General features: G+C 44.9%; 4 protein-coding genes across 5 annotated transcripts; 1 reads left to right on the top strand and 3 right to left on the bottom strand.

Moving 5' to 3' along the window:
- Positions 1-2,559: 2,559 nt before the first annotated feature.
- Positions 2,560-39,462, bottom strand: LOC1270809 (vesicular inhibitory amino acid transporter). The gene is made up of 7 exons (XM_061657666.1): positions 39,186-39,462; positions 38,208-38,641; positions 37,953-38,127; positions 37,740-37,863; positions 32,367-37,356; positions 25,186-29,546; positions 2,560-2,851 (listed from the first exon to the last, which is right to left on the bottom strand). The coding sequence occupies exons 2-5, from the start codon at positions 38,434-38,436 to the stop codon at positions 36,172-36,174; spliced, it is 1,713 nt and encodes a 570-aa protein (XP_061513650.1). The 5' UTR covers positions 38,437-38,641; positions 39,186-39,462; the 3' UTR covers positions 2,560-2,851; positions 25,186-29,546; positions 32,367-36,171.
- Positions 39,463-41,122: 1,660 nt separating this feature from the next.
- Positions 41,123-44,286, bottom strand: LOC1270810 (BSD domain-containing protein 1-A). Its single transcript, XM_061657667.1, has 5 exons — positions 43,988-44,286; positions 43,720-43,876; positions 43,051-43,529; positions 42,836-42,990; positions 41,123-42,774 (listed from the first exon to the last, which is right to left on the bottom strand). The coding sequence occupies exons 1-5, from the start codon at positions 43,999-44,001 to the stop codon at positions 42,170-42,172; spliced, it is 1,410 nt and encodes a 469-aa protein (XP_061513651.1). The 5' UTR covers positions 44,002-44,286; the 3' UTR covers positions 41,123-42,169.
- A 655-nt stretch (positions 44,287-44,941) lies between these two features.
- Positions 44,942-46,836, top strand: LOC1270811 (m7GpppN-mRNA hydrolase). Its single transcript, XM_309532.5, has 2 exons — positions 44,942-45,307; positions 45,379-46,836. Exons 1-2 carry the CDS (start codon positions 45,017-45,019, stop codon positions 46,684-46,686), a joined length of 1,599 nt encoding a protein of 532 aa, XP_309532.5. The 5' UTR covers positions 44,942-45,016; the 3' UTR covers positions 46,687-46,836.
- Positions 46,837-53,791: 6,955 nt separating this feature from the next.
- LOC1270812 (potassium voltage-gated channel subfamily KQT member 4) lies at positions 53,792-89,547 on the bottom strand. 2 transcript variants are annotated; one of them, XM_061657659.1, is made up of 8 exons: positions 87,620-89,547; positions 79,472-79,689; positions 72,390-72,565; positions 71,973-72,224; positions 71,630-71,878; positions 59,130-59,553; positions 56,161-56,302; positions 53,792-56,070 (listed from the first exon to the last, which is right to left on the bottom strand). In XM_061657659.1, exons 1-8 carry the CDS (start codon positions 88,798-88,800, stop codon positions 55,470-55,472), a joined length of 3,243 nt encoding a protein of 1,080 aa, XP_061513643.1. In that variant the 5' UTR covers positions 88,801-89,547; the 3' UTR covers positions 53,792-55,469. The 2 variants fall into 2 exon arrangements, with proteins under 2 accessions (XP_061513643.1, XP_061513644.1); XM_061657660.1 differs by having other exon boundaries at positions 71,651-71,878.
- Between the last annotated feature and the right edge of the window lie 18,167 nt (positions 89,548-107,714).

The raw sequence follows: 107,714 nt of genomic DNA, 5'->3' as shown, positions 1-107,714 counted from the left end.
TCGGTGACGGTGACGTAGACCCGCAAAACGGTATGTCTGTGTGTAAAAAAATATGCCTCAAACAAGCCGGGTGGTAATAAACAAACAGTATAGATTTCTCGTTCAACATGGTCCACTTAAAACCGGTGTTCACCGTTTGCCGTTTAGACGCTGTACTTGGACGAAAACATTCATCATCGAGCATTCTGGGCATATTGGCAGGTTGACAGATTCAGGATTCAAGTGTTTGGAAAGCTTGAAGGACATATTGCTGGTCCTCTGATGCTCTCGAACGTACCATCTTTGATTTCTTGGCCACCCCGACGACAACTAATCGTTGCTGTCCTTTTACTGCAGCTTCAGAAAGGCTTCTGTCTGGTTCTATGAGCAGTATGAATTATTGAACCAGACCAATTGTTGAAACATGCAATAGACATAAACATTGACGTATAATCTTAGTATCTAGCCGGGAGACAACTTTCACCAAATGCATCCGTAGAATCAACTGGACGAAACAAGGTTCGAGAAGTATTGTTGGAATAAGGTTGGAAAAAATCTTTAGATTTGTTCCAACTTCCAAAAGAGAAAAGGGAACTTCGGAATGGCATAGCGTTATGCCCTATATACAGGTGCTTTCTAAATCCAATGTATCTCGATATTCCAACCACTACATCCTGTACCAATTATTTAGAGCAATAATACATTCCTACTTAAGTTTTTATCGCGAAAGCCTGTTCAATAATCAATCGTTGCCTTCCGACATTAAATTGATGATCTAAGGCTTCAAGATGATTCAACAACCATTACGGAAAATTACCGGATGTGAAGAACTATCCTATCTTTATCGTTCAATGTTTCCTTCGTGGTAAGTTACGATCATTCAAGATGACTCCTGAATTGTAATTTACAAACGCCGCACATTTGGTGCCTCTTCTTTTATACCTCAAGTTCTTATCAAATACGTGGGCCAAAATTATTTACGTAAGTTGCCTTTGTATGGGCACGCTTCCGGGCCAGGCACATCAAGTATATACAAGAAGAGCTTTATTTTTTGCTGAATCATTCGGCTCGATTTTGTGGCTGCCGATCGATCGAGAACAAACCATCTCCAATAACAGTATCATCCGGTAGATTTTCCTACGCCTCATACGATTGACCGCAGCACCTCACCTCACCCGATCGATCGGCTTTCAACAGTATCAAGATCACCCGTTCGTGTAGCATAACATACAACATGGAGCATATGGCATCGCGAGGGCGTTATAAAAATCCCTTGCACTGTAAACAACCTTCACTTGTCTCGATCGACACCGACACACGGTCGCGGTTAGTAGTAGGAGGAGCAGCAATACTAAAATGTCAAAAACCAGCGCTGATCGAATTAAACACACACGCCTAAACGTCGGTAAACATAAATTCTCCTGTCCAGAATGTTACATCTGGAGGCTTTTTGGGGGCGGCCAAATCCCTGTCGGTCATCAAATCCCACGTCTATCAACGATCGAGACGTTGTAGGGTTTGTGTGTGTGTGGATGATTTGAAAGGTGATGGGAAAATAAAATCTAATGCTCTTCTGGGCGGGCTTGATGGATCTTGTAACGGAAATAAATAATCAACATAATCATGATGATGTTTAGGCTGTTGGGCGTATTTTCACTTGCTTGATTTACTTTCTCCACCGTGGCGCGTATATCCAGAAGACATGCAGAAATCATTCCAATTTCTGGGGCAACTTACCTAAAATATAAGAAACAATAGAATCATTAGAAAACAATTCCTAAACCATTTACATATGCATTGTCTTTTGTAGGTTAAAATCATACCATGGCAGTTTTGTTAAGCGATGTGTGTGTGTGTGAGTGATGAAAACTCTTCCTTATACTTACGTTGTGTCCAGGTACTGGAAGTACTGATAGACCGGTTTCCGGTAGAGGAATCCTTCCGCTTTTTCCACCATCATAATATGTTTTCATATAACTAAAGCGTCGCAAACCTTCGAAGTACGTTGCTTCACTGTAACGCGCTGCGTACTAAAACGCCCTATTTAATTCTTTATTATACTGGAACTATCGATTTGTTTCTGTTTACACTTTCCAGTGTGTATCTTTTCACGCAAACTTCCCTCGATCAATTAGACACGGCGATTATGCTTTCACTGGCGATTTTAATGAGCTCCGCGTGCGTAGTGGACTGCTTATTAAACCCATTTATGATGCCACTTTACGTCAAACCGTAAATCAAACACTTTCGATGAGGCGCATCCTTTCGCAATGTGATAAAGCACGAAGCGTAAAATGGTCGCTAAACTTTTTAACACAACAGCAACAGCAGCAACACCAACACGCTCTGATTATTTCCGCCCTCGCTGAGTGTGTGAATGAGCGAAGAAGCTCTAAATTGCTTGCCGTAAATCATTCGCGGTAAGGAAAAATGAGCCGCTGGCGCGCTTTTTACGGCTATTTTGACAAGCGGATCCGAGTGCTGCCAGTTTTCTGTGCTCGTTTGCTCGTTAAACTTCTCACTTGGGACAAAAAAAAGGGAATTAGCCACTACGCAAACCGCTGCAACACATTTAAGTTGTTTCTTTCTTCTTTTGTTGAGTTGGTCGGTTGGTGCTTATTAAAACTTTCTCCGCCTTTGAGTGAGCGAAAGATTCAATTTTATAGGATCGTTTCCGTTTTTTCGATCTCGATGCTTGTCGGTTTTTTTGGTCGTTTATCACAGCTTTATGCAAGAATATGCGTCGGCATATGGTACACACTCGTCTCGTAAGGCACCGATTTATTTCCTTTTTTTCTTGTAATGCGTGAACGAGCTTGCTTCTATCGTTCGGCGAAGATTGCTTCAAGAATAGACTGATAAAGTTTTATATCTGAAATGAAAAGTTCAATTTGCTTAACGTGTGTGACTCGTTGGGTTCGTCGAATTCCTTGAGTTCGTTTGTAATCCTTTTGTAGTTCACTTTAACCATAACGTAAAACAGTACGTCAAATGCGATCATATTGACAGCTAAAATTGTAAAACACGAGAACATTTTCTACAATTGTACTTCAATTCTACATCATGTTTTGATAAATTATTTTTGGCCATAAACATAAGAAACATTCCTATTGAACAAACAAAACATCATTCTACAAGCATCGCTGAACACGAGCATGGAAATAGAAGATGTTCAGACACGCGATGTGCCGAAAATAAATACAACACTATTCTCACCATGTGCATTTGTCTGCTCTTGAGAAGCTCGACAAGAAACAACCGAAGGGACGATGCCTAGTGCCGACGGCGAACAACACACTGCGTCCTTTTGTGGTGCATTTCGGGTACGATCTACTTGAGAAGCAGCATGCCTCCTGGCACACTTTACGACATCCTTTAGCGTGAACGGAACATTACAAGACTCAGTTGTAAACATTGTAATTACCTCGCCTGGGCTTTGTGTGGTGGCTACAATTACCCAATCTGAAACGGGTGTTGTTTCAATGTTCTGCTTTGTTCGGTTGTTCTTGCAAACCCTACCCTCAAGCAGATAACGTGTGTTGTTTCTTCTGTTTAATTTATGTCCCGCTAAGACTTAACGATGACACATGCGGTTTGGCATGTCTTCAAGAAGGGTGTTTATGTCTTCAAAACGTGAAAATTGTGTCCCTTTAGCAAGAACAACGTAATTCAAAGCGAAACGTAAACCTTTTGGCTTTCAATTTAACAAATATTCTTAAAATGAATTCTTTCTGCAGATCAATACGTATGCCTAAGCTCATGTCCATCACATCATAAACATAAGCGGCACGACGAAAAATAGATTCAAACTCCAGTAACAATAAACATATTGTCCAGATTACTTCCTGACATGGAGCAATTTTTAACAGCCGCTTCCTGTTTGTCAATAGCCATGCCAAAGCTCCACAAGGAACTAAGCGTCAGAAAACAGTGAAAGAATTCCATTTACAGGCAAGACTTCATTAATTTCCACCAAATATAGTGGCACGCGTGAATGGACCAACCCGGTACAAAACCTGACCAGTAAGCCAGCCGCCGTCAGCGTACCATGAACTGTGCGCTTCAAGGATAACGGTTTGATAGTAAAAGAAATAAAAATATAACAACATGCCCCGGTATGGCGTACAGGATCAATTTGTACAAAAATCGGGGCGGACAATCATTGTACACCGGGGTTTAACACCTTCCTTCTTCAGCAAAGCCTGCCTGGTTAAAATGCACATCACACAGCCAAATGCCGACTGCGTAAGACAATCCTCCAGCGTGTCCCAGTGCTGCAGTGAATGCGAATCGTCAAAACAACATCATTTATCATGACGCAGCGATTACGGCGTCAGAAGAGCGTTGCTTTTTTTCCCTGTACAGAATCTTGGAAGGTGCTTGGTGCTGCCCAGATGTCTAGTGAAAATACTACGGCAGGCAACTGGCAGGCAGTGAGATGAGAGTTAGTAACGCATTAACCACCAATTGTCGGATCGTTTGCCACATTGGAAGGTTGGTGTGTGTATATGCGGTACCACCACCACCCGGTCGTGTACCATCAGCACTTCCTGTAGTTCCTAATTTGGCAAGGCGTTTAACGCGTTGTTAATAACACAGTGTGTGCATGCGGTCGGGGCTTGCCGGCTTGTCTGAATCATGAGTTATAAACACACACACTGAGACGGGGGGACTGGACATCGTTTTGAACAGCACATTTCACAGCACACACAGCTTAAGAACATTCGGCCGGTGGTCATTAGCATACACCCCGACCGCGTCGTTGCCATTTATGGAAGTTGGTGCCGTGTCTGGTTGCAGGATTTAGTTCCAGAACACCCCCCCTCCCTCCCCAGGGTTCCGCTTGTCACTTCCCGACCTGTTCAACAGACCCGGGTGTACTGCAGCTTAGAAAGACGGCGGTACGATCGATCAGAACAATCCGTAAATCGATAGATCAATACTCAATTGACGTTGCATCAAGGGCTATAATTGCAAACGATGCTTTTCCTAGCTGAAAGGTGTCTCTATATCGTTTAGCAGAGTGCAACGGGGTATGAGAAACGAGTGTCTTGAACAGATTATTAACATGCTGGTAATGATGGTCGTGTTTGATGGGAGAGACTGTGGTGTGTATGACATAGAGTCGGAGAAATCGTGAGTTTAAAACTTCCCAAGAATACATTTCCTGGGCGCCAACATGTCTGACACGCCTAGTTTCTAAGTGTTACTCAAGGTACGATCAAAGTCACGGTGTTGACGGTGATGACTTCCGTTCCGCCAATAATGTACCAAGCACAAAACGTGTGTAACCGATGTCAGGGAAGTGATTGTTTTCGCATGTTTATGTCCATTTAAGGCACAGAGGTTTGTGTTCAGGCTGTCGAGACAGAAAGTGTGGAACTCCTAACACTCCAGCCACGAAGATCATCATCATCTCTCAGTGCCATTAGGTCGCCAACATTCCCACCCAGCAGCTACATTAAACCATTCCCAAAGTGTTTAATAATCATCCTCATTTCCATTTGATATACCGTGGCGCACGGAAAACTTTGCTGTAGAAACGCTTATCATTTCTACAACGCGCAACGGATTCGATAAAAACACACAAAAGCTTGGACACTTCGGTCGTCGACAGACTAAAAGCCGTATTGTGATACGTCAACGCATCACTGATGTTGCCGCGGTTGCGCTTCGGTTGGTGTGTTGCTTAATTGACACAAATTGCTCATTTTCTCATCAGTTCCGCCGCCACAGACAAGCCGACACACATAACCTTTTTCAAATCGTTGATGACATCGCTGCAGCACCCGAAGCACCACAGAGACATTAACCGGAGGAAGAGAGATGCAAGCGGACCGAAATTCCTAATGCTACCAAAATATTAATGGTGATATCTTCCAACGAGAGAGGCTCTTCGCATCATTTTGAAGGTTAGAAAATATGGGCCTAAATTTGTGTTGATGACCACTATCAGTGTGGTGCGCACTAAAAGCGAGAGGGGGACACAAATCTTTGCTGGAGAGCTCTCGAGAGTTACAGCGATGACGACACTTCCAAACTTTAAACGACCAATTCGAAGATCTCAACAACTTGGAGGAAGTCCACTAATTCTATGTCTAACTGTGTTGTTGGTTTGCTGCCGAAAGTAAAGAAAGGCCTGTCCGCGCATCAAGTGCGTCCTACTTTGGTGGTCGTCACCGCGTTTGAAGCCCCCGCGCAGCAGGTCAATTTTCCGACCGGTTGTGTTGCATTTCAATCACGATAATTAGTCGTCCCCCGTGTTTCCTCTTCTCCATAAGAAGAGCTAGAAGTATATAGTGTGGGGAGGAGGCAGCCGCGGCTACCGTCAAAGGCCGGCTAACGGGCCGAAATTAGAAAATCAATCGCACAGTTCCGGCCACCGTGGCGTGGCGGTTGATCGTTTGAGAAGCAATTGATCCACCAGCCCTCCCTCTGAGGTCTGGTCTGCTGTGCATGGCATAATTGATTTTTAAACAAACCCTAATAATGATATGCAAACAGTGGAACGCCCTCGGTACCACAGTCAGTCAGCAGTGGACCCCGTTTGCAGGTGTGCCCGCTATCTGTGGTACGATTACATCAGAAGCTCCGGGCTGCCGCGTACAGTGGGAGAAATAATGTCATTGCTAGAAACACCCGTTAGGCCCCTCACACTGGCCTTTAAAACATGGCAGCAGGTAAAAGGCACCAGGACGCAGTAGCATAAATTCTCTTGGAGTGTTTGCCATATTTTATCGATAAAAGCGGGCCACAGAATAGTTTAGAGTCGAGCTAGCTTTCGGTCGTTAAAGCAATCGTTCGGTATCAATAGTGTGCGGAACGAATCTATTCCGCCTGAACGACAAACGCGAGAGAGACGAGAGTGTTGAGACATACCTTAATACACTAACTCCATTAACACTTTCTAGTGCCTTTTCCTGCTGAATCAATCATTTCTTTGAAGCCACAAAGAATATATTGGAAACAAAAATAAACACTCTTAGCACTAATACAAAGGTTACACAAAAGGATTGCACTTTTACAAACACATCGTGTCTGACATCGGCAAAGTCTAATAATGGCTTGCAGTTTTGCTCAAGCTGCAAGCAAGAGGTAATAAATGGGAGGACTAAGACAAATTCCTGTCCATTAGTCGTTCCCTCTGCGCTCTGTTGGTACAAATAATTATAAACGTATAATACTACATTATTCATACAGGAAGGATTTGTGGATGGTCTCTTGTGTTTATCTTCACTGCAAGCCCTGCTGCTCTTCTTGAAAGGCTGTGAACTTCTTGCAGTGCCATCCATCAAGAAAAAAAAAGCAACCGACTGCAAACCGCCGGTTTCTTCCAATCTCTAAAAGATGCCTCTAAGTGTTGCAATCGTTTGCGTTTTCGTTCCTGCAATATTCTAATTCCCTACACGCTGCGATATTGTTTAACAGTGATTTCAGCCCGTCTTCTTGCTGTCATTCGTGGTGGTCGCGCGAAATACATTAGGGTGACCATTAATAATCCCTCTCTCAGTGCGCCCAGAGAAGAGATGAAAAACTCAAATGGATATTTTTACTCCACGTCCAAGCTCCAAGCCCTTCTCCCTTTCTCCTACCCGCTCAAGATTTACTGTACCTCCTTTCTGGGTCTGGGTTCCGGTTCCCAGGACGCAACGGCCGGCTCAATAAGGGCATCAGAACGAATAGAACACAGCACACGCTGGGCCCAACTACCACCACCACCACGCTGCAGCGCGTTGTGTATGCAATTTATTAACTACCATTGACAATAAAATTAAAAACTCATAATATCCGTTTCAACGGGAGGTTTCCGTCGTTCCGTTCTCTCTCTCTCTCTACACTTTTTGTGGTCGTTACTGAGGGTGCACTGCGCCGAAGGCCTGTACCACCACGTGCCGCCGACAACAAAACAGACGACGGGACAGCAAACGCACAGAGAACATTCACCCGAGTGGGGAAAGCTAGTAAAGAACGGTGATGCATTTGGGGAGACGTGCATGTACATGGACGTTCCCGCTTGAATGGACAGGGCAAGTCCACCTCGCCGGACGCATTTTCCGGTTTCCGTTTCAACGGCCAAAACAGCGACGACGAGCGTACGGAATTTATAGGCAAAGGATGTAACTATAACTAGTGGAATAAATTTCAGCTGTTTGGAAAGGGCAATGAATGCGATATTCCGGGAGTGAGTCATGCATGTGTTTAATTTTGATGCAAATATTACCGTCGAAAGTATTGCTCAATTACTGGGGAGCTTTCCAAGGTGGTCGCACAACATTCCTTAAAGGAAGAGCTGCGAACAAGACCCTAAAAATGTTTTCTCAAAATAACCTCCTTTACATAATGCTTAACACATGTGCGGCTAATGGCCACAGAGTGCATCGAGCGACGAATGCCTTATGGTTTGCAGCAGCAGCCTGCACATAATTAACCGTAAACATTATAACGAACATCAAGCTGACCGAAGCCATTCCCTAAAATTGCCTTCTTAATGCCATCCTTAGAACATACACACCGTACAAACAAGCAAAAGAAAATACGACTCATAATACTCTCCCATGTGCAGCAGGATGACAATTGAACTGCTGTTTGCCATTATGCTGACACTGTATCACAGTTGGGCATACACACACAGCACACACAGCCACTCCACACGCTGTCTGTTTATCATCGATCAAGCGCGATCGTTGATAAAAGTCCACCGCGAGCGTAAACGTTTGCATCTGTCTTGGGCAGGCCCTCGTTCCCGTACCCCACACCACACATGATGCGTAATGCACACGGAAGAGGCATATAATATGAACAGATGAGCAGATGCAACACCACACCAATTTCATTTGAGTGTGCACTTGAGCAGGCTGCTTCCCTTGCAGTAGATCATTTCGGGGGGATGCCGTGAAATTTACTTTTCACACCCCGGGAGAGACTCCACACGGGTTATTGAACCAAACCGAGGGGTGTCCCCGTTGTCAAACGATGACAACGCTTAATTCTTTCCCCTCCACTGCTCTATGGGACTCACACAAACGGTCTCACATGCGCGGAAGATTGACCAGGGTGTGAACGGGAAATGTTTAGCATGTGTCAACGGAACGAAGGAGAGAGATCTAGTGCAGCGGAAGCTATAAAGCAGGGCGTGAGAAAGTAGGGCGACGATTGGGCTGTTACACGTGTTTTTTTTCGGTGCAGCAAGATGGGGGGCGTAGTGCTGGCTAGTAAACTTACACTTTTATACGATTGCTAAATAACAACAACACGGAAAAGCGAAAGTTGTGAAATAGGGAAATCGGTAATGCGCACCCCGGATGGACTTTTCAACAAACTGTTATTGAGTGCTTACTAGAGACAAACAAGTCAAATTAAACCTAACTGACGAGAAGTTAGACTGTCACAAATTGCAGTTTTTGAGTGTTTTTTGTCGAACTAAGATAATTCAAGCACTAGAAAAGAATTTCAACCAAATCGGGACATAACAAGGATTGAACTCAGGACCTTTGTGTCTCTGTAACAGTGCCCTAACAACTACACTATGGCGTTTATCAGATTAACCTCCATTAAAACCCGTATAATAGGTGCGACAGAAATTACTATTCCACACTCAACCGACTCGACTCGCAATTACTCTAGCATTAAATCCAACGGAAAACCGCAAGCAAGAAATTAAATAAAACATCAACCACAAACACAGTCCCTGCCCGTGGGCGCATGTACAGTATCAGTGTATCATGTTTCATTCATAAATTGAGCTTCAAGCTGAAACACATGTCACAGCCAACTGTCAGCTGACAAATGCATACATCCTGTGTCACTGCAGACCCATACATAACACGCACTTATGCTTTACTTTTTCTTTACCAACTCCCTCTGCCCTTTCTCAGTCGTCCCACCACATCCCATCATCATCATTTTACGCACTTCGCGTGTCCAGCGCAGGCCCATCAACGGTGCCACCCGTAAAGCGCAACCTATGCGTCATGCCGATTATTGGTTACGATCGAAATTGTTAACACCGTGGCTTCTCCCCTCCTGTCCACCAGCGAGCGTCCTCACGTTCCTTTCACGATCAAGATCTCCCCAGAGGCCCAGAGCAGAGCAACGGGGCCCCCAAGTAATGATTGCCATATTTGGCGTCGAAGTTGATACGTTTGATTGATTAATTCGTGCGCTGGTCGATCCACGTGCTCGTGGCGTTCGAGTTGTCAAAAGCCAAACCAGCGTATTGGGACAGGTTTTTCTTTCCGCTACAACATCGGGTGCAAGAGCTACGGTTGAGAGCTGTACCAGGCGCAGCCATCGTTATGGATCCATTATCAGCCGTAAAGCATCGGCACCGGAAATCTAGCCCATCGGAGCTCAGCCTCTTAGCCTCCTAGCTTGATCGCCTTCGCTGGGGGTCGACATTATATAGGCAAACTGTTTGCTTTTGGTGCTAAGGTGGTAGTGGATGGAAGTTCTCTGCTTGTTAGAATCTGTACCGTCAATCGAAACTCAATAAATCAACACCAATCAGGGCCGAAGACAACAATGAAGCCAAACCGACAGCTAAAACTCATCATCACATAAAAGGGGCATGAAGTTGTTGTCAAGGTTCGGAGAGGAAGAACCTTCCAAAAATGTGGTAATTATGAAGCTCGCGCTTTTGAGTTAGCATGTCGGAGATAAACTAACACCAACGGTTAATTAATGAAGCCTCATAAAACCGCACAAGCAGGCTTTAAATTCTAGCAGACAGGTTTAAGATAAACAGAATTTGAATTTTAAATTTCACATTTTGTGTTGACTGATTTTCAATTTGTTATAAAAAAAATTTAGGATTCTTATATTATGAATAGCTCTATGAACTTCATACTTAAAACAATGTACATCGTTACATTGTCTGTACAAAAATTGAATGAAATGAAATAAAAACAATGTACCTCTGGTTCCCAGAATTACGCCGTTTATTTCATAATCACTTTTACTTCCCATCGCCCATACCCGTCGTCATCGTCATCAACATAAATATGACGGTAAAATTAAGCACCCCATTGTTCGGGCCCAGTGGCTGTGTGCGTGCAATGCGTTGCGATCCTCCCAATCGCGATCGTACAGAACGCCATCCACGCCGACAGGAAGTGTGTGGCTAGAAATTCGCGTACTTCCTTTCCACTTAGCATTGGGCACGTGAAACGGGACTCAGGGAGAAAGACGATGTGCGAAGAAAAGAGTTGCGCAAAAAGAATCGGCGATCGGATAGGCGTGTGTCGCGCCGACGCTATCAAGCTGGCGACGACGGTCGCGGACATACATTTCTTTCGACATGTGCATTTTAATATTCCAAAAAAAAGCAAACCGAACGCTCCGCCGATCGATTGGTTCGGCGTCTGCTGGGTTAAATAAACTGGTGCCAGCGGCCTGGACTGGCCGCAGGAACCGGAATTGTGGTCGAGCAAAACATAAACCAGAAGTGGCACTGGTCGTACCAGAGTTGACCAGCACACCTTTACGTATGATTTGAGGGGTGTTACGTTAAACGACTGTATTCGCCTCCATTCCGTAGCATATTCTACATTTTCTATATGACACGTGCGCCAAACAATCGACACAACAAGGGTTCGATCATGTATGCAAATTTCATACACTCACACACATATTTTTTGGGCTGATAAATTATGCATGAGTCCTTCATCTCCTTCCGGTCCCCGGTCCTTGGTCCGCACACAGCCACCACCTCATAGCCAGGTTTTTCAGGTGCAGCAGTAGGAGAAGGAGGCCCCAAAAAACGCTTTAACGTGTTTTTAAACGGTACAAAATGAATAGCATAAATATGAGATTTTATAACATAAACCATTTTTAAAGATATGTTGTTGGGTGAGAGTAGTATTTGGGTGGTCCATTGCGATCGTTTTGAAGTTATTTAAATACATACATTTTTTGCAAATTTATAATCGTGATCGATTGTTCACTAACTCAACGCAAACATAGTTTCTTTTCATGATTCGTTTCAGCAAAGATAAGTCTTTTGCAGAGATTATTTTCCATTCCAACTCTCGAGCACAGAGCAGAGGTAGAATCGCCCCAAGCAAAAAGATGTTTTGGATCGCTATGTACTGTCCAAGTGCCATAAATACTGTGCATTTATCATCAATTATTGGGCACTGTTTTGCTGTCCACTTTCATGGAATTTCACTTTACAAAAAAAGTACACAGAATGCAGATTTAAATATACCTTTGAATTGGAATGCAATTTGGAAGAAAAAATACCAAAGCCTAACGACATACATACATTCCACACTGCATGGTCACAAATTGGCTTTTAAAGAGATAGAAATAATTTAACCATATTGATGACCACGAGATATTCCCCTATACGCTTGTGTTTTGTTCGCGATAATTGGCACCAGACCGTCTCTCTCTCTAGGGATCCAATCCACCGGACACACCTTGTCCTATAAGAGAGGTACAACCGTTTGAACATGCCATCCATGGCATTGGGGTGCGTACGTTGTGAGCGGTAATTAACAACGATGACACACCTCACATTAAATGAAGCTTTTAAAAAGAAAAAAAAAACGATGACAGAGCTAACAAAGCAATTTAGAAGCGGTGACTCAATCAAATTGATTATCTTAATTAAAATGGAAGATATTTAGAAAGTACAAAAAAGCGATACTGCAGTTACTTCAATATATTGCACCCAAGTGCAACGTGCAGTGAGGACAGGGCGAGGCTAAGCATCACCAAGATCCAGTAGCAGAACAAGATGAAGTTCATCTGGAACGATGCTCCATTCACCAAACGCGTCACACACTATGAACTGAAACTCAATACCAACGACACTTGTTGCAACTACTACACACGCCCATTCACATAAAATCAGTAAGCATTGAATCTGAGAAAGCTGGCAGATAAACATTACCGGCGTAATAACTCCATCCTAACGGATCCGGTGGTAAAGTTCCCTCCGAGTTGGCCTTTCATGCACACACCCGGGTCCCCAAGGGTACACACACACACCCGATAAGGTGTCAAATATCATCATAAACCAGAAGAGCACTTTGAGGAGAAAAAAGAGGCTCAATGAAAAGCGAAGCTTCTTGTAGTTAAGAGCTCCACAGACTCCACACGAGCGACAGCTTGCTCCACTCTTCGGTAAATCAAGAAAGTAATGTCGGTAGTTTTTCCACAACACACAAACAGACGCAAGGGACAATAGAGAGAGAGAGAGTCGTCGGTAGCTAAAGCCATATCAGCTTACCACCTCGACACCGTTCAATGCAGCAGCCGCTACTTTCTTGTCGTTAAACTGGGGTGGTGGAAGCGAATCTGGAAGCCTTTTGCATCGTAATAAGCATCTCACACACAGATCATACGTTCTTTAGCCTCCGGCTTTCAGTATCAGTTTGCTGACATCGGGAAGAGCAGGCAACAACAACAGCAAAAAAGAAAACTAAAATTAGCAGCGTCATTACTATCCGATACACACTAGCCACCGATGGTGACACTCTCAGCCGGCTGGGTGAACCCGGGAAGAACGCGCGGTGGTGACTCATTGGGATTGAACTTTTCACGCATGGTTACGCTACCGTTGTGTGCTAAATTCGCCTCTGATGTTTGTGTGCGCGTTTCAGAACAGCGCACGAAAGTCACGGAAGCTGCTGCCTCCTTCACATGACATTACGACAGTAACGGCATCAAATTTCTTTTTAATGACTCCCTGGGTGGAGACTTTATTACCATGCGGAAAAGTTGCAAAACATACTCATGACATATTTTAAGTTTGAACGAAGCCTATGTAGGTGTGCTAAGTAGTGTTGAAATATAAACCCAAAACACACATTCTATGCTGCGCAGTTTTGTATAGTTCTTTTCTATTTCTATGCCACGCTCTAGTCAGTATTGATCAAACATTCTCGGGCAGGTCGGTCGATGCAACACGAATTTAGACAGTATTTTTTAGCACACATCGGAACAAAATAGGCACACCCCGAAATTCCTAGCACAACCTATTGCATGGCGTAGATCTACGCTCTACCCTTGTGTATTTTAATTCATGCAAAAAGATGGTAACTAAAAATATACCCTCTGTGGAAATTAAGCGAAGGACTCAATTACGTAGAGAACTGTAAGGGTCTACTAAGCATTCCCAACAAAATTGGAACTGAAAGCTTAGTTTTGTAACTTTGCATGTCATTTAACTCAACAGATAGGCAACTCGCAAAAACCATCCCAATTCTAAGCGTTGGTGGCTTTTAAGCCTTCACCTCGGATGAGCAAGTTCGCTCGACAGCATCACAGATAAAGTCATTTATTTGGATTTTGCTGGATTAAATCCAACCACCGCTGCCACGACGTCTAACAGCCCAAGCAAAAAGGCATGGTTCGCGAAGCTTCATTATGATTTGGGATGAGACAACCTTAAGCAGGCTTTAAACAGTAAACAATACACACAAAATGAGGTTACGATGGAAAGGAAAAGGATAACCTCAAACTAAAATCCCGCGAAGCCTGTCTAGCCTGAGGCATCAAATGTTTGGTGGGCCTCGCAAATCGCAACAATAAAACGAGAACTTCAATGTTTGCTTTTACGGCGAACCCAAGGGGTGCAAGTCAGGGAAATAAAGTTGCTGTCGTAGCTTTTTACATGATTAATAAAATGTTACGTTCACATTAATTCAAGGGGAAAGGTTTTATTAAAGAGAACAAACGTCGGAACTACTCGCTAACAAAACCCCTTCATCAGCTACATCCGTCGGTAGTTACGTCCGATTCCCTCTAGAATACTATTAACATGAGTTATGGTAATAGTTGGCTGCTACTGTTTCACAAGAACTCAACAGGCAAATAGTAAATCCCTTCTGATGAAGTTTCCCCCACGGAGCAGAAAACTTGCGTGGCAGGACGGCATAAATTCTTGTTGCCTCTCCTCCAGTAATGCGTAACATTTGTCCTGAACAAGTCCACTCATAGTGAAGTTTATGTCTGATAGCTAACGAAATTCGCTTCCTGCTGGGAGATTGACTTCAGCAAATGGTTCATTTGAGTGTCTAGCCGGAAACGGGGTTGGTTGCTGCTGATCAAATTTACACCTGAGTGTTTTGGGAGACGTTAGACCATATAGATTCCGACACCACCTTTGGATCTGTAGATTAACTTTAATATTCAACCACACAATCATTTTGGCTTCTTATCAGATGCCATAACGAACCACTTTCAACTGGAGATATTAACAAAGGTTTCGAGCCAGCTTATCACAGAACAAAAAGTATGACGTCCATTTCTGATTATGTTACGAACGCAAAAAAAAAAATCCACAGTAACCACCGGTGTTACATATTCATGAAGAAAGGAAGAATGGTTTTACATAACAGGCATGAGAATGACCCTACAGGACAGTCAGCGACAGCAATCGGATGGGCAAGGCGCACGGCACAATGCAAATAAGCTGTGCTACCATAGGAAGTAACGTAAATAATCGCCAACGATCGAGCAAATGGCACGCAAAATAAAACAAACAAACTTATAAAAAAGAGGAAATGCATAATCCTGCCAAAGCACGGCAGCGACTTACTTGAGCTTACTACCAACGATAGCGCGTCTTCTACCAAGCTCCAAACGACCCTGACCCCTTTGGTACGAGTCCAACAGGGTCCGCTCACAAGGCAAAGATTCCTGCAGGGAAGTAAGTTCTGTGTGCGCTTTAAGAGCATGAAATATGTTTATGTTGACGCAAGAGCTGGCACGAAACGGGGCCGCAAGACAATGCCGTGCCATTCATAAACCCTTGCAAAAACCCCACGCAACGGATGGCGTCGATCGGGTTTCTGATGTTCACATCAGGGGTTGAGGTTAGCTTGTTGCCAAAAAACAAAAAAAAAGCTGTTACCCAATCCGAATAAGTTCACTGGAGCAGGGAAAGGCAAAACAAACGGCCAACCAACGTAAATGATATTAGGTCATGCGAACTGATTCAAGAGGAGAAAGGTCTCAGAATTAAGCAAAAACTCCAGGTAAGGTTTTAGATGACGTTTAACGTTGACCTAAAGGGGAGTTAATTCCCTCCAAATCTGTCAGTCGTTTCATATTTAACAAAACGATCGAAATGAGAGATGACAGAAGCCACCGGGAGCAAACCTGTTTTGTGCCAATTTCTGCAAAGCGCCATCTGGATAGATTTGCTGTATGCAAAAAAGAAAACAAGATCTCACACACTGTCAACCACCTAGCTCAGACTACAAGCTGATTACAGTAATTTAATGCTCGCTTACGGCCATGAACAAGAAGCTTCGACCTTCTCCTCTTCCTAGCAAACACATCCCTCGTTCCCTTTATACCCTTTTGCCACTTGTCAATCAGTCAATCAATCTGCAATGACCAACAAGACCACCACCACCACTGCCTGGCAGTTCACTGACTTTAGCAATTGCTGACGGAACGGAACATTAGCTCGTCTTGTAACTGTCAATCTGGTAGGTGGTTAACGTTTTAAAAATCCCGGTACACTAAACGATTAAATGACTTCTCACGGCTTGCCACTCGCACCTTTCCTGCATTGTCGGTCGTCGGTCTGTTCTTATCGAACCTTTCTTTGATTTTCAACACAATGAAGCACAACAAATGTTAGATTTTCCTACAAGATGACACGTGTAATTGTTCCATTGTGAACACAATTTTGAGGTTATGTGTATAGATTTTGCGCCAACGGTCTAAGAACAGCTGCAACCAAAACAATCGTACCCAATGAGTGCAGCTGATGAAACACACTCATGCACGAGTTGCTGTATCTTTTGCGCTGAAGGAGGCCAATACTGATAAGACGCATTTCGTCGTCACCCGGCCCGCACACACACACACACTCCCGGCATTGAGTTCGATGGACCTAAAACACGACGCGATGCTTTAATCTTCTGGAGAGAGTCGAGGTTTCTTCTGTGTGGTTTTGATAAGTGGCCACTCAGAAACTGTCCAGCCGATGGGAGGGTGAAGAATATGCTGCTCTACTCATGTACTCAGCTCTGCGACGTTGTTATGCAGTGAGGGGTAGCAATTACTTGAACCGTGCGCTGCACAGTTCCAGACCTCCAGAACGGAGGAGATGATTGCTTTGATAAAGCTAATAAGAGCGTGATTATGATTAAAGTCAGTGCAAACACAGCAATAAAGCGCTCGTCAAGTATGTAGCATAAGTATGTTTTTGAAAAATAAGTCCCAGCACCATAAACAAGGAAGTTGGCTCACAAACGCAAGATGATTTACTTTCCGAGAGCTATCAACCCTTTTCTGCTGCGCCTCGGACACACACAACAGTTCGATCCATGTTCCTTATGGGCAGTTTTATTGCAGTAAATAAAAACACAGCTATGCAAAATGTAATCTAGAACCTCATCTTTTACAGTGTCATGAAAAACGGGTTTCAAAGTTGTCAAATACGGTATTGGTTCCTAGAAAGCTGAACTATGGGACAAACAGGAAATGGAGTTGGAGACAGGCGAGACATACACGGACACACAAACCCATATGGGCTGCTGCCATAAATTCTGGAAAGGGGGAAAAATTGAAAACCCGATCGATTACACAAGATTTACGAGCTCATCCGACACTTATCCAGGCAGGATTTGAGAAGCATAATGAAGTGTAGAATGTGATACGCGAACGGCAAATAAGCTCTAGGGCATATATTGAATGGGCGTGGGATTTAGAGACATGAAGAATGACTAGCGAGACACTTACGTTTCTTCTCTTGGCCCGGCATCGAACTCATGCAAGACCTTAATCGAGCTACATTACTTGTATATTATTTGTTAGGATGCTCTGATTCAGTTGAACAGTTGAGTAATAAGCATGATATCTTTAGACATTTTATACCATCTGCTATTAAGAATGCAAGACCATCCTCTCAGCACGTTCGGCTTTGAAAAAAGAACAAAGTAAAAAATATACCAATAAATTCTTAATTTAGCCTGCGGAAAGGTCACAACGCTAAGGCGAATCCTGAAGTTTACGATGCTACACAAAAACAGCAGAAAAGGAGCACCCCAAGGCTCTACAGCCCGTATGTGGAGAACATCAGACATGAGGATGCACATAAATTCATTATCCAAAAACCCTGCAGATGTCCGTGTCGCTACCACTACGGCTACCAACAATCAGCAAACCCCTGGCCGAGCGAAATCGTGACATTTTGCAAAAATCGATCGATTTCTGGGCTGCCTCTTGGGTTTCATTTTTCATTCTTCGGAGAACCGCACCGGAGCCATGTCTCACGTTTCAATCGTTGCCCGCGTTTCCCATGCCTTCCAATTGCCCACCGTGTGTTCCCGCAGAAAAAGGTCCCATAATTCACTTTCAATCGCGACACATCTCTGCCGTGTGCAGCAGCGGGCGTGTTTGCATTCGCAACAGTGACGCGGCAAAGGTAACACGGAACGGAACCGTGTACCACTTCGGACCCGGCTTCTTATCATTTATGCAACTCCCGATGCACATCGCACGGCCTTCAAAGAGCGCTCCACCACACCGGACGGGACCTTAGGGTGTCGCTGCTTGCATGAATGAATTTACGATTTCGAAACACGAACTCCCAATCAACCGTCGTTTAAATTACCGATTACCGAGGACCTGCTACCGAGCAGCGACGGACGAAGGACAAGAATGAACAATTCAAGATAAAGTGCAAAGAGATAGAGTGAAAGGGATGTCTACAATTTATCGAGCGATTGCGACAAAGATTCGTTGGGCGACCATAATCCACCCAGTAAGCTCGGACCTGCTGGACTTTCGGCGCGACGATGAAGCAATTTGCATTTTGTCATTCAGATTAGCATCTGCATCACGGTCTGGGCTGAACTGGATGAATCATACTGACCACCGATGGCAGCAAAGGTTCCCAATGACGAACCAAGTTGATTCACGCCTTGGGAAAGTCTGCAGTCAAGTCGGGGATTATTGTTGCAATGTGTGACGCTGGTGGCGAAAGTTTGCATCACTGGTGGAATGTTGGATTAAATTTCACATTCACACAAAACCACAGAACTAATCCTAAAGAGCAAATAGAGCAGTGAGATTGTCGCAAATATCACTGGAGCAGTGCAAAAACCACAAAGCATCGAGAGATCGGTGTCTGTGCTGCCTGTGGTTAGACAATTTAAATGCAATTAATGTCATAATAGGTTAACCGCAGTTTAGGTGCAAACCAATAATTGTATTAAATTTCTAGAATCAAATTGGCAAATAAAGGAACAGAGATTAACAACCAATAATGCACTCAACAACATCCACCCCAAATTGACCTTCAATCATCGTAAAGTAAAATTACTGATAACTGCAACGGATCAACCTTCAGCTGGTCCATCAACATCTGCTGCACGCAGTACTATTGTTGTAATATCAGCAGTTAATTGCATCGCATATTGCTTATTCTGTTTTCCGTTCTGCATCGTTTTTGATCGCAAAACCACAAAGAATTTGCTTCGTTTTTTTATTATTATTTTAAAGCACAGTTTGCGTCTTGCTAGACACAGGCAAGCGCACGATAAGCATAGCTCCCGACGTAGTGTACATTTTTGCTTGCTTTATTATCAACATTCCCCAGTCCCGCTCGTCATAATAATCAGTTATTTTACGAGAGGAATAACATTCAATGTGCGGGAATTCCTTTTCCGTTTTACAACCTCTGGGACACACGCACACACACACATACTTCACGGAAGGATTTGAGACCCACGAGGATTTTATCTCTTCGGTCGGCGGCGGTACACTTTTTATCTTTTCCTATACTTCCAACCGCCGTTCGTAGAAACCGCCACAATCTTCGCAGTTTGCGAAGCAAAGCAGAATCAAAACAGCAACAGCAAAAAATCATAGTTTGCCTCGGGCTGATTAATTAAATGAGCTAAAAGAGCTACAAATCTCACACCATCCGCACACGGCATCGTCCAGTAACGAGCGTCCCGGCCACATAATCACATCTATTGCGCGCGAAAGCAAAACATTGCGCCGTTTTTTCTCCTCTACCGCTGACTGTACGCGAATTGATGACCGAATGACGGTGTGTTTTTTTTTAAAGCAACCCGTCGGTTGCCCGGTTTCGTCCGGATGTCCCATGACAAGCAGCCAGGCATGGGAGCAAAAACACAAAGCGATAAGAAGCAAATAGGATAAGTCGAGATCTTGGACGGCAATGGCAGACTCTTAAAGCCACGCAGTGGAAAGCAATCTGCTTGAAACGCAAAAAAGAGTTTATGCAGTGGCGCAAGTTGCTTGAAAGGCGCAAAATGTGAGGCGCCACGGCAGGCTGGCACCAAATATGATAAAGCGCCGCTAATGCCAGCGCGTCGAGTTTGATTAAAATGAAGAAAAAAAACGAACAAATAGAAAAGCGTAATAATCGGCGACTAGTGCAATGATGCGAGCGAATAAAAATAAACCGATGACTGTCAACAATAGTATGACCGATGAGTTAACAACGATAGTTAGCTCCATACTAGTATTGAGAACCGATAGTTATTATACTGCTATTAACGATTATATCGAGCAGAACTCATTTACAACCGTGGTTAAACGCGCAGGCTTGTACACAACACAGCGTGAGTTCAAACCTAATCAGGATCCCCATTCTAGATCCAAGCCTTTCTGAAGCCAAGTTGTGCTAAAGTATTTAAATGAGATTCTATATACTACATCTCATTATATAAATGTACGTAAAAACACGCATCTATAAAAGAGTTTTTACCTCAGCCTCCAAACTTAAAATTTCCTGCCTTTCTATTTCAAGACGACCACGCGCAGGACCAGACTGAACGATTGAATGCAAATTCTGCATTCAACCGTGTTGCACCCAAATGTATGTCACATTCCTCCCCTCTTTCAACAACACATACCTCTTCTTCTTCTTCTTTTCTTTGAAACACCCCTCCCAATCCCCAACTCCACTATAGACCACCACAGCTTGGAGTTTGTGCACGAGTTTTTATAACTTAATTTATAGAACAAATTATCAGCAGCTCTCCATCTGGCCAGCGTGCAAAGGTGGTGGCTGTGCCCCGAAGCAACCCAAACGCCACACACACACTCACTCACTCACACACCTTCATTGCCTATTCCACGCACCTTGCCAGTGCTGTTACCCGTTTATCGTTCGATCAAAGAGCCCAAGAGGTTCGTAGGAAAAACTCGTCGAGCCGTTGACAAACGAGCGTTAACATGATTTATGCAGTTGCGCATCTCTCCCATCCCTATACGGGATGGTTGGGGAGGAGGGCAGTGGTTCGAAAACTGCGAACCAGATCTAACGGGCTGGAGTTAGCTGTTGCAGGATGGGGTTTTGTTTTGATGGCATCTCTTCTTGCCCTTTGGGTGTGCGACTCCGGGGCGTTTCTGGTGCCCGATGTAGCGCGCCTGATAACATTTAAACATATTCCACACGCTTACCTTTCCCCCTCCGGCTAACGAGGGTGGTATAGAGAGAGTTCGATGCATCTTTCCAGTACGTTGTGCACTATTTTCTGGAGCAATAAGTGTGCGCTATAAATAGCTTTTAAAACCATATGGAAGAGAAATAAAAGGTAAAGGCAAATACAATGTCTCGGCTAGAGTGAAGAACTATTATTTCACTCCAAAAAGCGCGTTGAGAGAGCGATTCAATTTATAATTCAGTCGAGTAACGCAGCAACAACGGGAAACGTCAATCAATTATGGTGCCCATGATGGATGTACAGACAGCCGGTGCAGTTTATTAAACAAAACAGTCAACAAATGCATCGACTGCACAACGTCAATGCAAGCTTTCCAAGAGTTCACACGAAGCTCGAAAAGGAAGCGTCTGTAGAATGATAAATACACGCGTGAGGACATTAACTGATACCGGAAGTATTGCTTGAGACTAAGAGGACTCTCTTAAGCGACAACAAATTGTGCTCTAGACAAATTGCTCCACATTTGAAATAAACGGAAAAATGTCACACAGCTAAGCAATTTCGCAAATTATTTACTGCTCAAAAATGTCAATTCCATCATTCGCTAACGTTCCTTAAAGGTTCTGTCCGCTATTAACCTTCCAGAACAAAGACAACGCATGGATTTCGGTTCCTTCCTGACCGTAAAAAACAAGCTTTGCATTATAATGGGTTCCAACCAACTGAAAGAGGGTTTTTATGCTTCGCTTCCTTCCCATTTTTAGCCAACCACCATCATCATGAGCGCCACACCATCTGGTGTTCCGGGTGTCCTTCGTGGATTACTTTATCGCGGCAACATATTGAACATTACCCTCGTTCCACCCTCGAGTGTGCCCCGCAGTGAAGCGTTGCACGGTTGAAAAAGTGACGCCAAAAAGGACAACGATGGTGTGTGTGGTTGAAAAGACTTAACCCAACGAATGAGGAGAGAATGAGAAAAACCCCTAAAACTAAGGTGCAGCATGGGCTCTGCTGATCCAGGATTGTAGTAGTAAATGGTGGAGCAGTGTTGTAGAAAACCCCAGCCCGCGGGAGTGCAGCATAGAACACACAAGCCACAAGAACCAACGAATGCGAGTTGCGGGGGATAAAAAGCGATCCCCGAAGATGCCGGACAGATGCCGCGCGCTGATGCCGAGAGCAAGATATCGAAAACGATGACAACGTTCAATTAACAGTAATTGGATATCGTTTCGCACGATAATCACCCGCGAATGCGTTTTTTGCCCTCTTGCGTGCGCCTTCTACAACGACGACCAGTTTACCAGCAAACAACAGTGGGGATGTGACGAACACAAACAACTAATACAAAAAAGACACCACCATTTCACACCACACAAAACCAGAAACGCTTCCGTTCTTGGATGCATTCCCTTTCGGGATTCTCACCCCGTCCGTATGCAGGCGACAAACAAGTCCGTCCGCAAATCCGTCCGTAACTAAAAGGATAAAGACTGCGGAGCAACGAATCGATCCGTAACGGTTGGGGCAGGGATTAATTCTCGCGCTGCTTGCCTGCCAATAGCAGACTAAATCAGCGCATTACGATGGCGGGAATTGGAGAGTTATTGATGTCCCTGTGGGTCAGCAGACATGAGCAGTCAACTGTGTTAAAGTCGACTGTTGAAACAGAAGGATTAGCTGGGCTTGGGCATCAGATCCAAGTGGCAGACATTCGCAACGGATAGCATACTTTTTTTGCTTCGCTTTTATTATGCAACAGTTTTTCCTTACATAATCCTCACTTACAAAAGGCAAAAGGCGGCTGTTAAACGCCGCCGCTGTGAGATATGAATCAGCGTTCGGCAAATCTGCCAAAATGGATACTGAAATTATCACTTCCACTTAAAACTTCCGGCCATAAATAATAACCATTTCCTGGTGGGGTGTTTCGTTCCCCTGATTCCAAAGCCATGGAGTATTACCTACAACCACCAACACCACCTCAGCGAAAGAGCAAGAGAAACGCAGTTTGTGTGGTTCGCCAAGCTCCCACCCCGTATTATTTTTCAATCAACAACCAACCATCATTATCGAACGATTATCTGCGTATTCGGGCTTCCTCTGGGCCGAAATTCGGACCCGGTGGAGCGCTTGCTTGAGGTCCAAAATATAAAAAGGAAGTGGAGTGCCGATAGCAAAGAAGAAACAACTTGGAAGCGTTGAAAATGGGCTTCTTAATTTCCGTCCCTACCCCGGGGCTGCTACCGCGTGGCTGTTTGGGAGCAGGAGGAAAGAAGATTTGTGGTACGCCTCGTGCCTCGCACAAGTGCGGGTGCGGCTGCATATATATGCTGATCGAAAACATCAATAACAAAACTCGACACCGGCATAATTTGTTTCTTCTTTTTTGCTGCACAAACACACAAACACACACACAAAAACGCCCGAATGAACCCGGTGGTGGCCTTAGGCGTTCTAAAACCGGGAGGATCAAATTTCGTACAGCAAACCGGGCGCCAGAGCTAAGCCAACAGCACTGGGAAGGATCGGATCCTTTTTCCACGCCATCACTTCCTGATTCGTCGAACGAGCGGTAATCTAGCATCGGGGCTGAAAGCGGGCACACCTCAATGTCCCCTAACCTGCCAGGCAAAAGGCAAAGGTTCCGAACACTCCTTCTGCTCCCTCCTTCTCGTTCTCGTAGGCCCTCCCCGTCCGTTTCACTTAATTTGATTAGGTGTCTATCCATTTCGCTCCCCGTATCAAATCAATGTTGCCGCCGTCAGTCTGCGCGTTGGATCCTCAACTCAACTGCATTCGAAAGATTGACTTCAAAGCGGGAGTGGAAAGGAAAAGCAAAAATAGGGAAGTACAAAGCGTTGATCGTTCATAAACCAGTACCCCAAACAGTGCGGCTCACAGGGATAATCACAATCCAATAGACAATTTTCACGCTTCAACTACACACACCAGCAGAAATCACAACGCACAGTGACGATACACACAAAACAGAACATACTCACACAGAGGGCACACAAATCCAATTTGGCTCATTTTTTCCTTAGTTTCCTTAGCACGACGACGCGTTTTTCCCATTTCCCAACCCAAAGATGAACGGTTATATGCAGCTGATTGCAGCCAGTATGCAAACGGAAAACTGAAGTACGTGCAGCACTACGTACGTGGTTAATTAAATTGAACCTGAGTCCCTCCGACCTCCCACGGGGCATCATGTTTCTGATGGCCCAGTTCTTCCACGCCCCTCCCGTCAATGATGATTAACAATGCGATTGTGAAAAAACGACGGTTGCGGGAAAATCTCAATGAAGCTGTCATGTATATAGGGGCGAGTTTTCAGTGGAGCAAATGGTTCGACAGAAAACATCTTTACTCCCAGAGTCCGCTGGGGGTCATAAATTAGCGACCAGATGTATGGAAGAGGGGGTTGGTTGCTCTAGTTTCTATCAAGAACGAGACAAGAGGAAAAACACATGCCCCTTGAATAGAGAAATGAGTGAAAAAGCGCATCATTAAAGACATTGTTTCTGTGGGGATGTTGTTATTGTTGGTCTGTGAAACGAATTGTGGCTTAATGAAAGCACTTGAAGTATGAAAAACAAAGACTAATAATCACTATCGCCCCAACTAATTATGCAAAGACGTGGTGGAAATGGAGACGTTTTCCTCTTTGCTCTTTCCCCACTGTCACGAGAAGCTCTGTTTTACTGCGGTCAAGTCACCCGTCATCAAAAGGATTACAAACGAATTTTCTCCTCATTTTATCCACCATTTTCCCTATTTCATAATCAGCAAACGGTGGACGGCTCTTTACCTTTTTGTGTCTTTTCACTTGGTTGCGTATGACTTTTCATCGGAAGCTGGGCAAACACTTCGCTTGCTATCCTCTATTTTGCACCACAATGCGATGCGCTTCTCACTGGGGTTGAGCGCCACACAAAAACACCTCACACCACGGACAACCTTTCCGCACAAATCCACACGCGAATGACACGTCGCAGTCGATCGCACGAAACCGCCCGTTTGCATACAAACGGCACCAACGTAACACACGGCGCGCCACACGACGCTTTATCAAATTCGCAATCCGCGGCAAATAAAACTGCTGACCAAACAGCTGGCTGTCGCATCGGGCGCAAAACTTTCAAATACGATTGGACAATTCACATCGAGCAACACTGAACACTGAACACACACAGAAAACGGCCTATCTTTTTTTTCTCTCCAACGGACCTTCCTTTCGATTGTACCCGCTTTTCCGATCCGATCGGTGACAAAGTAGCTCGGAGGAGCAAAGCAATTTCCTTCCTAAGGGCTACTCTTTTTCACGTCGGGGAAAACCTCCGCACAGGACATAGACACACACAGGCACGCTCACAGGCACGCACCGCAAAGGATGACGCACGTGGCACTTCTTTGCGTAATTATTGGCAAAGGCTACACCGCACGCCTCAGACACTTGGCTTGGGTTGGCTTTTTGGCCACTTTCGCTAGAGGAAAAACCTGCACTATGGCGTGGAAATTAAACACGGTCACACACACGCTCAAGCACCGTTTTTTTTTTCGATCGAGTTGGCAAACTCAGCGGCAGCACGTGTGCGTTGTGCCGGCAACGGTGTGTGTGTCGTTTGGGTGGTCGACGAGTTTGTTGTGTGTTCACTTGCTCGCAGCTCACGTTGCACTACGGCGGCCGGTTCGACTGCGCCAGGCAGGAACCGCAACACGCGGCAGCACTAGCACGCTCTCTCGCGAACAGGCCTCTCACGAGCAGCAAGAAACAAGGAAAGGCCTTGCGCGCCCGATCGACCCTGTGTTGTGGTGGCCCGCAGCATATACACATATGCTACTAACTACGCTCGTTTTGTTCGTTCGCTCATGTTTATGTTTTTCAAGCCCTCCTCGGAGCACAACACACGCTCACCCCCTTTCTGTGGCCCCAGTCAGCCTGCCACCCCAGCGTACTCGAGCGCTCTCGTCCATTGGCCCCGCAGGACCGTTTTTTTGGATGAATGTAGGGCCCTCGCTTGCGGTCACGGTCGATGAAAACCCCCGAAAGACACTACACCCTGCACCAAGAGCAGCGAGAAGGAGAGCGCGAAAGAGAGTGAATTTTTCGAGCTCTCTGGCTGCGTGTGGTGAGTTCCTTTGCGTGTTTGTTATGGCTGCAGCGTTTTTGGTCCGGATGAACACCCCAGCCGTCGCATAAAACCGGCGGCGGCGGCCGGTGTTTTCCACCAAGTGTGCACCCGCTCTCATTCTCTCTTGTGAGTGCTGCTTTCTGGTGTGTTATGATCGTTGCAATCTTTGCAGACAAGAATTTGGAGACACAGTAAACATCAGAACACATTTTTTGGCCAAACAAGTTTTTTCGAACGTAATAGTGCACTGGAACTTCTCTTTGAATATCTCAAATTTAAAGGATCATGTTTAATATGTCATATTTCCACAGAAAGCGCCGTCTAAAACTTCCCCGAGATTGATCTTCACATCTTTGTTCGGGATTCGATCGGAGGACCTCTGATGTGTGAGGACACGCAGTTTACCACGGCTCTATAAGACCATGTAACGGTTGATGGGTTTAAATAGTGATATGATTCAAACCTCAACCTGAATTCATTCGACGAGAAATTCAAGATGATTGAATTAAATGGAGTTGGATTAAATTCTTGTTAAAAATTACAATAAATTCATATTCATTATTTACGTCAGAGGTATAAGACACGTTTGGAAAATATAGAAAATATCTCCGAAGGACCCTACACAAAGAGAGTCAACAGACCTGCTAGAATTCCATTCCAAAGCCATTCCAAGCTATAATTACATCCTCCCTTCACGGTCAATGCAAGTGCACCTTTGCTGCGGTGGACAAAGATTCAAACTAAAACAACACACAACACAAAAAAAACCCGTGCTTAATTGTCGGAAGTAAATCACAATAAATTAGATTCCCAACGTACGGGAAGAGGTTATTGTACGAAAGGACAGCACGAGATACAAATGGCTAGAGACTAGAACTCTTTTCTGCACCATCAGTCAAGCGCACACCTTGGACACAGTTGCTGCAGTTTTACCTTTCTGCACTGCAGAGCACCCGTTGCCACTGTATGCCCGTGTGTACTGCAATCTTTGTGTGCAACTGTGAGCGAACGTGGAAGGAGAGGACAGAAGAAGCAAAAAAACAAGTCCATCCACCAGCCAGATCAAGAGAAATGCACACAGAAACGCACGCACACACACTCCCAGCGGAGGACGGGTTAGGACGGATCTGTCAAAACAGGAAAAACAAACCGTAACACAGCTCGTCAGCTCTCCCGCATCGTGTCTGCCACCCTTCTTGTGTTGACCAAACTGAGGGGCCATCAGAGGGAGTTGCTGGGGAAAACGAAAAAGAGTAAAAATAGTCCACTCAGACACACACACACACATTCACACGAGGTGGTGTGCTAGGTCAATGCACAACACACTCTAATGGCTGAGGAGTTTAGATGGGTAGAAGAGATCGTCATCACTAGAGCCACTAGCTTCAAACACCCTCTTACACTATAGATTAGCCAGAGTGCATCAGAGATGCAGTGCCGGAAAGCAATTTTGCCACCGCCGCCCGAAACGTCAGAGATGACGACGCAGGTTGCTGGTGTGAAAGAGGAGGGAAGATGGCGAGAGTAGCTCGGCACACCGCACAGATTGACGGGCGAGTGGTGACGATGAGTCATTGGCTGCACTCTGCAACACCGGAGCTTGTTAGATGCATTATTCGGAGGTCAACAGCGGCCGGGTGTCAAGCGTCTCGAAAGTGACGTAGCTGTGGTGTGTGTGTGTATCGGAGGGACGAGAGAGGGTACCATAAAATAAATTGCATCCAAAAAGATGCTGACTAATAACGCCTCTCTGTGCAGTGTGTATCGTGAGCATTGGATTGGCAATTGCCACTAATAAGGTGAGCAATATTGATAAAACAAGCTTAACATAATAATTTCAAAATATTTTTCTATTGTCTACGTTGCATCAGCAATTGCATCATATCATGACTGGGAAATTTAATGATCTTGTTCGACAGTAAACATCATCATTCCAGTATTTTATCTCATTCCATATGGAATCACACGATAGCAAAACATAACCGCGCTAACTGGATTACATTCATTTCAATCTATTTAAAGCCACCCCAACAACGTTCGAACCTCATTAATCGTCTAGGGACCGAGACTAGGGCGAGTCATTTTCGCAAATCAACACAGTCAAACCTCCTCGAAAACGCACAATACGTTAATGCAATCCCACTGAAAATCGCCTCATCCGACACACCCCGAACGCACACCACCCGTATCGAAAGCACGAAGGGAAGTGTTTTGTCGCACACTCACACTGTCCACCCTCGTTTGCGCCATGCTCTCTCTCTTTCTCTCTCTCTCTCTGTCTCCCTCCCTATGTTTGCCTGACTTTATGCAATTCAATGCATTCGATCGATCGACCTCTTGCCGCTTGCTTGCCAATAAGACGACGGGATGAAAGACTCGGTAAGCATATTGCACACATGACGCTTCCGCGCCCCTGGCAAAAAGGGAGGAAAGTCTTGTGCGACGTCCTGCTTCCGTAGTTCCCCTCGCTTTGGCGGGACAGCCTTGGCATTTACGCAAACAAAATGCAATAAAAAGGCGACACTGGTGAGGCAGCAGCATAGGGTTTAATAAATAAATGGATTCTATGAACTTCCCCCCTTCGTGTGGACGCATTCGTCCCGCTGCAGAGATGCCGGGGCGCGGCGTTTGTTCGCCAAATGTGCATCTCTTGCCCGTAGGTAAACTTAATAAAGCCGGAATCGGGATTTCACAGTGCAGGACACGCGGCTAGAGCTAATACCATTGTGTGTTATAAGGCGCAGCACTGTGGAACGGGAAGGATTATTAAATTCTTCATTTACGGGCCAGAGTTGTTTGCCATTTGCTGTTGGATTTTGTGCTGAAATAAAGCTTCAAAAAATCGCTGTATTGAAAGGGAAAGATTTTAAAGAAACTTCGAGCTGAAATATCTTTAAAGGTTGTGGTTACTGTTAACAAAATGCCATGGTTTAAATCTTTTGTATAGGAATGCTAAAGCTTTTGCCACTTACCGTAACGTTCCTTTGAGACTGTTGTCAGTAGAGTTGTCGTCGAAACGATTATCTCCTGGCGACTCCTACAAAGAGAAAAGAACTTTTTGATACACACACATTCACAGGGTACAGGAAAATCAATGATAAGAATGCTTTCTTGCAGATTGAGCCATTCTTACATGGGATTCATTCGCCTCCTTCCCATTCTTCATCGCTTGTAACGCCAGAGCGAATAAAATTTCCAATACCATTATCTTGTCACTGGAAAACCTATGGTTTGATGATAGTAGCATCAACCGACGACCGGATGCTCTTCCGGTCAGATTCTGCGTGCAGCAGCGCTTATTGCGCTGTCATAAAAAAAAACCCCCATTCTAGCTTGAGGCGACCACATTCTTACACATTCTCTTTCAGAATAAGAACGATGGGACGAAGGACACAATCGGGCGGTAAATAAATCACGTTATCGTACAAGAAGTGATTACATTATCATTAGAAGTAGATTAATATCAAACAAAAGAATTAGCTTTCATATTGAATAAATCGCCTCAAATAAGATTATTGGGCATTTTGAAAGTATTTTTACTTGAATATTATGTTATTGTTTTAACAAAATAGTGATATATTTGTGCTTAGCTGGCAAGTTCCATCGGTCATTGTATATCATCCATGATCCATCGGCTCATATCCATCCGCGATAGGATCAACGCACAGACAGCGAATCATTAGCATCGATGCAACTGCTCACGTTTGTCATACTAATCAATTCAACCGCCTTCTTTTTACCCTCTTTACGTCCGTTTGTTTGTCCTACCGTCGTACCGTCGTCATCCCACAACTACCAGGTATGCACATTTTTGCGCCGGTTTAATGCGCGGCGCTGTTTGCTTTCACATTTGAACGTGTAAATGCATAAATGCAAATTGCGAAACGTGTCATTCGCTTGGCAGGAACTGTGACGACTGCGTCTTTCAATCAAGCGCAGGAAGTAAGGGCATGCAGGGCAATTCTCGATACCATGACCTATCCAACAGCTCTGTCGGTGAATTAAATTGTTCTACTTGGTTGGGCTAGTTTTAGCACGCAGTAAAACTGATAACTAATCCGAAAAATCGTCACTTTATCAAAAATAAAATTCCACGACTTCAGGAAACTCTTTACCGTCCGTCCGCCGTAGGGGAGGAGTTTCTTTTCTCACGATTCTCTCAAGCGGAGCCGTGAGTTTTATTACTTTCTGTGCTAATCTTATCGCCCTGGCGGTATGCCTTCTTCGCATAGCCGCAATTAATACGGCACCGCGTACCGCAGTCGGGCGAGCAGGGTGCGACTTGTGGAATTAAATATGCAAATAAGTGGACGTGCTACACCGGCCACGGTGGCGAAAATGTGCGTGGGTGCAGCAGCAGCAGAAACTATCTGCCTGCGCCTGATGTGTACGCGGCAACGGTCGTGCGTACGCCGAAACGGCAATGGCCTCGGGGAAGCGCGCGTACCAATGCGCACCTATAAGAAAAAAAGGCGGCTAGATTAAGCCGAGACCGCACTGTGTCTATCGCTCATAGCGCTATAAAGTTTCAGGCGCAGTTTCAGGCATTGGTTCTAAATTTTTGGTTGGTTTTATGTGATCGTTTGCTGTCCAAATTAGGCTACCTTAAGCGTTTGCTGCCATGGGACTTATAAAACAAGTTTTAGTAAAGCTAAATGAATTGGATGTTTTTAATCCAAATAAAATATGTGTCAACACGATCGTTTTGCAGTGCACATTAGCATAATAAGAATTAAATCGTATGACAATCTCTCAGCGGTTGGTGTGTACAAGAATGCTCTGCGCCAAAACTGCTGAACGGCGTAATTGTAGCCAACGTTCTGTGGTAGTTTTCTCTTGCCATAAGCCGCCTCATTAAAAAAAACAATTAGGTCAGCAACATTCGTTAACACTTAGGCGATATCCAGCACAAATGGAATGACTTTCAGCTTCGTTTTTTTTTTTTGTAGCATGTTTTTATCTAAAAAGTCCCGCACTGGGACGTCCAATTTTCACGGTCAATTCGCCGATAAAGGTGCCGTGCCTGGTGGAATCGAGTTTGTACCAATTATTCAGTATACATAGAGCATACATTCCCAGCAGCAAAAAATACACCCTTTCTTTACATCCCTATATTCACAGCATCCTTCCCGAAATGTCGTCCTTTTAGTGCGAGAGATTAAACGGCAGATCGCTCTCGCTCAACGCGCTCGGGGTACTACGCTCTCTTGCACGAGTCCTTTTTTATCCCGTTGCTAAAACGGACGCTCTCCCTGGTATACAGGCCGTAACTGTCATTTCGTGTGCGCTCAGCACACACACAATCTCTTTCTCTCCCCTTCAACCGGGAAAAGGGAAAAAAGGCTGCCACTTCACCCAACTGTCAGACGAGAAAAAGCAGATCTGCGCGTTGTTGTCCTGCGAAAATTTTCGGGGTGGATGCTGTACCTCCATTTTCGTCCTGCTTTCTCCCCTTTGCCCTGCTTTCTCTTACACCCCTTCTCTTGTGGCTGGACTGTTTCATTGTGCTAGCGATACGCGGGGACACAAGGGTGGGTTTCTAGTACCGAGCCACCATATACATCCTTTTGTCCCGATCGATCGAAAATGTGGAACGTTCGCTCTGCGATGATGCGGAAGGATGCAGACAATTGGTTCTTTTTGTGCGCTTTTGCACTGGTTTCTAGAGGTGCGGCCACATTGTACACAGTACTGATGCCTTTTTGACATTTTTTTCTCTTTTTATACGGAAATGGGAAGCATCCGGAGTGAACTAAAATAAACAAATGATTTGATTCAATTCAATTGTGCAGGCGGTAAATGGGTCTCAGGGCCGACACGGGGACGGCAATTGGCGTTTGTGCTTGACTCACCTTACTCGCTGCGACGTTGCTAGACGACCACTGACTGCTGCTGCTGCTGCTGCTGCTGCTCCACGGAAACTTTATCGGGCTACTCGAACCTCCTTGTGTTTGACAAACTGTTTGAGGTGCAAATTGGTGGAGGAATTCGGCACCCGGTCGCGGCACTGCGCATTAAATCAACGTTTCCCTTCGCCCGTACGAATCTAGCGAAGCAAAACCACACACACGCGGGCTCGAGCGGCCCGCTATCGACGGGCGGCCGTCGGGGTGGTACCGTACGATTTCGGAACGGAACTTTTTATCTTGTTATCTTTTGCTACTACTAAACCTCGGACGAATGAGCACACACAGACACACGGGCGGGTACAAGAGACACTTTCTCCAGGTATAGCGCTACTGGCTACACCTTGCACAACGCACTCCACCACACCGCACTCTGGCCCGGGACTGGCCGGAAAATGAACCAAAGCACCCCGTACCACACACCGTCGGGCTTGGCCAAGTGAAATCGGAAGCTCCCGGTTTTTTCCTCTTTCGCTACCTTCCCGCACGCACTTAGCACACTGCCTAGCAGCGAGAAAAACCACTGCACCTGTTACTAGACGGCCTTAAATTTGTTGATTTTGAAGCGCACCACAAACAAAACACGGCCACGGCAGAGCGCGTTGGCGAACAAACCTTCAATTGCTGTTGGGAAGGTTCTCCCTGCTCTACACGCACCCGACACACGGCTCGCACGCACACAGAGACGCAGAGCAGATTGTGTGTGTGCGTTTTTTTTTGCTCTCTCTTGTATTCGATTTTTTGTTTATCGTGCACCAGCGCCTTTTTGACAGCTTTCGGGTGGATTCTTTATACGCTGCGTGTTTAGTTACATAAGTCACACCGGTACTGAGCTACACTGTTCTAGAGTTTGCAAGCGAATAATACGCGAAAAGGGCTTCTATTTTATGGAGCGAAAATAAAACTAGACCACTTCACTGCATCGTCGCTGATGTACCGTTTTGTTTACGTTTCGTTACGTCATACCAAACGTCAAACTCATTTTGCAGGGCTTTTCTTCCGAATTTGTTCAATACGCGGTGGCTCTTCATCACACAACTTTACGTTATCGATTCAATTATGTTCGTTGAACATTTTTGACTTTGGATTTAACTTTAAATTCATATCGAGAAAAAAGATAACCACGTGAAGCCGATTAGTGCGTTTTAAACATACCTTTTTATCTTCTATCACAAATGCGCAATGTACGCTGGCGCTCATTGAACATGTACTACAGACAAGAAACGTCAAACAGTATCGTGCAAAAGCCATGCGATGACTCAAATTCAACGAGAAGTTAGTTATGTGATATTCCTTGTGCTTTTTGATTCGCTTTTCTCTGTAAAACATTTTGATAATTTCGCTCCTTTCATGTTAAATAGCTTAAAAGAGCAGTAAAGGTAAAATTGGTAAACAACACACACTGCTTGGCTCCTTGGAAAGCCCAACCGGATATGGTAAGCAGGATGGTGGTTTACAGTGGCTACCATGCCAATATTCTTTGTGGAAATGCTATTCATTCACATTTCCCACGGCTCCCGGTAACGGGCTGGAGTCTGCAGAACGAGATCCGGAGCACTTCAGGCCATAGTTCTCATTTCAGTAAGTTCATGCCGTTCATATACGGTGTCGCTGCATCAAAACAAGTCATGTGATTCATCGATTCATCTAAAAATACGAAAAAAAGGTAAGTAGCACACACACCGCACTGCGTATATGGTTGAATTTAAAGTTAAATAACTGTTAGTTTTATTCGGACACCTATAATGTTGCTCTTAAATACATTAATTGCAATAAGTACAATAGAGATTATTGTATAGAGGGAACATTCAATACTTGGAACAAAGCCGAAAAACACAACTAAATATCCACACCATCTACTGCCATAACTGCCACCAACTGCATCGTGTACCTGTTTTGCATTAACCTACCAGATATGGAATAAAATCACTGCCCCAGTGGACTGATCCCGTCCTTCTGTAACGATTATTGTACTTGCGTAATGATACATCTTGCTGAGGACAGGCAGCAAATTAAACATTTCCCTACCGCTGCAACACAATCATACTTTACAAATTAGGCTCGAACATATTCTTGTATAGCAATATCATCCATTTGTCCGATCTCACCAACTGGAAGACTTGGTTTTTTGCGGTTTTTGTTTTGTTTTGTAGGGACCACTTAGGACGTTAATAGATTAAAGTACATTAAAATTACCCCACAATTGCTAATATATATACTGGTTGGAAGACTTGGTTTGTGGTATAGCTTTTGCGTGCTGTATAGGAGAGTATATCATGCTTGTTGCCGGCCGTTAATTGTATAAGTTCAACATAAAGCTGTACCCTACCCTCGGATTAACGTGATCGTTCAGTTAATCTTTAATAATGTTGTCCCTCACTGGTTTGAATTTTGAATCGTAAACACGTTCGTAACGATAATTTTGTATAGTAGCACTTTGACTGCACGTGGATGCACAATATTGTGGAAGATAATTCAATACACCATCTTCGCTCCCGAGTGCCTCTCTTTGTTGGCTTATTGTCGTTAGCACTATATAATTGATTCGATTGAAATACACACTACTAGAAGTAGGGGTTTGCTTGTCCCGCGAGCCATGTTTCCGTTTTGCTATGCTGTTCCTTAACCACTCGCTACTTCACATTGCACCGAACTTTTGTGCAGTTGTCTATGCTAATGTCGTCGAACTTAACAGGACTATTGAACTGATTTTTTGTTGAGCTATTACCGGTACATCCTTCCATTATGCAGGCTCTTCTAACTTAGATTGTTTCATCGTTAATAGTCCTAGCAGATACGTTATATCTTATGCTCACTAGCTTAAATATGTTGAGTTTTGGTTTGTTCTGTTTCTTCTATATAATATTTGTGTTCAATTTTGTGACTCGCGTTCTTGCGTTTTGTATATATATAATGTGCGTGTATATTGTCTGGAAGACTTGTTTCGACTTGTTCTTTTTAACTGCTGCAATATTCTGCATGGTATTCCCATATCCCTCGCGCCCACCGGTGGATTTTTAATATTGTGTATATTTTTGCCTATTCTTAGTATCAACAAACTACTGGTTTTGCTATTAGTTCCAGTTTGCAGATCTCCATCCAGTTCGCTATCGCTTCTATCGTTTACGTTTAAGGAAGACATTGATTAACGATTCAGCTTCTTTCGCTCCATGTTGTGTTTGCAATCAAATCGTGCTTTTTGGCTTCTATCTTTCAACAATTCCCCATACCATCAATTTCCGTATCGCAGGATCTTGGAAGACTTCAATACTTTGGACAATTCTGGCCCATCTCCGATATGTTCGAAATGTTATGCTCCATCGTGTGATAATTTGATATTTTAGTTGTTTTGCTTGTCGTTTGAGGAGGTATCGGTTCAAGTTCCCTTTTGGCCCGGCTGTTTCCTCTTGCCAAGGCTGCTCCAATATTGCTGATGTACTGAAATTTTGAATGTTTTTTTTCCACATATCGCCCATCGCCCTTCGTCGCAAGTCATGGGATAGCGTTGCACTTTTGCGCACTTAACACACTCGAATGAATCTGCCACGGCCCTCACGACAAAGTGTACAATCGTGAACGAAAACATAAAACAAGAGTTGCAACAGTTTAACAACGTTTTTTTGTGTGTTTGTCGAGCGAGAGATAAATGGCAGATGAATTTCAGTGTGGAATGGGTCGCGTAATGGGTATCTGTACTCTGTACAAAGCCTGTTCGCCAGGAGGGAAATTTCTCATACCCCCGGGAAAACAGTGCGCTTAGAACGGCAAACCGATCTCGAAGGCATGAATCAGCGCCGTGCCCGAGTCGTAGATACCGACCACACAGAACAGCACACCGAGAAAGATGATGAAATAGTTGTAAGCCCGCTGCTTCTGATCTAGCAGATGTCCCTTCAGCTTGAGATGGAAGTAGCAGGGCCAGATGAAGCTTAACATCGTGCCAGTGAAGCTGCCGATGAAGCCCATCAGAATCGAAAAGTGGGGAATGAAGATGGCCATCATGATGGTGCCGAGAATGACGGTCAAACGCCAGGCCAGACCCCATACCTTCAGCTCCCCGTCCAGCTCCCAAACGACGGGGAACATCGTTTTCGGCTTGCCGCGGAAGAATGCCCGCTCGAGCAGCTCGCAGGCGGCAAAGTACGGCAGCGGGTAGCTGAGGATGGCCTTAATCACCAGACAGAAGTTCACCAGACCCTTGAACCCGGGCGAGTGCAGATTGTTCGTGATCACCTGCTGCGTATCGTTCTGGAACGTCAGGAAGCAGATGTACCCGAACAGTGCCTTGAACGCGGCCGCCGCAATGTGCGACCAGTCGAGCATCCAGTTGAACTTGGACCGATCCTCCATGTTGCCCTCGAGCGTGGGCAGGAAGATTTGCGACGTGTAGGAGAAGACAATAACACCAAGTGAGATTGGAAAGTTCTCAAAGTCCATTCGCCACTTGACCTTACTCCAGCCCCAGTCGCCGATCTCCAGCAGGCAGTAGCCGACGATGATCGCGTTGATCAGCAGATGAGCCATGGTGCACCAGAACGACAGCAGCGACACGTGGTGCAGCGACTTCAGGAACGCGAGCGGCAGCAGAAAGATACCGCACAGCATCATCCAGGAGCGGGTGTCGAGTGCTCCGTCCGGGAACGAACCCGCCATCAGATCGCCGCACACCACCACGTACAGGATGCAGGTCATCAGCAGCTCGATGATCTGCGCTATGCTGACGACCCGTGCGCCAATCTTCTTGCCGAAGCACACCTTCGCGATCGATACGTAGCTGTCCCGCACCCGTACCGGTTCGCCCGTCTGCGGATCCGGCTCGTACAGACACATGACGAGTATCTTGCCGGTGTAGCAGCAAATGTGCGCGATGCCGACCATGGCGATGATTGCCCAGTAGCCGCCGCGCAATACGGCGAACGGTAGCGACACGATGAACATTCCCTAGAATGTGTGGGTGTGCAACATTGTCTGCATTAATAACTGAGTGATGGATTTTTTTTGTCACAAAAATACATTCAACAGGATTCTAGAACATCGAATTGTGTGTATCGAGATGTTGAAGAGCTTTTTTAAAATTCCGCCTAAGAATCGTGTTGTTACGAGTACAAGCATAAGATCTGAGTAGCAGAGCATACATACCGCATTCTTGTTGTCTAAAACAACAGGCTATAGAGATTAAGGGAAATGGTAATAGGACATAGACGTGCATTGGGAAATGACATGACGACAGTAAACATAACAATGTGAAGGAACTCAAGGGTGTAATGTTATAAGTGTTCTGACATGTTAGCATCGTTAGCACCTCATACTCAGTCCGCCATTACCTGAATTGCGTTGGTCACGTTCCAGGCCGCCTGATACTCATTGATCTTTGCCCCACCGGGAGCTTCTCCCTCGCAACCTCCGGCAAAGGTACTGTCCGAACCAAATGACTGCACACTGCCCTGTCTGGGAGGTAGATATAGAAGGGGATAATTATCAATTCAGAATCCACGCCGTACATCGTAGTCCTTTTAGGGCCTACGGATTCTCCATACCTTGGTGGGTAGCCGCCCGCTTGGTAACCATTTTCGAAATCACCCTGATTGAATCCCGTCTCCTGGTACTGGTTCGTACCGGGCTGGTCCGTTCCGTCCTCCTGATAGTAGGCCTTCGGATTTGTGAACGGATTCAGTGGGTTCATCTCCGTCGTTCCACCAGTGTCACCCGCGGCTGAAGAGAGAGAGAGATAGAGGATATAGTAACGATTCTTGGAAACGAATCTTCCGGAACATCTGCAATCGGTGACTTACCATCCGTTTCTGCGAAATGAACGTTCTGTGGTCTTGGGGGGACTTGCGGTGGCGATCGCATACCACCAGCGCCGCCAGCAGCATCGCCGAAGTTGTCACCGGCCTGCTCCTCGTAGCCGTTCTGTTTCTGCTTGGCCGGAATCGTTTGGCGTGCCGTTTGCAGGGCCACGTTGAGCATATTTTTCACCGGTGGTAGCGGCACCGAGCGTAAATTGTTAAGGAATGACATCTTCGGTGCAGTTCGCTAGGACTCTATAGCAGGGAGCTAACTTAACGATGAACCTTGTCGGTCACTGTGAACACACTACTCACTGCACAAATACACTGCTTTTTATTGGGAATTTACACAGGCTAACACCGGTGTATGGAAGACTTTTCAGTGATTTTGTACAATTTTGTAATCGATCTACATTAATTCCCGTTCATCGTTAAATCTGTAGAAAAGGAAAGAAATAAGGCAATGCTTTAAAAATGCATAAAAGTATTTCCAGCAACAGTATCTTGGCGCTTGAAGGGACCTCTTGCCATCCGAGAGCTTCTCTGGTGGCAGGATGCTGCTCCAAAGCGACGCACGAGAGCAAATCACGCTGATGGGGGAGATTATTGATTTTTTTACACCACCTTTCCTTCCCACTTCCCTACACCTTCCCCACACCCATTTACAGCAACCTCTTTCTCACTCTCTCACTCTCTCGCTTGCTCGACCCACCGTAGTAAGAGGAAGGACAGAAAAGGAGACAAACACGCATGTACCACGAGACGGAAGGAAGCTAAGCATGCTGTGGGGCGCGACATCATGTGGTGCGAAAATTGAACACCTAACGACACAGATTAGTTAAATGGCCACCGCAAAGTAATTGGAAGGAATCGGCTTACAAGGAATTTTCACCGCTCCACACTACGTAATCAAGGTAATGCAGGATTACACCCTAAAATGTCCCTTTATTCCCACAAACCCCCACACACACAGACACTTACCAACTCCGTTTGCCATAGGAAAACTGCCCTGCAAAACTGGTCCTATTTCTCGGCGATTTATTGGCTTCTATCCCCACGGCCACGCACGGGTTTCACTGGTGGACAAATCGGCACCTTTTCCCCGTACTCGGAGGGCGGATGTCACTGGTTTTCGCTTGCGGGTGATTTCTTTTTTCTCGGGGGCGCACGTCACTCACACTACCCTCAACCGATCAGTGTGCCATTTTGGTCGGAAGTGAGGACTTTTGCTCCAATTTCAACGTGCCGAAGCAAAAGGGATGCTGGCTCCGATGCCTGTTACAAACGGTGAGAGTGAGAGTACGTAGGAGAGAGCGAGAGTGAGTGAGCGCAGGACATTCGGTCGTGAGATGAGCAAGATGAGATTTTGGGGGAGCAAAGAGCGGGCACGGATTCTTCCAAAGGACACTAGATTTGGGAGGTGGACGAACCGTGACAGATAAACATTGGAGGTTGCTCTGCTTCAGGAATGGAGCACGTTTTGAAGGCGAGATCTAGAGATTGGACTTCTTGAGAGGCAGTTGTTGGAGGGATTGGAACCTGCACGAGAAGGATTTGGTTTGTCAGTTAGATTATGGCATTTTAAATGCGAGAACCTTATTCCAAAAATTTTTGTTTTCAAACTCATCTTATTTCAGGAATTTGTCTAGCTGTCTTGAACATATCACATGATGTCTTGGTTGGGGATTCTTGTTCACTAGTACATGCTAGTTTTCTGAAGTATTTATCAATTTTTGAAGTACCAGTGAAGAAACAGCCAGACGATGTTGCGTAACATCTCCAACAAAATCTCATTCTCATCTCATAGCTGAGCCTTAAATATTCTTCTTTAAATATTGTCCTCACAGTGGATGATTTGTTTGTCTCAAAGCGAGACACACAACAACAACAAACACATCCCAATTCAATAAAATATGATCCGAGGTTGTCTGCGCAGCGCCCATTGAAGGTGACATGCCAACGGACGAGTGAATTCTGCCCACCAGACTTCCGTTGATCCATGTCCGTGCGCGGAACCGGTTTGACCGGTGTGTTTGTTTGCCTCAGTTCTGTTGAAATATTGAAGAGTTTAACGAGAGCCTCTAATTAGTAAACAGTGGCGTTTCTTCACACTTCTTATATAAAGCCCGACGCGGCCGTCGGATCCACTGGTCAGTCCGTGCATGTGCGTGCGCCGTGATAGCAGCAGCATCACCATGAATCGTGTCATTTTGGTGTCATTTTTGTGCGTCTGTGTGCTCGGGTACATATCCTCCGTCGATGGAGTTCCGGCACGTGGGAAGCAACCGGCCAATAGGTCGTCGGAAGAATCGGGCGAAATGGAACAATCGAACAGCCGGGAGCGTGCAATGGAACGAAAGGGCCCTGGAAAGCGACAGAAGGGACAATCGTCGAAGGAGAGTGGCGAGATGAAAATGAAGCGTCCCCGACCGCCTCCACGTCGAAGGAATAAGAATAGGAACAAAAATCGCTCAACGACCACCACCACAACGACTTCCACGACAACGGTTTCACCAGCGACGAACCCTTCGAGCACTGCTTCAGTTTCCCAGTCCACCACCACGACGCCAGCCGCAACTAGAGCAGCCACATCCACTACTCCGGTATCAACTACTTCAGATACGAGTACATCCACTACTCCGTCATCTACAACTTCAGCTACGAGTACATCCACAACTCCGTCATCTACGACTTCAGCTACGAGTACATCAACAAGCTCGTCTTCTACAACGCTTTCAAGCACTACCCAAGGACCATCAACGACCTCTACGACTACTACGTCCAGCACAACCACAACGGCGAGTTCGACCACTTCTACCACATCCAGCTCTTCTTCCACCACAGACCGGGGCCGACCGTCGCCACCGACCCGTCCTGGTCGTGCCGATTAAGCAGTCATCAATCAACAGTCGCACCGATTGGTAATAAAATACGGTTCACTTTATTAATCATTTGCTTCGTGTGACTCGAACGATCGAAGAATTCCGCGGTATCGTCGTCGTTGTTGTTCTGGCGTTGTTACTCATCTCCTCCCAAAAACATAGTCACGATCACGTTTTCACCAGATGGCCAGTAGGGTTAGAAGTAGCAGGGTTATTAGAACTAAACCTAAAACGCACATACACACACATACATGAAACGTAACGCGGTCGCCGAATCGTTTTTAACTAGAGTGTTAGGTAGATGGATAGATGGAAATGGTCGCTTGTTCCGTTTTGTTCGGAACGGACCTTCCCCTACGTATCACTACTACTTATCTCTCTGGAAGGAAACTCAAAGAGCAACTGTGCGAAATGCGCTACCTCTCCGCAGTTGGAACAGTTTTGCTTTTTTAAAAAGGAGATACACAAAGTACACATATTTGTCTAGTAATAGTAGTAATAGTATATAAAAATAAACAATTCATTCGCTCTAGTAAATCTGCAATCCCCCATCATGAGGGAAGGGAAAGTTTGGACACTATCATACCCTCTGGAACGTGTCCCTTCTCCTGTGTGCTTCCCCTTATACGCACACATGCGACGTACGCCGATCGCTTAACTAATAGTCTAACAATATAAACTAGTAAAATAAATCAAACGATTATCAGAAACGTTGCACGCTTCCACTTTTCGCGCCTATCCAAAACGTTCATCCCAACTGTTAGAACATTACCGACACGTGCAAGTTCTGCCTTAATTTTGCACAAAACCCTTATATTCACCCACGTGTGGGGCACCTACGACGTAGCCGCAAATCACACGAAATCCACTCAATTCCGGGACCAGCAGCCCCACCGCGTATCGTGTTGGACGCCATTCGTTTCAATCGAGAAGAGGAGAAGGAGAAGCAGAGGTCCAGTTCATCGCAGTTTGAGGTCGAAAAGCCGGGGGAGGAGGATGAAAAACAAAATCCTAGGGAGCGTAACGAAACGATGACCAATCGGCGCACTCGGACAGCTCGCGGCGCAGATCGATCGGTTCGCCTCATTCCAGCTCGAACTCCTTCTCCCAGCTTTCGTCCGAGTTGGAGGACGACGCTTCCGCGTCCTTCGTGAAGTGGTTCTTGTCCATCTTGAGCTGATCCTTCTTGCCCTTGCCGCCACCGGTCGCCGTTTGCTGTTGCTGCTGTTGTGCGCCCTTCTTGCCCGCGTTTGTCTGTTGTTGCTGTTGCTGCTGCTGTTTGTTATTTACATTCTTTCCGGTGGAACTTGCCGCCTTACCCTGCTGCTGAGACTTGTTTGGCTGCTGTTTTTGGTTATTCGTTGTCTTGTCTCTCTTTCCACCGGCTGCTGCCGACGTCGTCGACGTTGCTTTCCCCTTGGTGTCGGGCTGCGTGGACGCTTTCTGCGTTTTCTGCGGCGTACCCTCAATGTCGGACTGTATCAGCAGCGATTCGTCCACCAGGTCCAGCTTGCCCACGCTGGTCGTGAGCGACTTTTCACGCTCCCGTATCTCCTGCTCGTACTCCTCGAGCAGCCGGGCCTGCTCCTCCTCGGACAGCTCGATGTTGGTGGCGTCAAACTCGGGCACTTCGGCCCACGCGAGATCGTCGGCGATCGGGTAGGACGGTGTTTCCTCCGGTTCGGTTGCTAATAAAAAGAACAGTTAAGTTTTTTATGCTTTTTCCACAGCATCCGATTGGGAACTTACCTTCCTCGATCGTCGTTCGTCTTGGCTGGTCCGTTTGCACGATCGTTTTGTTCGGTGCGCACGTTTCCGTAGAGTTTACGGCCGCCTTTGCCTTCCGTTCGGCCATCTCTGCGTTGGCAATCGCATCCTCCAGTAGCGCTTTCTTGAAGAGATAGCTACAAATAAAGGAAGGCTCTTAGTTTTTTTGCTCATTTTCTTTCCCTAGTCTCGCTTACCGTTTCCAGAAGTTCATGTGAGCAATCTTGGCAGGCACCAGGGCGACATACTTCTCGTTCAGTATCGTGCTGCTGGCCAGATGCTTCGCCAGCCGCGGCTCCGTAAACTGCTCCTGCTCGACCACCTCCATCCAGCGCTTGTACTTCTCCCGCAGCTCGTCCGCCGGCTCCTCCAGGTAGGTGTCATCGTTGGCCTGCAGCTCGGCCAGATGCTTGTAGAACCCGGTCAGTGTGAGTGTACCGTCCGCCGTTATCAGTACCGCCTCCGTCTCCTCGTCCTCCTCGAGCGATGGGACGAGCGCTTCCGTCACCTGGCCGAGGAAGCTGCTGAAGCTTTTCTTCATCGCACCGACGGCCGAGTCCGGTTCGCCGAGATGCAGTGAACGGCCCAGCGCTTCGGTAGCGCTCGATGCTTCCGTCTTAACAACCGTCGTTAGCTCTGTCAAGTCATTTTTTACCGCCTCCAGCACTGATGCAGACTGGTGACCGTGTTTTTGTGTGAGATAAAACGAAGGGGGGTTTGAATCGCAATTAGATTTCGAAGGGTGATTGCACTCACACACACACACTCAGACAATTTGGAGTGTTGTGATTCAACGCAAACAAAGGCGAAACAGCTGTTCAATAGCGGAGCGCATGGCACGCACTGCGCCATTCCCGGGGACTTACCTTTGTACGGGCCGTGTCAATCCACGAGCCCCACCAGCTGGACGAGCTGGCCGAGGCGGTGCTTCCGGTAGGGCTTAACGGTACCTCCGCGCTCACCTTCCCCTTGGTAGGGGTGGTCGGTACATCCGACGGGCCGACGACCGTCTCATCGCTTGGACTGTGGGAAAGCAAAACAAAAACGTGGACATTATTTTCCAAAACGTACAAACAGAAAAAAAACATTAAAGTAAACAGTGAAGCAAGTTTCCCCTTGCACAGGCCAACTAACCTTTTATCTGCCATATCGACACACACACACACAGTCAGAGGTCTGTGTTTGTGTTGTTATTTATAATAGGAGTGTGGGCGATGGGGTGGAGAAAGGCGGCACTGCAGGGGTTGCTGGCAGTGGAGCAAAAGCAACAGGGAATGTGGCACACTTTTGTGGACAGGCCCTTCCCCTTCCCTTGCTGCTGTAACGGGGACTCAGAGGCTGGACAGTCCGGCAGAAACAAAAATCAATGGGCGGCCTGTAGATGAGGGGTGGAATTGATTTTTCACACACACACACAAGGTTGCAAGCACTTTTTTCCTCTTCTTGTTGCTGGTTGGATGGCTTGCACAGCGCAATGTGCGTCGTGTTATGATTTGGAACAAGTTCCCTCTTCCTTCCTTCAACACAGATGTGTGTCGTGTCTGGTGGTGATGGTACCGTTGCTGCAACCGCCAACGATTCGCTTGGGCATTTTGCGTGCTATGGCCGCGTGTTAGCGTGCGACACCCGGATTCCGGATCGCGCAGTCGGTCACCCGTGTGCCCGTGGGTTTCACAATTTTGTAAATAAAAACGCACGTAGAGGCCAAGTGGAAAAGACGGAGCCCGTTTTTACGCACAACAAAGCAACTGACAAGTGCAACGAGGGTGGCCCGGTTGATCAACCGCATTGACAGCGTAGAAAAATATTGCTTTCTTTCTTTCAAGCTTATCACATGCTGTTGCCTTCCGAAGCGCGAAAAAATGTGCTGAACAACTCTTAATAATTAAGTTTACATCTTCTTGGCTTTTATTTTCTCAAAATAAAACAAACGAATCGAAAAAAACAACGTCAACAATACGACGGTGCCATTCTCCAATTGGAAACGAACGCACCAGCGCGGCCTCTACTGTAGCAGCTGTCACTTTGGGTTGGCACTGTAATGTAAACAAGTCACCATTTCACAAACAAAACGAAACGCGCAGGAAACATTTACTAGCTGTTTGCTAGTAGAATAAACTCGTTTCTTTTAGTAATTTCACTTCGTCCACTCGCACACCACCGATGGCAACAAAAAGCCCGGTGAGTGTGGCCCAAACCGCGGCTGCGGCGGCGTCGACGGCGGCAGTGGCCTCGGGCCAGAAGGGCAAGCAGAACGGTTCGCTCAACATTTCGTGCGACATTCTGGACGATCTCGCCAGCCGGTTCATCATCAATGTGCCGGTGGAGGAGCGGGAAAATTTGATCCGCATCTGCTTCCAGATGGAGCTGGCCCACTGGTTCTATTTGGATTTCTATTGCGCCGAGAACAAGCACAAGTGTGGCATCAAACAGTTCGCGCAGCAAATGTTTAAGGTGAGGAACAGTGCAGTCATTTCCAAAGGCCGCTTTTCAGACCCAGCTAATGCGTCTTCCTTTCCCCTCAGCATGTGCCGTTCCTGCAGCCGCACTGGCCAAACGTGGACACGGTGCTGGAGGACTGGAAGCAGTACAAGTTGACCGTACCGACGTACGGTGCGATACTGCTGTCCGAGGACCTGAAGCACGTGCTGCTGGTGCAATCGTTCTGGGCGAAATCGTCGTGGGGCTTCCCCAAGGGCAAGATCAACGAAAACGAGGAACCGGTCAACTGTGCGATACGCGAGGTGTACGAGGAGACGGGCTACGACATCCGCAAGCTGATCCGGCCGACCGAGTACATCGAGGTGATCGTAAACTATCAGTTCACCCGGCTCTACCTGGTGCCGGGCGTACCGCTGGCCACAGTGTTTGTACCGAAAACGCGCAACGAAATCAAGTGCTGCGAATGGTTCCCGGTGGACGTGCTGCCCGTCACCAAGCACGACAGCATCGTGAAGGACAACCACAACCTGACCGGCAACTCGTTCTTTATGATATTGCCGTTCGTGAAGCGGCTGAAACGGTGGCTCGAATCGTTCTCGTCCGGCGGGAAGGCGGCCAAGGGAGCGGCCGGCAAGGGCATACTGCCCCAGGCAAGCAATTCACCCGTGTTTGGACGCGAATCGACCGGCAAGCAGAAAATCTACTTCGAAAACAATATCGTTGGCAGTGGCAACAAACAGCAACAGCAGCAACAAGGGCAGAAACAACGGCAGAGGCACAAATCAATGGGAGAGCTGGAACAGCAACCACAACAGCCGATACAAATACTGCAACGTGGGAAAGCGAGTGCTGCTGCAGGTACGCCGAACGTTGCCAACCGTTCGCAACAGAAGCAACAACAGCAGCAACAGCAACAACAGCAGCCACGCGAAGATGCCTACCAATCAAATCAGCGGGCTGCCAGTGTAGTCAGCGAGAGCTACCGGGACTTTTCGCTCGGTGTCGCCGATGAGTCGTCCGCGATGAAGAAGAAGTTCAACCAAACGCTACCCACCTCTGCCCAACCTTTGTCAGCAAATGTGGGCCGAGGTGGACAGAATGTTGCTGCTGGTGGTGGTGAGCGGCTGGTCAAGAGTCAGACGAAGAGAAAACTGTTCGCCAACGAGACCGCACCGGCCAAAGTGGAGACAGAGAATCGAAAAGAGCAGCAGCAGCAGCAGCAGCAGGGGAAGGAGGCGAAGAAAAAGGCAGCGGAAACGGATGACGAATCGTTTCTCGAGTATCTGCTCCAGGAGGCGCGCTACGACCGTTTCCGGAATGGCGTGTATCAGTGGACCCATTTCCAGCTTGAACATTCAACATTTTTATTTCAACCTATATTACCTTCCTAGTTGAGAGGAGATGAGGATCAGGGAATGCCGTGAACCGAGCGGGAAATTTTACTGCATCAAACGAACATGCTTCCTACAGGGAGCACACGAAGGCGCAAGAACAAAAGCAGAAGAATAAATGAATAATCGTGACTGAAATTTCGCATTAAATAGCACCGCAGCAGCATATTTGTATGATCGCAGTGCAAAAGGACCGAATGTATCCGAATTGAACGTTGGAATTGTGGCGCAGGACGCGGAATGGCAGGTTAGTAGAATACTTAAGTTATTCAGATATCCTACCGGTGACCTGTTAGCTCGTTTGAATGCGTTTCAGGCTCCTTGGTTTAATAAATTCAACGGGTTTTCGCGATCAGTTCCGAGGATCGATGTGATATCAGCATTGTTTCCAGGATCGATATCGATTCGCGATCAGTTTCATTAGCAGCATGACTTAAGGATCTATTCCAGGTTCGGAATGGATTCGGAATCAATTCCAGGACCTATTTCAGAACCGGATCAGTTCCAGGACCGATATGGGTTTGAGATCAGTTCAAGGATCAGTATTTGTTCGGGATTAGCTATAAGACCGGTATGAGCTGAGGATCTGCTCCAGGCTCAGGATCAATTTCAGGACCTATATGGGTTCGGGGACAGTTCCAGGCCCACTAGGGAATCAAAACCTATTCCAGGATCAGATGAGAATCAAACGAGGATCATTTCCAGGATAAGAGTTCAGGATTTGTTCCAGGATAGACATGGAGTCGAGATGTGCTGCAACACCTGCATAGGTTCTAATGAGTTATGGGTTATGCATTTTTTATGCACTCAGTCAAAGTGATCTAAACAATAACATAAAACACTCACAACCATGGATTGACAGTACACAGTAGTATGTGTTACCTTTTTGTTTTTTTTTTCATTGAGATTTTATTGGTTTCGCTTTATTTAAGGAGGATATAGTTAAAAACTTTTTTTTGCTTGCTTGTTTGTTTGTTTGTTTGCAGTAGCCTACATTATAATATTATTTTCGCTTTTTGCTTGTGTTCGTGTTTGTAGGTGTAGTTTTTGTTGCATTCACTTTTACTTTTACTCATAAGCGATTAGGCGCGAATTTAATACTATCGCTTTACTTTTACTCATTTTGCGTGTCTGTGTGTGTGTGTGTTTGTCTGTGTATGTACGTTTTCTGCAGTTAGCAATTAGAAACCCGTATGTGTGCGTGTGAGAGGAGTGTGTGTGTGTGTGTGTGTGTGAATGTATATTTGTAATTCGATCCTTTTCCAGCCAGACACTATTACGTTGCTATAATCTTAAAGTTTAAAAACTCTTTCCGTTCGGTTGTTTTTTTGTTTTGCTCTGTTATGTAGCTGCTTTACTAATATCAGTATTATTTTTATTATTAATTTACTCTTTTATATACAGATCGGCAATACGAAACACTCTACCCCCAACACTGCCAAGAGCAGAGGTTTAGAAATAATCGTCTATGTCGCAAAGAAAACGAACACGCGAATGCAATTAATATAGATTTGTCCTAGTGGTTTGCATTTACTTGTTTCTACGAGTGTCATTCGTTTGTTTTTTAGTGTTTCGATACACTTTAGTGTGCAATGCGGGTCCAAGAATGGATGGACAAAGGCTTTTAAAGTTGCCGGAGCTGTCTTGTGTTCTTTTATATTACTTTTGGTACTCCAGTATTAGTACACAGTGACTGTGTGTGTGTGTGTGTCGCGGGTAGTTATATACGCCTTATCGAAACGTTTCTATAGTGTTCTTATATGCTATGGCTCTGTTGTTGCTATCAGTAAAGCTTTAGTATAGCCTTCAACGAGTGATGATTGTACGCATCAGAGAGACAGAAAAAAACAAGGAAGATGACGAATAAGAGAGAAAGGGCGAAATAGAGAGAGAAAGAGAGAATGTGAGAAAGAGAAAAGGAAAGAAAGGGACTGATTTAGGGTGTTAAGAATAGGTTTTAGTAATCATTTGTTGAATTGTTGTTTTGTTTTGTTTGGTTTTATTTTTTTCCTTTTTACTGTCCTAAGCTACTTTAAGAATGAACTAGTTTACTACTTGTGTGTTTTTGTTCTTTTTTATATTATTCTACTTTTTGTTTATATTATGGAAAAATTACTTGGTTCAATGTTATTTTGTTTTCTTTCTCGTTTTCCTATCTCTATATCTCTCGTTTTCCGTAACGTAATCGCAACCCGATATGGTCTCTAGTAGGAACAGAACAAGTAGACAAGAAGTGAAACTGATTTTGATAGTGACTAGATAAAAGCTTGTAGATTATTTACAAAAAAAAAAAACAAACAAGAAATGGGCTTCACTTAAGAAAGAGCAAATTTATATTAGTTCACTACAGAGTGCAGGTTCGGCTGTAGCTACATCATTGCATTAAATCGAACCACCGGCTTCTTCCCAATATCACTAGAATATTCGTCATCGTCGTCTTCGAGCACGCCAAGCACGTGATTAGCTCGATTCGAGTTTTTGCTAAAGCTTTCCCCTTTTTCCCGCGGGTAAAGACATCGTCCGCTGGCACTCTCCGCTCAACTTCCCCGCAACTTCACGATAGATAGGCCCCTACGGTATAAGTGTCGATTGTTTGTGTGTGTGTGTGTGTGTGTGTGTGTGTGTGTGTGTGTGTGTGTGTGTGTGTGTGTGTTTTGTATAGGTTCTTCTGTACGGGGTTTGAAAGTGTGTGTGTTTGGTTAAGTGTTTTCATTTGTTGATTTTTCTCTCCCATTTAATTCCTTTTTTGTTTTGTTTCAGATATGTGCAATCCAAGTGTAGCGCAGTTTGTGTTATTTTTACATGCATCGTAAGTAAGAAATTGTTGTGCTTTTTACCACTGTTCTTTACACATTCTTTCTCCTTTCTTTATTTTGTATTGAAATGCTCGCCTTTAAATTATCTTCCTATTATTCTTTGTCTATTTCACTTTATCAAACCGATTCCGTAATGATTGGGTTTGATTTTAACCGTTAGTTCTCTTTCATTTAAGAAGAAAAGTATGCTTTCTACGTTCTCTTTAGTACGTTTAACAAGTTAGTTAAATGCTCCAATGGTTTCAACAATATTTAAATCAGCGATTTCGGGCTTAAAACTACTACTACTACGTTGGTAGTAACTTTGTTTGTGTGTTAGTAATAGGTAACTGATCGACTGCAGTTTGCTTTTTGGGGATACAATTGAGATTTGCTTTTCTTTTACTTTTGAATAACATGTACTTATGGGGTCTTTTTTTCGTTTGCTGCAATAATCCAACGAACTTATCTAGCTTCTGGAGGGGTCACGGTTTGCCGCAGAGAGTGAGTTGTCTTAGGAGAGACTCGATGCTTTGCAACATTTGTAAGGTTCTATTTTGGTTCTGCATAGAGTGCTTTCGCACACCCGCTTGTAGCCTGATAGAGACAGTAAGAGAAACCATGCGTTAGTTGTTCCGTTTTGTTGTATGTGTAGCTTGTTGTTTGTATTTGTGTTTGAGTTAATCCTATTAACATATTGTATTGTTGAACGGATTCGATCCCTTCGTAGCGTTTCATTCCTGCAAGATATGTTGATTCTCTATTCCTGTGTTGTTACATTGTTGTTTGCTGTGAAGAGGGGTTTGTGTGTCTTTGTGTTTGTGTGTGTGTGTGTGTGTGTGTGTGTGTGTGTTTCTTTGTGATTAGTACACTTCATAAGCGCCTGTAGCCTACATACATACAACGAAATGCTGTTGGGGGGGTATTGCATTCCCCACAGCAGTCAATAGCACCAGAGTAAGAAGATGGCTACACGATTGGTTAGGAGGTTAGTTAGAAAACGTTTCTGGCTATTAGTTTCTGGCTGGTACTGGAGAGAAAAGATCGTTTTACAACTCTATGGATATAGAATGGTCCTTGTGCTTAAAGCCCTCGGGTAGTGGTGTCAGGTTTGGTTTCGGGTATCTTATATGTGATTGTGTTTGAAGCATTTCCTAGGTTTGGAACTGTGTTTCTTTACAAGTTCTATTTTAAACGGTCTACTATAAATGGTTCACCCAAAATGACTCGAACACGTGCAGCTTCCACTGTCGCGCCCTCTAGCGGAAATTCTAAAAAGGCGCAACCGATGAAGATCCTATCACGTGTTGCGAGTTTTGCCTTTAAACAGAGTGTTATTAACATTGAACTGAGAATACGTCACGTTCGTACTTTTAACCGTAACCTTCCTATATGCTTTACGATTGTTTTCTTGCAACGCAATCTTGTTTAATTGGGTTTGTTGATTTTTTTCTTATCTTTTTATCGCTCGACTCTTGCACTCTTTATCGGTACGGGATTTTTAGTGCTCTTATAGGTAAAGAATTTGGTTAGTTAAAAGCCACACTTTTTGCCCGCATTTTTTTTTTCATTCTTTCTTCTACTTCTTCTGTAACTTTTTTTTTATTCTTTTTCTTACTTCGTTTAATGATTCTGTCGTAGAGGCAAACAGGTTTGGACCCTTCAGCGTCATTTTATCAGCATTTATGCAGGAGAGAATTTTTATCTAAAAGTTGGATGTTTTTGTTGTTGTTGTTTTACATTATTTAAATGATTATTTTTAACGCCTTACTTGATTTTCACGGTGTTTTCTCCTTTTTCTTCATTCTTGACCACACTTTTCAAACTTTGATAAATTACATTTGGTCTCGGATTAGGTGCAGAACGTAAAATAGAATGAATTTACCACAGCACGATGTGTGCCGTGTAACATGTCTCTTTTTTATGCAAACATTCGTTTGGGAAAGCTTCGTTTTAAAAGTATTTACATCGGTTTGGTTGTTTTTTTTTTCGCTTTTTACTCTTATTATTACTCCTCACTTTTAGAGAGACTTTTACTAGAGAACTGTGTGCTATGTTGTTTCAACTATTTATTGCAAACTGATTTCACAAAGGGAAACTAACACTATTTTTGTATTTATTTTGTCTTGCATATACTAGACGAAACGAATCTACGTTCTATTCGTTTCGTTTTGCTTTTCTTTTAATTCGATCAAGAGAGGAGAGGGGCGGGCAGCATGAGAACATGATGGAGAGTGCGTTTTTGTGTCTGTGTAATGGAAATAAAGAAAGAAAGAGCTATATGAAGAGAAAGAAAGTGAAAAAGAGAAGGACAACACGGCACAGTACTGTTATTTTTGCGCCAATATTTTAAGTATCCAGTTTGCGAAAACGCACTCTCCAGTCGGGCTGCTGTACAAATGCTGCGCTTACAAGTTACTTTTACTAGTCATATGAATCAGTATGTGTATGTGTTTGGGATAAATTTCAAAGGACTTTAAAGACAATGCTCTGCTCATCCCTTCGTTTTCGTCACAATAATCACAGTAAGAATGGTTTTATCTGTCTGTCCACCACACTCATATCGCACACTCGTTGCGGATCCTGATGTGCTTTTTTATAGCGTTCTGTGCCCAAAACGCCCTGCTGCCGATGAGTTACAGTGTGTAGAAATGTGCAATTTTTCCCCTTTTTTCTTTCTTGCCCTTACTTACATATTTTTAAACGTAGTGTGTGTCTAGGTCTGTGTTGCTTTATATGTTATATCACTTTCAGTATTTTTCCTTGCCTGTTACTCTATTTATACCGAGTGCTGATGTTTTCGCTTAAGTTATCTGCACAAGACGTGTTAGTTAGCTTCGCATTGGCCTAATCTTATCTAAGTCTCCCCTCTTGTGGAGAGCAGTGGAGTTGTAATTGATGCTAATAAGGTTTTTTTTGCACTTATCCATTAATTCGAAACTCGCCACTAAACGCACCTGGAAACAATACAAACACGCAAAATGGTAACAGATGGAGCAGTAGACAACGACAACGAGAGAAAAAGAGTTAAACAGAAAGACGCTAAACAGTTCAGGCACAACGAAACAGCATAACGATGATCTATTTGCTAAACCTTATTTACACAAAACCGCTCGGAGACGCAATTCACTAGTACTTGTGTTTATACATATTGGTATTTTAAAAACCTTTACTGTTGTATTTGTGTATGTGTGTGTCTGTGATTTTACTCTATTCCGTGTATCTAGTCTCACATATAAAAGTACTCTAAAAAAGAATCCGAAGCGAAATACGCCATTTAAAGATGGAATTAAGTTGGTTTTAATGTTTTGCCCACGTTTTAAAACTATCTTTCCATTTGCTGTACACATTTCTCTCTCTCCTCCTCTTATTTTTTTTACTTTTTCCCCCACTTTTTTTGTGATAGTGAATGTGTTTCTTTGCTTCATAATCTCCCCGCACGTGGTGTGGACACACGTGCGGAAGTTTGTGCGCATTGACACGTTGACGAACTTTCACTTCAGTTGCGCTTGCGGCTGTCTGTCGCTGGCACTGTTTCCCCCATTCTCCTTTGTGGCTGTGACTGGTTAAAGGATGTGTTCAAAAGTGATGATTGTAAGCTATGCAGCAAGGGTTAAACACTTAAAATAGTAGCTAGAATGTGTGGACAAGTGTGTGTGTGTGTGTGTGTGTGTGTGTGTGTGTGTGTGTGTGTGTGTGTGTGTGTGTGTGTGTGTGTGTGTGTGTGTGTGTGTGTGTGTGTGTGTGTGTGTGTGTGTGTGTGTGTGTGTGTGTGTGTGTGTGTGTGTGTGTGTGTGTGTGTGTGTGTGTGTGTGTGTGTGTGTGTGTGTGTGTGTGTGTGTGTGTGTGTGTGTGTGTGTGTGTGTGTGTGTGTGTGTGTGTTTGTGTGTGTGAGTGAGTGAGTGTGTGCGCTCTGAGGAGTGTTTTTGAAAAGGACCGTGATGTAGAATGCAGCAAATTAAAGATGCAATTACACACTTCGTAGCAGCTGTTGATGGGCAAAGAAAATCACTGAACTCAAGCATTATGCACTGGCTCGTTCGTTCGTTCGTATTGAAATATGGGGTCTTTGATGCGTCTGCTCAAAGATGACCGCAAGAATATGAAAACTTTTTTGCATATTTCTGTAACAGGTACAAAAACAGATTCCACATTCTAATGGACATCCTTGATCGTGTAATGCGACCGTTCGAAGATAAAGTATAAGCAAAAACGATAAGTACGGTTTCAACAAAATATATAAAACATATAGTAAGTTTAAAATGTGAAAAAACTAATAAGTAAACAGTAGAAAATCAAAAACCACACGATTTCAGTATACAGTGGACGCTTGAGGTGTTTATTTTGCGATAAACGTAGAACGCAGAGTACGTAACAGAAACACCACCACAGAATGCTAAAAGCCGCGAAAGTGTGTGTATGTGTGTGTTTCTGTATCTGTGTGTATATTAGTGTGATTGTTTGCAGATAGAAAGGCTCTTCGCCACCGTGAGGCTCTTCAAACCAACCCCTCAATGTGTTCAAAAAAGTGTTTCGAGGCATTTGAGTTGCGTTAGTTATTGCTTACTATTCTTCATCGTCGTTCGTATAGTTTAGTCGCTCTGTGATGTGGTTTTTTTTTTTGCTGGTTTGTTTGTTGGTTTACTCTTACTGTAGCAGGGGCGATGTGCGTCGCGTCGTTTCACGCTAACATCGCCCCTGCTGCCCTACAACATTTCGATGAACAATTCAATTTTATAGGTTTATAGTGGTCGAGGGCTTTTCCCCTTTCCCAATGTCCGTAATGTACCATATCTAAACCAAATCGAAAGGTCTACACACATGCAAAAGTCTAACGAAAGAGATTGCAAACAACGTAAAAGGAAACGTAAAAAACCCTAAACAAGATCATCTAAGAAGATGTTAGGTAAAAGAAAGTGTAACAAGGCTGTGGAGAATGAAACATTACATAAAACTAAACAACACTTACTAATAGAACAATAAACACAGAACCACCGAACATGTTCACCATTCACACACACGCACACACTCCAGCAACTAGACGGCTGTGTGCTATGTTCCACATACACACACGTGCAATTTACTCTGTGTGTCTGTTTGTCGCACTTGGTGTGAGTGTGTGTGTGTATTTGTTCTCTTCTCTCTTTACGCCGTTCACTATCACAGTCTCATGTCCTCTTAAAATTACATTTTGGTTGGTAGGGCAATGGCTCTGTCCAGCCTACTTGCTCAGATATAGAAATAGATCTCCTGCCAGAGTTGCTTGCAGTGTTGTGTTGTCTGCTTAGAAAGTTTCCCCTGCTTTAGAGAGACGAGTTTCGTTACCTCTTTTGTTTACACCTTTCGTTTTTCGATGTTTCGTCTTTTGTTTCTCGCTGTTTTGCTTTGTTTTCTTGCTTCATTAACCGTTTTCTGGTTTGTTTGCTTTTTTTTATTTACTTCCTTTTCTCGCTTTCATAATCTTCTTGTCAAACAGCAAACGTTCCCTTAGGCTAGCTTAGGCTTTTGCGAAATAGGTTTGCAGTTTTGTACAGAGATTGTTCATAAGTTTGCAAAAGTATACAAAAACATTTCCTGTCAACCTGCTCATCTCGTGCCATTGGAAGAAGGTGCGCTGTAGGAGCGGGCTAGAGTTAAATCCAGGGGCCACATGCCAACACTGTGAAGCCGTGTTCCCGTTCTACACCTCTCTTCGTCCGTCTTGTTGTCTTATTTACTTGGAGAGAACTACTTTGAACCTAAAGCGCTACCAGCTGTACACCGTCCAAAAGCGATCAATTGTGCAATAGTTTTCCCGCCTTTTTTTGTATTCGCCTTTCCCTTCCAATGGTCCATTAATTGCTCGCACCTGCCCGCCCGCCCGCACACCTTGAACACAATGCTTTTCTTCGCCGCCGCCGCCGCATGCTGCTGTTGCTGCTCCTCCTCTCCCTGTTTTGTACATCGAACGTGTGGACGTGCTTAGAGAGAACGAGCTTAGATTAAATATTACACATCGTCCTCGAGACACTTCATCGCGAGCGAAGGTGAGGAAGCCTGGGATGGGGCAGCCGGCAGCTGGAGTGGAGAGATTTGTTGCTGCAGATGTTGCTGCTGCTGCTGCTGCTGCTGCGATTGCTGCTGCTGCTGCGATTGCTGATGCTGCACGATGGCACCGAGGGTCGCGGGCGAATGGAGCGGATGCTGCTGGTGCAGCGGATGATGCGCCTGCTGGTACGGTTGCATCGGCGGTAATATCATCTTCTGCTGCATCGTCATCGAGTTGATGGCGTGCGTTAATTGATCCAGTTTCTTATCCATCACAGACAGTTGCTGCTCGACCCGGTACAGCCGGGCGCCGACCGTCATCGGCTTCACGTTGCCGACCCGGTCGATGCCGGCCAGATAGCTGCCCGGTTTGCCGAGCGTTTGGTCCAGCCGGCGCTGCAGCTCCTTGATGCGCACCATCATGTTCAGATGGCCCTGCGAGTACTGCTCGATCACATCGCGGACGTCGTACGGTTTGCGGGCCTGCTGAAATTTGCGCCGCGCGACAAAGTACTTGATCTTCCGGATCGCCCGTATCGCGTTCCGGTGCGCTTCCGTCAATCTGGCGGACGAGGGAAGAGAGTTTTTTTTTGTTTTTTGTTTTAGACGAACTCAATGAGCATTATCATTTCCTCCCCCAAGCGCTACTTACTGCGTGACACGGGCCGGTTCCGGTTCGTCGTCCGGTTCCGGTTCGGCTTCCACCTCGTCACTCGGTGCTTCCGTGACGGAACTGTTTTGGCTAACGAACACGCCCCGGTTCGGATCGTTACGGCGCGTTCGCAGTGGGGTACCTAGGAGGGTGAGCAGGATACAAACAAGAATAATTGCGTTGATTTCCATCGGTTTAATAAGCATTGTAAGGGAAGTGTATTAAGGATAATTGTATGTTAAATGTTATCGATCGACTTATATCACATTCAGGACAAATATTCAAAATGAAGGATTTTATATCCCATGCTTTGATGAATTCAAAGCCATTGTCGATTTACACCATTAATGTGACGGTGTGCTTCTGGTGGACATATTTAAAAAACCATTTGATAAATGAGTGGACGATATAGTACACTTTGGCAGGCGAAAGCACAAGAAATAAAATATTGCTTTATTTTACCACAACCGTTGTCAAAGTAAGTTGCGTATGCCCTTTTCTTACCCACTGTAAAATATATCAGTGCCATAAAAAAATCATAAAAAATGAAACAAATGCCAACCACCAGAGCACACTGCCACGCAAAAACAAACTAGACCGAACGTCCAATCGTCCGACAGATAAAAGCATGTTAAAGTAAAGTGACAAATTTTCCACCGTAATAGTTCTAATCACGCTCACGGTACAACTGACTCGTTGCGTGTTGGCGCTGCTGGTTCATATGCATTCCCATTTTAGAGAAAGTGGACATTATCTGTTGTTAAAAAAAAGGTTGCTTTTTTCGCTTCCTCGTTCGGTTTTATTAATATTCACCGCTTGATTGTGGTTTTTATTTGTGGACAGTTTTGTGGTTTTTTCTTGATGTACGCGGTCGCATGATCGTTTGCACGCAGCACTGTCGCAGGTAAATAGAACACGCCTGTGTTTGTTCAAGCGTGCATGCGTGCGTATGAGTAATTAAAGGTAGAGGCAATGGTGTTTCTTTTTCTTTCCTATCCGCTCTGTAACATTTGCTATGAAGAGTATTATAATTTTATACCAGCAGAGCGTTGCTTATGGGTGCGATAGTGTTGGTTGGTTGAATGAACTTGCAGCGTGCTCTAAATTATGCACGGAGCTTTGTTACGTTCGTTTAGTTGCTCTTGTTTTGAAACACACTGTCATGGAGGCGCCCAGTGGCTTGTACGTTTTTTATAAGGCTAAAGCTCAAAAAGTAAGCTTAAATAATTAGATTTGCCTTAATAAGTAACAAATGAGCTTCTGCTCATTTCATGTTATGTATCACAGGGGTTTAATTTAGAATAGATTCAATAAAATAGCTCAAACTCCACGCCACATCGAACACATCGCAGCAAAGTTGAAAAAGCACAAAAAAGCTTTTTGTATCCCCTCTAACACAAAGACATGATGCTTCGGTATGAAAACTTTCCTTCCCGGAAGCGTGATTGTCGGAGGCGAACAAATCGAAATAAAGTCTTCATGACCGCGCCACTACACAAAGGAACACGTAATCAAAAATGGCTTTCCCAGTGTGTGTGTGCTTTTTTCGTTCCTTTTCCATCTCTCGGAACGAGGTGGAAACGAAATTGACCAATTAATTAAGTGCTCCAAATGGAAATGGACATTGAGCATTTGTGTGTGATCGGGTGTGGGGGGGGGGGGTCTGTTCCGTATGCGCACAAACAGTGGTAATAATGCTTGTGCCAGGCATGTGTAGGAACATCATTCATCGTTGGTCGCCTGTTAACACCTTTATTACATGCGCTGGCGGACACGGACATGAGGTGGTGCATGAGGACAAGCTCTAATACTCCTGTTCGGCGTTGATCGAGGAATTTATCGATGATTGCTTCCGACGGGGGCTACAGGACAGGGCAGGGAAGGGCCGATGCGAGTGTAATGGAAGAATGTGCGCGTAGTGGGAAAATATGTGTGTGTGTGTGTGTGTGTGTGTGTGTGTTTGTGTGTGTGTGTGTGTGTTCCGACCTGTTTTCCCGCTACGTCGAAAGCCTGCGAACCCGTTCATATTCGGGTCATATTTTGTGAAGGGTTTGGCAGGGTTGCAGGGTTGCAAAACCCATTTTATCGACACGATCAAACAGACGACACCGATACGGGGGGATAAGGGAGGAAGATACTGAGGGGGGGCGGCGTTGCGGTTATTTATAGAAAATTCTTTCATTTTCGTTTTGGTTCTGGCGTTGTTGAATGTGTTGACAACCAGAGGACAGGGGATGTTTTTTATCCCCGCAAAGGAATTTTATTGCAAAATATTTGTAATCAATAGATTTCTAGCCCCGGACATCAATGGGGTAAAAGGTTGAGCCGGTGAAATTGTTACCTCCACAAAAAATCATGTTCAAAGCATTCACGAGCACATGAGCGCAGATGTTTTCTGTTTTATTATGCATTAAATAAAAGCTTTTGAAAGCAATTATTTTATCTTTTATCGGAAAACTGATAGCATAGTTTTTGGCATGTGGATGGTTTTACTAAAAAAAAAGATAAATAAATATTTTAATTCAAAAGAGACTTTTTATTCATTCATTCGCAATATTTTAAATAGACAGCTACTTTCTCGATTTAAGTACTCGCCATATTGGTACATAGTTTATCCAACAGATGGCGTCATTGTACGATTTTAATATTCATTAGGCTGCATTTGTTATAAACATAAAACAGAGGAGTTATAACAGAGAAACTGGTATCATCGATTAAACAGATTTTCATCTTATCTGGGAAGTTGGCACATGTTCTCGATTATTTATCACGGTTTCTAGAAATGTCATAACGAAATACGAATATTTAGATTCGACATTCAGTGACAAAACTTTAAGAAACTTTGCCAACTCTCGCAGTTAATGTAAAAATTATTGAAAATAGTGAGAGATTTCGTGTTTTCCCAAAAAAAAAAAACACTTTTCTGTGTGACATTTTCTTGAAAATAAATAAAACTGAACGAAATCTACCTGCTGATCGTGGCTCCTCCATGTAGAAGACGACGTCCCCGTCGGACTCACTTTTCGCCAGGTCGGCCGCACCGCCCGGTGTGTTCGGCGTTCCGAGCGGTCCACCATCCATGCTACCGGCGGCCGTTTGAGCGAGTGCCGTCGGTCCTTGGCTCCCGCTGGCACCACCACCACCACCACCGCCTCCTCCTCCACTGCCACCCGGACCACCAGGACCGGCTGCGGAAGCACAACTCACACCGGAAGCATTTGGTCCTCCTGCTGCTGCTGCTGCCGTCTGCGTTGCCGTCGCACCGCCCACCGACGGCCCACCGCCCGGGCCGGCACTGAGCGGGGGCTTCATCTGGGGCGCCTCCATGCGGTTCCGGGACTTCCGTCGCTTCAGCACCGATGCACCGCGCCGCGCCACCTGCACCATAAGGGTCTGAACCCGAATGTTTCGAATAAAGAACAACGAACAACGAACACATTGATACACACACACATACACAGACACATCGACGGAGCGCAACGGCGCAACATTCGGGAGGGTTTGGGCTGAAGGATTTACTTTTTTTTTGCCCAACTTGTGAGGGATTTGGAAAGCATAAGCATAGTAGCAGCAAGCATTAACGTTAAGGGGAGAGTGCAAGTGCAAGGATGGAGAGCGGGTTTAAGGTAGCTTCTACCATTATTGGGAAGGTTTGAGAGGTTGCATCAACAGGGTTTTACTTCTTCAAAAGTCTGTTTAGATGAGTTTTGTGATGCAATTTAAGTCTGCTCTTAGAACACAAGCAAAAGTGAAGGTAATAAATTCAAATTGAGCACGTTCGGTTTCCTCTTTTGCGCAGTAAATCATCGTGCAATCTGTGCCCAATGTCTGATTCATTCCAGCAAAGAGCCAACAAGTATCAAAATTACCATACTCCACATGATCTTTTCTTCGAACTTTGCGCACAAAACCTGCCAAAGTGAAACGTCGCAAACGTTTGCAAATATATCTAGCTGCTCGGGTACAAAGGTTATCTAATACATGATGCATCACGAGTTGAGAGGAGCAAGAAGAAAAAAAAACCGTTCGAACAAGCAAACCACAAACCGTTTGTCTTCGTTGATGTAAAGATAACATTCAAACAGTCAGTACCGAGAACGCGCGGCACACACAACGCCACGGAGAATTAATCTTTAATGGTTCCATTTCCTTTCTCCGTGCGAGCGATGGCTTGCCCCCGGGAGAGGCCCTGGCCGGGGCCATTCATTCGTCTCGCAATTCGTCTTCGATTCTTCTTACATATTGAATTGGATTACAATTGGATTATCTGCCGCAGCGAATCGACAGGGAGACAGCCCTCTCTCTCTCGCTTTCTTATTCGCTTTTTCCCCCCATTTTGGCCTGCCTCACACATTCATTCGTCCCAATCATTCCGTTTGATTGTTTGAAGGGTACATGTCTTTTCGGAGCATCGGCGGCACTCCGTCAACGACCGACCGTGTTCGAAACAAATCAATCAATCGGTAACCCGGTATCGATATCAATTGAAATATCATCACATTTCCGATGATAAAGTGCTGTCAGTGTTGGTGCAGCGCTGGTGGTGGGGGAAAACGTTACATGCCACAAAATGTGTGTGTGTGTGTCTCGTTGGTTGGAAAAGTGGATCCGATTCTTGTGAGTGAGGAAAACTTTATCTTTGCCGGTATGTCATTCCATTCGGAGCGCAAGTACACAAGACGAATGGGCGCAGGAGTTTGAACAGTGATGGTGCGTTAAGGGTGACGAAAGTATTGATTTTCTTCACTTTCGTTTGCGTGCGTGCAATATTTGGCGAAAGGGTAATTTATCTTTTGCGTGATTTTTGGAAAGTATTGTTGATTTTTCATCTCATTGTGATACAAAAGTGCTTTCGTTAGAAGAATCGCTTTCATTAAAAGAAAGCAGAGGCTCTGAAAACCGATATGCATCATGTTTAACATTTTCTATGTCTGTTGTACTAGGTAGGTAGAAAAGATTTAAAAAATTAACATTATTTCATGTTTTGAAAATGGATCAAAATTACATAGGATGTGACGCATATGTAAATCAACTGAAATAACAATATATTTTCCAACAGAGGGCGCTGGCTATTCATTAGCTTGGTACGCTTAACTACTTAAACTAGCTTAAACTAGCAAAAGCGCAAGAACGTTCTATAGCACGTACACTTTGTTTACGCTTTACCACGTCAAGAAATTATCGTAGTAAAACATAGTACAGGGTTGCTCACAATTGATTCGTTGGTTCCCAACATAATTTTTTGGTTGCTTCCCATATATATTTGTTTTATGTGTTCCCTCGATTGTTTGGTCGTTTTTTCGAATTTTTTAGTTTAATTGTATTGATATCGTATCAGGCGATCCCAATAAACTATGGGAACGAACCAAAACTCCATGCGATACGATGAATAGATCGTAAGCCGGGCCCATAAAATTATGGGAACCGACCAATACATCGTGGGAAACCCTGCAAGTGCAACTAAGACAAAACTAAGTGTTACCTGTTGGCACGATATTGACCGCATGCGTTCTTTATCTACATAAAACGATAATATTTGTAAACATTAACACTTTAAGCGCCGTGTCATATAAATTCGCATGACGGTTTTGCTCACCGTTCAGCTTTGCATCTGACGCTCAGTAATTCTCTTGAGAACGAATGAGGTAGGAATGAGAGAACGAGAACGACATGTGCTACGCCGCTTATCGCAATGAAACAAAAGAGTGATAAGAATCGCACGAGAAACTGTCGCTCTCATCGCTCTCTTGCCATGCGCTACGTGCTCACTCAAAAACTGTGACGTCAGGCTGTCGGTCAAAGTGTCAAGGCAGCGGTACATTGTCCGTACTCGCTAGTGTAATTTCGATTTTCACTAGCGCATCTGGCGGCGAAGCTTTTTTTTGCCATTGAGGAAATTGTCGTGCCGGATCTAATACGGACGTCACACGAAGCGTAAACTCAAAAAGTTTACGCTTGATTTGTATGGGAGAGCGTAAACTTCCTGTCAAAAGATTTCAGGGTTGTATGGCTGAAATCCAGTTTACGCCAAAGTTTACGCATCGTGTGACGTCCGTATAAAATTCAATTTGTTTTTTCACCGTTTTTTAAGCGTAAATGGCTAAAAATCCTTAAACAACATACATTATTCTTCTTCTTCTTCTATTTGGCATAACGTCCTACCAGGGCATGCTGGCCTATACAGGCTTCAGAGACTTAATTCATTACCACGCTGCCGGATAGTCAATCCTTGCTACGGGAGAAATGCCCATTCTAGGCTTGAATCCATGACGGGCATGTTATTGAGTCGTACGAGTTGACGACTGTACCAAGGGCCCCCCTTGAACAACATATTTATCTATCAATTACAAAGTTTGTTCCGTCTAGTTTAAGTAAAAAAAATATGGAAAAATAACATATTTTCTGGAGCGGCTCTAAATTGTATGACAAAATGCTTCGGTCAGCCGCCGCCAGATGCGTTAGTGAAAATCGAAATTACCCTAGCGAGTACGGACAATGTGGCCTTTAAGGTGTCATGACAGCTAGTACAAAAAACTCATATAACCCAGCAGGTGGCGCCACAGGTTAATAGGCAGGGACAAACCGATAAGATTGTGAAACAAATATGCTGCCTAAATTGGAGCCAATTAGGGAACGGTTCATCTACGGCCATTAAAAGGGTCAAATAGGGTCAAATTTGACAGCTGTTCGAGATCAGGATGCAAATATTGACAAATATATACGGCAGGGCAACAGTTATTTTAAATTGGTCGGCAAAACCACCACCAGTACGACAGTTTATAAAATTGTCTTCACCGTCTCCGACCAAAATCGGAGGTAACATGAAACGAAGCGTACCAAAACATTGCATGCATAATTACCGTCTCTCAACCACAGCGTCGTGTCGTCATCTGTGTAATTGCAACTCACAATTATGCTCGCACTATCCGACGCTATCACCCACTACTTGCTGACCCTACACACCCAGAAAACAAACAGCTTCTCGCCAAAGGTTCATGCCAAAAGGGGTAGTGGAATTTCACAAGAAAAGAAACCTGAGGTTTTTAGTTTGTTTTGTTGTGTTGGGGAGCAAAAGTTTCGCTTCTCGGTTCGTGGCCGCGGTAAGCATTCCGAGCATCGGAACGCTTTGGTGAAACGGAGCCAAAACTCGAGACTCGAGAAAAAGTTGTCAAACATCATCATCATCATTGTGCTCTCGCATTTCTCGCCGGCGGTGGGTGCAATTCAAAACAGCAACACAAACCTCCACTGTGGCGCAACAAGTTTCCCCCACCCGTCGTGTGGGGAGTCGAGTTGGGAGAAAACAACAGCAAAAAAGCGTTATTTGGTTGCAAAGAAGGAACTGGATGGGGGAGAAAAAAAAGGTGGAAAAACACATTCCACATGCCAAATGTACCCGTTCACAACAACCATCCATGGTGCAGTTGTTCTGTTTCCGCATTACTTAGTGGCAGTGTTACTGGAATGGTCGCCTTTCCTTCGCTCTCCAAAAAAGTAAATCAGAAGCTACTAACAATCCCACTCCAAGCAGAGCTTGTATGTAATGGGCTGGTAAAAAAGCGAACGACAAAAAGACCCACACAATAATGCAGATTGAATAGGGAACTCTATGCATGTACAGTAAAGTGCACATGCTGCACACACTGGAAAATGAACGCACAAAGAAAAGAAAACCTCCCCTCCTGATTTTTTCCTTTTTTGTCTCCCACCTCAAGACACCTGTTTTCGTTCTTTTCCCTTTTTTCCCACACACACACACACACAGAGGAAAGTTGCTGTAATAATTCGTCATTTGGAGTGAGCTAATGTGTCTTGGGAGGGAGTGTTTTGGTAGAAAAAAGGGAAAACTTTTCCCACATTTCCCACGAAAACCTCCCAGCATGCGTCCCTTTTTTCTTGCCCCACCCCCATATAACGGCGACAACCTGTTCCGTTTTTTTCCGTGGTGAGAGGAAAGGAAGGGAAGAGTGAGAGTTTTTCTTTCAATTTTCTCCCACTTTTCGCCCCCATTCCACCGTTCCCCAATTTGTCTGCCGAAGCTGTCGGTCGTTTCTAGCCGCATTGCCACAGGATTTTCCTGCAGGATGGGGGGGAGGGGCAGGCTTTGAGTTGGGAATGGAAAATGTGTTTACATTTTGGGAAGGGGCGGGGAAGCGAGAGCCCAAACAACCTTCACACAGTGAATCCTTCTCAATATCACACGCCGGAAGTTTTTCATCATCATCACCAACCAAAGCAAAGCAAAGCAGCCCAAGCCGAGCCAGTCAGCCATTTGCCGTGATGGTGGCCACCATCTTCAGCTTTTACTGCTGCTGGTCCTGGATGCCACAAGAAGGGGGGAGACAAGAAGCAAAAGAACAACATCATAAGCCATTTTCTATGCAATGCGGGCTCGCTTTGTGTTGTGTGTGTTTGGGGTGTGCTTTGGTTTTTTGGTTCCCTCCTTTACCTGCCTTTTGAGTTTGTTGCGTGGAAAAGGAAGGGGAACAGGTGTACTTGAACATAAAGTCAAAATTTTATTTTCAACTCAGGTGGCGCCCGCCGAGGCGATGCAGAGCGCCAATAGAGAGCACCACAATCAACATAAAGCAATTTCTAGAAAGGAACTGCATTGAAGGAAAATGGGAATAAAGCAAAACCACTCACAGCACGTTTCACCATCGAACCAAACCGTTAGGGCAGTGTGTGTGGTAGGGAAATTTAAAGCGCTTTTCCAAATGTGATGAAAGCTAGCAAACACACATTCACACTCGCCGCTGCTACTGCTGTGCTTCCCTTTTTCATTTCCGGCACGGCAGTGACGCTCAATGCCAATTCCGACAGAAAAGACCTCATTTATCGGAATGGTGGGGAGGGAGGAGGGCTCTTTATCTCTCTCGCTCCATTCGATCGCGTGCCATTTTGTGCTTTATTCAGTGAAATCGTTTTCCGTGTACATACAAACGATGGAATGGAAAGGGAGGCAAATCGTGTATGATGATTTGAAACCACGATTATCATTCGATCGAACCATTCACACTGGGGAACAGTGGGGACAACCCTGGGAGGGGAAAACATGAAGCGAGTGGGTTTACTTTTCTATAATAATAAACGGTTTTTTTAAGGGTCTCTTTCTTCTGCTGCACGCTGATGTTCTTTTAAAAGGGAATAAACACACACAGAGAGGGAGCAGAAAAGTAGCTTGTTATGTACGACGAATCCAATTTACAGAAGAAAGACGGCTCAAGCTGGCAGGGAAGTGCTTAAGGGCGCTCAGACGGATCATCAGACCAAGGAGTGGGTCGACGAGAGATTTAAGGGCTGCTGCTTTTCTAGTTCTTTATCCAACACAGTAACATTGTCCCCGAGCGTAAAGGACTTTTGCATAGAATGCTAGAGCGGCGAGCAGGATGGGGGAAAATTCTAACAGAAAAACAACCTACAAATCGCCCGGATGATGATTTGATCCACAAGCTTTGTGTCGGTGTGTGTGTGTGTTTGTGAGTATGTATTCACTGGATTTACTACCAGACTGAGAGGGAGAAAGAGTAACATTAATATCCTCTTTTTTTGTCGCAAAAAAAAACCTTCATCTCTGCTGATGAATGAAACCGAACCTGAGTGTTGGCATTATCGATGTGTTGATGTTGCTTTTCGGTTCCCTTTTTGGTTCGTGTAGCTCTATCTCTATGAGGCGAACGACCGACCGAAGGGAGGGCAAACTATGAGCTTACAACTATTTTAAGCCCGAGTTTGTGTATTCTAATTTTCAAAAAAACAATTTTGTTTGTTTTTTTTAACGATTTTGCTACTCCAACGTGAGTGGAATGTTAGGCACGCTCGCTGCACTATTCCGGAGCGTGTTCTCACCCCATTCCCGGCAGATGGAGCTAGGCGGAGTTTACGGACAGTTGCGCACATAGTTTCTGCGCCCGACCGAAGAAATGCCCGAAATGGGGAAATGAATTCGACCGACAGTGGGGTTGAATAAATCATCCGATTTAAATGCAGTTCCGAGGCAGCCTGGTGAATGCGTGGCAACATACCACGGGCAGAGCGGGATGCTGCGAGCCTTGCGGTGTTGGCGAGTTGGAAGCGAGTGGTATGTTTTAGTATTCCAGCAGGAAAGCTTGGTAGAAAACTAACAGTTGCTAGCTTGTGCTCGGATGGGGAGCGTGTTTTTTTTTTTCTCTGAAGCTTGTTTAGGTTACGAAGGAATTATTGTTGGGAAATCGTTTTCCAAAACGATCAATATTGAAAATATTGAAAAGCTTTATTTGTTGCCCCATAAATCGATGTATCTGTTCGTAAGCTTCTAATTGCTGTAGTTCTGCCGATGGTTTAGTGAAATTGATACGCAAACCGATGCATTTATTGCTCTAGGTCAGTGGTTGGTAACGTATGATTGGCGTGTTGAATACAGCTCTTCTTACAACACGTTGTTGCTGTGTTTATCAATTGCGCCCTTTGCGGCAGGTTTTTTGAAGTTTAGAATTTTTGAATTCAAATATAATGTTTCATTAAGTTACATTAAGTTTGCTAAGCACTGTAATTACATTAGCGAGAAAATTGAAGCTCCAGAGCATTCTGAAGTTCCTCAGAAGTTGAAGTCATCATCACAAAAATCACAAAACTAGTTTTATTCCTTCCCTTTGACTTGGTGTGGTTGTAAGAGAGGCCGAAGGCGCATCCTTCGGCTCTATTTATACCGTCTCTCCCCACCGCCATCGTTAACTCCGGTTACAAATGGAGGGCAACTTAGCCCATATCTTAGTCCTATCCTGGTAAGCCATCAGGAAAACCCTACAACAGTCACGAGCGTAGAATATTTTGTCAGGCTTTCTATGTCTAAACAAACGCTGTTCACAACAATAGTGCACTCTCGCAAGGGCTTGCCTCGAAACAGAGAGTATTGTAAGAGATCTTATAGTAGTTACTGTTAAAGGTGTTCATTATTTAGTATTTATCAGGGCCAGATAAGGATTATCTTAAACTTAGAGTACAGTTTACAGGGTTTTCCGAGTTAATTTCCAATGTCAACAACATTGTTCATTGGCTGTGAAATGTTTTTCAACAATTGTCAAATGCTGCATTAGCATCACAATTATTCTTCAGTTTTTCCACATGATTTTCAACTCATCTTAAGCAGAAATATGTTTGACAGTTCTTTTGTTACGTGTTGAAAATCGCATAAAAGAACCGAAATTGTACAGCGTTTTCCAAGTCAGTTTCGAATGTTAACATTGTTATTCACCGCATGCAAAATGTTGTTGCACATCGATCTGACATTTCATTTCCATCATAATATTTTTTTAAAACTACAGCATAATTTTCAACACGTCTCAAGCTGGATTGAGTTTGACAGCTCTTTGTTATGTTTTGAAAATCATGTGTTAAAACTGAAATTTCATTTTGAAACAAATAAACCATTTCACAGCTGTTAAAAACCATTTTGAATGCGGTGAATAACAATGTTTACATTCTAAACTGACTTGGGAAACCCTGTATTATGATGCAAATACACCATTTCAAGCTGCTGAAAATCATGCTGTAGGCGGTAATTTATGATGTGCACATTCGAAAGGGACGTACAGCTCCACTTTACAAAAGACATGCAAGTCGTTAGAGGATAAAAGACAAAAATGTTCACCACTTCGACTCAAATATCAATACTTGAAAACCTAACCTAAGCTACTCTGTCCAATTCCATAACACAATTTTCGTCTTCGATTGAACAACGGCCAGATTCTGGACGGTTTGTTTTGCTAGGCAAAGGTTTGCAAAATCAAAACAAACTCATTACTTTTCCTCAAGCAAGATACAGTATAAACCATACATTCCAGTAAATCATAGCGTACATTTTATACTGATTTTATACTAATCATAGCAATTTATACATACATTAATACTGCAACAACCACACGAAACCGTACACGAACTGGTAAACCCTGTACCTAACCAGCTCACTAAACATTCGCCTCGTTATCTTTCAACCGATGACAGACGAAAAGCTTTTCTGTTGAATTATTCCGCTAAAAACAAATCCATTATTTTCCATTCCAACACCCGAGGCAAAGCAAGGGTGTGTGGGCCATACTGAAATAAACAAAAAGCCCTCTCGCTTCGATCCTCGCAATTGAAATGCATCCACTCCAATCAAATTAGATTAGCGCCGTCACCAGCGAAAAAAAACAGCAATCCCGTATTCCGCGCTCGAAATCCCGTGCTTCGGTTACCGTGTTGAAACGCATCAAATATGTGCCCAATGTACTCTTTCCTGCATGTGTGTGTGTGTGTAAGAGAGAGAATTTTTGGATACAAAAAGCCCCGCCAGGTATCGGCATGATTGCAAAATGGCTTCATCTAATCATGTTTGCTGATCAAAGCACTTTCCCGCAATAAAATCAATCCAAAAGCGAGCGATGATATCGAATGTTAAGAAAACACAAAAATCAATCCCTTTTCCCCCCCTGTTCTCAACTCACCCACCATTACACTCCCACTCAAGGAAAGGCCGAAGGAAGCTTTTCCGCTAACGGGATATAAGATTGTTCCCCATGTTGTTGTTTTCCGTATTTTTGCTTCTCTTTCCTGCTTCTTTTTCCGTCCCCATTTTTCACAAACAATGAAACAACCATTATTCTAATTCAATCACCCCGCGGGCTGGGCCAAAGCCGTGGACGAGGAGAGAGCAAAAGCAAAAAAAAAGAAAAAAATAACAGTCTTGAGAGCCTTTGGCTTATGGGTTTGAAATGTGAGTAAAATGGAAAACGGGGGAAAACGAATGAACGGGAATGCATCTGGGGTGTATGGGTGGAAAACCGGATCCAGCGAGCCAATTTATGTGTCTTGCTTGCTTGCTTTTGCCCGCGGTTTCTTGCCTTCTTGCTTGGATCGCGCTATCCTCTCGCTAATGGTATTGCGCCAATGCGCTGCGCGCACACAGCGAGAACCGTTTGCGTTGTTTATATCGAATATTGTGATTTGAATAATTCATCACTACACGCTGCAAGTGGCATACGGGCGCACTGGGAAACAAAAACCTGAAACTCTCAACAAAAAAACAATCGCTTTCCCCCCTCACTGCGTAGCCTTGCTGTCGTTGACATCCGCTCCGCGCCTGTGGTGGTGGAAGGGCTGAAGCGCAAGCCGAGAAGTGGTAATAAAAACAACAAAACCACTTCTCGCACCAACAAAGAAGGAGAGGGAGTGGAGAAAAAAAAACGGCTGACAAAATTTAAATTTGATCACAAAGTTTTTCCTTTTTTTTTGCCCCATTCCGGTCGAATTTTGCCTTTTCTTCTGCAACACCAACAGTGTTACTAACCGGTGAAGTTCGATGGTGTATGGCCATTTGCCATTTGATTGAGAGTTTGTGTGGTTTTGATTGATTGATTGGTTTGGTGCTCGGGTATCCCGTGGGGTAGTTGGTGAACAGGGGAGGGGAGAGGGGCAAGCACAGTAAACTGGACGAGCGTATTTGTAAAACAACCCGCGCCTTTGCCGGTGCGTCACTTTACGCCGACAAATCGGGAACGCTTGCGCACTCATTTGCTCATAGCAATGGATCTTGAGATTCGCGACTCCGTTCGAGCCAGAGTCAGAGTAATCAGATACGACAGTGAAGGCGCCGGTAATTTGTCTGTCCGGCGTTGGTAGACAAAAACGCACACGCTCACACACACACACCCCGTGGAAATAGATTGATTGGCGCGAGCGTGGGAAAATGGTACGGTGCAGTAAAGTTTTCCGCACTGCAACAGTACGGAGCAGACCGAGCTGCTCGACGGAATCGTATCGTTTGCCGTGGCATAAAGGCACACAAAACGGAAAATAATTGGATTGCGTTACGCGAATTCGGTTGCGTTGTATGGGGGTTTACGCAGCAATAGAGAAACAAAGAGAGGCAAAGAGACGTTGTACGTTGTGGCGTCTTTAATTGATTTCAACAGCAAACTTCATAAGCAATTAGCGTCGACGCTTTAGGGCAGCTTTAAAATGCTTTAAATTTTAGTGCTTTAATCAAGGAGCTTTTAGAGGTGGTTTTTTTTAGTTAATTTTATAGTTCACTTTTTACACTATTTCAATGGATTACAACATTACAACATTACAGAGGGAGACTCGGAGCATCGGCAAACAACGTAGCAAAAAAGCACGTCAAAGCAGACAACCGTTCTCTAAACAAACAAACAACAAACCCAACTACATCATCCACAACTAATCAAAATCACAATCAACCAACAGCAAACGTCAACGCATACACTCTAACACACACACACACGCAAACAACATTCAAACGAAACAACAACTCAAGCGAGCGGTGTACATGTCCGTCTACTAAGCACACATCTACGTGGCCTTTCCTTATCTATACAGCGATGGGGAGGGGGGAGGGGTCGTTGCAGTGCTTTACAGTAGGACCGGTACGTGTAACCAGTAAAGGGTTAAGAGGCTGGTACGGTTGGGGTTCTAGTGACGAAATTGAAGGATTCTAGTACCATTGTTATACGGATGTAATTTAAAATAATTAATGGGAAAAATAATATTTTATGAAAAATGACTTTTAAGCTCCCAAACAGCTCATTTGTGTCATTATAAAATATAAAACATGAATTGAAAACTAAGCAACGTAGTATATTTTCCCCAACTAAATTATAAAAGTAATCAAAACTTATTGTTATAACATATTGAAAAAAAGCAACAAAAAAAGAAACTGGTAAGCAAATAAAAAAACATGTAAAAAGGAAGAAAGTGAAGAAGAAAGACGACAAAATATGAAAAGACAAAATAAAAGCAAAGTTATATAAAAAATAAACTTATGAGCAATTAACATAACTAACATGAAAATCAAAATGTAAAGATTAATTTTTTAACGCAAAAAGGACTTATAAATTCTCAAAAAGCTCATTTTTTCATGGCAATATCTAAAACATGAATAAAAAACTAAACGATGTAGTATATTATTCCCTACTAATATATAAAAGTATTAAAACTTCTGGTTATAAAATAGTGAAACAAAATCGAATTAAAAAGAAATTGATCAGTAAATAAAAAAACATGAAAAGTAAAGAAGAAAATGCAAAAACAATAATAAGACAAAATGAAACCAAAATGCAATGAAAAATAAGCTAATGAGCAATTAGCAAAACAAGAAAATCAAAGTAGAAAATGAACTGAGGAAAAACAAGATCAAAAATCCTTCTGATCTCACACATCATCAAGAAAGATCAAAGGGAATTTGCTATTACGATACGTTGGAGGAGATGTAGGAAATACATACACAGACAGAACCATCTCGCTCACACGGAACCACCCCTAAAGGTATTTTCGATGCGATGTCACGTCACTCGAGAAGGAGACAGGATGGCAGGGGGGTGGGGGGTGGGTGGAAAGGAGAAGGGCAAATGCAAAAAGCGTTATGCGCACCGTGCAACACGGGCGGGGCGGGGCGAGCAAAAGGAAAGTAACCACCAAAAACATACAAACGTACACCGCTAAACATCGCACTCACTTTGCCCAACTGCGAGGGAAGGGCGGTGCTGCTGTTGCCGTTGTTGTTGCCGTTGTCGGCCGACTTGACGTAGATCTGCCAGGTGGCGTCACTGTGGAAGCTCTTGTCGGCGGCGTAGCAGCGCCACAGGCACTGGATCAGCATGGCGGCGGCCGGTATCTGCCGGTTGAAGTGCTTCTGGCGCTGCTTCTGTTGTACTTTTAAGGCGAATCCGGATCCCAGGATACCCTGCGCAGTGGATGGGAAGCAAGACGGATGCGATGGTGTGAGATAATTGAAAAGAAAAAAGGGGTAAAGGTAGAGGATTATAATTGAAACTTACGGCCGGCAGTGCGAAGAACGAGATTGCGAACACACTAAAGCAGGAGGCAACGATCTTGCCCATCCAGGTTTGGGGCACCGTGTCGCCGTACCCGATCGTGGTGACGGTAATGACGCCCCACCAGAGCGCATCGGCGTAGCTGGCAAAGTCGGCCTTCCCGTCCGGCCCGAGCACGTCCTTCTCGGCGAGATACACAAAGTACGAGCTGAAGATGAGCCCCAGGAACCCGATGTACAGCGTGGTAATCAGCTCCTGTGTGCGTGTGTGGCGGGAGAATAGGGTGGATCGATCAGTTTGGGCTGAGAAGGTTCATGCGATATTCATAACCTAATCTATTCCAATACATCACAGCTACCATTGCTGTGGGATAGGGAAGAGATTTATCGGTAAAGTCGGTGTTGCCCGGTTGCCTCTTACCTGCCGGTGGATAAACACGACCGAGCCGAGCAGCCGCCAGGTACCGCCCTGCCGGTCCACGTGCAGCATGCGCAGGATCTGCAGGAAGCGAATGCCTCGGATGGCACTCGTGGCAAACACCTGACCATTTGAGCCGACGGACAGCACAACCATAGACGCTACGACTACAATAAGATCTGAAAGAAAAGAGAGTATTTTTGAATGTCCTGTTATTGTTTCACATGTAATGGAAGTTCTGGAGAGAAAGAGAGAGTGGTAAAAACATGCAAATAATGTTGAGCAAAAGTTTCCCCAAAAAAACACAACTTTCTGATGTTACGCAAATCCTCTTGAGATATTCCAAACAGACGACAACACTATCGATGAGAGTATGTTGGGTTGGAATGAACGCTTGTGATGGATAAAGTTTTGATGAGATAAAGCGAATGGGGAAACATTTGTGCCACCAAAAACTAGCAACATTGGTGTAACTTTTCATATAGAGCTGTGTGCAAAGGCAAAGCGAGACACAAACGAACACACACACACACTGATGACTTGAAGTTGAATTTTCACCATTCGATGAAGCTTTTCGCCGTACGCATTTACATAAAGCTTGGCAAACTTTCACCTCTGTCTCTTTCCTTCCCTCTTTCTCTATCTCTCACACACACACACCTCGTGCCAACCATTGCCAAGAGCGACACAGATGCGACGACAGAAGCGACTCACAGCGCACCATCATCTTCGGAAAGACACTGACAAATGGATGCTTTCAATTTTGCTAGCCCACGGACAGACAGCCACAACCTTGCCCGCATCGTGCCCTGTGGTAGTGCCGGTCCTAGTGCTTCCCAACTTCAACCAACAATGGACTCCACCGTACGCGCATGGAGCTCGAGATGACAAATGAAGTTGTACGGTGGAGCGTACGTTATTGGGGGCGAAAAATGGTAACGCTTATGGCAACGCTCTATGGTAGCGGGAATAGATTTGTTTGCTTAAATTTGTGCTGACACACACACATTCACACACTGTGTTGCATTTGCAAAAATTTGTATTAAGAAAGATCTGCATCCATCATCTGATGATGATGACGCAGCAACTGGACGCGCGGCTGACGCGACTGACTTGTTGCCGCAAAAATGAGGCTACTTTGATGGAACATTTGGAAAAGGTTCGTTGGATAAATCGGCAAAACTGGCTATTGATAAGAGCACCTTTTTCTGAACAATAATGTGTCCCATTTGTGCTAAAAATTCTTCCATTAACCAAAAAACAGGATGCGTCATCAAAAAAAGGCAAAGATGGTTTCCAATTGCCCACGGGAATACGGGTTTGCAGTGCAGTAAAAACACCGATTCGCATTGCCAAATTGTCCTTCCCACAAAACAGCTTGTCGTCCGGGTGCCGATTGAATGGGTTTTAAGTTCAGCAGCGGCACCCGCTCCTTCCCGCGCAAACATTCCCTTGCTGGTGTAATCATCATAAAATTGGTTCCTCTTTTTATTAAGCCCCCCCTTTTTTTCTGTCCCACATTAGCCACAGAACCAGCTTGGCAAGCGATTTCAATTATTCCCCCCTTTTTTCATACCTTTCCGTGTTCATTTCGCCCCCCGAAAGAGAAGTTCGAAAATTGTTTAAAATTAATCTGCGCCACCGGTGTGGACCAAACGGTGTGGCACGTGGCTTGAAGTTTGGAGACCGAATTTCTCCAACTCCCGGGAACATTTGCGAAGAAGCGACGAGAGGTAGCCAAACCAACCGGACCATACTAATCGGTGGCTATTCTTGGGCAAAGATTGTTCGGTGTTCGGTGTTCTGCTCCCTAATCACCCTCACCCCCTTGAGCAAACAATGAAAAGTCGGTTTCATAGTCGGCCATCATCGTTGGGGAAATCATTGTCGCTAGCAGCAGCGGTGCACGAGAACATGGCGCTTGATTGGACCGGCCCGATAATGTTCGGACTGTCACTTAAATTAGAGTCACGCAAATTCCCGTCCCAAAGCTTCGTCGGGGAGAGCAAGGGAAAAACGGTTTTGCCTTTAATTTGAAATGGGGAAGGGGGAGAAAAAAAAGAAAGAAAACAAACACACACGCACGACAACGACATAAAATGTGATCGTAGTTGTCGTATTGTGTGGTGCTGCTGCCACATTTTAATGCTTTTTTCATGTTCATCACTATTTGACGAGTCATATTTTGTGCCCTTCCCACCAAGGAGCGAATAGTCAGCGTAGTTTTAGTGCCACCGTTTCGCATTTTTCTGCTGCTGCTACTGATTCGCGGCCATAAATTAACTTCCGGCAGGTGAAAAGCATGAATTCCATAATTAATTTAATAATAAAAAATACAACCCTGCGCGGTAAAATGTGACAATTTTACGCACGCCACACCTTGCAAATATGTCAAGCTTTAGTAACAACAGCAAAAAAACTCCCTCCATAGAAGAAAATCACAAACAATAGCACAACGAAAGATGGGAAGGAAGGAGAAAAAAGGTCGATGGAGACGCCTGGTCGCTCTTGGTAAAGGCTAGTCAATTGATCAAACCACGAATTGACCTAATTTCGGTTCCTTGCTTACAATACACACCTGCGGCCGCATATTCTTAAGCGCAGGCACAAAAGAAGCTTCTAGCTAACTTCTTTCTTACACAGTAGCAGCAGTAGCTTATCGGGTGGCTTTATTTTGTTTGAGCTTGTCGGGCTCTCTCTGTGTCAAAACCAGCCCAACCGAGAGAAGAGGCAAATTTAGCTGGATCGGCTTCGAAAGCGACCCACCCACCCTCTCGGACCTCGGCACTCGGACAAACAAAAAGAGATCCCTTCCCCCCTCCCCCTCCCTTCTTGCCCTAAAAATAGATGAAGCTGATTGACAAATATTTACACTTTAATTGTTCGCTTGGCGCATTGGCTTTGGAGGCCAGCTGCTGGTGTTCTACAAAGACGCTCAGTCTTATCCGGCCTTGCAGATAATGGGGTTGGGTCGGCGTTGGGTCGTAGTAATAGTGGCAAACGACACCCAGTGGCAAACATCATTAAGCGTCCCTAGTAACAGTACGGTTTGACTTTCTTTTTGGGAGGTTTTGTACGGTGACAACTGCTACTGTAAAGTAAATATTGGCCTATCAACGCTAAACGATGAACCTACGTTTTGGGGGTGAAACGCTTTGCTGAAGGGAAGTGGGGGATAAACTAAGCTTTTATTTGGGCAAATAAACTCAAACCCAATTTCTAACCTCAAACTCAAACGTAACAGCTTCTTGCATTTCGTTAGGCTACTATTATCTAAACTTCAATCATTTGGAATAATACCAGTGTGAAACGAACGAAACAACTCGAAACTGCACCATTAAAGGCACAATTTGCGTAATGGGAAACTGTCCCTGTGACGTTTGCTGCTACATTCAGCAACCGTCCAAAACATTTGCCATCAGCAAACTGCAGCTGCATGATGAACGGACTGCAGACTGCAATTATTTGGCGCAATAAAACTTTTACGCCGCACCATGTGGCAACATCTCTGCATCTCGCAGTATATCGGATCATCATCTTTTTTTGCCAAAAGAAGCATCATTTTATGACGAACAGCGATGCCATATAATTTTGCGAGCAAGCACACAACCAACGTTTCGAATATTGTACGCTCTCTGTACGGGAAACAGCAAACAGCAGGAAAGGGGATCCTCCTCGTAATGGGGTTTGATGTCAGCAGTTTGATGTTGTTTTATCGCTCGATGCGCTTCGGTCAATGTTTTCACTGCACTTCGGGCACGTGATGCACGTGCATGGAAAGTGTTTATGTGGTTGAAAAAATGCTCCCGTTCATTAGAAAGATGATGAAGGACTGTGCGGTAATAATACTGTTTGCCAGAATGCTCACCAAACCCGCTGACTTATTCAATGTACATTCGCACGAGTGGCCGTTTTTTATGCGTCTTAATTTAAACTCAATTTAAAGGTTTACAAATTAATTCAATCAAAATGTTTTGCTGTCATCTGATTCTCCGAAAAGAGGAGGTCTTTAAACCAACTGAACCAACCGTCTCGGAACATGCAAAATGCGTACCAAATTAAAGCGTTACTGCTAACGCCGACCATCGTCTCTGCCCCGGCTAAGCCGTAAACGAAACAAATTGTGCTGAATTGAGAGAGAATAGAAAAAAAAAACAATTGCTTGTTCAAAGTAAAAGTTTGTACAGACAAAAAAGGATCCCTCTCGCACCATCGTACGGAACGCCGCAACCCGCACAAAGCAAAGCGACGGATAGCGTAATAACAAAAACGCGCGCTGAACGAAACGACGAAAAAAGAAGAGAATACAATTTTTCTCAAACGAAACAAAAGAAAAGAGCAAAGCAGGAATGTTCGTATAAAAAAGGAAGGAAAAATAAACTCAAACGAAACTGCACCGCGGACCAAATCGGTAGGAAAAATCTCGGCCAGAGAATATTTCTGTTTTCGGTTGGAGTTGAAATGGGAGGTGCCGGCAAACCAGGCAAGAAGCCGCCTTGGAGTGGAGTGGAGTTGAAAGACTCTTCGCCGATCCGCCGAGATGCTTCAGCTGTGTAGAGGAGGTTTTTCGGATAAATGTCGTGACCGGCAGTGGTGGAACAGATCCTCCTCCAATCCTGATTTGATTCAGATTTGTTGGACATTGTTTGTGTGCCTTTTCTGCGTGTTGCAGCTATACGGGCACTTGTTGCTATTATCCGGGAGCTTGGGAAGGTTTTTGAGGGTCACCACAACAACAAAAAAGCTAAGAGTATTCACCCATTTGTAGGGCAAATTATGGCGCAAAAGTTTTCAATTATGTTTGACCACTCGCGAATATGCAAAATGGACTGTGCTATAATTTTCAACTCCAATGTCTGATGCGGTTTTTGTTGATGTGATAAGGATGGAAAGATCAAGCAAGTTGATGATTCGGGAAAGTGGGAACATTAATGCAGGCTTCGAAATGATTTGTGGCCATAGAAAAAGGACCTTTGTGACATTGACAATCCACTTTGTCTTTTTGAGTATTTTAAAATTCCCAAAACTACAAAATGTCAATCCAAAAAGAATGTCAATTAAAACATTTCCCCCTAAACAGAGAGAGAGACATCATCACCGACTGTTTGCATTTAAACGTCTCTATAGCACGCCAATGCTCGAGCTTAGTTGTTCCACCACACAATTGCTATCTTTTTATCACGTCCCTCTCCCGCTCTCAGTTTTATGAACCTTTTCCTGTAGACAAGGGAAGTTTTAAAATCCGATGCACCATCACACCGCGCGCCAAACGAATTAGCTCCCGTGGAAATTGCCCCAAAAGCAAAAGCGTAGGTCCGCGTGCCAAAGGTCCATTTTCTTTTCTCTCTCGAACAATCAAGCCAACGGTATCTTCCACCCCCGCGCGAGGTGAGGTGGGGAGGAAACAGGAGTTAAAAAAAAGAGTCAATTTACCATTCATATTTTTCATGAGGTTTTTCCTTGGAAAAAGAAGGACAGAGTGCACGCGGTTTCAGGGATTTTTTGGGGAAGCTTTTTTGTAGAAGAAAGAGTGCGCAGAGGTTCAGCGCTTCTCGAAGAATCGTGCGACAAAAGGGGTAGAAGAACTTTGCACCAACTCAAATTGAAATGCTAATGAGAACGAGGATTTTCAGCGGGCCACTCCGAAGAACTTGACAACGATGACCTCCAGTGTACTCGATTGTGTTGTCGTTTCGTTTTTTCCCACCCACACACACACACACACACACCTTCACCGTCAGAATTCTTCATTAAGTGCAGCGGAACATATGCTTGCCGGTGCTTTTAGACACTTTTCCCCTCCGAAAAACCCTATGCCTACTGTGGTGTTGTCGGGCAGCTCTAGGCTGCAGGCTATGCTCATGAATAATTCATGCGATTTGTACGCTTTGGCTCTACGGCAGGCAGCAGGCTTTGAGGCCTCCGTCCAAGCAGCGGATGGACACATCTGTCGCATTTGCTATTGTCCGTATTGTGCCGTAGTTGTGGTGAAGGTTCTTCTTGAGGTTCTAGTCCATGAGAAAAAAAAAACATTCGGAAAGGCACCCAGTTGCCCAGTGTGTCCCCCTTCTCGGGTGTATTTTTTGGTCAGTGTTTTGAGGGCGCTGCTGAGGTTTGGCGATGACGACGCCCCTTGAAGCACACCTGCGAATCGCTGGACATTCCCCATACACCCTCCCAGGAGGTGAGTGATTTCACAGCGCCACACCGGTGTGGTTAAATGATGAGCAAAACCATTTATACTGGTACAACGCGCCCACGGTGCCGGTTCGGTCCCGTGCACCGTGGAGAGCGAGGAGACTAACGACGGGTGCAATTATTTATGCACAAGTAGCGGCGAACCCTTAAATTGCCATTCATTTATTAGACATTTTAGGACGGGAGGGGGGGCCGCGGGTGCTTGGGGAAAGGCTTACGGTAAGGGGGGACATTAGCACCTGGTTCGGGATTTAAGAACTAGCAGAGAGTGCCGGAGCCACTGGCACCTTCCGAAATTATTCCATTCCAGTGGAGCACAAACATTTGGAAGAAGGCAGCAGTGGCAACACTGTCACGAAGAGACCTTGGTTTCAGTGCTCTGTGTGTCGTATTTGCCCGGTGCTCTTGTCACAACCTTTCCGGGGAAGAAGGGGGAGCTAAAATCAAGCACAGAGAACGACCGGAATTAACGCAAACTCACTCCACACAAGCACCTGCCTGGTGCCTTGTGAAAAGAATAAATAAAAGTATCACCGTTACCAAGAAACACCCAGAACGACCAAATGCTTCCCTGTGTTGAGGTGGCATCAAGAGCTTTCTTGCAACTGCACGAACGAGTTGCTCTTGTGTATGTATCCCTATGTGTGTGTGTGTGTGTGTTGAGTGCTGCCAGTTAAATATGTACGAGTGTATGCATTTGAAATCGAAGTGTCGTGTTTTAATTTAGTTTCTAATGAATTTGAAATTAGCCCTCCCAGGCTCCTCGTGCCCGTGTCCGTGGCTTCGTGTGGATAGATTCCACTCGCAGGAAGTGGTGCTTGGGAAAATGCGGGGAAAGACTGGGTGCTGGGGAAAAAGGAGGGGATGCGGGACGGCTTAAAACCTACCTATTATACAGATGGGCTTGCGGATGAAGCGCAACCGGCCGCAGAAGCCCATATACTTTGACCGGCAGCCGGCGGACCAGAGCCGGACCAGGTACTCGACGCCGAAAAACACCACCAGACAGATCTCCATCCAGAATAAGGTCTCGTTCGCGAACTTACTGTACTCGTCTATCGTCGACAATACGCTAAATATCAGACACACTAAAACGAGCAAAAATCTGAAGTGGAAGAAAAAAAACAGGAATATGATGTTAGCAATTAGAAAACTGGGTTGGAATAGATCATATTAAAGTGAAAAATCGATGCACTCTGACGATTATTAAAGCAGCTGACCCATTAATACTTATCTTATGTTTTATGTGTTTTGGTCCAACACATCGCGTACACGCCACGGGAAGCTATTACGTTTTCAGCTGTCCCAGAAATGTCCTTTTTTATTACCTTTTATTCATTGAACCTTCTTTTTTGTGTGCGATTCTCGAATGATTTCACCGTTCCGATTGCACTGTTCTTTCCCGCCAAGAGAAGCGCCAAGAAATTGCTTCACGAGCGCAACCCACATAATTGTCACCGCAGTTGGCGGACTGGTCTGGACTGGAATGAGTTTTTAGTGTCTCCGATTGGTTCACCGGGGATGATGGGATAACGATTTTATGACCGCGTGCACGTGAACGCGCGGTGTACCCCTCCATCATCTTTATGGCACACCGACGCAGCTGTGCCTTTTTCGCTCTTTTTTTTTGCGTTTTTGCTTGAGATGCAGCCCGAACCGAGATGTGTGTGAAATAGTGATTTGCTCTCTGGAGCGCACCCACGACTCCGATCCGGTTCTGACTATTGTTGGTCGAAAATGACAACTCCGGCAAAATGGAATCAATAGATCCGTTCGGATTCGGAGTCCGTCGGAGTCGTCCGGAATTCAGTCGGAGTCGTTCGGAGTCATCCGGAGTCATTCGGAGTCGTCCGGACTCGATCGGAGTCGGAGTCATTCGGAGTCGTCTAGAGCCGTTTGGAATCGACCGGAATTGGTTGGAGTCAACAGGAGCGTAAGGTATTAAGGTGCTTGTAATCAGCCATTTAATTTCGTTGTGTTTTTTTTTGTCTTTCACTTTGTCCGTGCCTACATCGTATACAGGCTTTTTTTTCAAGGTCAATACTAGCCGACTCCGGACGACTTCGACTCCAACCGATTCCGGACGACTCCGGACGACTTGAACGACTTCGATTCAGAACGACTCCGGCCGATTTAATTCCGAATTAATCGTTCAATCGGAGTCGTTCAAGTCGTCCGGAGTCGTCCGGAGTCGATCGGAGTTGTCCGGAATCAGTCGGAGTTGTTTGGGCTCGTCGGAGTCGTCCGGAGTCGTCTGGAGTCAATCGGAGTCTTTTAGAGTCGGCTAGTGTCGGATTGGAGTCGGCCGGAATCGAAATCGGTCGGAGTCAACAGGAGCCTTGGTTTAATGTGCTTGTGATCAGGCATTTAATTTCTTTATGTGTTTTTGTCTTTCACTTTGTCCGTGCCTACATCGTATTGTGCCTTTGTTTCGAAGGACAACCCCGGCATACGTCGGACGACTTTGACTCCAACCGATTCCGGACGACTCGGACGACTTGAACGACTCCAACTCCGAACGACTCCGGCCGACTCCAAACGATTCCGAATTGATCGGAGTCGGATCGGAGTAGACTCCGGATTTTTGCCAACTCTACCCATCACTAGTGTGAACTGTCACAAATCGATGACCTCTCCCCCTCCGGTCATGGGGACTTCTGCTTTACGATCTGCACTCAGCTCGCCAGGGCTCCGGCGCGTTCGTCGCTTAATGGTGCTTTGTTACGAAATCTTAAAGTCAGCGCGTGGCTTCAATAAAGCACTGGTTTTAATGCATTAAATCGCTTCTCCACGTAACCAGCAACGATAAAGGTTTTTCATGAAGCAATCGGGCAATGGGAGGAAAACATATTTTATCTCTATTTTTTCACACTGATGTTGTTCCGATGCTAATCCAACCCCCTTCAGGGTGAGGTTAGCACGGTGGGCCCAACTGCCATTGTGTTGGGCTTGCCGCACGGAAGTGGAATATATAATGTGGCTGAAAATAGAATTTCAATCATATTTCACTCGCCTCATAAACACGTCCTGCGAAGCGTAACACCGACGCAGGGGCTCAGGCTGCTAAATGTCACTGCGCTGTTCGTTCACTCGCTCGCTTGCTTCAGAACGTCAGAGGCCCAGAGTCAGCTGATGTCTTGTGCGGCTCGTTCCCCGAAACTGCCCCCGAAAAAAAAACAACGGCAAAAGGCAAACGGCCACGATGATAGCATGCTGATCTTCGCTTTAAAGATAAAGCTCCGGCTGGGGGTTTGCGCTCAACCGTTTCGCTGAGCTGAGGAACAATGGTTTTGCGGGACTTTTGTGCAGAGGAGTGTTATCCTTTCTTCTAAAGCGTGAAGGATCCAAAACACAGCGGGATGCCCCTTTCGCGCACCAAGGAACCAAACCTCAGGGAGCAGAGCTTGCAAAAAAACAGGACCAGAAAACACAACTTCCACTTAATAGGCAAGCGTAAAGAGTAAAGCTGAATACGTGGAAGTTCGTCTTGCTGCTAACTCCAAGCGTTATCATAAACTCGCGCCATGTTCCACACACAACCCAAAACCCAACTGTGCGCGGCACGGCGCGGGTATGAACAGATACGGTACACAACCGTTCCATTCGTTTGGCGAACCGTTTCGCCGTAAGCTTTGTGCAAGTGGCACAATGGACGGGGCTCTTGACGAGTCGCACTTGACAGACGCGGAGCAGCAACAGGCGCGCCTTCATCGCGGATCATGGAGCTGACATTTGCTGTCGGCGAAACTTTCCTGGCACAAGGGTGATGTGGTCCCGAGGGAAAAAGAGAGAAAGAGAGAGAGATAGAAAAAGTCGAAAAAAGGACAGCCCAAGGCCTTGGGTACAAAGCGTTCAAGCTGGGGGTAGGATTGTTTGAAGTGTTAATTGTCAGGAAAAATTACACTTAATGCTACCGAGAGTAGTGTTATGGGGGGAAAGCTGCCGTGAGTTTTGTGTGTAGAACACACACACAATTGATCGTGTACAAAAGCAGCAAATTAAAACTACAATTAAATTTTATTTGCCTGTCACTTTGAATTGTTTTTCACAACCCAGCAAAATGCTTCTATTAAATGCATGTTTTCACTTTTCTGTCTGTCTTTCTCTCCCTACGCACATCACACTGAACCATTCTCTGGTAATTGGCGGTGATGTTAATACGGGAAAAATAATTGATCGATTTTCACTGCCAATCCAGCTCTCCTGGGGAGAAGGGAGGTCATTTCGTTGTGTCAGCAGGTAAAATGTGCCAATTGACATTTAATTGATGAAAACGACCCAATTGATTGAAGGTTTATTTTACCGCCCGAACATCCATCTCCATCCGCGGGTTGGGTTCAGTGTTTTGCAAATGACGTTTTAATTTTGTGTTTTAATTTTTTCATTGGCCGCTAGTAATCGGTTGGCCTTATTTTCCTTTTTTGTGTCTTTTTTTTTAAGTATTCATTAACAAAGGGAACACAGTTAGGGGAAGCTCTTTTACAGGGTTTTCCAGGAGTTCTCATCGCTGTGGGTCACTGACAATTGACTTCTTCTTACGGTAGCATCCTTGTTGGACAAATCCACTAGGAATTTCTAAGGCACCTGTCTAAAAAGGGTGCTATAGAGTCCAATTTTCATCATATGAAGTTCACTTCCTATAAGATAGAGTCAGGGAAATGTCCCATAACTATGAGAACCCCTGGGAAACCCTGTAAAAGAGGAAGCACGAGAGGAAGCTTTTCAGATGAGCTTTCTGATCCTTTCCGGAGTTCTAAAATCAAAATCCGGAGTTAAATTAAAAACAAAATGCAAAGATTCGTCTCTACTTAATGATTAATACTTCCAATTGCAGCTAAGCAAAGGCGCAAGTGCACTCCAAGCATTGCTGTTATCCCCGTCCACCTTGCTAGTATCCCTTACTCCCCTTTCCATACTTCCTTCGTTCTGCCATTGCGGCATTGCGGAACTACATCGAACGCAACAAAAAATGGTTCCAAAAACAGACAAAAAAAATCCACCATGGATGCACATTAATTTTAGATTAATGTAATGGAACCGTGGCAAAAGCAGCAGCAGCAGCATCAGTTCAGCGGAATTGAATCAACCGAGAGAGAAAGGGAGGGAGGGAGGGAACAACCGGTGAACTGAACCCTCTCGCGTAAGTTCCGATCCATCCAGCGGATGTGAACGGATAAGAAAACGTCAAGATGGATGGTTTTTTGGTGAGACGCGCGCGGGGATAAAGGAATTTGCAAACGAACTACGTAATGGTAACGCAGTTAGACCCGGTTAGGGAAGGGAAGGCAGTGTGGAATATGGAATGGATCGCATCCGGTTCGGATGAAAGCTTCTCCCATTTCACGTTGAATGACGTGCGCGCTTGTGAGCGATACAACAATGCGCCAGGGAAATGGTTCGGTTAGGCAAAAACAAGGCAAAAAAATGGACAAAATGTATAGAGTAAAGCAATTCAAAGTAATACAATTGTTTTGAGCTACTTATTTGCATTGTCGATTAGAGTTAAATGAATACTGTGATACAAAAAAACGGCTTATTTAAGATTTTAACTGCCCTCGTTCAATCCCATGGTGCCCGTACTATCATGTATACAAGCGTTTATCTGCTAAGCTTGTGTCAAATCGGCGGAGATGAAATCGAGCTCCTCAAGATCGCCCCAGCGTTGAAAAATTCCTCTTCCTTATTCAATTCAATTCCGCGCGTACGCCCGTGCCGCGGTGCTACTTTTCCGAACGCACGGCAACAGCGGTGCCTACTGCGTTCAGCGTTCACCGTTCCGTACCTGGGCAAGATTACCTTGGAGAGATAGCGCTGCAAAGCAGGCGGAACGAACGGTGATTTGTTTAACTCGCAGCATCCATCGGTCTCGAATCAATCGGGCAGAATACCGGTGTTTCGGTGATTGAAGCCGCCCCCCTCCTCGCTTCAGAAGGATGTTGGGACCGTTGGGTGGAGTAAGATGAATGAAAATCGGGTACGGGTAGAGCACAGCGTAAAAGTTTTGCATACCGTGTAGCTCGTCCATAAAGGATTGGATGCTCGGGTTGGGATTAGGACGTTCCAGGAAGGGATCGAAACGCTATCGGCTACACTACTATCAAGGTTTCGCGCTATCTAATCTTGGGTGTTTTATTACCAACTGTGGGACTTCAGTTGCAAGGTTTTTCCTTGCTAGCTTAGTTCTAGAAGACGAATCCTTATTAAATTGTTACACTGCATACTATTCGACGAAGACTCTCTTGGATGAAAATCGATTTCGAAATCCGCTCAGAATCTATGCAAACAGCCTTTTCATCCTAACAGTAAGCAATAGTGTGCCATTGGAATCATTATAATTCTCAGCAAGTCAAGTATGTACTACTGTGATTTGCGTGCTTGTGACATGTATTTAAATGACACACTTTTGCACTCCTTCCTACCCTCAAGACAGCAGACGAGACTTACTGTCTGCGTGCAAGACAACCTCTGCTGCATCTGTTCTGAGTTGTTGCACTGTTTTGAATGCAATTAAAAGTACATTTCCACTTACTGTGACACCGAGGAGGCACCCTACCAGAGAAACTTTTAGATGAGCGCTTGGCAGCAGATAGCACAAGCGACTGCCATTAATTAATGGTAGATACCATAGTACCAAGCTCGTTGACATCATGGCATACTGCCATGTTAACTGGAAAAATGATTCCCTGAGAGCTTTCATGCATGTAATAATACTCTAAACTTTCGGAAAACTCATACCGATTGTTTTGCAATCTCTGCCGAAGAGTTGAAATCGACAACCCCACTTACGAAGGTTAGATTAGTGCTCAGGTTTCTCAGCTTCATCCGCCACTGCGGCTCACGAAGCTCATCTCGGTAAGTGCTTCCCACCGCAACCGACGCGTTGTTTACACTCACTCTTCGCGCGCGGTTTTCACAGGTACACAAATTATGTTGTTGTGTGGTAAATTAATTAAACCACAGACCGGGTGAACATTATCTCCGCCCTCTCTCTCTGTTTTGCCGCTCTACCAAAGGCACAGGCAAGCGATACAATTTAACGCACCTGGCTGAGCATTTGGCAGTTGAGGGCGTCGTCGTTCAACTTTGTAATGCCGGATTTTTGCGAGAATGTTCAGCGCTACTATGTTGTCAACTTTTGGTTCGTAGGCGAAAGTCTAGTTCTTTCCTGTGACAGGCAATAAATTATGCCTGCCATCGTTGTGCGAAGTTGCCGGAAAATAGGGAAACGAGTAATTTCGTTCACTTGAGAGAACTTGTTACACAAATGCAACCTGAAAAGGTAGTCATCGAAGCAATTTGAGCGTTGCAATGTCGCATGCTCATAAACAATAGCTTAAAAAACATTCCGCTTTTCTCAAAATTTGTTTTAATGTTTTGTACAAGCGAGTTCTTGAAGATCCAATGAGTAATACAGTTTATGTTATTAAAAGACTAAGGGTTTATCTTAGGTCCATCAGCAATGTCATGAGTCTGAGGTTCCATTACTCAAGTTGAGTTCCAATGTAGGTTTGAATATAGTCATGGGAGTGACCTCAGATAGGTCTAACTCCTTACTTCCTAACAAAACGTCATACCCTTACTCCTTTTGGTAAAAAGTCGAGCTTAGTGGCAAGATCTCTGTTTTCATTAAAATCTCAGAATTATTGCAAACGCTAAAGGAACATTCACTAGATCTCAGCAGACTCGCTACCTCGCCATTAATGGTACAGAGTTTTAGTAGTAGATCAACATTTCAATTTCTGAGTCATGCGTGAGTTCTCGGTTGTAACATCAAGTGACACGGACTTGAGAAGAAGTAAAAAGGCTTACGAAAGGCCTACATTCATGTGACCACTTAGGACCTCCACTCGTTTTAATCGGCCACTGTTCAGAGCTAGTATCTGATATACAGCTGTAAAGGCCAAAGTACATTGTCCGTACTCGCTAGCGTAGTTTCGATTTTCACCAGCGCATCTGGCGGCGGCTGCTGAAAGCTTTTTTTGATCATCAAGGGAATGGTCAAGTCGGATCTCAAATTTTAGTAGTTTTTTAATCGTTTTTTTAATTCCAAATAGGCTGCACAACATATTTGCTTATCGTATACACAGCTATTCCAGTCCAGTTTAAGTAAACAACATGAAAAAATAACATATTTTCTTAAACGACTCCTAATTGTTTGGCAAAATGCTTCTCTCAGCCGCCGCCAGATGCGCTAGTAAAAATCGAACACTACCGAGTACGGACAATGTCCCCTGGCCTTAATAAAATAATAATAATAAAGGCCGGGCTACATTGATCGTACTCCGTAGTGTAATTTCGATTTTCACTAGCGCATCTGGCGGCGGCTGATCGAAGCATTTTGCCAAACAATTTATAGCCGCTTCAGAAAATATGTTATTTTTCCTCGTTTTTTACATTAACTGGACTGGAAAAGCTATGCAATTGATAGATAAATGTGTTGTGCAAATATTTCAGTCATTTTCGCATCAAAAAACGGTGAAAAAACAACTTAAATTTGAGAACCGGCACGACCATTTCCTTGATGATCAAAAAAAGGTTCCACCAGCCGCCGCCAGATGCGCTAGTGAAAATCGAAATTACACTAGCGAGTACGGACAGTGTCCCTCGGCCTTAAGATAATATCTAAACACGATTAACTCAGAGACCCATTCTAACTAAAACCTCATCTGTAACTACCGGTTGAGTGCTTCAGTGACTATCTTTTCTGGTTGCATTCGTGTAACAAGTTCTCTCAAGCGATCGAACTACTCGTACCACTGTATATACAATTACTATTAGAGCACTATTTTTTTAAATATCTTTGTTTGTGGTGAAACGTGTAATGCTATCTTCAATAATCAATACTCATCAAGATATCAACTCCATTCGAATAAGCTCTCCAACATCTCCAAAAACTCAGAATGTTTCTAATTTCGACTGGATCTTTCGTTTCGATTTCCAACAAAACAGCAGTAAACAATAATATGCCCCATAATAACGTCAATAACATCCCCAACCATCCCCACTCCTCCCCACTCCCTTCGCACCATACTTACACTGAGAAGTGATATACAAAACACAGCCAACCGCCGGGATGCTCGAGAAAGACGTAGAACCGCTCCTGCACGGTTTTCCCGCGCCGATGGTGGAAAACGTATTTGGCCTTGAACGCTTGGTCGATAGGCAGCGCTATTGGGTAGTACGGGTTCGGCACGCCCAAATTCTTGCCCCCGCCCGCCGTCGCACTGCCACTTCCATCTCCTCCTCCTCCTCCGCCTCCGCCTGCTCCATGATGATGCAAGCCCATCGCCACACCCGGCAGCTCGTTCACATCGTCATCCATATCGACGTCGTCGTCATCATCGTCGTCGACCACTATGTTGCCCTGGCTGGCCCCCACCCCATCCAGCAGGTCGTTCGACCGGGACCGCGATCGGCTCCGGTTTTTACGCCTCATCGGTGTCGGCACACGCTTGTGGTGCGGTTCGAACGCGCGCGCCGGCTTGCCCGGCCGAAACCGGCGCAGAAACTTGAGCGCCCGCGGCGACGAGGACGTACACGGCCCGCCCGGATGAAGCGGTGCCCGGTGCGGATCGCCCGCGTTCAGCTCGGTCGTTTCCATCGCCGACTCCACATCGTCGACCAGATCGTCCTCCGAGCCCTGCAGCGCCCGGTAGCTGATCATACCGCCGCCCCCACCGGGGCCGGGTGAAACGCTGCCCGTCGCGCACGGGCTCGGCGTTTGCGTTTGTGTCGATCCACCGCCACCGCCTCCCATCGTGATGCCGTTGCTGCCGGCACTGGGACTGGCGGACAGTGCGGACCGGCTGCCGGTCAGCAGGTTCGTCGTCTCCTTCACCGGTGACTTCAGCACGCTCAGCACGAGATCGTCACAGTGGGCCGGGCCGGTCTGCCGCAGCTGCTGGTCGTCCATCGCGAACGAGCCGAGCCCGCGGGCGATCATGATCGGGGGCAGTGCCACGGTCGCACCGCTGAACTGGTGGATATTACCGTACGAGTAGTGGCGCTTGCCGAGTTGCTGGTGCTGCTGGTGCTGCAGCTGTTGCAGCTGGTGCTGCTGGTGCTGCTGCTGCTGCTGCTGCTGTTGCTGGTGTAGTTGGTGCGCTTTCGCTTCCTGCTGCTGCAGCCGTAGATTGCGTGACTGCCGGTAGAGATTCTCCTGCTCGCCTCTGTTCATTGTTATCGTGGTGGTTGCACTCAGCACGACCGACAACATTTGGCAGTACCGTCCTGCGGAGTCGCCGGATGCCGCGCGGATTGCTAGCCGCGACTCGTCGGCCCATCGATCGTGGCACACGGCCCCACCGACATGGCGGACAACGGGGATCGCCCACAAACACGAATGCCACTACTACTTCTACTACTGCCGCACCGCTGCCGCACGGTTCGTCCGTTCGTCCCGAGTGTCTTGCGCACCTGCCGCACGAGTTCTTTTGCCACCACTTCAGCTTCCTGTTGCCCGACTACGGTTGCACTGGTCGGGTGCACTGTCACCATTATTCCGAACGCTGGCCTGGTGCAGGAATGGAAGGGATGCACACTATCTACAGAGCGCTCTTCATTGCACACCCTTGAACTCACACATACTTGCCGTGCCGTGGTGCCGTAGTGCCTAACGAACAAATAACGCCCTTCCCCTTTCGTTCGCTTTCTTCTGGGTGGGCGGAAGAGAAGATTTGTGCTTTTGCTAAATTAACCTTACCGAATTCACCCCCCACCACACACACACACACACACTGGCACACAAGCACTTCGTTTCGATTTGCCGTTCCACCGCCCACTTTTTATCCACTTTCATGCATTGCGAGAGCAATTTTCGCATTCGATGACTTTCCGCCTTTGCCTTTGAGTGCTTGGGTTGCTACTTCTTGTGTTGCTTCGCTTCACTTTGTGGTTGGGCGAGAACACACCGAGATACACGCTTCTAATGATTCCCACTTTTCGCGTTCGCCATTGCCATCCAGAACCTACAGGATTTGGGGAAGGAATGGGAGTGGGAGTGGGAAGATAATTAGAAAAAGTGTTAATCAACTTAAATTTTCCCGCCCGCCCACCATCACTTTTTGCTCGCTTTATTTTAGCCACAGACAGACACACAGCATTTGGGCCAGCCCGGAATGAGACACGCTGTACGAAAATCCGTTTTACGCGATGCGGGAGAAACGCGAATCACAAAAAAGCACTTTCGGGGGGAACTGGTAGAATCAAAACACTGTTCAGACGTGGTGCCACGATGGGATGGGATGGTAAAGCGTCGACGGTAATTAACGCTGGGAGTGTGCGGTGCCAAGTTGATTCACTCGTAATCGATTTTCATTTCGTGAACTTTATGCGATGCGTTTGCACGAGTGTGTTTAATTGTGAAGAGGGAAAATGACATCGTTCAGAATGGCGATGTAATTGAGTTTTCAAATGAAATACGCATTTTTTTTATTAAGACGTTTTCTTTTTTAAAGAGCGATCAGCAAGGAAGGCAAAGGTACGGTCCGATTTGTAGTAATTTACGATCCTCGATATCAATGTTTCGCTAAAACGACACTAAAAGAGCCATCTGCATGGAAACGCTGTTACTATACACTAATCTCGATGATACTAAGCTGAAACGTGTACATTGTAATAAAATCGAACAACCAGACGATTTTGAAAAGAAAAAATTAATTCAATTAGATTTCAAGAACGATTCCGACTATCAAAGACTGATAATTCCTGCACTGCTACGAGAGGCTCACAAAAAGAGTGGAATTGCATCACTGAAGCTCAGTATTCAACAGTGAGAAGATCTTGAGAAGGGGCGCCCAGCAACCAGTTGGAGAGCATTAGCAAGTAGAAAACTATTGTTTAAAGATGTACTTCTTCTTCTCCTTTTTCATCTTCTTCTACTTAGCGTAAAGTCATACGTGGACATGCCGGCCTTTAGAGGCTACCGGGACATGCAGCTGGATAATTAGTCCTTGCCACGGAAGGACGCTCCAATGCGGGCATATCATTATTTCACCTAAATACCATTAAAAGAGCCATCTGGAAGGAAAAGCTAAAATACTATGCACTTATCTCGATGATACTAAGATGCAACATGTAGATTGTATTGTAAACAAAACTTAAATAACAAGACAATTTTGAAAAGCAAAATATAATCCCATTCGATCTCATGAATGATTCTGACTTGCACAGGCTGATAATTTCTGCATTGCTACGAGAGACACACAAAAAACAATGGAACTGCATCACTAAGGCTCAGAATTCGACCTTGAAGTTCGTGAGAAGTTCAAATCCTGACCACTAGAGGGCATCTTCTTGGGTTAGTGTTTGGGTAGCATTAGCAAGAAAAAAGTCAATTTTTAAAGATGTATTTCTTCTTCTTCTTCTTCTTCTTCTTCTTCTTCTTCTTCTTCTTCTTCTTCTTCTTTTACTTGGCGTAAAGGCCTAAGTGGACATGCCGGCCTATACAAAGGCTATCGAGACGAAATTCATTGCCACGCAACCGAATAATCACCCCTTGCTACTGGGAAACCGTCTATTCTCCATGGGACCGCCACAAAAGGTGTACTAATATCACTAAATTGTTTAATACTCACAATGGCAAGATACAACCTATCTTACACTACTGTTTTCTTTTCTTATATGCAATGCAATTGATAGATTAAATTTTATAATTCATTAGACAAAATCCCTCCATTAGTAGTAATAATACTCCATTTCATAAGTACTATGCACCACAAAGTACTATGCATACCAAAACTCACAAGCGCACTTAATTTCTCCCACACACCTTTCTCATGACCTTTCCTTGCCAAGTATTGTACCCTATTGTTTTCCACCATCTTGATGATGATGATTTGCAAACATTTCATTCCCTTCTGTCGGTTGTTTGTTATTGTTTTGGTGGTGATGGAAATTTCTTCAAAAGATTGCGCTGAAAACTTTCTCCCAAGTCCAAAAAGGTCCCAACCGCCAGTAGTAGCCAGCAGTTTTGATTGATCGAGCACCCGAGAGAGGGAGAGAGAGAGAGTGAGCCGGTGTGTTTGCGTGCCGAAAAATTCCAAACCCCATTCCAGTTCTAGCTCGGGGCACCGGGGGAGATCGATGGGGCAAAATGGGGAAGGGATACAATTTCCCTAGCCGTTACATTTCACTCTCAATTAGGGATACTTTCTTGACCGAGCTGCCAGTGTGATTTATGCGCCCTCGGCAGTTGGAGATGATGGCCAGAAGATGTACTAAAGAGTGTGTGTGTGAGTTTGTGAGTGAGAAAGAGAGAGAGAGAACCACTCAACACCGATCAGACAATCAGCTGCTGCTGTTGCTAGTGGTGTTTCTATCCCATCCATAATATATAACGAGCCGAGCGGGGGTTTTTTTTTGTCACGCAGCACGTGGCGAAGCCGTGAAAAATCGAACGTAAACAGTTGATGGCCGTAAATCATGAAAAATTACCATTATCCGTGATCGCGTGCCAATGGCTCTCTTTTTGGGGGCTGGCGAAGCTGGCTAGCTCTGGCTTGCTGCTCTCCTGTGGCTCGATGCTTTACGACCCACCCCGGTCGGTCCGTACGCCGTAGCCGCTCAATGTCGAGGTTCTTTGGCCACTTTTACGTTTCCCTCGAGGCGTAAAGTGGCGATCAAATGTTTTTCTTTTTCACTTTTCTCCCGTCTTCGCCCTACTCATGCCTCTCTACCCTTTAGGGAGAATTGTTCCACGAGAATGGTGGGGCATAAAAACACAATACTGGAAGGAGAATTGCAACGATTTACTACAAGCCAGCGCACTGCTTGGTTCGTGTTTTCCATTTTCGCGGCGGTAGAAGGTGGAATGGATTTGAGACCTCGTCACACCGGTCGGCACAAAGAAAGCGGTGCAGCAACGCGCGCAAGGCGAAGGTTCACGTTGGCGCACCGTTTTCAATAGATAGCTTTCAGTGGAATGATTTATTCAAAGTGTAAGTTTAGCTTCCGGTGCTAAGTTCCCTGCAGTATCGATTACTTGTAACTTTCGTGTGTTTTTTTTTGTTGCCTTTGTTATTTAGTTTCTTTTTCCCCACCCAAACGCAGGTGGGCTGGTTAAAAGGGGTTTGGCCCCGGCTTAAATCGACACCACTCGGTTAACCCGATGGAGACCCGGGTGCGGGTATTTAGGATTCTTTTAAGAAGTCTTTCTTTTTTGTGTTGCTTTACGCTCTTTCTCACGGTTGTTTGAGTATCTGGCAACTTTCCAATAATTGATGAGCTTGATGAAAGTTTTCTAGCGTCGTCCCCTGTATCGGGTCCGGTTTGGCCCACCCTCACCCGGTAGCAAATCCCTTCCGAGGGGAAATGGGATAAGTAATATGCTTGGGTAAGAGTTTTTACGCTATTTTAATTGATTCGTGGAATTACACGGCATCCAAGAATTGTGAAGTTTCTTTTTTTGCCTCCCCTGTTTTTGTCGCTCGAACAAATTATTTAGTTAAGCTGAAATTAATTCAACCTAATAATTTGCTCCTTGTAGGCAGGAGCGTGGGCAGCAAACCTAGGGCACTGGAAGATAAAGAGCAAAACGTGTCCCTCATTCCTCCTTCCGTAGTTCTTTCCTCTCGTTAAGTAGAACTTAAAATTCCAATCATTATTTCAACGGGAACCAATTATTGATCTTGCTGACCCCGCCACAATGATCTGTTTTTGTTACATTTTTGCGACGCTTGCCAAACAAAAAGACGCCCTCCCGAATTGACGCTCAAATCTTATTATTTCCAATTAATGGTTGTCCAGCGTAAAAATAAATCTTTAAAAAAGTGTGATAAAAATTGGGTTCCGAGAAAATAAACTCTGTTTTTCTTGTCAAAAAAATTCACACAAAAAAATTGCCGTTAAGCTTACTAACCGAAGCACGCAGGCGCAAAAAGTGCAACAAAAACACAAAATAACGCAAGAAGCTTCCCGAAGCTTAACGGCACGTCAATTAGCTTCGTGATGGATTCTCTCGCATGAAGCTGCTCTTTGTGTGTGTGCCACAAGAGGGCCTTTTTTGCGCTTCTCAGTGGAGGGTTTTTTTTTTTGAGGCACACCAACCTTTACCGGTAATTATTTCGATACGATTCGAAAAACAAAAGCAACAACATCAAGCAGGACGAGGGGGGGAGGGCTTTCCGAGAGACGAATGGTTTTCTTTGTTTCGCCCCTTCTCTCCCCATCATTTACCCAGGATTCAATTAACGAAGCAAACCGGTGCGGTGCGCGTGAAAGGAGCGACTCGCGCTCTTTGTTGTTCTTGCCGTCCGAGTAGCCGATGGGAAATTAAAATTGAAAACACACCTGTGGTGGTGAGGTGGTTGTGTGCCTGGTTCGGGACCCGTTTCGGACGGCTGTTTGTGTTGTTACGGGGCTTTTGTTTCGCTTGTTGATGGCGGCTGTGTTGCCTGAAATCTTTGCGCCCCCCCGTATGGCCTAGGGACTAGGGTGCAGCTTTGTGGCTGATACGCGCGAAAAGTGTGCCTTTCTTGTGCTGACGTTACGGTTCGCAGGGTAAAAGGTAAACAGTGCCCCATTGGATGCAGCCCGTTTGATCGTACCGGTAAGCTGCTAAATCATTGATGTTTTTTCTTCATTATGAATGTTTGAGAGAAAGGGAACCCTGACAGGTGAATCAACAGGACGCGGAGCGTGGGTTAACGCGAGCAGGGGGTCGCGCAGATTAATGCGGGGGACGAAACAGATTTTACAAAATAATAACATTAATTCGCGAACCGGGGCTTTTCATTTTTATAGTGGTTGTAGCTTGATGGCTTTTGATGGTTGAAGTAATGAAGTAATGACAACTCTCCACACTAAACTATACGTCAAACTATACATAATTTAATGTGTAGATTAGTGATGTGCTCTCTGGAGCGCCGACCCGACTCCGACTATGGTTAGTCCGATTCCGACTCGGGCAAAATGGAACCACTACATCCGCCGGAGTCGTCCGGAATCGTCCGGAGTTGTCCGGAGTCGTCCCGAGTCATTAGGATCCGGAGTCGTCCGGAGTCGATCGGAGTTTATAGGAGTCAGAGTCATTCAGTGTCGTCCAGAGTCGATCGGAGTCGAGTCGTATGGTTTAATGTGCTTGTGATCAGGCATTTCATTTCGTTGTCTTCCGTTTTTTGTCTTTCACGTTAAGCGTGCACTTCGTATACAGGACTTTGGTCCTTTGGTTTTCGAAGGCCGACTCCGAACGACTCCGAATAATGCAGGGCGGACCTACCTTCCGGAGTCGAATTTATCAGAGTCGGACCGGAATCGACTCAGGATTTTTACCAACTTTACCCACTACTAGTGTAGACGGAAGTGTGCCGGTCTCATGGTACAGTCGTCAACTCGTACGACTTAACAACATGCCCGTCATGGGTTCAAGCCCCAAATAAGACCGTGCCGCCATACGTAGGACTGACTATCCTGCTATGGGGGGGTAATTTAATTTTTTATCCCTAATTCACAACAACATCATCCTTTTGCATCCTTTTTTCTGGAAGCAAAAAATGAACCACAAAATGCTTATTCTTCGATACAATGTTTGAATTGTACACAACTGTCAAACTCCAATATGAACGCAACTGACAGTAAGGTAAGGAAAACATCACCCAATTGATGAATGGATCTCGCAGAAGTAGAGTAGAATCCCAAGGTGGATTAAAAAATATCAGGTGGTGGATAAGGGCCTCTGGAGGGTCGCCATAGTTGAGGGACTTTACGTCATTTTAAAACCGTTAACTAATGGTTTCCGCACACAAAACATAGCAAATAGAAAAGATTTCTTTGTGACTACGTGCATTTTTGTGTGTTTATTGATTTTATTGAAAAAATGAGATATATTAACAAAATATTTGATGATTTGTTTAGGCTTGAAGTGTAAAATCATGTGAGTAAGAGTTCTAATCTCATGTAAATTATCCATGCGGCTCGTAAATAATGAGGAATAAATGTTAAAATTGAAAAACTTTATGATTTCTTAGTTTTTATCCTCAAAAATGACGAAAACACAATGAATTTTAGAATAAATTCACGGAATAACACGAAATAACACATTTAAATCTATGATTTTAATGTCAAATACGAACTCTCAAAGCCTAAAACATACTTTAAAGTACATTCAATCAAAAACACGTTATAGATAAATTATATTATCAAATTAAATAAATGTAAACAAAGCTTGAATCCTGGGGACCTTACGTCAAGTGACGAATTGTCAAAATGCTCTAGATTCCACCACCTGATATTTTTAATCCACCTTGGTAGAATCCAATAACATGGAATGCAACTGTCGCTGGTTTGCAAAATGCATAAATATTGATGTATGTTTCCACTAACAGAGGCTGTAGAGCTTTCTAACCTAAAAGTTTCAGTTATCCATTTTATTACCTAGAACCACTCAATGATTATACTTTTTCATTGTGTGTATCTGCAAAACAAATTGGGCATTATTTTCGCACAAAATCTAATCTGATGCACTCGTCAAAATATTATGCCACCAACGCACGACACAAAAGGGCAAACAACGAACACTAAAAGAGCGACACGCGTTACAGCAGTCCACCATTCACCGGTACATCGAAAATCAATCAAAATCTGTGCCGATCGGCCGTACCTGTCTATCAATAAAGTCAACAAAACAATATATGAAAACCTTCCCCTCCCCCCTCCCCCCTCTCAATTGTTTAGCCAATGTGTGCGGAAGTTAATTACTCGCTACACGCTTGCATATAGATGCACTTGCACCGAGAGCGGCACAATGCACTACCGTTACGTGACTCCACTTGTATCTCTTCTGCCGGCGTCCATTGCACCCCCGTCCATGCTTCCATCGTGCCACTATCACTTGATCACAATCACTTTGGATAATTTTACCGCTGCCGCATGCGAAAGTGGATGAAAAATTTACTTCATAAATCAATTTAGGCACACCATATCACGATCAATGAGTGTGTGTGTGTGTGTGTGCATTTCATGCTGGGGCACGATTATCCTTGCACCGACGGTATAGGAAGCGATGGAAAGCAGTCAACTATCACACCGATGCAATGAGCGGATGTTATTTTAAGCTCGTGACGGGCATATTGATTTTTCTAGTATCTTTGCCACTGAAATTGAGCTGCGTGACTACGTTGAGTGAATGGAAAAGCTGTCCCACCGAAACGGTAGCCTGTATCTCCAGTACGTAATGAAGTCTATATAATCTGCTTCATCGAAATGAACCTGCGCCACTCTATCCCTCCTAACAAAGGACAAAAGAACAGACAGCGAGGAATAGGCACCAAACCCCGGCACGGGGACCACCGGCGAAACGGCGAATAAATTGTGCCTAATAAATTATAAAACGTAGATAATGCTTATAAATTTCAATCTCTTAAGCAAAGCATTCCCCTGTAGCCCTTCCCTCTCCCACACCACACTGCCAATTGTCTTGAGTTTACCTTTTTTTTGTAAACCATGAACTCATGGCTGCAAAAAGTGGAGCAAAAAAAAACCTTTGGCCCTTTCAAAATTTGTCATTATTTGTCATTCGGTAAGGAGTCCGGGATTTGAAGCTCAAGCTGCTTCACCCAGGGCGGGGCAACCCCTTTAAGAGCGCTACCTTCCTGCAGCGTGTCACATCTTTCCATACAACTGCGATACCGAATAGGGGGAAAGGACATCACACCACAAAGACGGGTGGGAGAACAGGAACGACGCAGCACACTAATTTATTATTCAATTTGCTTTCATTATTCATAATCTCGTTGCCGCTCCCTTAAAAGCTTTCGTGATCCTCGGGCACGATTTAAAATCCGACCCACCAGCGCGGGGACGGATTATTGCCGTACGCACTGGCGGGAAATGGTGACATTCGCAAACCCGTCGCCGTCGCTCGTTGGTGCTTTGGGCTGGAGCGATACAGCAGTGAAAAGGTGCCTGGGGAATGTGTTTCACTGGGAGGAGAGGGGCACAGTACATTGAAAGTTATGAAGCTTTCTTCGGAAACCGTAATCAGCCCTTAATTTTCTCCATTTAGTGTACACGAACGAGCGGCGGTGAGCTTGAGCGCAGCCAGGACGCTGACTGGATTCTTAAATATCGTCGTACAACATCAATAAATCAAGCACATAATCTTGTAGCCGAATGCCGAACACTCGACGCACTTGAGGGCATCTCCTTACACATATACACACTACAAACATGCTGCTCATTAAATCATGCCGGTTGGCTTGATGTGTGTCCGCTGTGCCTTCCATGCGTGCGGCCTTAATTATTTTCCATGTCAAAACGACAGCAGCATCGCTCACTAATGACAGCCAGGAGCACACGTCTCACTGACTGACAATTCGGTTGCTCTCGGTGTTTCAAGTTTTCTGACCTCACATGCCCCTCTCCCTCTCTCTCTATGTGCTCTCTTTGTGTCTCAGACGCATAACAATGGATAGTAGTGCTGTCGTTGTGCGCTTTTCCCACGGATGGGTGACGAGCGAAAGATATGGCTGACGGACACACTTCGCAGCTTATTAGTGGAAGCGTTTGACAGATGAACGGTTGAAACACAACCCCACCTTCCCAACGAACGGCAGGACACACATGTCCTCTTCCTCTTGCGGGCATAACGCTCGTGTACACAACGACCACAACGTACAAGGCAAAAAAAAACATGATGGAAAGGCAAAGCCAAATGGTCATGATGTTGTTGGATGGGCTTTCTTTTCGTAGGTTGTATATTGTTTTTAACTCTCTCTTTCTCTCTATCTTCCTCTCTCTCTCCCTCTTTCTCTCTCTTTCCCGCACTCGACAGATTGTGCGTTCCACGTTGCCGCCTCGAGTGATGGCGGTCGTAACACGCACACGGCACTGTTATTGCTTTCCTGCCTCCACAGCTCCACAGCGGCTAACCGACCGTGAACAATTCTTCCACCCGGGGTTGTTCCACCCTGGGCAGCGATGTGCTTCTGACATTCTATTCTCCCTACCGGGGGGAGGTTTATCGCAGAAGCGCATTCGTCTATTCTTTCTTGAAGTTGCTGTGTTGTTGCTCCAAGCGGGCTGAAATAATAGCCCGGGCGAAGGATAAGAGAGAAGCCCTTTTTTTGTTGGGTTTTGTCTATCGACCAGGTCCACCCCGATGCCAGCAAAGTTTCGCACGCAACGCATTTGCGTGTCGGATGCTCGCTGTTTGATTGAACCCTTCACTGACATTGACTGGGAGGTGTCTTGATGGATGCCCGGCACAGTTGGCGCATGTTGGCGCACACGGCCATCGCGCAAATCGCTGAAACGGGTTTGGGAAAGTTTTCTCCACCACGACAGCGATAACTGTTGTACTGTTAGCACTGGTGGTACAAATTAGAAAAGCGAGAATCTATTGTTCGTGTGACATCCAACTTTTACGCGCTGGGATGGTGAAGCTGAATGTTTGAAATGAGTTCTATTTTTAGAGACGACAGCGCATGAATGTTATCTGTTACGAAGATCTTTCTTAATTGCTTCGAGCTCTTTTGAAGGGAAGGAATGATCGTTTTTCTCTAAGAACGTATTTTAAAGATAAATTTTCAATCAACACTGTTATCAATATCGTCAGTTAAATATCATCGCTTTAGAGAAACTTAAACCTTCCTCTATTGTCTCCTTTTTTGCATATCCTTTTCTTTTTCTTTATTTTTCTGCTATTAGTATGCTTCTTCTTATACTTCTTACATTTATTTTTTGTTTGTTTATTATTTATTTAAGTTTTCTTAACAATGTTATTAATTTTTACTCCTCTTTTTTACTGTCGTTGTTTTAGCTCTCAGTTTTTCTTTGTGTTTTTTTCTTTCTTCCATTCTTTATCTTCTTTCCTTATATTTTTATACTTTCTTCTTCTTCTTCTTCTTCTTCTTCTTCTTCTTCTTCTTCTTCTTCTTCTTTTCGATGCTGTTTTCGTTTTTTAATCCATTCGATATATTTGCAGATATCCTCGATTTTCAATAGTGTATCATTCATAGTTTATCTTTTTTCCATAGTTTCTCGTTGCTTGTATCATTTGAATTATGAATCGTTATCTATGCGGCAAATCATTTGATTGAAAGCTTTACATTGCGATAAGCTAATGCAAGACTTAAGCTTCATTAAAATACAACATTCTCTTGACGACTAATTTGATAGCCTTCTGAAAATGTAAAACCAAACAAATGTGCCAAAATGTACTTTACGGCCATAAATACATAATATATTGCTGCAGTCGTGGTTTATCGGATCTAAGCCTGTACCACGCTCCTCCTCAGTGTGTAATTTGCACCAAAATTTATTCAGCACCTTCACAAATTCCTCCTGCTGCACTGAACGGGCTGCAATGCATTATCGCGCCTGGCCGAAATCAAGATTTCCTCGCAGCACCAAAACCAGAAGCAGCCTTGTTTCGTGCCCTTTTCCAAGAAAAACGAACGAAAGCTCTTCCTTCGTTGCGGGTAACTATTAGTCCACATATTTCTTTTATTTTTCTTTTTTTCGGTTCGCATTCTCGTAACCTTTCCCACGGAACGCAAAAGCGTCATTATTTTATTCTGTTCCTGTTCCGCTCGTCAGTGGCCCGTTACAGTGGAATGTTGCTCGGTACACAAACCTTGTAAAAAAGTGCGGCCGGTTACACACACACACACACACACACCTACGGTAAGCGATCGGGTGCCAATTTTCGGCAGTTGGTCGACCTTCGTTACGCCCGGTTATGCTAATAAATCTCCAAGTCAAGGTTTTTGTTTCCATCCTTGCTCGAACCTGGACAATCCCTTAGTTTTTTGTTTTGTTTACTCTCTGCTCTACCCTTACCACTAATGCTTTTGTCCGATGTGCCTTGTTTCCTGTAAGAGCGGCCTATCTATTTTTTGCATCCGGTTTTCTTTTTTAAGGCTTTTTTCTCTCTCTCTCTCGATCCGTCCTTTTCGTAAGAACGGGGTATCGTTTCTTTGTCCGTTGCCGACGGCATAAGGACTAACTATGTATGTTAGCCGTGCCTGTTCAGCTTAACCCACAAAGGGGAAATGGACAGTTCCTTTTTTTTCACGTTACATTGCTTCCCCAAATTCTTTCTTTCTCCCATTACACGCACCGCTGTTTCGTTATCGTCTGCAAGCATGTAATACGGTTTCGTAAGAGTATAATTAGCACCATCACCGTGGCTCGGTTGGTCCGTTAGGGGGTGTTTTTTTTTCGGTGGCTTGCTGTCTTCTCGTTTCCCTAATTTCGGTGCTGCGCCCTGTTCCGCTGCTCAGTGGCCTCACATAATTGACTTTTATTGCCACCCGCAAGGAGGGCGCAATGATACCGATACAGTGTCTAGCGGGCCCAGTCCCTGAGTAGAAAGCCGGCACGGACTGTGCTCTGTGCAGTGTGTTATTAGATAGCGTAAGTAAAGTAGGGCAGCTGGTGCGATTGTTACCGCAGCACTGGCAATAGAATACTGCACTTTTCCGCAAGGAGCGAGGGCGAGGCGCGTTCGGTAGTGATCGCCAGGATGCTAATGCGACGGCACTGTATGGTAATTATCCACCTGTTTCCCCGTGTATGTGGCATTGGCCGCAGGAATAAAGGCAAATGTGAAAATAAATTACAATTATTGCTGCAATCAGCAGCAAATCGTTTGTTCCTTTGAGCTTCTTCATTTGCATAGCAGTGTAATGCAATATTTCAGCCAGCTTTATTGGACGAAACAGTAATAAAATTAACGTCATCAAGGAATCGATCGAAATTTTAACCACCTTTACATTGCTTTTCGGGTTTTTTTTCTGTCCAACTCAACCCCTCAAATCAACTGTTATGCCATCTTCTAACATAGCGTCCAAAAATAAAGCCATCCCAACCGATCTCGACCCAATTTCTCCAAGATCGGCAAACGCCCGATCGGCGTCCTGCTCCACGCGAAACACTTGCGGAGACATCAAATTTAAAAGCTCCTATCATTTTCTTCCCTTTCCTTTTTGCTTTGGCAAGGCACTGGCACTCGCTCTTCCGTTTTTTTCAATTACCAAATCACTTCTCCCAAGTCCCACTGCAATCCCTAAGCGGCGCGTCGGCCCGATCCGCACGACAATGTACATCCCGCTGAGGTCGAATGTCAATCACGGCCAACCACCAACACCGCTCACCGATGGATTGGGGTCTAAGAAATTTAATTAAAAATATCGATTATTTCGGAACCGGGAAGATGTCGTGCGCTCTTGGGGGGTTTTCGGTGAGGGGATTTACATACAGCAGTGGAGTACACCAGGTCGGCCCCGGAGGCGACCTTAACCGGCTCGGAAACTGGCCGACATTTGCTCCCTTTTTTGGCTGGTCGGCGATATCGGGCGAAGCTTTTGGGGCGTTCGGGTTTGAGTGGACCGTTTTCATGTTTCCTGATAAATGCTTAAGAACAGTGTACGAGACACACCAGTGTACGTACTGCAGGCGGATTGTAAGCTTCTAGGGCAGGGCATGACATTATTCTGCTTGACAGAAACGTTCAAAAGATATATGAAATTGAAATCAGTTTAATTAAACAGTACAGAATGTCTGCACAATCTCATTTATGTACAGATTCATCTATCAAAACTATTTCAATACTCAAGTCTCTTCTCGTTTCCTCTATTTGTTTTCTTATACCAACGCGCAAAGCTCCAAACGCGTACGCCACCGTAAGAAACCGTACAACATGCTGGCTGCTTCCGAGCGCCACTTGCCTTTCGACCTCGGTGGTTACCTACCACAACCTATCGCAAAATAATTTCATAAATTCAATTAAAAACTTGTTTACTGGGTTTAAATCACTTTTTCTTACGGGGATGGTGTCTTTCGTCCCTGTCGCTTGTGAAGAAGCGGGATCCTCTACCACAACCATCACCATTTTAAGCTGGGTGAACGGTGAACCGAGATAGGATAATGAAACAATTTGCTACTTCAACAGTAAGGTGGTAGTTAACACTGCAAAACGGAATGACACAACACACTGTCTTGCCCTTCCCCATGGGAGCATGGGAGGCATTCTTCCGATCGACAACAACTAAACTACTCGAATTGCTTCAATCCTGTGTCGCCCAACTCTACAGCTTATAGTGCAAAAGTGTAATCAATTTCATCGCCCCAAAAATGCTCTTACCACGAGAAAAAAGAATACCAACTCCAAATCCCAAGCATGCTTCCACACCCGAAGCGAACACAGGCCGATGGGGGGACAATCAGCAAATTGCGCTTCCGCTTAATTGCTGTAATTTATCGATATTCGCTTCCTCTTCGTCTCACGTGAGCCAACCATCGTTCCTCCGATGGCGTTAATTAATTCTATTACCTTTGTACACCATCACCCTTTAGCGCCCGGTTAAGCGTTTGCTTTGCGAATAAAAGTGTTCGAGGCGCGAAAAAGCGCCCTCGGGTGGTGGTGGTAGTGATGGCGAAAAGTTATTTATTTGCCGTCATTTGTCACTCAGAGATCACTTGAGAGCGTTCTTTGGACTTGGTTTCATTTTAGAAAACAATCCCCAAAACAACTGAAATCCAGGGGAGTTTTTCCTTTGCACCAACAGCCTAATGGGGCTAAATGGCGAGCTGGAAAGCGACGGCCCACTTAGATTAGAACTTTGCACCATTCCTATCGGACACACCACGCTTCCGTTTTGAGCTTTTGTTTTTCCCCTTATTTGGCCCGTCAAAACAACTCCAACCATGGTTCACAGTTGCCGTTGGTAGTATAACCCCACCGGACCAAAGGTCCTCCTGTGTCCTACAACCCAAACCGGATCGAAAACGGTAGCGTGCTGTAGGTAAATTTAGGGGTTTGACCTTCAGAAAAATTTTGCCAATTTAGCTCCGCTGTCACGAAACCTCCCTGGCGATGAAGCTAATTTGCCAAGACGGTGTGCCCCGGTAGCAAACTGTCTACCTGTCTCGACCCTGTGCCCAAGCCGATGGCGAATGGGTTGAATTGGAGCTATTATACGAACCGTTTGTTGGATGTGTCACGGGATCATTGTGTTGTTTTTCGGTGCGACGGGATCCTGGCGGTGATGTTAATTCAATTGCAACCAGGTGGTTGAAGGGGGAGGAAATGAAGGGTGTGAAAACATGGCAAGTATTATATTTTTGGAGGAGCCTGGCAACAACTGGGCTGGTCTCTCCACACACACAAGTGCTGCATGCTGAAATGCGATAACCCCCGCGCAACCCCCCACGGCAAATTAGCTTCGAAATAATTCTAATCTTGTTATGTTTAATTTCACTCCAGCACGCTATCATCATTACACTCGATTGTTGATAAATTTGGAAGCCAGTTTTTGCAGTTTTTGCGGCTAAACAAGCGCACCAAATTTCGACGCGAATTTAATCTTATTAATTTTGAATTTTTAGTCCCTCGCAAAGCCTCGCTTCGTGTTCGTGAAGTTCTACGAAAGGCGAAATCAAACTTCTCTTTGAAAATTGTGAATCATTGTTTCGAGCAGTTTTCGAGCAGTTGAATAAAATTTTCTTGGAGTATTAAACAAAAACCTTTTTAAATGCATTCCAGAAATTGATTACAATCATGCAAATCGTCACAGCATATTGAAACCAATATCTTGCCCTTTTACCACTTCTATCGCTCGGCGGGAAATAAATTTCCATAGAAAACGGTGAACGCAACGTTCACTAAAAGCAAAACGCTTTCGGCGACAGTCACCTTCAGGGGAAACTTGAAGGGGAGTAACGATGATGGTGCAATGATTATACCGTGGATTGTCCCACCGCTTCCGGCCACCGTAGGCCTGGCAGCAGTTGCTATAAATAGCTTGCCATTTTAAATTAAACTTCAAGTAGTGTTCAAGCTTGCTGCACAAAATACAGCCGCATGGCTGAGGGGAAGAAAGAATGAAACCTTGGCTAGGCGTTTGCTGTTCTATCCTTTCGCACTGTATGAGTGTGTGTGTGCAAAAGAGTTTCCCTCAGTCACGAAACCGGTTAGCCCGGCACTGGTAGCATAATCGTATTGCAGTAGAGCTTGCCCCCGCCGCGTCGAGAAGTCGGGGAAAATGGAAGTGCAGATGCTCCACCCGGACCGGTGATTTGTATATCGTTTCAAATTCAATAAGGAACCAACTCGGAGTACTCGGCGAGTGCCACAGCGGAGGTGCCGTGGAGCTAAAAGACCTCAACACTGAACGGATTGCAAAATGAAAAGGGGTAGAAGCAATAACAAAAAAAAACCCCTCTCCGTCTTGAAGACGGACAGCGACGAAGTTACGTCGTTTGTCAGCCGGGACGTGCACATGTCATGGCGCGGATTTTCCGACTTTTGTCTGCGAAAAAGGCTGCATTTGGAAAGAATTGAGAGAGAGAGAGTGATAGACAGAGAAAGGAGAAAATAAAATGCAGCAAGAAAATGGAGTGACACCGAAAAAACATGACCCACAAGAACCACGGGGAAACATTCAAAGGGAGCGCTCCTTTTTCCCCCTTTTACTTTTCAAGTGGTCGCTTTTACGCTTTTTAAACCGTTCCTATGTAACGTTGGACGGTGGTCATGGTTGAAAAATACAGCTTGCTTCCCTTTTCAAAGCTCCATACCGGAAGCAAAACAGTAAATTACATAAAAAAAAGCGCTACAGCTTACAACTCGTTACCACTATAATCCGGTTGCCAAAAATTTGAATAACCACTGTTGTACGGTTTCTTACGATAAGCCGTACCTTCTCAACATCAAGCCACGAATTCATTTCCGTCAAAACCCCCTTGGAGGGACGGGATCGGCAAAATCGAACCCAAATCCCAATCTTCTTACTGGCCAAATAAGCGCAAAACCGTTAACCGTGGTGGTACGAATTCTATTCGATGTTCATCATTTTTACACGATGATTGTGTTTTTAATCCCGAATGCAGCAAATTGAAAAGGGGGAAAAAACGATCCCCTCTCGCTCGATACCAGGCCACCGGCAAAGAAAGTTAATTCGCTTCGACGGGCTCTAGGCATTAACCGTACGGTGAAGAGGAAGGAGGAAACAACGGAGCGCACACGAGATGTGGCAAAATTATTGGCACAACCGCCATACTTTTGCAATCGCCCCACGGACGGTGGGACGCCGTGGCCAGCGTCAACGGACCGGAGCCGTTTTATGGTTTCCCTAGTACGTTCCCGTGTTCCGGGTGGGGGGTGTTTCAAACGGGGGCTGGGCGGCGGTTGGCCAACTTTACGTCCGAAAGGTTTCCTGCCACTTCGTGGTTTTCTGGACCAAGCAAAATCGATTACTACAACCGTACCCCACACTCACTCACTTTCCTGTGCACGTGCACGCTTCGTCTGCCGGCGTGCTTGGCCTGGGCATATTGGCCCAGCAACGCAACGTCAACAAACTTTGCTTGCTTGCTTGTAAAGTGAACTCGAAATCGCACAGCTTACCGAAAGAAAAAACAAACTGTGGCACAGGAAGCACAGGAAAGTAAGGAAAATGCGGCACTACAGCAGCAGCAATCGATAGCCGTTTCCGTTGTATAAAGTCAAAGCTTGCCGTGGCACTGGTCGCCATAGCTTGCCGTGGAATTCACACGACACCGGTTTTGCTCCAAGAACGTAGTGTCGTTAACTTTTACAACCGGCTTTAATTGATTATTTCGGGCATTGAAGTGCGAAGCGAATGAAATGAAAATATTATTAATTGATGGAGGGATGATGTTAAGTTTGCCTTGTTCTTTCTCTCTCTCTCTCTCTCTCTTCTCTCTTTTTCTCACAAACGAGTTCTCATTTAATTTACGTTCATGTTCATTGTGATTTTTAACAGTTTGAAATTGAAACTAATTATCCTGGAACTTTAAAAACGGGAGGTTTTCATTCGATTATTAGCAATGAAAATACACTTGTTCTCTGATCTGAAACAAAAGTCTTTCCTTTCAAGCGAAAAGATTGTAGGGCATCATTGAGGTTTGATCTCACGTCTAGCTGTGTACAAGAGTGAGCGTTTAACACGACGCTACGAGGCGCACGCTGCGGTGGGGACGTTTGAGAAGCACCAGATCATTCGTTATATCTGCAAACGTTTACAGTAAAGTTTATTTTTCATTTTTCTCTTTTTTCTATGCAATTTAGCCCAGCTTAAGTTGATCCATTTTTTCCTTGTTTGAAAGAAAAATCCTTTTCTCACTTCATCTTACAAAACAATCTAACCAATTGTACCAAAAAACTTATAAACGGATTATGACAACATAAACTATATCGAATGGACAGTTTCAACCCCGCGCGCTACATATTTCTAAGAGAAAAACGAGCTTGACGTGTAAACGACTACGACTGCTACAGTTTGTACCAGGAGGAATAAAGTTTAATGCAAAACTTTCCCCGCTCAACTAAACCCATCATCAGCATCGAAACGGTTCGCTGATAGAAAAGCTTTCGCAATAAACAGCGCTAGAAACTCTTGACAGTCCCCACACGCTGAAAACACATTACACTATCACATACACACACACACATACACACCCAAGGTAGTGTTGACCGTTGACGTGGTGTTCGCCCAACGCTCTAACGCCAACTACGCGGGAAAACAGCACACGTCATCTAGCACTTTACTACCAGGAAATAGGGTGGGGAGAGCATGGAGTTGTGTTCTACGAATAGGAAAGCAGCATTACAACATGTACGCTTTCCATCGCCACACACAAACATACACACAAACACACACACACACGTACAATGTCGTCAATGGGGTGTAGAAAGAAGCTCCCGTTATGATATGTTTATCCTTCGCTCTCCCCGGCTGCGGCTTCGTGTTAAGCAAATGGCACACGGTTTGTAACACGTTACGTGGCAGGTGGCCGCGAAGGGGAGGCCAAGATACCGGGAAAATCCTTTACCAACCTGATGACACCTTCTAATATGTGTAGCGAGCAGAGCTCAAAGCCACCCAACGCGGGCGGTGTAGTGCAACACAGAAAAAAGGGGGAACCATCATGTCTCCAGGAAAAGGGATGATAGGATACTAAGGAAGGATCCCACCTCCGGTCCCAGGACCCCAGGATCATTGATGGGAGGAAAAGCAAATGGACTGCGAATCGGTTACCATTTCCATCTGCCCATGTAAACGTTCTTACCGAGCAGCAGAGCACTCGTTAGAAGGTGTTCTTAGTGCGCTTCGCACATCACAGCTGCCATCGACTGTCGAGCTCTGCCAACGTCTCAGACGTGGAATT

The sequence above is a fragment of the Anopheles gambiae genome, chromosome 3 (genome assembly GCF_943734735.2).
Source record: "Anopheles gambiae chromosome 3, idAnoGambNW_F1_1, whole genome shotgun sequence".
Taxonomy (NCBI): Eukaryota; Metazoa; Arthropoda; class Insecta; order Diptera; family Culicidae; genus Anopheles; species Anopheles gambiae.
The sequence above is the reverse complement of the archived record's forward strand: the minus strand, read 5'-3'. Positions and strand labels throughout refer to the sequence as shown.

Bases quoted from the DNA above. Each gene is read 5' to 3' on its own strand.
- LOC1270809 (XM_061657666.1), bottom strand. From the start codon at position 38,436: ATGTCATTCCTTAACAATTTACGCTCGGTGCCGCTACCACCGGTGAAA. The intron at 38,128-38,207 runs GTAAGTCACCGA...CTCTCTCTTCAG, and splicing joins TCATTTCGCAGAAACGGATG to CCGCGGGTGACACTGGTGGA. The intron at 37,864-37,952 runs GTATGGAGAATC...TCTACCTCCCAG, and splicing joins GCGGGCGGCTACCCACCAAG to ACAGGGCAGTGTGCAGTCAT.
- LOC1270810 (XM_061657667.1), bottom strand. The intron at 42,991-43,050 runs GTAAGCGAGACT...CTTTATTTGTAG, and splicing joins CACATGAACTTCTGGAAACG to CTATCTCTTCAAGAAAGCGC. The intron at 42,775-42,835 runs GTAAGTTCCCAA...TCTTTTTATTAG, and splicing joins ACGAACGACGATCGAGGAAG to CAACCGAACCGGAGGAAACA.
- LOC1270811 (XM_309532.5), top strand. From the start codon at position 45,017: ATGGCAACAAAAAGCCCGGTGAGTGTGGCCCAAACCGCGGCTGCGGCG. The intron at 45,308-45,378 runs GTGAGGAACAGT...CTTTCCCCTCAG, and splicing joins TCGCGCAGCAAATGTTTAAG to CATGTGCCGTTCCTGCAGCC.
- LOC1270812 (XM_061657659.1), bottom strand. From the start codon at position 88,800: ATGTTGTCGGTCGTGCTGAGTGCAACCACCACGATAACAATGAACAGA. The intron at 71,879-71,972 runs GTAAGTTTCAAT...TCCACTGCGCAG, and splicing joins CGTTCTTCGCACTGCCGGCC to GGTATCCTGGGATCCGGATT. The intron at 56,303-59,129 runs GTAGATTTCGTT...TCACCCTCCTAG, and splicing joins GGAGGAGCCACGATCAGCAG to GTACCCCACTGCGAACGCGC.